This window comes from Rhyacophila brunnea, unplaced genomic scaffold (assembly GCF_057557595.1).
Source record: "Rhyacophila brunnea isolate RB1 unplaced genomic scaffold, BYU_Rbru_1.0 scaffold_23, whole genome shotgun sequence".
Classification (NCBI taxonomy): Eukaryota; Metazoa; Arthropoda; class Insecta; order Trichoptera; family Rhyacophilidae; genus Rhyacophila; species Rhyacophila brunnea.
Genome location: NW_028232893.1, coordinates 12,130,299 through 12,274,477, shown reverse-complemented (window position 1 = coordinate 12,274,477; position 144,179 = coordinate 12,130,299). Strand labels below are relative to the sequence as shown.

Sequence of the window (144,179 nt, the reverse complement as noted above, 5' to 3'; positions counted from 1 at the left end):
TAATGTAGTATCATCTGGGAATCTCGTCATTTATTTTATAACCACTAGAGAATGCAATCCCGAGCCAAAATTTTGATCCCGGGATTACAATTTGGCGATTCCGGAACTGGTCCTGGAACTTGTTTGGTCATAATACGCAAACTATTATAGGGAAAAGACACATAATTGGAAAACTTTGGTCAAAATGAAGTTCATAGAGGACGAGCAAAAGCTTCATCATGATGTACAGATCAAATCAAGAGTGCCACGGTTTTCCCCTGACGCAATACAGGACGAGCAAATACACGAAAATGGTTGTCAGACTACTAAATCATATGGGTCAAAGCTATGAGATCGGGATGAAAAAGAAGACGTCAGATAATTACAATGACACATAGTTGTAAGACACAATGACCAATAATTCTTTTTGAAACTTTCTTTTGTCAAAATAACAACGTTATAGATGCAATGTCAAAACTTTTACATAACGTTTTATTGCGCATATCGTCGTTGAAACTAGAAAATTGTGTAACTCCGTTTTAATCGAAAATTGACTTTGAATGCCATCTAGTGGCCGTTGATAATATCTATCCGTCTTGCAAATTTTGTAATTCCAGAAAAATTGTATCATTGTTAAATCATGGATGATTTCACTCCAAAACCATACATTTGTATAGGAAACCATAATGTTTTTTGTCTCTCCTGTAAAGTAGTGTTTTTGGAGTTACACAATTTTCTAGTTTCAACGACGATATGTATAGTTCTCAGAGCTGTACTTAGTCTGAATCATTTTAAATCCGTGTTAGTCATAAAAAGAAAGTGGAAAATTGTAATATTATTAATTAATATATAAATATACTTATAACGTAATCAGCTGAGTGGGCAAGTTTTTGCGATGTTATTGTATAACGTGGTTCTTATTTAGATGACACTAAATCTCATTACGGTAACGTGCCGACTTATGGAGTCGTAGGTCTCGGGCATGCATCCCGGCAATGACAAATTAACATGTTGTTTGATCTCAGAGGACGCACTCAATAGATTAAGCAAGTGACTAAAATTCATTTCTTGTAGAGCCAAATAAAAAAAGATCTCACTATGGAGTATTGATCTACACAACAGCTTTCCTCAAGCGATTCTAATCTTGCACATGCTATTTCCGTAAATTAGGCCAAATCATCCGGGACACAATCCTGGACAAAGTCATGGCATCCCATCGAAAGAGAAGAAAAATGATGTCAACAACCACAATACGTTGGCGCAAACTTAACACAACATATTACGTCAAATTGCGTCGGAATATACGAAATTGAGTCTCACAGACGGTGTCTTTCAAATACTAAGTTGGGACGGTGAGGAATGGAATCGACAACTATGACTTTTCGTGTATATAATCGTCTCAGGAAGATGAATGAGAAAACAAACTGCGTCTCTCATATAATTATCAATACGAAACTGAGGCGTACACGCGGCGCCCTTGAAGAACCAAGTAAAAGTGGGAGTCGGAGCCACGGCCACTTCCAGAGTTAGCATCATGATTTTTCGTGTATACTATTATTTCAGGTAGACGAATCAAAATTGAAACTGAGTCCATCATATTATGTAGGTAAAGATATCTACTTACTCAACTCCACTTATCACTGGCATTAATAAAATAAATTACGACATAGTACTACCATCCGTAGAAGTGATTAAATAAACAATTTTTTTTTTTTTATATTTGACTAACATATTTTGAAACTGTCTTTTTTATCTGCCACTGTATAAATATTCAAGCTTGATGATAAAAAATTGTCATGACAACAAAGCTACCTATGTATGCTGTGTTATAATTTTATGTAGATATAATACAATAATATAAATAATTACAAGATAAAAAGAACTTTCTATATACAACGTTTTTAAATTTTCTGTTGAATTATTATGCTCTATATGCTCAAACTTGTACTTGATATGAAGTAAATAAAAAACAAACATTACGGATTTTTCTGAAATAACTTTCCATACAAAATAGAATTGACTGAAAATGAATTCAATTCTGCTTAAAGATGGCTAAAAGTATTAAAATAATGCATTGGCATCGTGTCCTGATATATTCTAAAAGTTTCAAATGTCTAGCTAGTCGGGATGTTAGTAAAAATCGATTGCAAGATTTGTACTGGGCATACAACCACCGGACAAACAAGAATACGAGCTAATAAAAACGTTGTAAAATACTTAACACTCATGATAAAAAGGTGCACAAAATACGTACATATTAAATGACAATTATTTATTTTTACAATTTCTTTCAACTAAAGAATGTATGTTTTTCAAGTAAGTTAGGCCAGAGATTGGGCACAACTAACGGTTAGAAGACGTCTGAATCTGTTCCTTAAGAATGTGAATTGATTTTTTGGCTTGTATAATGCTACAAAATAATTAATAATCCTTTTGCATAAAATACAATTGCAGAGTTTTGTACGGACATGTTTGGGTATTTACCAATATGTGGCCGCGCGTCTTCAGCGTTGGACTATAAACCAAATCTTTAGGTTTGGTTTAGGCAGGGTTCAATTAAAAAGTCTAAGTGACTGCATTACATTAAATTACAGACTGCAGGTAAAATTGAAAAGATATCTAGCTGCAAGACTGGTGATGTGCCATAGGGGTAGGCAGGTCGTGCATTGCATATGGGCGGCGAATGAAGGAACAAATATAGAAATTACAACTTTTGAAAGAAGTTGAGGTTTACCATGAAGCAGACGATGTGTTTGCTTCATTGGAAAGAATTGATATACTATGTCGCATCCGGGGCACAACTCGAGATCTTGTTTTTGCAGGAAAGCGGTTTGAATATTTTATTTTGGTATGTTAAATCAGTTTTTTTTTTAAATTTAATTTATAATAGCGTGACTTGAGTCATCTCATTTTGAATGTTGTCCGCATAATGACAAAAATGCTTTTAAGGCCACCATTATATTTTTTAGAATTATGCCGCTATATGTGCGGATAGAAATGATATCTTGGAATATTTCTGCATACTTAACTCAAAAATGACAAATTTGGACTTGTGCCACTATTATTCCCCGGGTGCGATGTAATTTAATAAAATAATCGAAGCATAAAAACACCTGACAACAAAAATATTGTTGTTTGTAATACCCATTATGAGACATATTACCATGGCGGTTTATCATACAAGCAACATTTTCATGGTTTTGTCTGTAAACCTTTAAACGCAAAAGACCTCAACGTACCTAAAACCACCACTGTTTGACAGTGAAAATGCGAATGAAAATGAGAACATAATAATAATATTGGTAAAGATAATTTGAAATCAAAACTAAGAGAGGACAAGTCTGCTTAGGGGAGGTAGGTACTTTGGGACCTAGGGACGTCACTGTCAACAACAATAAGATTGTAGTCGATTCAATGCCTCGCATTACGAGTTTTAAGAAAGTGCAATTTGGAAAGTGTTAAACAATCGAAGTGTGGATTTATTTAATTTAACTGTGCTAAATGATAACAGAACAGTTTTACATAAATACGGCCTGCCGAATGTATTGCACACGATCTGTAAATCGTTTCACACGCGAAAGTAGGACGTTTTGTCTGGGAAGGCTGTATTTTCATAATGCGGATGATACCTAACCATCTAAGATGTAAATTTAGAACACTTATCATAAGGAAAAAAACACTACGATGATATTGACTCTAAAGCATTAGAACAGTGTAAAAATACACAATAGTCCGAGAGACAGCTGATATAGTATTAGCTGGTTTTCAAAAATCAATTAAACCCTGCCTCAACCAACCCATAATTGCTTTGGTATGTTTTGGGTGATACGACAAAATTGTGCACACTTTTTCAATTATACTTATTTGTTTTGTTGGATTAAGAAGACATATTTCAAATTTTGTTGGTTCATTTTTTTAAATTAAGCACTGCCTAAGCCAAACTATAATAGATAAAACATATTATTCTATCTATAAAATATCTAAAGGTATGTATGATTTAATTGCATAAATTTAGATTCTTTATAGATAGACGAGTATATTTTGACTATTACCTATTATGGCTTGGCTTTCGCAGGGTTTAGTTGAATTAAAAAAAAATAACCAACACAATCAGTAAATTGTAGTCTTATTTCAATAAAAACAGATACGTATGACTAACAAAGTTTAGTATGCACTATTTATGGCGGGTATTAACAGTCTACCTCCACCCTTCGCCACTGAATTCACATAGATAAGTTTTTTTCATTTAATAAACATAATTTTTCAAGTAAATAAAAATGTGCCTATAGCTTGAAATCTGATTTATTTATATCAAATCAAGCTTTGAAACAGTTACAATAGAGCAGGGTTTCCAAAACCATTGACCAATTTGTATGCACCGGCACTATTCGACCGCGACAGAATTTTTTAAAATTACAATTTTATTTTGATTATTTACGTTATTTTTATTTACGAAATTATTTATTCAACTATAAATTTGATTTGAAAAAACAGAGGGTGCCCGCCACCCTACCGATATTTTAAAATGTGCTCTCTAGCTAGGATACAAAAAGGTATTGTAACAAAGAGATCGGACTCCTGACTAAATCTCTTTGTATTGTAACCATATAAATTATTTGTATATTTTTCACATTGAACAACGTATTGAAATGAAAACTATAGAGTTATCGAATTTCGAAGTCCTGTCAAATATTTCGCGCGTCTTTTTTAATATCGTCAGTAGTTGACGTTTTCATATTCATTAGCTAGATGCAATACGCTCATCTTTGAATTTTCATTACAACATTGGATTAGTTTACAAGCCCTGTCGATGCATTATTATGACACTATCTATAAAAACGTTTAGCACATGTCCGAAAATTTGCCTAAAATGCAGGAAGAATTTCTTGTGCTAAACATAATAATTTTAGTCAAGCCATGATGTCATCTCATAAAATCAATGAACTATATTATAATAATTATAATGAAAAAACAACCACATAACTAGCTACCCACTCAGAAATTGTAACAAAGAATTGAAATACATAATTTTTGAAATGAAAAGTGAAATGCAGTCAATATATTATTAAGTAGATATCTGTTTAAAGAGAGAAACAAAATAGATTGATCTGTTTTTGTTTCGCTTCGCGGACTTGACTGGCAACATTTTAAAATTCGCAGCAATGTATTTGGAATTCGGCAGAATAGAAAACAGTGATACCAAACTCAATGATCACGTACACTGTTCAAAGTACTTTAAAGATACCTATTTAATGACGTCCCTTGGGGTTAGGAAGAACATGCGTTGCATAGGGGTGGCACACAATAAAAGCGGGCGAAAGAAGGATCGAATACCAATATTACAACTTTTGAGAGCATTAGCGGTTTTATATACAGCAGAAAATGCGTTAGCTTCATTAGAAAGTGTCGACATCTTTGTTAAAAAAAAATAGTGTTGTATTGTAATACCATTTGTAAAACATGTTATTATGGCGGTTTACAACACTGGTAAACTTTTCACAAGGGTACCTCTAAACATGCCAGTGCTACAGACCTCCACGTATCTAAAACAACCGCTGTTTGAGAGTTGCTTTCGTGGAAATGTTCTAATTCTCAATAGAGCATTCTAAGTTTGCTTAATGGCGCCATTTTGCCCTGGAACGTCACTGTACCTACTCGAATATACCTACTTATTATCTATGTACGAAAAGATTTTAGTATAACTATGTGTTCTAAATTATGATGTATTTAAATGATAGATACTATTATTTTGAAATATTGTATTTTGAAAACCATCTAAAACATACATATTAGAAAAAGTATTGGAAATATCATAGACAGAGTTGAATTCGAATTTACGTATTTTACTTGGCAAGCGTAGGCTCTAGCAGTTGACTCTAGCTAGTAATAACCTCATTGTAACAAGCTAAGCGAATTTTACACCTATTCTTTCTATTAAAAATGTTTTATAGACTATTTTAACCATGTTTATAATCATCCTAAAAATATATTTGGAATTTGCAATCGGGAATAGAGTTTCAGATACGTCTCAAAGAATAAATACTTTCAGATATTTAACACAAATCTTAAAAAAGTTTTATATTACTTACGCCCTTTAGCACAAAATTACAATATATCAAGGAATACATAGAATTATTACTATATGGAAGGTTCGGGGAATTTCGATTGCTTGTGCAAACATTAGTGTTCTCTATATTTTTATACGGAGTCGATTCATGGACCCTGATGGCAAGGGAGCGGAAAGCAATTGATGCCTTTGAGATGTGGTGTTGCCGCCGAATGCTTCGTACTTCTTGGACGGAACACATGACGAACCAGTCAATGATCAAGAGACTGCAGATAAATGAGCGGCTCTCGCCAGTATGTCTAAGACGCATTCTGCAGTTTTTTTGGAAATATTGTACGACGCGTACCAGATAACCTGGAGAGACTGGTGGTTTTGGGTGGCCTCTAGGGAAGGCGAAGCACAGGAAGAGCGCCTGCACGCTGGAGCGACCAAATGAAAGAGCTGACTGGGGGGCATCATTCATTCTGCCCTGAGAGAAGCGGAAGATCGAGAAGGATGAAAAATCTTGGTCGCTGAAAGGATGGCAAAATTAAAAAGTGGTCACGATCCTCAGCTATAAGTGTACAACCAAGAATTAATTAATACAATTAAAGCCAAACTAAGAGGTTGTTATAATAACACTATAATAAGAACAACCAAATAACATGTCAATTATTAATGACAGTTAATTGTAATTTAAGGAACGCTCGATATAAACCGGTTCACAACCGCTGCAATCGAATCTATCTCAATAATGTTTATATTGGCTGTAATTTTCTTTCTCGCGTTGCTGAAATAAATTCGAAGAGAAAGTACCAATATATTTTCAATAGCGTGGTAGAGTACAAGAGAGTTTTATTAAAGCGTCAGTGATTGTTTTTATTAGAAATTTAATAAATAATACACGTGACATCTCACGTGGATTGTGTGTATAGACAAGGAATATATTATTATTATTTATTATTTCAATAAATCACCATTTGTCATTTTTATTATCACAACTAATAGAAACGATAGAAAAAACACTCACTTATACAATTTGTCCGCAAATAAATACTTGTACAATGGTTTGTAAACTTATAAAGGCAGCTACACATTTTTTTAAAAACTAAACGCATGTCCACACCTACAAAAATAGTATCTAGTTAAGGGTTGGCGAACCTTTTTACGTACGTGTGCGAAAATTTCCCAAATATTATTTTTCGACTGTGACGTGTCGAGCAGTTTTTCATGAGGATAAAATAGTTTCTGAAGAATTCTATTTAAAAAGTTTAAAAATAACAATTTATTTTTGAAGCAACGTGACATATATTAAGATTAATTTCATAAGGTAAACAGATTAAATATTTTTATTTTCATTCTTTTTTAGCATCATATATATATATTTATTTGTAAAACGTTAAAAATTATTATAGGTATTTTTTTTTTCTCGTCAAAATAAAATATTCACGTGCCATAGGTTCGCCATTACTGATTTGGTTAAATGTAGTTTAGATAAAACACGTCGTAAAATTGCGCGCTTTAATCAGAGCAAAATTCCATGAGACCGCACGTCGCTACTTCCGATGAGACAGTAAATATGACCAAAATTATTTTGTTTGTCGGTACACCCCCGATGGCCGCGCGGTTTAATCCTGGTTCTGACAAGTACACATATTGTTTTTTCAATTTGTGTATGAGTCACTATATGTCAGAGTATGTACCTAATAGGTTGAGCAAGTGGCTGACATCCATTTCTCGTAAAAACAAAAATCTGTTAATACAAACCTACACTCTGTGGAGGCCTATATGATCGTATTAGGATCGGACATGGTCGAAGAAGAAGACATTTAACAATATTTTGGTAAGCGAGATGTCCACAGTCTTGTATTTGAAAGTCTTCTATTTGTATTTGAATATTAATAAAATGAATTACGCACACTCTGATGCATGTCAAACTAGTTCAAGACACTTGGTACAACTTTGAATGACGACTGACTTAGTTATGGTACAGTGTACGTCTGCATAACGGGTGTGGATACGTAACAGTCGTCGCTGTAGGATTGGTTTGTCGAATAGACCAAATGTTGTTTTTACAGCATATGAATGCTGTATTCATTACAAACATTGATATTTTACATCAATAATTACAAATCAATTTAAAGAAACGGTAGGTTCTGGTTCATTTAGATACAAAAAATCTTTCTGCATTAAAAGGTCGATTTCAACAAAAACGGATATTCGACAAACCAATCTATAGCGACGAGATGGCAGAGGAAAAGCAAAGTTAATCTCCAATTGAAAGTCGGTAGAAGTATTGGAAGTATAACATCATTGACGAGCTGTAATTAAACCAAGGGCTTTTCACACGCTAGTCAGATGCTTTGCGAAACCAAATCTCATCAGGGATACCTTAATTAATGGTTGCGGATTAATATATAATATTTCAACGTTACAACTCATCGGGCATTCTCCGAATTCCGTTTGCGAAATCGGATTTATTTTGCGAAAATGACGGGCCGGTTGCAATAAAAATTTAATATCGTGAAGGACAAATAAAATTAATTACAAAATAATACTGCGCGATTACGTGCCGCCCTGATGGTAGGCAGTGCAGATAGAAAGTGTCGCTCTAGGGACGTTCCTTGCATTTCAAAGAGTTCAACACAGTGGCGTGACGTGATAAATAAAATTATTTCAACTGATATAAATATTACGACACAAAATAATATGTCAAATATCTACAGTTCTTTGGATTCAGAAGCAGAAGTCCGAGATGACATAAAAAATTGGGGTGGCATTTTGTCTAGGGATGACTGTTCGCCACTGTCATCCCTAGACAAAGTGCCACCCCAATTTTTTTATACAGTATTTTTTATATTTTCTTTCATGACTCCGTTGTCTAAGAAATGTGTTGTATGGAACAAAATATATAACACTAAAATATATAACATTTTACAACTTTGTACTAAGACATCTAAATACAAATAAATTATTGATTTAAAATTTAAAAAAACTACCAAACTTAGTCCCTGATAAAAAATAATAGCTATAAAATCCGAAAAAAAAATCATATGTGACGCCTCTGGGCCGACGAAAATACAGTCACGTCAAAAAGTCGTATGTAACAAAAATATTGGCCAATGCGTTGTGTGTCACCTCGTATTGATTATTGTAAAGTTTGTACATATTTAAAATCAACATCGCTACTATTTCGAGCTCCCATTCAATTACAACCAAAGCATCTTCGAACGTACATCGAAAAGTGTTGACAGTTAACGAACAGGTAGCTGACAGTTGACTAAAAATTATATAAGTAGTTCATATTTTAGTGTTTAATATCTAATAATTAGATTATTCTCAATTGTGTTCGGAGTTCATTAAATTTTATTAAATTTAATTGATCAAACAATTAATTTATAATACGATATTGTGCAAATAAGACTTTAATGCAAATGTGGTGTTATAAGAAGTTATAAGCTAATAGTGAGGCCACATTAGTGATTTTTTGTGTCATTTTACGTAATATTGTTAAAAAATTGAAGGATCATAATGAAGAAGAGTCTCAACCAGAGAATTAATGAGACCTGAAATACCTAACGGGTGTGGGGTAACAGGCACCCGATATCGAGTGTGGAAGAATATGGGATACACTTAAACACGTGTCAAGAATACGTCATTCTAAGCTTGTCCTTCGTTCTGACAAATGTTCACGGTTTTTGTACTGACGCTCAATTGGTGTATTTGAAGGTTGCAACACATACTGATGCTCGCCTATAATGTGTGTTTCATTTTCGTAGGACACTCATGCATTTAAAACCATGCTTGAATTCTATTGATTAATTTGTTCTGTGGTCTAAACATCTTTGTAACGAGAATCACATGATTATTACTGTGACGTAAACCAAATCTTAGGATTCAAATGTACACATATGTGTATATATTATATATATTGGTGATAGAAAATAAAGAGGTATATGAAATACGTGTGAACTATCCGTTATTGTTGATATGTATGTTCCTGATAACAGTGATAACCATCCACGATCTCTGGCGTATCCGGAAACTTGTACGTATGCAGTTCGCCGTATTACACTTCACCGTGAAATGCTGTACATATCGGAAATATATGGCCGTATATTAAAGACTGTCCAACCTCTTTGGGTCGTATAGTATTGACATAACATTCATGTGTAAATAAAACACGGTTCATGTCGGTTTACACTTTACAGGAAGCCATGAAAATAGCCAATATACTGGATTATTTGTTAGGTTAGGTTCGGTTTTAGTTAAGTTTTCATTCTTGAATTCATGAATTTTGCCAAGATCAGCTATGAAAATTGAATTAATGTTCATATTGAATCTAATAAAATTAGAGACCGTATAATATACGGCCATCTCTTTCCGATAGAAAGCTCACGGCGAACTGTGCCACGGTGAAATGTTTTACGTACAATTTACGTGTAACAAAAACCTGAAGCATATTATGTAGTTAGTTCTCCCGTGGTGTACGATTATGATTGACCTGCTGTTTGAGATGTCAATAGTGAATAAAAAAGCGAAAGCTATGTGCAATTAAATTGTTTCAATTATTTCATATATTATTGCACTCTCAATCAGTCCGTTTAATTTACTGTTTTCATCGTATTTTTGTTATTTTTCCTCTATAATTTTTCTTACTCACTGTACTTGGGGTGTTCATTGTAATCTATCAAGGCATAAAAATAATGACAGTCAAAACATTTTTTTTTAAAATATTAGTTTAAGGCAGTTACATGACTATACTATGTCTTGTGCAACTGCAATAATGTTAACCCCTTTAATAAATATCAGCTGTTCAAGAAACCTTTAGTCGTATGTTCTACATTCTTGAGAATTGAACCTTCAACTATTATCTGGTACATATCTTAGATTCGAATGTTGCTTTTACGGGTCACCTAGTGTGAGGGTCATCTTTAATGACCTTTCCATCCATCCCATAAACTACCACCTGCCTTAATACATCTATTTTGGTTTCTTGCCCTTCTTTTGAAAACATTTTATTACAGAGTGGTATTACAAATCAAGCAATCACGTAGTAGGTTCAAACAGTCATGTTTTTAAATCTGTGCATACCAGGGGTGAAGGTAGGGTGTTAAGATTCGAAATAAATAGTGCACACTAAACTTTGTCAGTCATTCGTGTATGTTTTCGTTAAATTATGAATACATATTATTACGGATAGTGCTGGTTAGTTTTTTAAATTCAATTAAACCGTGCATAAACCAAACCACAATAGTTTAGGTATGGCTATAGGCGATCTGACAAAAATAGTGCACACTTTTTCAATCATACTAATTCTTTGTTTTAGTTTACATAATATGGTGTTGGTTCTTTTTTTTTTTATTAAATTCATTGAGCCCGACCTAAACCAAAATTGATAAAAAAATATCCTTTGACTATTAGGATCTATTATGACTTGGATTAGGCAAAGTTTAATATCGAATTTTAAAAACTAACAAACACTATCTACATATTGTAGTATTAGTGCAATGAAAACAAATACGTTTGACTGACAAAGTTCAGTATGCACTATATATGTCGGTTATTAACAGCCTATCTCAACCCTTCGCCACTGGTGCTTACGTGATCTCAAAACAAGTATCAATAAGTGTAGGCTTGTTTCGATGCGCCTATTATTTTCTTTCATACGTAGATAATATTATAATCAACACCAGATGAATTATTTTTACTAAAAAAATACTTTTGTTTGTAAATCAAGCTTTTCGAGTTCTTAATTTAAAATTAACAAACGACATAATCTCTACCTAACGGAGAAAAGTGAAATTTATGATGTTGGTATAATCTGACTTATTGGCTTAACGATTTATCAACAGTAAAAATACGAATAAATCTATGCGATTTGTACTGTGAGAATTTACAATAACCTATACATGTCATACAATAAAAACACTTTAACATTTTAATAGTCACAACGTCAATTCAATATGTCACGAGATGGGAGTCATGGCTAAACATTTGGTAACATATAAGCTTACATAATCTGCATATTTGAACGTCCACTTTCTTTCTAAGCGACCGCCGTAGATAAAAGAGAAATTCTAAGAATTGTATATTGAAATAAATATATAGTCGCAAATAATAATATTGAATATGCAGAAGGAAATAAAAGTTTCTTTTATGGCATTCGCTTAAATCATTTAGAGAGAATCAGATAAAATCGACTTTGATTAAAAAAATATCGCATGTCATAGTGGTTAATAACAGATTATTTAACACACTGAAAATGATGATTATCAATTTGAAAGTGTTTGTTATTATTGTCGATAGATCAGATGGTCAAGGTTTGGTTTCCTCTGGTCATGATAAATTAAAATGCGTAGGTACATAAAATGTTCTATTCACACGCCGCATGAACGAATAGAAACCTTTAAGTTGTGATTATATTATGCTGCACGTCGCGTATTATCACGTGACGTCACAATAAGCCGCCGCTACGGGAAAAAAGTGTCTAATGTCGTTTTTCTTGGAGTTTAAAATGTTATCTTACTGATGCTCCCATCCCGTAGCACATTTTAAACCTTTAAACGAAGATTGTGTGTTAACAAACTCTGCCAAAATCACCAGAACAACAATGAGGTCACCCCACGCTGTACCGCACTGCATCGACACCTGCATGATGAGTCATGAACATTTTTTCTCATTTTCTATATGTCTACACATTTTTGACTCATGTCAAAATCGCAAAATTATATGAGAATGTTGTCTATTATCTATGGTCTGCAGGTTGGGTTCTGTCTAAAATATAATCTATTAATGTAAAATCGCAAGTAATTTTAACGTACGCACACGTAGAAACTGTTAAAAATTAATTGAAATTAGCATGAATAATGAATAATAATTCAAAATACTAATTCATTCGAGTTGGCATTCTCTATAATTGAATTTAGAGTGTGATCGTTCAAAATATTCTGCAAAATGACGAAACCATATACTAAATTTGTCACCGTGACAGCGTGATAGTACGCGACGTGCATCTCAATATAATCACAACTTTAGTCGTAAAAGACAGTGCATAAATTAAAATGCGGATGAATATAAAGAAATTTTGTAGTTTGAATTATAAATATTCATATTTTCCAAAACAAAAATAAAGTCCGTAATACGAAAGGGTTCTAATTTTAAAAATATTATTTTTGATCGATGATCGAGTCGATGAAGTCGATGACACATGAAAATAACAAATTAAAACAGTTTTTTTCTGTTATTAATTAAATTATACGTGCGTACTGTACTGGTTCGATAAAATAATGAAAAAGATTGGAAGATTAAAGAAGATATTCGTGCCATTTGGATGACTTCATCAATTATTAAATGTGGTAAAACATTTACTGATGAAGGGATAGGATACTAACTTTACAGAGGGTTACTTTGGGCAATTATTTTCTGTTATATTACACAGGGCACGTTACTAAAAATATAAATTTCAGCATAATGTTAGTTTTACAACAAGTTTTTTGTCTTCCTAGTGGTTTAATAATTTTATATTTAGTTGTTAAAAATGTTGATAGTAAAATTTAATCTATGAAAAAATCATATCTTTCTAAATGAGATCTTTTTTATTCCAGAAGAAATCTATTCCAGAGAAATCTATTTTATCTCTTTCATTGGAGAGCCTGAAGAAGAATTCATACAGGAAAACGAAAAAAAATATTCGTTAAATTAACATGACCCACAAGATATTATATTAAACGAACTGGATAAAATGTTTATACACGATGATATGAGAATAGAGGAAACTTGGTTGAAGGAATAAAGATAATTATTACAAAGTACTTTAAATAATGACATTAATAAAATAGTGTTTTATTACTATATTAAATTTTAAAAATAAATCTTAAGTGTAGAAGAAGATTGACAAATAGATGAAACATTGATAAATTAGATGAGGAAAATAATTGAAGCAGTTAAATAATGTGGAACAATGAGATCAGAGAAGATAAAACGGATGTGACAAAAATAATATTGATTACGGAAACGGACAACTTAAGAAAATCGGTTTTTGACAAGTTATAAGAAATTTGAGAGTTCGTCTATAAAACACGAATAGAAACATTAAAAATAGTTCAAAAACATATTTGATTAAATAAAAAAACCAGAAACTGGTCTATTTTCTCTTTGAGAAGAAGAATTTTAGATTTAAAAAAAATGAGTGCAATAGTGGGTGCGGCGACTGCCATTGGAGGTGCTGCGGTAACCGCCTCATCGCAGGTGGCTTGGTTCATCCCCATGCTCGTAGGAGCAATCGCCTTCTTCCAATACGAGATGATGGATCCTGAATCGAGAGCTGCCGATACTGACGCTGACGAACTTCTACCGGAATATGACTTTATCATAGTGGGCGCAGGATCGGCAGGTGAGACTAAAATCAATTAACCTAACTAACCTTTGGTTACAAAACATGTTTTACCGTGACAGTGTTATCAGTAGGATCGATTGCTTTTCAATTATACATCAAAGGGCATGGCTAGACATCTAAATAAGCAGCTTATAATTACAAATAATGGGTCGTCTACATATAACGTCACGCTCTAAGGGGAGTGGTCTGATATATTGTGATGATTTGAGACGAATGGGGGAGGGATCAGAGGAAATGTGACGTCACAAAGTAAACCAAAAATTTAAGGGGATTATTAAAGGATGAATATTAAAAAAAAATATCTTTCCTGTTTTTCAATGTTTAGGGGGAGGGGGTGTCAAAAATGTGACGTAATATAGACAAGGGGGTTAGTAATAGCCAAAATCGTGTGATATCATATGTGGACGGTCCCTAACAATAATATCCTGGATTCACTAAACAATAAACCGTACTGTTATTTCTTCGTGAAAACATAACAAATAACAAACAGTTAATTTTATAATATATTATATTTTATTTGGTTGTACTGTTTACCAATAATTGAAGATGTTTTACTGACGAAACCGGTCTTAGAGTAAAAAAATTAATTCCTAACAAAATCAAGTGTTTCACATTTTAAATATCTAATAAGTGTTTGATTTTTCCTTTGCCTGACACCTCAAGTTAAGTATATAATCTCTTCTCTTCCAAGTGAGGAACCGTTGTTAAAACATGATTTACGAATGTTAATATATAATTTAGAGCAATATCGGGGACATAAATATTAGAAAAATCGTAAAAATCTGTACGAATGGGACTCGATTTTACATCAATCGAAATCCGGGCGGTGAGCCTTACCGATTAAGCTACCGATACAATTCCTAATCACACCGAAATTTTCTAATGTATTATGGTGAATGTCGGTTAAGTTAAACTCGGTACAAATGTACGGTACGGCATGTTTTTGACGATGTTCCAAATAAATTGATTAGGTGTCGAAAAATTATGGTATTTTTGTTATCTAAAGCCGTGTCCACATTGGCAACAAGTTGCTGGCAACCTCGTTAAATTTTAATTTTGCTTTGCCAATGTGGACACGGCATAGTGAGAATTGAATCCGATATTATCCACATAATATTAATACAGTAATTATTGATATCTGTAGATTGCAGGTATTGCTGGCTAATTGGTAATAAATAAGGCAATGCTGTATATATTTTGACATGTTGATAACTGTTTTTTTCAGGTGCTGTACTAGCAAACAGACTATCAGAAATCGAAGACTGGAACGTTCTACTACTGGAGGCTGGAGGAGACGAAACGGAGATCAGCGATGTACCATTACTAGCCGCATATCTTCAGCTCAGTCAACTGGATTGGAAATATAAAAGCGAACCTCAAGGGACAGCGTGTCTTGGTAAATATTATTTGTACTTTTGGAGATTGTACCATTGACTAGATTGCAAAGCTTATGTACAGTAAATATTTGCTGGAATAACAGGAAATATCGGTTTAGTTCATTTTGCTCTAATATGTTGTGGAAACCATAAACCTATGAAAATAATATGTCGATTTAGTCGATTATTAACATTATACACAATAAATCCGAATGTAGTCTTATCTCTAGCTGGGAAATCATTAAGTATTCTAACAATACAGCTAAGGCAGCTTATAAACACAGATATATAATATTATCCTCATTAGGGTGGTGTATTATTGATGCCAATATACTCGTATATTACATACTATTAATTATATGTTGTTTAAATGTGGCCTCAAAACAGAGAAAACAGCAGGGCTTTGAACCGGCACTGAACACAGAAAAAACCATTATTTTTGTTGGAACGAAAACCGAAAAAAATCGGCTTAAATCGGTTCGGTACATTTTCAAACACGCGTGTTAACTTGATCTTATTCCCCACTACGGGCATCATGGTTATCGTTCAGTTGTCATAGGCGCAACATCGGCGCGATCATGTAAACGTTTAAAAATTAATCACTCAGAGTTGAACCGAAAACCGATAAACCGTTATTGTTTTCGAAACGAAAACCGGAACCTAAACAATATATTATATATTTTTACTTGAACCAGAACGAAAACGAAAAAAAGGGGAAAGTCAGAAGATGGTGCCAGAATAATATTAATTCTAGTTAGAATATTAAACTTTGTGTCTTTCCAAAATTACGACAGGTCACGAGAACCGAAACCACGAAAAAAAATTTACATAATATGTTTTGTGACTAACCTCACTCTGAACCACCGGTAAGAAACCAATGGCTTACACATTCGACAAAAACATCAGGATATCCGCTAGATGTCTGCATGTGTGTACTGATATTATTTTATTTTTAATTTTCAGCAATGGAAGGAGGTCGCTGCAACTGGCCACGTGGAAAAGTCCTCGGCGGTTCCTCAGTCCTCAACTACATGCTGTACCTCCGAGGAAACCACAAAGACTATGACAAGTGGGAGGCGCAGGGGAACCCCGGCTGGGGATCCGAAGACGCTCTTTTCTACTTCAAGAAGTCTGAAGACAACCGGAATCCTTACTTGTCAGAGACGCCGTATCATTCGCAGGGAGGATATTTGACAATTGGCGAGGCTCCATATCATACACCACTAGCGGCAGCGTTTGTACAAGCTGGTGTTGAAATGGGATATGAAAATAGAGATATAAACGGAGAAAAGCAAACAGGATTTATGGTGGCCCAAGGAACAACCAGAAGAGGAAGCCGTTGCTCTACAGCAAAAGCTTTCATAAGACCGGCTAGACTTAGAAAAAATCTAGATATATCTATGAATGCTTACGTGACGAAAGTCTTAATTGATCCAGTAAGTAAAATAGCTTTCGGAGTAGAGTTTGTAAAAGACAGACAGATTCACAGAGTTACAGCTGCAAAAGAAGTTATAGTTTCAGGTGGTTCAGTGAATTCTCCCCAACTGCTAATGCTATCCGGTATAGGACCAAAAGCAGAATTAGCAAAGCACGGAATACCTCTGATACAAGACCTACAAGTCGGAGAGAATCTACAAGACCATATTGCAATGGGCGGACTGACTTTTATGGTGAATCAACCGATATCAATCGTTGAGTCAAGACTGCACACTGTGTCCGCACTAATGCAGTATGCCGTATTCGGTGAAGGACCTTTAACAATAATGGGAGGTGTTGAAGGACTGGCATTCGTGAATACCAAATACGCAAACGTGTCCGACGATTATCCCGATATAGAATTCCACTTCATATCAGGATCCACGAATTCTGACGGTGGAAACCAAGTAAAGAAGGCACACGGATTAACAGATAAATTTTACAAAGCTGTTTTTGGTCCAATTGATAATATGGACACTTGGAGTATATTGCCAATGTTGTTACGACCGAAAAGTAGAGGATCGATTAAGTTACGAAGTAAAAATCCTTATGACTATCCATTCATATATCCGAACTATTTCAAAGATGAAAGAGATTTGGAGACACTAAGAGAAGGAGTCAAGATTGCTATAGCACTGTCCAGAACCAAATCAATGCAGCGATTCGGTTCTCAGCTGTCGCCCCACGTATTTCCAGCATGTCGTAGTATCCAGATGTATACAAACGCTTTCTTCGAGTGCATGATCAGGCAGTATTCAGCTACTGTTTATCACCCAGTGGGTACGTGCAAGATGGGTCCGTACTGGGACAAGTCAGCTGTGGTTGATCCACAGTTGAGGGTATATGGTATAAGAGGACTTAGGGTTGCTGATGCCAGCATCATGCCAAACTTAGTGAGCGGAAATACAAATGGTCCCGTTATTATGGTGGCGGAAAAGGCGAGTGATATCATCAAAGAGTTCTGGATGAGGAACACCTGATAGGTGAGATAGTATTAAATTGATATAGAAGAAAATAACCGAGGACACGATTTAATGGATGGATGAAAAAAAGACACAATGAATAAAATTACTCTCACAAACGAGTCGTAATAGTCTAGTGTTCAGATGAATCTCCAATAATCATATGGTACAGTGGGTACATGTATATTGTGACATTAGTGACGTAAACGCAACTATATTTTAATTTAAAAATCATGAGGAATATTCAGACGTGAAATCTTATACATTATACGGATGTGTTTTCTGCGTAGGTAGGTATATCATGTAGATTGTAGAGTATATGCTTTATAACTTTTCACTTCGGCTCGATGATGAAAATGATGTAATATATTCTAAAAATATATTGTTTACATTATTTGTCTATTTATTTATCACTACACATATAATTAAACAAATAAATATCATTTCGTCTCTGTTCTGGCAGAACACACTAACTGGAGAATACTAGTTTTAAGTAATTTGACTTTGAAGTTGTTAAAATGTTTGAAATGGTCTATCATGTGAGTTTATTAAGTAATCGTAAAAAGGATGACTTTAAAATAAAGACTGTTTATTTATTAAAAAGGTTTCCAGACGGTCAAGTTTGAAATAAGGAACATTTTGGTATAACTAACACAATATGTGATTTTTTCGAATTAGTGTCTTCTACCAGGACAGTGACGATTTGATCTAATTTTATGCGAGTTAATGAGACGAAGAGGTGTATCAGTATAGTTAAGAGTGCAAAAAAGTGCAAAGTTATAAAACGTATACTCTACATTGAATGCAATCCAAAAATCATGTAACACCATTTATTTTATGGACCCATAAATTGGAAAAATGTAAAGATTCAAATGCTAATTCCATTGACACGAATGGTAAAGTATGCTGTTCGGCTCACGTCAAAATAAAATATATATTTTTAATGAAATTAAGAGACAATCTATAAACTGCCATTGAATATTGTGCTTAGTAGATATACTGTTAAAATAAAATTGAAAAAAGTCTACATGCATAGATATTGTATGAATAGATTGAGTTATTCCATAGAAACAACCATTTAATAATATTAATTGTTGTAGGTAACAATATTTATTGTAAAAAGTGTTTTAAAATATAAGAAAACTACATTATATGTATTAAAAGTAATTTGATGTGATTGATTGGACTTATAAAGAGTGATTTGTCATGTTCCTTTATAAAATATATTTTTTTTTATCAAGAGAATTGATTATTATCATGAATGTTAAATATATAATATTATTTATTACCTAAGAGGACGATACCAAGTTAGCACTATAGTGTAATAATATGTAAATATTTTTTTGTAAAATAAACGAAAACAAAATTAGGTTTAGAGTTTTTTAATAGAGTTTTATTTAAAAATTGCAAAAATAATCAATGCCACGACATCTATGATCTTCCTTCAAAAACGTCATTTAAATTTGGTAGATATCCACACTTGAGATTATGTATTATATGAATTAATATATTTATGACTTACAAATAATATGTCGGTAACAATAGAATAAAATTATTCTATAATAATATTATTATAATCCAATATTTTTTTCATTTTATTATAATATAAATATTTAGTAGAGATATAGAACAGTGCCATCTATGATGCAAACAGAAAATCATTTAATTAAAAACAATTTTTACTATTGAATGATTTATCAGACATTCTATATACCATTATTTTGAAAGGAGGACAATATTAATTGGACCTGATTATGTAAATTACATTATGTAAAAAAAAGTGTTTGATTTTATGAAAATTTGTAAAAATAATTAAATTCAAAAATTATAATATGCATGACATGGAACTGGAGCGACCAAGTGAAGGAGCTTATTGGGTGGAAAGTCTTGATCGCTCAGATGACTAAATTTAGAGGTGGTCACAATCCTCAGCCATGAGGGAATGACCAAGAAGATGAATAATGTAATTTTTCAGATCATTTATTTAGTTAATTGAGTAAGTATACATAACCAATCTGTAGGCACTCTTATCCTTTGATCAATCAATCCATCATGATAAATGATAATATACAATTATACCTAAAAACTGGGATGTATGAGGTGTTTTAAATACCGCCAAATAAAAGGCGACTGGCCTCGTAATTGATCCAGGTAAATTATGTTACCGAGTTTCTTGTACTTATGATGATCAGTGACGTCCCTTGGGGGTATGCAGATTGAGCGTCGCTTAGCGGCGGCAGTTACTCGAAGGGCGGCAAATCGAGAAGAATCATTAGGTATATAAAGAAATAGGTACCTACCTAAACTTAGTATCTTACTCACTTAGTCTTACTCACTTACTTAGTCTTACTCACTTAGTCTCCATTAAAAAATTCAGCTCACTGGTTGGAAACAAAATGTACCTATTAATTAACATAGAATGTTTAACAGGATTGTATTTTTTGTCGGGTTTGCGATGTCTAGTTTACTTCCGTTGTCCTTGGACGTCACATCCTTTATGACCAGCAATGACATGTGCAGATCTGAGAATTATATTTGAATTATAGGTATCAAGGTACATAGTCAACTAATTAATTTATCCAAATATTTTTGGCAGTCACTCGCGAGTTTTGAAAGTTGTCAGGTGTATATTTAAATGTATCTGAAAACAATGGACCCGCAATATTGTTTATTGAAGTAGAGATGGTATTTAAATTAGATTTAGTGGTATATATGTCATGGAAAGATGATAAAAAAAATCTATAAAAAATGGGATGGCATTTTGACACTGCCTAGGGACCATTGATATACTACTGGAGAATCATATGCTTCTTAAAATGACGCCCGATTTTCAGCGACTCGGCCTTTGTTAAAACTTACTGAGTAAGCCAAATCTAGCTTGCATCTTACTCTAACTAATAGTCAGCGCATGACGACTTGCTCTGTCTGCTTTGCGTCGCAGCCACCCTTAGGTTCACTATTCCAAGAACGCAAATTTAGTTTTACAGCCAGGGCAATACGGTTGAAATTCGGGAATCCATGTTATCGGTCTTAACGCATTCTACCTATAAGGAAATATTATAAGACGATATTCGTAATATCTTTTGTGGTACATTTTTAAAATGACACTTGCATGGGAACTGCTCATCTAGTAGTATATCAATGCTAGGGACGGAATTTTGTCTAGTGACGTCACTGATGATGATAGGTATGTTTCTGGCGTTTTGCAAAAGTATGTATTTTCAACAATACACAATCAAGCATTCCAATAAAATAATAATTTACCTATAAGACGCTGAAAAGACTTGTTCTTCAATTAAAATTTATTTAAAAAATGCCAATCCCACAAAACTATATTACCGTGCGTCATTGCTGATTATTCAATAATCCACAAGGCTCCAACAGCAAGACGGAAATATGAACCGACAAAGCAGGACCAAGCGACAAAAAGTAATTATTACACATGGAGTGATTATTAATATAATTAATTTTAGAGAGAATCTTCGGGGTCAGACTGCTGGAAAATAACAATGGCGACTCTTACTGTGATTCCCAGGGAACACAGAATTAATGGGAACTGATATAACTAACGGGTGTGGAGTAACGAGCAGTAAATTGAGTATGGTAAAGCATAAGAAGTAAATGCGGGAGGCCTCAAAATCAATCAGTGCGTCAGGCGTCTACATCCCTAAATCCTAAAACATAAATTATAACTAACGAACTCAAACTACTTGTCAGTCAAACATTATATTAATCAGCCGATATCAAACCTTTCAAGCAAGCAGTTCAAAATTAACCTCTCGATTCCACGCATATTCTATTTGTCCTAATATGACATAGCACTATTTTATACTAAATTCACATAAATAACTAAATTAATAGTATCTAAATCCAAATATTCTTAAAATGTAATACGGGTGTTAATTACCAGGGAACTGAAATACCTAACAATAATATGCAAACGATCTCGGGTTAGGAAGAATATAGGATATACTTAAACACGTGTCAAGAATACGTCATTCTAAGCTTGTCCTTCGTTCTGACAGCTGCTCTCGGCTTATGCACTGACGCTCATTCAATATTGGTGTATTTGAAGGCTGCAACACACTATTGCACACCAATAATGTGTATTGTACTGAATTCTATTTATTAATCCGTGCTGTGGTGATTCCCAATATTTTTTTTAAGTAGACTAAATACGCCGGCTTAGGTACACTATTTTAGATGATATTTCGCCTCTGAGTAAATCATGTATTAGCGCAGCAGGCGAAAATTTTGATGGAATAGTTATTTTAACATACTAAGTAATTCGGTAGGTAAATAACACACACTTAACAATAAATAGTAAAGCCGGAAATCATTACTGCACTGTTACTATATGGGTATAGTGCAAATTTTAAACGCTTTGATACAAACACAATAAACAATGCGTAGTAGAAGATGATGTTGATTATAGATAAATCGTCAGGTGTTAATGTTTAGAAGTAAGCTCATCTTAAAAAAAGCATGAAATGATATGTCACGTGTTAACACATAGCGCCCTTACTCAGAGGACAATTTATACTAGTGGATCTATACCTACTAACAACTGGATTCTTCGATTTTTACTAATTAAATAAAATACACATTGTTTAAAAATAGGTTAAGTCAACCCTTTCTTAAACCATTTCCAAATTTGTTTCAAGTTATAGCTCTACCGAATTCTCGCTGAGACCCGAGGACCCGATTGAGAATCACTGGTATAGTCATAAAAAAAATGTTTGACATAAGTCAGGTCGATGGAGTGTGGGTGTGTATTCAACGATTATTAGGTATTATATTATTGTAATTTGAGCCAGATGGCTGCTTTCCACTGGGCAGGCAGAATGTCAAGAGCAGGATTTTGAAATAAAAGGATTAGTTGATTAGTATAAATACCAAAAAGAAATGGACAATTGATGTAGGTGTCGGTTAAATTATTCTGACCATACCGAAACTAGATTAGATACAAATAAAAATGATATCAAGTAATATAATTATATTTTTTAATTGGTGGTTTTTAAAAATAACTATAAAAATATATTGAAATTATGTAGTATTCTAAATTTAACGATATAAATATTTTAGATGCAATAAAAGTAACAATAAAAGTATATGTCAGGATTGTGCAAATGACGCGTGGCGAACGAAATATAATTTGTCATATAAATCCAACATGTGTCCATTTAATGTTCTATTAGTAACAATATTAATATATTCAATGATATGTATTCTTTTTCAAGTAATTGGGTAACGTTTTTTAGTCATCTTTACACGATTTAAGAATTAATACCTCCGTCGCCATCACGAAACAAATTGACGAGTTCACAGCTCACTTTCGCTCTCCGATTGCCAGCGAATCCAAAATTTCGTCGCACCTATAGTTGAAAGTTAACGGAGTTTAACGAACGCACATTTTATAACCATGATTTTAAATATATATTATTTTAAATTGGTTTTAGATAGATATTTTGAGATGAAAATTACTGAACTTTTGTTTTAATTTGCTGTCTCTTAGCAACGCATGATTTGTCTACTCCCATGAGACGTCATTGATTTTAACAGTCTTGTTGGGCCTTTGTTTTGTGAAATATAAATCGATATTGTAAAAAAAACACATAAATTAATTTAAAAAAAATACTTTGGTATAATTTAATAGTTTTATCGATTGCGTCATTTGCGTCAAAGAAAATTGCAGGTGGAAGTCGGAACGGTACTTATTAATTGAAATAATACATTATTATATAACTGCTTAAAATCAATTGAATGCCAGACAATGAAAAAATGTGCCAACGCAAGGGAAAAATACAAAAACTTTGGCTTATGTACTGAAAACTGGACAGTTATCTACCGCTTGTCTTACATAACACACACCTTGAATTTGTTCACAATATTATTATAACTAATTATACAGAAATATAAATTAACGTGTTATTAATAGTAAATTAATAAAAGTGTTAAGTGAATGAGAGTCAGTGTAAATATTTGTATATTTGAAAGTGAAATTTGACAAGATGGAGCCACAAGTCGTGATTCGAGTTATAGTCTTTGCTTGTCTTATTTAAAACTATATTAACAAGTAGTAGGTATTTTCGAAAATGTTTACTATCATAGACAGAGAAATGTTTTGTAAACAACACTTTATGGCGAAACTACAACGTTTTTAATATGATTGCATTTAGGGCCGGTCCTAGCAAGTGCGAGACTCGATTGGGAGTAGAGGCGAAGGATGGAGGTAGGCTGTTAAGATTCAACATAAATCGTGCGCACTAAGCTATATCTTTCGTAGGTACTTATTTGTTTTCATTTAACTAACAATACAATTGGCAGATGGTGCTTTATTTTTTTTAATTGAATTAAACCCTGTCTAACCAAAACACAATAGTTTAGGTATACTATGGGCGATCCAACATAAATAAAATAATAGTGCACACGTTTACAGTCATACTTATTTGTTTTCGTTGAATTATTAAGAATACATCATATTACAGATGTCAGATAGTGTTGGTCAGTTTTTTTAATTCTTTAAGCCCTGCCTGACTAAGCCATAATCGATAAAAAAATATTGTTTTATCTATAAAATATCTGAAATTATGTATCGTTTAATGGCAAAATTTAAAGTATTTTATAAATAATCGAATATTATTTTACTGTTATCTACTAGGGCTTGGATTAGGCAAGGTTTAACTGAATTTTAAAAACTAACAAAAACTAGTCTTAGTTAAATGAAAACAAATTCGTTTGACTGACAGAGTTTAGTGTGCACTATCTATGTCGGATCTTAACAGCCTACCTCCAGCATTCACCACTCGATAGGAGTGCGTGCACGTAGTCCTCGTGGACGCTAATATTTTATATTACTCCTCCGATTAACAGTTTACTTGAAAGAACTATATATTTTAAGAATATCCTGGACATTTTGATAATACATAAAAAAAACATGGGTAATTGTACCGTAGAGGTGGACACGAGCTTTTATATATATTTTTTTTACGAAAACAGTTTATTCGATGTAGGCAATTATAATAAATACCTTTTTTTGTCGGCGCATCGGCTTTTCGATCCAATAATCGTTAATTGAAAATTTGAAATATTCATACATTTTGATACACCATTATCACAAACTAAGATTATATAAGGTAATATTAGGTTGGGGTAGGTTAGATTATGTTAGGTTAGGTTAGGTTTGGTTTAGTCTGTTGTAAAATCTCATGTCCACCTCTGCGGCACATTTACCCAAATTAATACATTGTGATCTTCTTAGGATCTGACATGGCAAAAAGAAAAGTAATTAGATAATCCGAAATGCTTGGAAATTACATAGATAGGTACATACTTCTGCCTAGTTACTAATTGTTAAAACTTAAAACAATTATTATAATTTAAATTTGAATTCAAATTCCTTCTAGTACCATCTGTTGATGGTGTTATATATTATATTGTAAGACATGTGTTAAAGACAATGCTATCTAAATATTTGAGTTTGAGTGAATAAACAAGAATGTCTTACAACATGGGAAAAGTACATTTGGAAGGACTATTGTCCAGTGCTAGAATAATGCTATCGCTAGGAACAGGGTTAATGTTCCTAATGAAACTTCAAATGCTAATTCAGCTATATAGACCAGACATTATAGACATAGAACACAGAGTGAAAGACGTTGGAATCGAATACATGCACGAGTATTACGATTTCATCGTGATAGGAGGCGGCTCAGCTGGCGCAGTGATGGCAAATCGTCTTTCGGAGAACCCAAAGTGGAACGTCCTACTATTAGAAGCCGGTAAAGATGAACACACCCTGAGCGAACCGCCACTTATGATGCCTGTACTACAGACAAGCGAAATGGACTGGAAGTTTTCCACTGAAAAAGACTACGGATACTGCTTATCCATGAGAGAAGGACGATGCTACTGGCCACGTGGAAAATCTCTCGGAGGCTCCAGTACCATCAACGCTATGCTGTACATCCGAGGCAACAAAAGAGACTACGACCAATGGGAAGCATTGGGAAACTATGGATGGTCTTACGAGAAGATACTACCGTATTTTAAGAAATCAGAAGACATGACAATACCTGAGCATAAAAATAGTGAATATCATGGTACAGGAGGTTATTTAACAATCGAAGAGTTCAGATATAAACAACCACTGTTTCAGTACTTCTTATCAGCTGCTAAAGAACTTGGATATGATATTATTGATGTGAACGGTGAGTATCAGACAGGATTTACAAGTTCACATGGAACTATACGTGATGGATTACGTTGCAGTACAGCTAAAGCTTTCTTAAGACCAGCATCAAAACGAGAAAATCTACACGTAAGTGTTGAGACGCATGTAGAAAAAATTTTAATTGATACACATACCAAAAAAGCATATGGAGTACAATTCAAAAAACACGGTGAAACTAAACAAGTTTTCGTATATAAAGAAGTAATATTATCCGCTGGCAGCGTTCAAAGTCCTCACATACTAATGCTTTCTGGCATCGGCGACGAAGAGCAACTGAAGCATCATGGAATAGAACCGATTATTCGTTCACCGGGCGTCGGTGAAAATCTTCAAGACCACGTCGCCTTCGGAGGCAGTCCATACTTGTACGAGTCTCAAGACGGCGAACTGGGATTCAACATAAAGACGTTCTTCGACGACAATTCAATCGACCAATTCATCAAAGACTACAAAGGGCCACTTTATAATCTACCAGAGTGCGAGGCTATGGGTTTCGTCAATACGTACTACGCCAACAAAACGGACGATTGGCCGGATATACAGCTGTTTCTGGGTGCCTTCGCGGATAATACTGATGGTGGATTATTCGGCAAACGCGATTTGAGGCTCACTGATGATATGTACGCTGCTGTGTATGAAGATATCATTTACAAGTCGGCGTATTCGGCTGTTCCACTTCTTCTTAGGCCTAGAAGTCGAGGATCCATCAAGCTGAAGGATAAGGATCCCTATTCGCCGCCGTTGATTTTTCCTAACTATTACACGGATCCATACGACATGAAAGTCATGGTAAGTTAAATTTATTTAGTAAAATGAATACTACAAACGTCATTTCAAATCAGATTAAATAACTACAAGATACAAAGAACATTTTATATAGATGCAACGTTTTTAAATTTTCTGTTGAATCATATAAACTTGACTTGACTAGCTTAAGCGATCAAAAAAAAAATTGTACTTGATAGAAATAATACTGAAATGTCATATTGATTTCCATAGTAACGTATATATTAATAATTTAGTTGCTAGGACCCCAGACCCCTAGCAACCTATAATGGTGTCGAAATAACTTTTCATACAAAACAGAATTAACTGAAAATGAATTCAATTCTACTTAAAGATGGCTAAAAGTATTAAAAAAATGCATTGGCATCGTGTTCTGATATATTCTAAAAGTTTAAAATGTCTAGCTAGTCGGGAAGTAAGTTAAAAATCGATTGCAAGATTTGTACCGGACAAAGAACCACCGGATATATAAGAATACGAGCTAAGAAAAACGTTGTAAAATACTTTTATATCTAATTTTTATTGAATAAAATAATTCGAAACTTACATTAAACAGATTGCTGAATTGAGTTTAAAAAAATAATACAAGCAAAAATATTGATTGAGTTATATGAGATTTGATTACATATTATTGTTTAAGTATTCATGTTACAAAAATGTGCAAACATACATTTATTATTCTGTTCAGTATAAGTGTAATTTGACATTAGTATGTTAAATCTATATTTTCGATGTTGTCAGATGTTGATAATGTGTAGGAATACCTAGAGATTGCAATATCGAATGAAATTACCAATACCGGTAATTCGGTATTTTAAATGAATAAATTTTAATACAGGTATTAATACCGGTATTCGTGAAATATATAAAAAGAATAAGAGTATCTAATAATAAATTTAATATAGATAAAAAAAATCTTTAAAATATTACTTTAATATAATATCGTCGCTGTAGGATTGGTTTGTTGAATAGACCAAATGTCAAATGTTCAGGAGACGAAAAACAAATTTCATTATCCTATATTTAAATACATGGAGGTTTTTAAATTGTTGTATTTACAGCATATGATTGCTGTACTCATTACAAAGCAATTTGAGGAAAAGGATGGTTCTGGTCCATTTAGAAATTTAGATACAAAAAATCAATCTGCATGATAAGGTCGATTTCGACAAAAACGGATATTCGATAAACCAATCCTATAGTGACGATATGTAAAGGTAAATACTTTCTTATATTATTATTTATTTTTGATTGATTGATTCACCGTTGTTTTTGGTGTATTATTTCAGATCGAAGGTGCCAGAATAGCACACGCGCTGTCCGAAACGCCGACGATGAAGAAGATTGGAGCGAAGATGAATAAACTGAGGATACCAGGATGCGAGCACGCGGGCGAGGACATGATGTCTGATGAATACCTGGAGTGCCAAGCGAGGCATCACACACTGACCATCTACCATCCCGTGGGTACTTGCAAGATGGGACCGAAAGACGATTTTTACGCAGTCGTGGATTCAAGACTTAAGGTACCAATCAATGGCAATGAATAATCAATTAAATTATTTCTTATTCATGACTAGTCATCGTAAGTTAAGACTAGTTATCAGTTAAGTTAAGACTAGTTATCAAAGTAACTTTACTTATTTAAAAAAATATATATATATATAAGTACATATAATTTAAAAAACACTTTCCGGATGAGTGCTTCAAGCCGATTGGTCTATCGATCCAACTGTCATTCTTGTGTATAATTCCTAATAACCACGCTTTATGAAATATTTTAAATTACGTCAAGAAATGAAATACATGCCTTCAGTTAAGCCTTTACTGAGCCGTTTTTAAAGAGGCACATAGCGGAAAAATACGAAGCTTGCAATTTGAGATTTTTTTTTGATAATTTACAATTTCAACTGTATTACAACTAATTTGCGAGACTCTTTTGACTGGACCTTCCAAATGGATGCGGTTGTTTTGGTTTGGGATGTTTTGACGGGGTGCTTAGTGAAAATAGAAAAATGCTAATTTTTCGCGTAATTTAAATGCAAAAACAATAAAAAATACTTGAAAAATCATGCAATTAAATTACTCAGAGGTGTGTATTTAAAAAATATGAAAAAAAAATGTTTGGTGCTAAAAGTTGACGGCTGATCAAAATCAAATTTCTAGCTTAATATAAGAGATAAAAAAATAGTGTTTTAAGTTTAAATAAATAATATAATAAAATACATAAAAAAGAAATCGTATGTAGATAACAAAAAAAAAATTAAAGCAAATTTAATTGTTCAAGTTGTAGATATCACGTCTTTGCATATGCTAATAATAATGATTTTTAATTAATAATTTAACATTCTTTTCATTATTAATTGAACTGACGTTAAAATGGTTTTTAAACATATTTATATTAAATTGTAATAGATTTAAGTTTTGTACTATTCTGTACTAATTTTTGAAAGACTGATAGTTATTAATTATTATTGATATATCTCATTAGTCAACTCCATTAAATTCCCAACACGTTGCTATTGTTTCCCAGTAATGACGATTTTACACCTCTTGCATGTAGTATTTATTGATAAAATTTAATGATCTATTATTACTTAGGGTTTGACGATGTAGGTATAAGCATATTGATTGTATTATTACTTATTACTAGACACCGGACATCTGGAGTCCTTTTTTTTTTGGGACGGACTAGAATATTACAACATTTTTTAATTAAAAAATGCGTTAATAATTTATGGAACCTATGTTTTTCAGAAAAATAAGTTGTACGATGTAGTAGGTACAATGAAATATGAAATAAATGATATTGATAATATGTGCAAGAGACTTTATCGATACTTAATTATATAGAAACGCTGCTATTAGTAGATATACTATACTATTTAGAGAAATTAATGAAGCGCTTACGTATAGAGTGGAAGAATTAGTTGTTAATAGTAATATCTATAATATTTAATAATATTCCACTTTTTATATACCTATTATTGAAATCAAAGTTTAAAATTTCTACTAAACTACTTTTATTTTCACTATCAAATAACAAATCACACTTGCTCCCATAATGAGAAGGACCTGACAGCTAGTGTATTATTAAAATCGTACCAAATCTGAATGATTTCGTATATTATGTTGATACTACGAAAATATATAATATGAAAACATATTATTATATTATATGGATTTATGGATAGGTAAAATGGGGAATATCGGACCTACGTGGTTAATGAAACCCTTTAGAAAAAGGTTCGTACGAAAGATACTTCAAATCGTACTTTTGTGTTTCAAGCAAGTGGTTGGACATATTGAGATATTCAATTTTAATATATAGGTAGGTACTGATGTTGTAATGTTTTTTTTGACATTTTTATAGGCCATTTTCAAACACTTTATATTCATCATGCAAAATATGCAAGTACATGCGTTTTCTGTTAATTGCTACTCCCTAATACTATAAATTATATATCATAGTATTATTTCAATGAAATATATAAACCCGATATAATTATTTATTTCGGAAGTTATCAAAATGATACAATCATAATTAGTCGACATTGATACATTGTGTATATATAGTACCTAATACCATTGATAATAAATTATTTTATCAAGAAAATATTAGATATAAATAGGTATAACACAGTTGCAGTGCCTACCATTTGCCTTAACAAGTTGACCTTGGTTCTAATAGTTCATTGCTTTATCCAATCTGGGAGTTCACACATGAAACTATAATTTGATGTTATAGTAATATGGTAGAAAAAACAAAAAAAACTTAACCTGCGCGTTTGTTAACTGATCTACGTATTTTCTTAAAATCCGAGATCACTTCAGTTTTGACGATTATGGATTATAGCTTAAAATTGTTTATTTGTTTTTATTTAGTGAGTAGGTATATTTCGTGATATTTCACATTAGCTGGTTCCATTGTTTACGGGAAATGACGTTTTAACGGGCTTACCTATTGAATGTATTAATAGTATGTAATATATTCATTACGGGTTTTCACAAACACTTCAGATAATCAAAATTTGTTTTTTACTTGATCCTTTACTAATAGGTAAGAAGGTTTTAACAATCTTTTATTATGTCAATGTGCATTTACGATCGGTGATGCGCATAGTGCACGAAGAAGCCAGAAGGCATAACCCGGTCGTAAATAATGACTAATAGAATACCTAGTACAAAACATAAATCAATTAGAATTTATTGATTAATATTTTTGCCACTCGTACCCGTTAGATATAGGGACCATTATACCACTTTCCTCTAGAAGGTATATAAGGTACTTTTAAACACTTTGTACATTTTGCATTTTTGTTTATTGTTATTAAATCTTAGTTGATATTATTCTTTTGACTTATTAACTTAAAAATAACAACAATGGATGAAATATAATATTAATAAATATTATAATATGTCACATATATAATATTGTGTAAGTATATAATATATAATTATCAAGCCTCGATAGCGAAGGCTGCGTGACTAGCAAATGCACTTACGACCTATGTAAACCTGCCGTTCATATTGTTTTAAAAGCACATTGCAAAGATTATCCTTTGCTTTGTAATTTTATTCTTGTAAATCCACGGTATTATAGATGGTTGCACTATTATATCTAAAATGTAAACATAAATTTATATACAATATTGGTATATACTACAGCTGATGATGATACATACTATCGTATGGAAAATAATTCATTTTTAAGTTGTGGACTTCTTGTACGTATCATGCGACAAAAGCAATAAAATCGTCTTCAAGTTTTTGTCATTGGTCGGGAACCTTTTTTAATACATACACCTATGTGGAATTTTAAACACAGCAAATTTTTCACAGTTTTGAAGTTACGCTATTTCTTAATGTATATAAATCAGTCATTTAATAAATAAGGACAAATATCACCAACAAGTTAGTTCAAGTAAACAATCGACTCCCACGTCCTCTATACTTAATTGACTTTTTATGCAATAATATGTACCTACCTATATTTTGTACTGTTATTCAATTGAAAATGTCCATTAGGATAAAATCGGTTGAATATCAACATTATGGAATAAATGTGGAAAAAGTACGAAAGTACATATAAAGTGTTTTAATGAAATATGTATCTAGATTCTAGGTACTAGTCGTTTTATGTGATGAATAGTTCTTTACACTTTATAATATGTAAGTATTTAAATCAAATACATAATATAATCATATATCAGATAATTACTTTTTAATAACAACATTTAAATATAATGCTAATTATGTCGAATGGCCACCTAATCGGCGCGCCTTTAGCGTACAATGAATTAAATGGGATGGCGGGACTTTTTTTAACATTACACACCTACAAACTTACCTGTAGAATTGCCAAAATGGAACTACGAATTACCATAGGACGCCATTTTGAAAATTTCATTCGAATGTCAGATTTTGTCCAGTTACTAGTCTTGATTGGGTAGTTTTCGACAATGGCTCCATTTTTTTTTGTAGTACATATTCCACTTTTAATCAATAAATTAGGACCGGTTTCGTCCGCCTCAGAGGGACATTTTCAACTGAATCTTCCCTTGTTCAGTTGAAAATATCCCTCTGATGCGAACGAAACCGGTCCTAATTTATTGATTAAAAGTGGAATAAGTACTACAAAAAAATGCGTTTTTTTAATTAAACAACAATAAATATTAACGCAATACAATCACTTAGTGAAAATCTGAAGTATTAAATGGGACGGCGGGACTTTTTTTTAACGTTACACACCTACAAACTTACCTGTAGAATGGCCAAAAATGGAACTACGAACTACCATAGGACGCCATTTTGAAAATTGGTCAAAATTTGAAAAATGTCAGATTTTGTCCAATTACGAGTCTTGATTGGGTAGTTTTCAACAATGGCTCCCCCATCCCATTCTTCAGATAAGTTTGTAGGTCTGTAACATGCATTTTATCTACTCAAGGTCTTATAACTAATTTAATCACGGTGAGTAGTTTAGTGTGTGGCATTGCGGATTAGTAGCTCTGGAATATTCTAAATCTAAATATATTAACGTAATACGTAATATTTATAATAAACCTATTCAATAAGTGAAAATCTGAAGTAATATTATACTGCAGACCTTTTAGAAAAATGCAATTACGGCTTATGCAATACACAATATTATAATAGTAGGTACAGTTGTTCCGTGTGCTCGGCGACCGTCGCACGTCACCAAACGAGATAGCGAGTGTTTACAAATTAATAATAACCAGTTGTGCGCGCGGCGTAACAATAAATTATTGTTACAAAGTTGTTTACATTTAAGTGTCTCTGACTACAGGGGCGCTTATTAAAAATCAAAAATACAACGTTGCCAGCAATGGATCACCAAAAAGAAACCCAACAAACAATGTCTTATGCATCAGTTGCTCAAAAAATGCAATTTCCGAAGAAGGAGCAAGCCATCGTTTTAGATGCTATCGAGGGCATCTCTATACGAGAATATACACTGTCAATCGGGAATAAGGTAGGTCCATGTCATATAAGATATGTATCTAGGATTTCCCAGGGAAGAATATGTATATACTTGAGTAGTGAAGAACAAGCAGATAAATTAACAGTAAATAAAGAAACAGTTAAAATTGGAAACCACGTACTAGAAATCAGGCCGCTGATCACCAAATCAAAGAGGATAATAATATCAAACGTGTGTCCTATAATCCCACACAGCGTTCTGGAATCAAAACTCAACGAATTAAACATAAAAACTACTTCACGTATTACAAGCATCAGAGCTGGTATTAACGAACCGGGCTATGCACATATTTTAAGTTTCCGGAGACAGGTTTATGTAAACCCAGAAGACACTATTAAACTGCCAGAGTCAATGCAAATAAATTTTGATAATACCCTGTACTGGATTTACTTCTCCACCGAAAAATTGACATGCTTTATATGCAAAGAAGAGGGCCATCTGGCCAAATATTGTAAAACAACTGGAAATAATGAACCTCACACTGTACAATTGCCTGACTCTCTCAATGTACCAAAAGTGTTAACCTCTCTTTCGTTAGAGAGAAAAAATACACTCCAGGAGGATGAACTAGCCGCAGATATAGAGTCGGACAACTCTATTATCAACAAGGATACGCCAATCGGTTCAAAAAGGCGGTTGACCAGTCCAACTGATATCAGCAGCGTAGAATTTGAATTTGAAGATACAGTGAAAAATAATGCAATCTCACGCATTCCTGCACTCCAACAGACACCAAAAAAATTAAAAAAAGAAAGAAAAAAAGTATCCACTGAAGATACAAATGAACTTTTGTTACCTGCCAAGGAACATGTTGAAAGTAATCGTCATAGATTTCCAATCGATTATGAAACATTACTCAGTTTCCTTGTGAAAACACATGGAAATCCCAATACCGAAATGATTGCTAATGAATTTACTACTGATATAGAAGCTCTTAATAACATGCTAACAGAAATCTATAGTCATTTAAAAGAACGCAGCATTAAAAGTCGCATAACAAAGATCAAGAAAAGACTCAGTAATCCACAATTAAAAGTTTCCAGTGAAGATATTAGTTCGTTGGAAGGACAAGAGGAACAATAACATAATGCATAATTCCAGCAACAAAGTTAACCAATTTATTCAATCTGATATACGTATTGTTTTCTGGAATACAAGAAGCATTCTTAATAGACTAGAGGAGCTTAGAGTGATGCTAGATGAAATTGATATTTTTATAGGCGTGGAAACATGGTTAAACGACACCATTCCTCACATAGTTATTAGCTTCCCAGGTTTTATGGTGCTTCGGCGAGACAGGACGTACGCCAGAGGAGGAGGTATAATTTTCATTATTAGAAATACTATAGCTTACAAAGCTATTAACAACCTCATCATTCCGAACATATCCACTGAAGTTTTGGGCATTACACTGACTAACCTTAAAGATAAAATTAATATCATTGCAGTTTATAGGCCCCCGAGCAATAGCGGAAATAATACAAATCTGTCGCTTCAGGAATGGGACCAAGTTTTTAGTAATACTCTATTAGATGATAAAACCATATTGGTGGGAGACTTCAATGCCCACAATGTCGCGTGGAATTGCAATAGAAATGATATAAATGGTTCTAGAATCATCTATACTTTAGCTGATTACGACTTAATTTTAATAAACAATAATACTAAAACCCGTATTGATCTGCGACGAGGTACAAAATCAAATATTGATTTAGTTTTTTCTTCTCCTAATCTTCTACAACAGATTGTATTAAATATAGATGAAGACCCCCGGGGATCGGATCACTATCCAGTGCGTATTAATTTATCTGTACAAAAAGCAATTTATTTCAAAAAGACTTTCAAGTTGCAGACCAAAAAAACCAATTGGGTTAAATTTAAAAATACAATGGCTGAAAATATTAATGAATTCAAAACAGATTCTTTTCTCAGTTTAAGTTCAGTCTCGCAGTATAAATTCCTCATTAAAAAAATCACACAAGCAATCATAGATTGCACCCCAAAAAAAGGGAATAATCCCCAATTTCGCCATAGCAATCCAGTAGAATGGTGGGATTCAGAGTGTGATAAGGTAAAGAGAAAAAGAAAAGCTGCCTTAAAAAAATGGGAATTTACCTTAGATTTTAAAGACTTAATTGAATACAAAAAGAATGCTGCCACAGCTAAAAAAACTTTTAAAAAGAAAAAGAGTGACTGCTTTCGAAAATTTGCAGAGACCATCAATTTTAGCACAGACCTTAAGTATACATGGGAAAAAGCAAAAATTTTTAAAAACAAATGGATAAAAATTAGACCCGATAGTATTGAACAAAATATGCAAAATAAAGAGAAAATTGAAGCTGCTCTTGAAAGACTATGCCCACCGTGGGTTCCAAGTAACCCTAACATTTTCCCTGTTACCAAAAATAACACGCTATTCGACACTCACTTTAGTTTCATAGAATTCAGCATAGCATTAAATTCTCGTCAACATAATTCCGCACCTGGAACGGACGGGATAACGTATGAAGTCATTAATATGCTTCCCACTCCAATAAAACATATATTCCTTGACATTTTTAACCTCATGTTTCATAGCATGGAATTCCCTGACGAATGGAAAAGCATATTTATACATTTTATTAATAAACCTAATTCGGATAGCTTAAGACCTATTGCACTGACCTCATGTGTCTGCAAAATCTTAGAAATCATGGTCGCAAATAGATTTCGCTGGTGGCTGGAAAGAGAAAAAATTATCCCAGATACACAAACCGGATTCAGGAAAGGTTTTTCCTGTGCGGATAACCTAACAAATGTTGCAATGTATATTGAAGAATCTTTTAATGAAAAAAAACATACGCTAGGTATTTTTTTGGACGTGATTGGAGCCTTCAATAACGTTCAATCAGATATTCTCGTTGAAATATTGGCACAAATAGGGTGCCCCTTTAAACTCGTTAAATTCTGTTTTTTTCTTGTCTACGAGAGATTAATCTATACTAATTCAAACATAGATCTCCCGAGAACACTGTATAAAGGCGTTCCTCAAGGAGGAATTTTAAGTCCGCTGTTTTACATTATATACGTTAGCCACATTGTTCGCAATATACCGAAAGCTATAACAGTCTCCCAATTTGCAGACGATATATCTTTGTTCCTTAAAACTAAAGACCCCAATCAGGATAAAAATATAATGGAATGTGCACTAGAAACAATTAGAAATAATCTATTCAAACTGGGTTTGGATCTATCTCCGGAGAAAACGGTATTCGTACATTTCAACAAAAACAAAATACTGCCGGGAGAATTTCAAATTAAATTGAATGATATGATGATTAAATCAACTGAATCAGCCAAATTTCTAGGTATTTATTTTGACTTCAAGCTTTCTTTTGATAAACATGTCAATTACATTGCCCAGAAAGTCAATAGAGCCACCAACATTATAAAGTTCCTCAGAGGTACTTGGTGGGGATCACACCCTTCCACTCTAATAACTTTCTATAAAAGCTACATCAGATCCATAATAGACTATGGAAGCTATATTTACTTCCCAAAAAATAAAGGAGCAAAGCTACAGTTAGAACGACTACAGAACCAAGCTATCAGATTGGCTCTTGGCCTAAGAAAAAGTACACCTACTAACATACTACTTGCCGAAGCCAAGATAACATTACTAGAAGAAAGATCTAAATTTCTATGTAAAAACTTCTTGGTAAAATGTATGTCAAACCGTACTTCTAATACGAGATACAATGTCAACAGATTTCTACAAACAACTATAACGCGAGATCGTACTCCGAAGAGATTTCAAATTTTAAAAGAAAGTATCCAAGCTGTAAATTGTATTGATCATCTGATTTTAAAAAGAGACTTCTACAACTTTTTTAATTATACATATGAGGATATTATATATAACGTTTTAACTAATACAAAAATAGAAATGGAGCTATCGCACTCCGACTCTCCCGACTTATTATTCAAGTCCAAATTTAGCAATCAAAATGTAGTCCAAATTTTTACGGATGGAAGCAAAAATCCCGATTCACCTTCAGTAGGTGTAGCAGTGTTCTTCCCCCAATCCAACACGTCGGTTGCCAAAAGTGTCCACAGATTCACTTCCATCTATACAGCAGAGTGCTTAGCCTTATACGAAGCCACTAAAATTGCACTTAATTACAAAAATAAAAATATCAACATTTTCACTGACTCCTTAAGTCTGATTCACTCGCTCGAAAATCCAAATTTCAGCATCAAAACTAATGACTACATTCTTAATATTAGAACCAACATTTCCAAATTTAGCAATAGTAACGAACACGGTACAAATATACAGATATACTGGATTCCAGCACATAAAGGAATTAATGGCAATGAAATTGCGGATCAATTGGCAAAAAAATCTGTAAAATACCCATCAGAAAATATAAGAATTCCATACACAGATTTTAAAGACCAGTTTAAACAAACAATGAGCGAAAATAACGGTAAATATTTAGAAAATCTTGGGAAAGAAAAGGGAACACACTACTATCAAAACTTTTATAGTAGATCTCCTAAAACTTGGTTTAGTAAACATTGTAAAATAAAGCGAGATGTAATAGTGACAATAGCTAGAAGCAGGACAGGGCATTACAGTCTCAACGAATCATTGTACAAAATTAAAGTGGTAGATAGCCCTCAGTGTCAGTGTGGACATCCCACTCAAGATCTTAACCACATTGTCTGGCAATGTGATGCCTATGACCAGGAGAGAGAAGTGTTATTGAATAAGTTGGGGAAATGCAGGTTATACCCTCCTTTTACGATTAATTCGTTCCTGGCAAAACCAAATATTTCAGTTATGAAAATTGTACATGAATTTCTCCAAAAATGTAACGTAAATGTCTAGTGTATAGTGTAACAAAAATGTAATTCTGTATCATTAACAATGTAACTATTTATGCCTGTCGTTAAAAAAAAAAATGTATGTATACTTTTGTAAACCATTGTAAAGCAGAATAGCCTTCCATTCAGAGAAGAGCTCAATTGCTTCCAAATAAAGAAAAAAAAATAATAGTAGGTATTTTAATTATTCAAACGAATATTTCCAGGGATGTCTCGCATCTACATATGTATTCTATAGACCGTACGCCACTGGTATTTTGAAGAGGAAATTTCTTACGATCAATTTGATGAAATTCTTCAATGTCAATAGTTTATAATCAAATAGACCAGATTGGGCAGAGCATCCTCAAAATACTTAAATATCTAAATAAATAAATAAGTATATGACTTTTTTATCGATATGTAGGTATTGTTGTTAAATTTAATAAAACGCATTTTTTTTGTAGTACTTATTCCATTTTTAATCAATAAATTAGGACCGGTTTCGTCCGCCTCAGAGGGACATTTTCAACTGAAGGCATAAAGGCTGAACTCATTTCCCTCTGAGGTGGACGAAACCGGTCCTAATTTATTGATTAAAAGTGGTACAAGTACTACAAAAAATTGCGTTTTATTAAATTAAACAATTATACAATGCAGTTCCACCATGAATTAACAGTTAACAAAATAAAAGATATGTAGGTACTTTTGCGATATCGGTATTGTCACTTGGTAATACTAATAGGTATCAATATGATACATTTAGAACATAAAACGGGTCAGCGGACAAAATCTTTCAATATTTGTATTTATATTAATGGGAGGTACGCAAAAGCTATTCGATATTTAATTATGAAAAACATATTCTACACGCAGTTTATAAAAATGGTTTACCATTACTTACCTGCAATAAAACAAAACATCAATTTTGTAATGCGATCTTTTTAATTGCGATTTGCGAATTTGAATTCGTTTGAAGTGGCCACACTTCGCATTATAATATTGGCAAGACGATTATTTTAATTACAATAATTATCATCGCACCTGAGCTGCCAGAAAAAACAACTGACTAATTGTAGAAATCCATACTAAGAATCATTTGGGCAAAAGTCTCCTTAGGATATTGGATTCGTCCACCATTTTAATGTGTTTTTTTATGGGTTGACGGTTAAAGACTCGAAAGATCCGGCCTTTACTTATTACTCTTATTAGTGATAGGGTTTTTTTACAAACACTTCAACTATTCGTAATTTGTTTGTTATATTTTTTATTGTGATCCTTGACTTAATAGGTACCAAGGTGATAAGTTTTTACGTACCTACTTTTAGTTATATTCGTTGTCATTGTGTATTTACCTGTTGGTTAGTGCACATAGTGCCTGAAGATGCCTAAAGGAGAAACCCGGGTTGCAAAAAACGACTGAAATGGAATAGTACAAAACTTAAATCCATTAGAATTTAAATTCAAATTTCATCATCTACCTTCGGTCGATAGTATTAATCTTATGTTTTTATTAATCTTACTTTAATTCAGTCACTTACGTTGACAGATGTTTCGGGCTATAAACCCATCATCGGAACGGTCGTTAAATTAACCATAGGTAGATACTTAAATTAAGTAGAATTAACTAAAATAACATTGTTTCAAAAGCATTCCTAATCTTTTCATTAAAAATTCATAATATTCAACCCATTATGTAGGTATGTATTTGTGGTTTAAAAAAACGGTGGCCGCGCGGCTTAAGCGTTGGACTATCACGCCGTGGGTCTCAGGCTCGAATCCTGGGTCTGGCAAGTACACATATTGTTTTTCAATTTATGTGTGAGTCAGGGTATGGACCTAAAAGATTGAGCAAGTGGCAGACATCCATTTCTCGTAAAAAAACAAAATCGGTTAATACAAACCTCTACTCTGTGGAGGCCCATATGATCCTATTAGTAAATCAATAAATCGATAATTTTTAAAAAATGTTTGCTTTTCAATTTTATTCACAGGTCTACGGCGTGAAGGGTCTCCGAGTGGTCGACGCAAGCATAATGCCTCTGATTGTCAGCGGAAACACAAACGCACCTACTATAATGATTGCAGAAAAAGCAGCCGACATGATCAAAGAAGATTGGCTAGCAGGATTACGATATATTATCCCAGTACCTGATGAATACGACGAAATTAAAAATAAGGACGTAAAGAAAGAAATCCAAGAAAGATGTAACCCAGAAGAAGAAACAAATATTTACAGACCAGATATGATGAAAACAGACTTCGTGGAATACGTGAACAAAGAAAATAAGCATCTAAAAGAAAAAATAGAAGAAATAGCAGAAGATATGAGAGATAAATGGACTAAGAAAAATGAAGAATCTGATACAGGGTATTACGGAAATATTCCTTCAAGTTACGAAGATCATCATTTTTTAGGAATTGATACAACGTCTTTATTAAATTGTCCTTTGGACAAATATTTAGAAAAATTACACACAAAGAAAATAAACTTGGATAACTTATTATCAGATACATATCCAAAGATAGAACATGACTTTGGGAAATATAATCTACCTTACTTAGATGAATATGATATAAAATTAGATCATAATCAAATATTGGAAGATAAAATTAAACTACCCGATTATCCAAAAGACATTCAGAATTTAAATGATAATATGTATGATCTAAGTCATCCTTCCATTGGTCCAGATATAAGTAATATACCACAGCAGCACAATGTAATCATTTTCAAGCCTCAGCAAGACAGTAACCATGACAACGGACTTCCTAATATGCAGCCGAATTTAGACCCAAGTTTCGGTAATGATAATAGTGGTCACAATTTTTATACTAATGATATTTCGATTCCTATCCAGGAAGAATATTATGATAAGCCAAATCAATATATGCAAGATAACAATGATGAGAAGCAGAAGAATGATTATTATTACGACGCAAAAAAAGATGGTGAAATCAGTATTATGCCGGGTTACGTGGAATATACTACTTCATATCCTAACATAGAGAAACCATTCATATACAATATTAAAAATCTTCAAAACGGATTTGTAAATAATCATGAAGGTCAACATATGATAACTATTAAAGATCCAACAGAAAATGAACCAAAGTTTCCAGCTTTTTATAAGCCAACAGGAGTAGAATATGAAACCATAAAAGGTGATGAAATGAATATAAACAAATACAGTGAACCAGTAAATATTCATTCAGGTGAAACACAGACAATAACATTTACAAAACATGATAAGTTGTCTTCAGGACCAGAAAATATGTCATTGAAGCCAATTATAGAAAATGAGAAAGATCTATATGTGCAATATCAAGATGAAAGCAACACAAATAATAATGAACAAAAAAATTTTGATACGTATCCAATGGACATGCAATATTTTAATCATGAACTACATAATTTACAAGAACAAAATAATAACCAAGAGAATATATCGCCGAATCAAGACATTGAACATCATGGGGAAGATTATCATAATGATTATCATCATGACAATGGTAAATATGGTCAAGAAAATATAAAACCAAATTATGAGCAGAATTTTAATGACCATGAAAAAATAGAAGAACAAGATCAAATAAAACAGTATTCGTCACATGTTAATAATGGAATAAATATGGAGAGTAAACCTCCACATGCATATGATCAGAAAATAGAATATAAAGATGAAGGTAAGATGATGGTACCGTCGATAAATTACAATGCAGATAATTTAGGATATAAAGATCCAAAAATAAATGTTGACGTAAATAATCCACATAATTGTGGTAGTAATCATCCAATGTCTCCAACGTTTTCTGTTAATAATATTAATGAAAAATATCAATCTGGGAATATAGTGCCCGAAAGTAAAAATAATTATCAGAGTGCTTCAGAACCAACAGGATTTGATATGCACAAACAAATTGAACAAACGAATAATATGCCAGTTGTAATGGACGATAAAATTTCACCATTGCCATTAGGTCACATCAAACCTCCTCCTATATATCACATACAAGAACCAAAGGATGGAGGTAATAAAATTTCACCATTGCCATTAGGTCACATCAAACCTCCTCCAATATATCACATACAAGAACCAAAGGATGGAGGTGATAAAATACCAATTGGTCATATAATAAATCGAGAATACCATAAAGAAGATAAATCAAATGGAAGACATCATGATGACATACTAATGGATAATAATTATCCAGGAAATAGCAAACAACAGAATACTATTCCAGTTGCCAGTGGTATACAGTATCAAGGTTCAGAAAACAAGATAATACCACCGCCAGGTTATAATATCATGAATATCCAAGATGGAGGTGCTCTGAAGATGCCGTCATATAGTGAACCGCAGGACATCGCATCCGTCCCGTTTGTGCATTTAATACAGAACGACTTGGTACCCCTATTTAATTTTAATCAAAGGGTGGACGTTCCTCAAATGAGAGCAAAAGTGAAGTGAAAGACTGTACAGTGTAAGACAGGTCAAATTTGGAAAATGTTCGATAATTTTCATTTTGATTTTTCAATAAATTAAAAATTAAACTAAATATCAGGTTTTATTTCTCCAAAATTTATTCATTCATTTGTATGTCGGGGTTGTTTTGCAACCCCGGGATCTTTCTTGATTAATTGATTTTATGTAATTTTGAAAAAAAGCGTATTTTCTTCAACCTAATAATATGGAGCCCAGGTTCGAGTCCTGGGTCTGGGAAGAACATACTATATTGTTTTTAATTGTGAGTATGCGTAAGAGTATGGACCTAATAGGTTGAGAAAGTGGCTAACTTCATTTCTCGGAAAACAAAATATGTTAATATGATCTTATAAGGATCGGACATGGTCAAAAAAAAAAATATATAACTAATCGAAAAGGAGTTTTAAGTCGAAGTCCAGTGTGTAAAGCACTGACTTCTAACCATTTCTTCAGAACCTGGTTCGATCCCGGTGAGGTTAGAATATATGTAAGCATATGATTTTCTCAAAGTCTAGGCTTAATACAATATTGATTAGGTCTTGCTATAGTCATACAATTTTTATATACATATATAACGATTTCAAATGCATGTAAAATTCTACAGGGTGTTATATATTCAAACCAACATGAAAATAAATTAGTGTCTTTAAATTAATACGGCTTCCATGTAAGAAGCTAGTATTCTTGAATAGTCCCAGAGTGAGGGAGAGAGATCATACGGTCTCATTCTATGATTTGTATACCCAACTAGATAAGTCGTTTATTTTTGTTGTCTTGATAATGGTGTTACAACGAAATAGATCTATCGAATTAAAATATCACGCAGAACTTAATGTAATTTATATTTTACGAGATGTATGGTATAAAGCCGAGTACTCATAAGCGAGCCGTAACTGTAACCGTTCCAGTGGGTCTATTCTATGCTTATCGACCGCTAAAGTGATAAAGTGATAAATATTATCAAACTTAGGGTAGGTTTGTATCAAAATATTAGCACTTATTGTAACAATTACACGAAGTTGGTTTTTATTGTTGCAATAAGTGCTATATTTTAACAGCACCTATCTTGCTGCTGTTAAAATATCGCACTTATTGCAACAATAAAAACCAGCTTCGTGTAATTGTTACAATAAGTGCTAATATTTTGATACAAACCTACCCTAAGTTTGATACTATTTATCAATTTAGTGTTCGATAAGTATAGAATAGACCCACAGATACTGTAACGAACTCTAGATGCGAAAGAATTATTTATTAGGCTCGCGAACTAATTATTTGACTCCATACTGGTTACTGTATCTGCAACTGTCACAGTTACGGCTCGCCAGTGAGTACCCGGCATTATATATGTGTGTGTAGGTATATTGTGTGGTTTTAAAAAAAATGTGTAAGTTATAACAAATAACTATTATTACCTACTGTTTATCATAATAATAGGAATTTCCAAATAAAGATTGTAGTACAATTTTAGGAAATAATAACTTAAATGGTTGAGGACATCAGTTTGCCTCTATTGGATAATTTCAGTTTTACACAGTTTAAACAGTGATATCAGTAAAGTCATGTATTAGATATTTCTTAAGAATAAAGTCATGTATTAGATATTTCTTAAGAAAGGTGTCTATCGGGAATCGGGAGACTCGACGGCCTATTCTTTTTAGTAAGTATATTAATCCATCCTTGAGTTAAAAATTCTGTCTGAGATTATAAAAACTTTTCGGAAACCGAATAATTTTCGCAAGAAACGGGAAGTGACCCGCACTCATGGCGCCAGAAAGAAGTGCTCTACCAACTACTCCATCAAGATATATATAAAAAAATATATATGAGAATGAAAGAATTTAATGCATAAATGAGTAAACACAAAAATCAAATAAAAAATAACTGCATTATTCACAACAATGTAAAAACGTTGCACTCTTGAATAGTTAATACCTTTATAAAACAAGAAGTAAATATTGAAAGTGAGTGAAATAAATGCATACGTATGGTGCACTTGTTTAGGATTTTGTCATGTGCATATTTTTAAATGCTTTCTTATCAATTTTATTATTGTCAAACAATATTATGACGGGCTTTAAGAAACATTGTATGCTCTTTAAGGTAGTCATGTGTTCAAATTAGTCATTAGGAAGTTTTCAGACTCATGCCGACTTTGATTACAAATGAAATTAACACATTGGGTCTTGAAAATGGAATCTGTAACAGCCTGAAACACCGAGGAATATAGAACAGACTAATAAACACGGTGATAGCTCAAGTAGGTACCAAATACTACAATTCACTTATATTCATTTATATTATTTACTTTGCAGAATTCCGTTTAACAAGAATATAATATATTATAATTGATTATGTTTTTCTTCAATATTAATGAATAGGAACAAGATTTAAGAATACATAAATAGATACGTGTGAAAAACCCCAGAAATTTAGATAGGTAAATTTAATAGGAAAAATCACTTTCCAGGTGAGTGCTCTCGCCTTTAAGCTATGGATTCTTCGAGAATACGAAAAATTAAAAATAGTATATTATGACATTACAGTTATTGGCCAACGCGCCATAATACAAAACTATAAACAGAACGAAATTATAAATAATGCCGGCGATGGCTGAGCGGCGACGCGCCAGGATTATAATGCCGGGTCCACACTGACATGTCGCGCGACAACAACGTTAAATTTTACGATAAGTATGATAATTATTGTAAAATTTAACGAGGTTGTCGCGCGACATGTTGCCAGTGTGGACCGGGCATAATGTCGAGGGTCCTGGATTCAAATCCCTGGTCTGGCAAAAACTCGTATATCGTTTTTAAATAATATGGTTTCGACCCAGAGTATGGACTTAATAGGTTGAGAAATTTACTAACATCAATTTCTCGTAAAACAAAAATTATAAAATTATATTGTAGAATTGTAAGGCCAATTATAATAATGAAATTATAAATAGTCATCAAATAGTTTAAATGCTTTATTACCGATTACTGAAGAAGAATATAAAGTATGTTATTTAAAATTAAAAAAAAAACAACAGGTGTGTCAGTTGATAAAGTCCGATTGAAGCGGACGAAACCGGTCTTGATCATTATTAAACTATGTGGAATGAATAGGTACCTACTTACTACATATTGTGTTTAATTTTAATCAATTATTACTATAACAGGCGTCCAGGCCCAATTGAATAATGTAGTAGTAGAAGTGAAACAATCACAGCAACACCCAGACTTGAGCATATCACATAATATAATTATATATTTTGACCTCGTCGGAAATCGAACTCTCCGTATGATATTGATAAACGTGTGCCGCATTGGATTACGAGAGTCAATAATGTAAGGCTAGTAAAAACATTGCTACTGAAAAATATTAAAGCAAATGTTTACAACCTGTTGATAAAAACACAATAATTATTCCAGAACACAATGCGAGGTTATCTGGCAACGTTTATGTTACTCAGAGTTCAAAAGATGCACAAAATTTTATCAACAGATGTCAGACTAAATAAACAGTATACCACAAAAATACTGATAAAACAATTCCATTTTTGAATTTCGGCTCAGTCTTTTGACGGGATTAGAAATGTGAAGTTATTAATAGTCAGTTTATTTGAATTACGAATACTTAGTGATAATACCTATACAATAACAATTAATAAAGTAAGCTAAATAACAAAGATCAGTGAACAACACACAAATAATATAAAGGTAATCTATTTAAGTATATAAAATGCACATAATTAATTAATGCAATTATTTCAATAGCACAGTTGAATATTTCTGTAACTCTGGTAGGTACATATTATGAAATGTCTTCATTTTAATTTTTTATTGTAACAATAAATTATTAATAATACTGTATGCAGCCTATTATAAGGAAAAGTCATTGCTTTATATTTCTAACCAACATTACTTTCAGTCAGTTTCTGAGAGACATTTAATTATTTGCTATAAAAATTAAAAAATATAGGTACCTATTATAATTCAAATCAAATATTAATGAAATTCACTATGATATCACGGTATCGTTCTCTTTGTAAATACAAGGTTAAATTAGTATATCATTATATCAGTATAAAATATTTAATTTAAAAAAACGGTACATGTACCTACATAAGGGAAAAAAATACAGATAAATAAATTCTAATTCAAGAAATGAAAACATTATTTATATTTTCATTTCTTGTAAAATAGAATTCTACCAAGTAAATGCTAACTCAATTAATAAATTCCAATTCCATCAAGCACCCTCAGTATGACAGTATGACATAATATTATTGTGAATAAATAGTATACTTATAAATAAAACAATATAACCGTAAAACACAGTACAAATAACAATAACAATCAATCAAATCATTATTTTTTTTTTAAACATATACCTAAGTAATGAACTTTACAAATTATTAATTTAAAACGTTCATAAAAATAATAAAATATAATATAATCAGCATCATGTAATGTTATAAAAAACAAGTTAAGTACACAAAGTATGTACATAAAAAATGTTTAATGACTGCAATGCTTGAGTGCCTGAAAGCAGGTATTGAACATGTCAATAGAAGAAATATTCAGGATTATAAAATGAATTCGTGGTATTGAAGAATGAATAGCTGTGTGATATAAAAAAACAACGTGAAAATGGTCATGATTTTTCGTCGTTCTCGTGGGGACACGAAACTGGATTTGAACCGGTCGGGATATATAGTCATACATCAAAACTGGGCTCAATGTTGCAACTTTCTTACCATACCGAAATAATGACGTCACGCGGCAATCGAAATAAATGAAAAAGTAGCTTCCGCACATGTGGCGGTGCGACATTTCGGTATTATACCTGTCGAGTGAAATTTGTTGCTTGTGAAGACAGCTTTTTTTTCTCAAACTATAGATTCGCATTATAGCTGTGTGCGGAAGCACATTAAGTAACATGTGTTTTGTGAATACAAACAAAACACAATCGGCATATAATTGAACGTGTTGCAGTTGAGACGAGTTTAGATGTGCGATACGGCTTAGTTTGCTAGTATTGCCACGTACTAAAGTGCGTTTTTTTGGCAGATTATGTACATTATCATGTAATATGTCTAGAAAAATCAGTAGCGGCACAATCGAATAAGTTCTATACGTAATTTAGAGCGCATGTTTTATTTTTATTATTATTTCAATCTAGGAATATTAAGTAACTACCTACCTAGGTACTTTTTTTTTAAAACAAATTTTATTAGCGTTTAATTTTCGTTCTGTAAAAAAAGGAATTGCCTAGTTCAAAACGAGAAGGGTGTGTATATTTATAATTAATATGTAATCTAGAATAATTTGCCTAACCGCAAAACTCTCGTAATTAAGCAAGGCACTATAAAAATAATATTGATAACATGATCAGTAATCACAATATTTAAATGCAAATAGGGATTGCAATACCGAATGAAAATGTCAACACCGGTTTTTCGGTATTTCTTTTTGGATACCGGTATTAATACCGGTATTTCGGCACTGTTCGGTTATCAGGAATACAGCAGAAAACACATTGTGAAAATAGCCGAGAAACTGGATTATTTGTTAGGTTAAACCTCACCAAACCTAACCTAACCCAACCTAACCTAACCTAAGCTAACCCAAACTAACAAATAATCCAGTATATCGGGTATTTTCAAAATGTATGTTCCGCTGTATTCCTGATAACCTAACAGTACCGGTATTTCTTAAACATTAAAAAAACAGAAGTAGGTGCTTATCAATAGGTAAATATATCTATTGAAATGTTTTTAAAATATTTTTTATAGCAAAAACCTACATACCTACATTTATTATGTTGACATTTAAAAGTATGAATTGATCATAATTGTAGAGCTAGTGATTGTTTACAAATAATTTGAAAATATTGATAATTTTAACTAAAGCCCTCAAAAGTTCATCAAGTGCAAATAAGTCCCGGCTGCAGGAAAAGCTTCTAAAATTCAACGCTTGTACAGTCCATCAATAATTATAGAATGATTGAACATTTTTGTCACGGATGTTTTCTATTTCGAAATAATATTATGATAATCGCGACAATTACTTATATAAATATATTTCATGAAATTTGTTTTATTATATTTTTACCTTTGTTTGATTCATTCAATATATTTTCATTTTAGCAGCAAATATTTTATAATTCATTTTCAAAAACGTAAACGAGTGTGCTTTCTTAATACCGAAAATTCCGGTATTTTGGATTATTAAAACTGGTATTTCGTAATTGATAAATACTGGAATACCGGTTTTGAAATACCGGTATTGCAATCCCTAAATGAAAAGTAGGTAATGGTTTATTTTAATGTTAAAAGCAATGTAAATGATTACATAATAATAATCAGAATATTTCTTCAGTATTATAAATGTCGGGCAGAGGCGCACTTAGCGTTAACACCCAGGCAGTAGGATTCAGGGGGCGGCAAAAGTAATATATTATATTATTCAATTACAAAAAATGGTCTTTATGATTAAAATGCTATCGTTGGCATAAGCATGTGTGTCCGAAGTGCAGATTGAAAAAAAATAGTACGTGAATTTTTGAGAAACGAAGGATTCACAAATGTCATCGTTTTATAATAAAACGTTTTGCCATTCGGCTTAGAGAACAAGATGGCGCTGACCGACAAGATACGAGAGGGGAAGCTAGCCTGCCTTCTAGCCTGGAAGCTTAGGGTGGCGAGTCAACCAGTTAAGTGAAATAAACACAACAAAAACTTGATTAATTAAAGAAAATTACCGGTAACAAATATATGTCTGTTTGATACAGTTTAATTAATATGATGATTGATATAATGTAGTATCAAGTGTAGAATTCCATTTTAAAATTATTTTTAGTGTGTTTCCTGAATAATAAAAATGGCTATTTATTTAATATTACGAAGCGTCGTATGTTACATGGCTAGCACAAAAAGGTGTCAGCTAATCTAGTACAAAGCAATATATCAAATGGATTTATTTTAAAATATAATATAAAACGCTAAAAAAATACACGAAATACCATTAACTTCACTTGCGGAACGATAGGGTTCCGTGGAATACTATTTGGGAGACACTATATTTAATTGTAGAACATCGCACTGCCCTTAACCTTAGCGATAGGTAAGAGAATGGAGGGGAGGGTATATCAGGAAATTTGTACGTATGCCTTATCTTATCACTTATCACACTTGACTGTGAAATGTTGTACTTCGGAAATTGGAAATATATGGTGGTATATTAATACTTTGGACGCTGAAGACGCACATGGCGCGTAATGACGAGGCGGCCGATCGATGTAATTAACGTGCATTTTAAAGGTGGTAATTAAAAAGTCATTATCTAGTCAGCAGTGAATAAAGACCGTCCAACCTCTATAGGTCGTATATTATTGAGATAAATTTCATGTCTAAATAAAACACGGTTCTTGACGGTTGTCGTGTCGGTCGGTGTCAGGAAGTCAGCGGCATTTTTTTTTGATAATAGCCGATATACTGGATTACTTATTAGGTTAGGTTAGGTTTTCATTCTTGAATTCATGAATTTTGCGAAAAATAGATATGACCGTATATATGCGGTCATCTCTTCTCGATAAGAAAGCTCACGGCGAACTGTGCTACGGTGAAATGTAATACGTACAATTTACATGTAACCGGGGGGAGCTCCAGACATCCTGGCCTGGGGGCCTGCTTCGGGATGTGGGGGCCACGGCGAGAACTATGCTATAAAATAAATATAACCAAGTAGATACTTAAGTAAATTAATGATAGCCAGAAACGTTGATAGGCACATCCCACACTGTCTTATTAACCAATTTAGCGTACTTTAATTTGTGTCTACACTGATTCCGTAACTTTGTCGAAACTAGACACGCCATATATTTACATAATATACGGTATTATTTTTAACATAGAGAAACAGGGCATTGTATGTATTTATTTATGTTAAAATATAATATTATACAATAGTGTCAGAATATAGATTTATTGTCAAACACGAGTTTTATTTTATAGTAGGGGGAGGCGGGGCTAGTTGTTACGGGGGCATGTTGTTACATCCTAGATAACTCTCCCGTTACAAGATCATGTGGCGTAGGTGTCACACATGAGACGTAAACATCCTGTCTGCAGTCGATGACGAAAGGTCGCCTGCATTAATTGTATGCAGTTGAAATAAAACCATTTTGAGTGAATTTCGTGTCCAAAGCAACTTTTGTTGGCCGAATTTGAAGTTTGATTGTTACCAAACTATAAGAGGTAAGTTTTTTAAAAGTATGCTATTAAAAATCTATATATTTATGCTCGTATGTTGTATATTTATCGAAGTAAATATAATTCCCGTGTTAATATTAAAACAATTTCAATTTTATTTGGGTCAAAGGGGCTAGTTGTTACAGTGAGGTGGGGGCAGGTTGTTACTGTATGAATTAACTCCACTCACTACCACTTTACTACAAATTCTTTGTTTCTTCTTTATTTGCAATAGGTGGGTACTTATCAGTGGCGAAGACTCCATACTAGGCGATTATTTAAAGCCTACCTTCTTAAGAAAAGTAGTTTTTATTTTCATATTAACGTATTTATATAATCACAAATAATAATATATTCAATATGCCCCAAAGACATTTATCGTATAATTGTCATAATTTTACGATCTTTTCCCATATTTCAATAAGCACCATCTATGGCATCTCTTGAAAGTTTAAAAAAATAAAACACGCCGCGTTTCACTTCACATATTGTATAGGATTATTTTTGCGTTAATCGACGGGTTTTTCAATATGAAGTTTTTTTCTCATAATTTCAAAATGTCTGGCGTCCCGCATACAAATGTGCAAGCTGTTTCGTTGGCGCTTGCGTCGCGAGAGCGCATTTATTCAAAATAATTAATAAAAAGATAATTTAAAAAAATAATTTCTATGCCATTAAATCACATTAAATATGTATTGATAAAAATATAAAATAATTTATCTCGTGATTTTTATTTATTCATTAGTTCACTCGTTAGACAATTTAGATATCTGATATTGTACCTACCTAAGTCTGTGTTTTAAATATAGAAGTATTTTAAAATGTCTAGTTTTACGGGTTAAATTATAAACTGTTATGGAACATAATACATATACAACAACGGATATTTTCATACATGATAGGTAATATATTTTGAGCGTATGTTACGTTTATAAATGTTTAGGAAAATACATAAGTAATTCAAGCTAATTGCTTAGTTTTATGAACTAATTATAACAAACCAATTAAGCTTTTGAAATTTATACGTTTTAGCGTACCTATTCATATTGGGTTATCTTCTTATTTCCCGCAAATATATCTGACATGCATGGTTACTACCACAGCCTACCTCTTTCAAAAAGTCACCCTTCGCCACTGGTACTTATACCATCTATTTTTATCCTTCCAGATTACAATCTTACAATGGTGAGGACAAAAAAAAAAAAAAACCGATAGAGGTAAAATTTCCCAGGAAACCGACAACAAAGCGGCTAAAGAAATAATTGAAAACAGAATATCTCTTATAAAAAAAGCTGCCCAAGCATACAAAGTAAACTATATGACCTTACAATGTTATATTGCACATAAAGAAAACCGTCAGACCACTTCCAAGTTAGTGGGGTTACGCAAAACCTCGCCAGATATTTTCTGTCGATCAAGAAAATGAGCTTGCAACATACATAAGAAAATGTAGCAAAATATTTCATGGCCCAAGGAACTAAGAAACTGATAAAGAAAGTGGTGTTATCTTCTTCGGACGCAGAGAATGAAGAATGCTTCTGTTTGGAGAATTATACTTTCTTTAAACCTGGGCAAGAGTGGATCCAATGCACAACATGCAAAAATTGGGCTCACATTTCCTGTATTCGTGGGGATAAAGTTAATATCATGTGTCAGAATTATGATTTTAGTGACTAAATATAAATGCAAAGAAAATCACAAGCAAAAAACTTACTTTTACATTCATTTTCAATTATTGTTTTAGTTGGTAACAACGTGCCCCTACCCTGTAACAACTTGCCCCCGGCTGGGGCACATTGTTACACTTTTCATTTTTTGTTTTTAATGCTATTGTAATTTTTGTAAGGTATGTAAGGATACAAATAAACAGTATTGTAATAGCTAAATGTATGTAGAATTAGTAATAATTAATATGATGTGTCTTAAGATAAACTGGTCTCAGATATTTAACTTTTTATTTTTTTGTAACAACTAGCCCCGCCTCCCCCTAGATGTTTCTTTATTGAATTGTGATGGTAGATATTTATACCGATATTCGAAAAACCACGAATTAACTCAATTTGCTTTTCTCGAGAAATAATTGTAAATGAGATATTCGAGAATTTTTCATTTTCGAGTGCAATTTTATTTCAAACTGGCACAATACCTCAGACATTACCCCGAGTAAATATGAAGGTTTCATAAAAAGCATTTAAGACTTCAGTGAAACGGCAAATAATTTTCAACTTTAGGCGCGACGAAATTTTGGACTCGCTGGCAGTCGGAGAGCGAACGTCGAGGTGTGAATATGTAAATTTGTTGCGTGATGGCGACGGGGGTATTAATTCTTAAATCGTGTAAAGATTACTGAAAACGTTACCCATTTCCTTAAAAAAGAAAACATGTCAATGAATATATTATTATTGTTACTAATAGAACAATAAACAGAACATTAAATGGAAGCATGTTGGCTTTATATGACACATTATATTTCGTTCGGTATGCGTCATTTGCACCCGCGACCCGCAATCCGCGCATCGCCTAGCCACGATCTTTTTAGACCATGCCTCAACTGAGGTATAGCCGTAACTATAACAAATATAATAATATATTCATTCTCTAAAAAGAATTTATAGGGAATTCTCTAAAAATCAATAAACGAATCTCAAACTTTTTAAAATCAAATAATTATTATTCTTCAATTCACAAATTTTCGCGTAGATATCGAAATAAACAGTCGATAAATGACAGAATAACTTTAGAAATAATAATACGTATTATTAAAATAATAAATCAGGGCAGATTTTGGTAAGAAATTTACTTATCTGTATATATATATAATTATATAGTCCGTAATGTGACAAACCAAATTGACTAGTTAACTTAGGTAATTACAACAATTTAATACCATCTGTAATTAAATTAAAAACCGCTTTTGTCCGTCAAGATGGATTTCACTAACGTAATTGTATTATGATTTCACTGATTTGTATATAACTTTATTTTACTACATAATATTTTAAACTGTGTTTACATGAAAGCAGTTATTATGTTATCAGTTAAGACTGCAGATACACGGCATTGCAGTTGACGTGCGTCGACGCAGGTCTTATTTGATACCAATTTCATCCGACTAGAATCACCAGTTAGATAAAACAAATCCAACTGGTGATTCTAATCGGATGAATTTGGAATCAAATAACACCCTGCGTCGATGCACGTCTACTGCAATTCGGTGTGTCTGCAGCAATGGCATTATTAATGGACAACGCGCACAATACAGTAGCTACCAAGTTAATTCGCGCATGTTGAAATTCGCACATGGATAGGTAGACGTCACACAATTTCCATTATGCGATATCACGCATCGGGAATTTGTAGCAATATCACCTTTATTGTAATGGCGTTAGAACAGTGTTTATAGTGTCAATGTTCATTTGAGCGGACTCGTTCGAACCGAACCATTCGGCAGACATGACAAAAAGCATCGAGAATTTATAGCAATATCACCTTTATTGTAATGGCGTTAGAACAGATTATGCCATTCGGCAGACCCGACAAAAAAGTGAGTGTCATTTTTTCCCCCAGATATTTCGTCCATATTAATGTCATAGGTCTGCAGCCTAAGTTTTGCCGTCTCTTCAACTTTTAAACACACTAAAAATAATATAATATCATACCTAATTACCAATTCAAACAATTATTGTTATATTATGAAATACTGTAGTGTAACGACAGAGCACACAATATGAGCAAATTAGTTAAATATGGCAGTATTTTTGTCGCATTGTCAAATTATTTATTACTTACAATGTGTTACTATTTATGACGGTCGTTGAAGGCGCAGGTGCGCGTTCTAATATTACATCTGGTACAATTCTCACGTTGATTTTACAATGTGTATTTGATCCGGAGCAAGGACTTAGAAATTGGATAAATGGTTGACAACCACTTATCTTAAAAATTATGTTAATATAACTTCTACTTCGTCGATGCTCATATGGCTTGCTTAGAAAATGGTTAGGTACTATTCACACTGTGGTAAAAAGAGTTAAAAATCTATGATCCCATTATAAAATGGCAATTATATTGAATCTCTGAAAGTCCAATTTGTTGGGAGCCTACAATGACATATTAATGTCATTGAGAGCCTACGATATAACTAGGTCAATAAATAATAGATACTTCGCAACTGTTCTTTCTTTTTGTCAGTATTGGACCATTCGATGCTTTATCACTATTTGGAGTATTTAAATGACGATTGGATATTATACTACCCTCCACGTAACCTTGCAGTTTGGAATAGGTTTAAAACTTCCACGTATATGGATACGTTATAGGAATGATGGTCAAAGGGCCAAAGTGAATCCTCTGTGATGCCCAGCATGTTTTTTTTTTATCGCGTCGCTATTTCTCGTAAGTAGTCGGCTATTGTTGGCCTGCTTCAATCAGTTGTGTGAGAAAGCCAAATCCTCGCCCCTCTTTTTATTTAATACCTCTATGGATATTACAATGCAATAACATATTTTACCCATGATTTCCAGGGTAATTTTTTCGAAGTTTTTGCCCCAGATTGAAGATGAAGCATATTAGGATGAAATGGGGTGAAACTATACCTACCAATGCTATTTTCAAAACTTTTTCTATCCAAATAATGTAAAGTAGATAAATACAGTATTAATTATTTTTTATTGTGTTTCAAAAAATATTACATTTTTGTAGTGTTAATTTTTTTTCTTACAAATAATGTTATAGCGTCTGTACACGTGAATGGATTTATTTGCACCATTAGTGTATATTTTAAACTATTGCGATAATAATTGTTTACACGTAAAAGTGCTGTCTGTCTCGCCAATCTCATTCTTCAAGAGTAAGCGAGACGCGATGTTGTTATTTTATAGTAAGTACTATTTGACAGGTCGTGAAAATTGGTTAAACTCAAAATGAGTCTCTGCGCACTGTAGTTAGTTTTTTTTACCGACAGGTTCACTACTATCGGTCTACTGCGGTTCAATTGACGCGTGAAAATTCAGAAGCTTCTGAACATTTTCGATACATGCATGCAATCTTGCTACTTGCACGATAATACGTGTTTAGACGAGCATTTTATAAAGTAATACTTTCATTCGATTTGATACCGATAAAAAGTATCAATATTTTTTTTAAATATATTATGATGTTCTTACTTGTAACCTACACACTATTATACCGTCACTGTACAGGCCAGTTGGCGTAACCCTCAAATATCAAATTGTTCAGGAAGTGAAAAAAAACTGTGGGCATTAGATTTACTTTTTATATAAATTATTTTATTACAAATTGATTGGCTTACTCTGTATGTACCCTGTTGCTTACGTATACAGAGGGTTACAGCATTTGGCTGGAATATTTTATGTCAAGTTACAAATGGCTTAAACATGGTTTTGAGTTATTTTGATATGAAATATTTTTTTGGGATTTAAGATACTTGGGCAGTTCTATGTAATAAGTCCATTCTCAAGGTTACGACAGTTGCCCTGTACAGTGACGATACTGGGTATACCTATACCTACCGGTAAAATGTTTTTATTGTGAAGATGAAATGTATAAATTTCAGGAATTAAAACAACACCCAACAATTAGAGAGCAAAATGGAGTTCCAAAATTTGACATCGTCCTGCGCGAGTGTATCCGGAGATTTATTCGGCACTATGATGATGACCACGTTCTCAGCACTCCTGGCTGCTCATTGCAAACTGGTCGACCCTGCGCAGTGGCCGCCTGACAGAAGAGAATACGTCACGGAAGAAGGTAAATAGTTTTTAAAAAGGTTGAGTGCTGGACCGGTAACCACATCCACTCTAGGTACCTATATGTCTTAGAACATAAGTCCTTGTCAGAAATGAGGCTTGTGGATAGAAGAATATGTAAACGTTACGTTAAGTTGATTACGAGTGTGATACCAAATACCGTTCACTGCTAATATTATCTGGTGGATTGGTAGAATATTGCAATTAGAAAACGGACGTTTGAGATTTGAATCATAAGCGAATACTCCACCTTTCAGATGCACCTACAGGAAAAATACGAAGCTTGCAATTTGAGTTTTTATTTTTAAGAATGAACATTTAAAATTGTTTTAATAAAAAATACGTAGGTATATCTAAAAACATTTTTTTTCCGACCATGTCCGATCCTAATATGATCATATGGGCCTCCACAGAGTAGAGATTTGTATTAAAAGTTTTTTTTTTTACGAGAAATGGATGTCAGCCACTTGCTCAACCTATTAGGTCCATACCCTGACTCACACAAAAATTGAAAAACAATATGTGTACCTGCCAGACCCAGGATTCGAACCTGGGACCCAGGGCGTAATATTCCAACGCTTAAGCCGCGCGGCCACCGTGGGCGTTACAAACATTACATAAAAGGAAAAACATTTTTTATTTAAAGTCAAATAAATAGTTAAGAAATCAATAACAAATTCCGTTAATTAATAGGGAACGGAACCTGCACTAGACCGTGTCCAGAAACTTGTACGTATGCAGTTTGCCGAATCACACTTCACACCATGAAATGTTGTATCGGAAATATATAGTCGTATATTAAAGGCCGTCCTACGTCTTCGGGTCGTATAGTAGGTACTGAGATAAAATTCATGTCTAAATAAAACACAGTTCTTGTCGGTTTATAGGAAGCCTGGAAACAAATTTTGAAAATAGCCCATATAACTACCTACTGGATTATTTGTTAGGTAAGGTTAGATTTTCATTCTTGAATTCAAGAATTTTGACAAATCAGAGATGACCGTATAGTGTCTCTACGGCGAACTGTACTATTGTGAAATGTAATACGCACAATTTACAAATAACCGCTGTAGACGGGGGAGGGGGGGGGGGGGGGGGGGAATTTACACACACACACGATTCTACAATTTGATGACTACTGCTATCTCCTCAGGATTTTAAACTAATTGATTTTAACCATTCATACCTGATATATATATGTATATATAAATTTTTCAGGTAACCGAGAGTTCGACTTCATAGTAGTTGGGGCAGGATCTTCGGGATCTGTGGTGGCCAGCAGACTATCAGAAAACGAGGGTTGGAAGGTGCTTTTAGTGGAAGCCGGAGGTGACCCTAAGGCAGTTAATGAGGCAAGTAGTAGATATAACGTCAGAATAGCAAACGAAAGATCTTGGATATCACTACTAGCTAAGTTAAATTACTGACAATAGATTTTCACATATTGTGGAAATTATTTCTTCTATATACCTAGTCTTGTACTATTTGTACCGTATTTTACCTATCAACATATTCAGGCGATATGCACACTCACCATTACCACAACTGACAGAATATAATAACTTACTTTTTATACTTTATATCAACTACTTAAATCAATATCCTACTCCTCGATGGTCCTCGTAGTCCAGTACATAAGGCGATGGCCTGGATATCTGGAGACTTCGGGTTCAATCCCGATGAGGTCATAATATAAGTTATTTTCTCAATGTTCTGGATGTTTATGATTGTTTCACTTCTAGTACGAATTATACTATCAATTCACTACACTACTGTCATTGGGCCTCGTGGAATGTTGTAGTGCTAAATATATGAGTACATTTTTTACTTTTACATCGATATATTATAGTACAATATAGGTACTTAATGGTCGGGAAAGAACATTATTCCTAAGAGCCCTATGCAGAATCCAAGATTTCGATCCTAAGGATAAGTTGCCGAAAAGCATGACTTAACTATAGACTATACTGAGTATAGAGTTAAGGAATCCTTAACCATATACTACTTTTGTTATGAACACGCCCCTTCTGTATTACCATTTACCACTGACAGCTCCTGTCAAAATAAATTCGCATGTCTATAAAACAGTCCATACACTCAAATTCATTTAACAATGTATCTCAATATGGATATTGATAGTGTTAATTCGTTTGGCATGTACTTGCAGAATATTATTTTACTTTTATACGCCAGCCCTAAGAAATACAAGATGCCAGATGATAGAATGACACTTGACGCTAGTGTTACCATGTTAAAAAAATATCTTGCGGTGCCTGTGGAATCACGTATAATGACTTATAACGGAAACATAAGAGTATTATAATTAAATATTAATATGTATTTATAGTTATTGCATTTATAAAATGCAAATGTCATATTTTTGTCATCGTTTAACAACTATAAAATAATTTACCTAAACTATAGGAAAGAGAATTTTTAAATATGGTATTATTTTCAATAGAAATGATCTTAACTAAGGACAATGTTTCTGCATAGTGTTTTCTGCTAAGGAAATTTTAGTTGTGAAAAATGTTTCATCGCTCTAAGTAATCGCACATCTTTTACCATAATTCTTCTACATTAATTGACCACCAGTGTGCTAATTTTGGTCCAAACGCTAAAGCCTCAAAAAATATATATTGTTTGTTGTAGGTATAGAAAAATGGCATTTATGACAAACTGAAACTGACTTCAGTTACTTTTATAAGGGCGTATTATTGTTCATGCATTCGTAAATAATGCAGGAGCACAACAAACAAACGGTCAAGAACCCTGAAATTAATATATAGTACTCTATTTACGACAAATATACCGTAAAAGAAAATCTCTGTTCGTCATCCTATACCTATATTATAGGATAGTATTAATAAAGTTATATAAGTACTTACTTATGAAGAAAACATTATCCATAAATTAAGTTTAATCTTCTCACTGAATAACATATATTTTTTTTTAATATTTCAGTTTCCCTCATTTTTGTACGAAAACTTCAAAACAGAGGGCGACTGGCAGTACGAGACGGAGGCTGATCCGGATTCTTGCCAAGCGATGCAAAACCAGCGCTGCTCGTGGGCGAGAGGGAAAGTCCTCGGAGGCACCAGCGCTATCAACGCCATGATGTATGTCCGCGGAAACCCTGGAGACTTTGACCAATGGGAAGCCAATGGCAATACTGGATGGGGATATAGAGACGTATTACCATACTTCAAAAAAAGCGAGAATATTACCAACAGAAAGATTATGAGGGGCATAGACTATAGGGCTTATCACGGAGAAGGAGGGTATTTAAGTGTTGGGAAATTTGATGATGCTTCTCATTGGGTAAAAAGAATTTTGAGAGCGACAACTGAATTGGGTCATGAAACTCTAGAAGATTCAAACGCTGGGGTTCATTTAGGATTTACTAAGGCTTCTGCTACAATGTACAATGGTGAAAGGATGTCAACAGCAAAAGCGTTCCTAAGACCAGCGAAAGATAGAGCAAATCTGTTCGTAATTAAAAACACATTAGCAACAAAAATTGTATTCGATGAAGGAAATAAAAGGGCTACAGGAGTTGTTCTACAATTCTCTGATGGAACAGAAGTGACAGTCACTGCAAGAAAAGAAATTGTAGTATCTGGTGGAACAATTAATTCCCCACAATTACTTATGCTGTCTGGAATTGGACCAAAGCAACATTTAGAAGATTTAGGTATAGACGTTGTAGCTGATTTGCCTGTTGGGGAGAATTTGGGAGATCATGTAGCAACTCAAGTGTTATATTCAGCTGAGAGTAATAGATCCAAGCCGATAACGGATGCGGATATATCAGTAGGGACTTCTTTGTACTTAACCACCCGACGAGGAATGCTGACGTTTACAGGGACAACCGGATTAACAGGGTTTATAAACACAAACGGAGACGGTTCCCCATATCCAGATGTACAGTTAAACTTTGTCACGTTGCCTGCAAGAAGGATTAAATACGTCGATGATATTGTGTCAAGATTCGGGTACAATGAAGAAGTTCTTGAAGGATACAAAGAAATATTAAGAGAGAAAGATCTAATTCAAGTATTCGTTTCCATGATGAAGCCAGTTTCAAAAGGGAAAATATTACTCAAGAGTACAAACCCAGAAGATAAACCACTAATACATGCTAATTATTTAAAGGATCCACAAGATGTAGAAAGGTTGCTAAGAGGAATAAACGAAGCTTTGAAGTTAGATAAGACAGAAAGTTTCATGAAAGAAGGTCTCAAGTTGACAAGGTTAAATTACAAGAGTTGTTCAGAGTTTATGTTCAGAAGTAAAGGTTACTGGAAGTGCATGATGAAGCATTTGTCTTACAGTTTGTTTCACGCAGTTGGGACAGTGAAAATGGGACCAGCGGAAGATGTAGAAGCTGTTGTTGATCCAAGACTAAAAGTGAAAGGAATTGAAGGATTAAGGGTTGCAGATGCAAGTATTATGCCAGATGTCGTAAGTGGAAACACTAATGCTGCTTGTATTATGATCGGAGAAAAAGCAGCGGATATGATAAAAGTAGATTGGGCTACGAAAAAGCTAAAATCTTCAGAGTTGTAAATGAATGATACTGTAATAATTTTCTTGGGTTCTCTTTGATGCGGTATCCCAAACCTTCACAGACTTGATGACAGACAGATAGAAAGATATGACGATTGGAAACTGGGCATTTCATTGAAGTCTTGGACATAAACCATGGGTGTATATCTAAATCGATAGATACTCACCATATGAATTTTAACTCAAAACTGGATCCAAAATTTGTTTGCTGATTATTAGAAGACTGTAGCTAATCTATACTTCAGAGTGGATACCTCTATAACAAAAGGGTTTGTTAAACAATCTGATACCGATAAAACAATAATGGGAATAGCTATTTGCTTGGCCCTTTGAACATAGCTCTGAATTTTAATATATCTATAAACACACACACAAAAATTAATTTAAATTGTGTTTCAATACTTTGGAAATTATTACAAAAAAGTGGCGAGGGGTGGAAGTACGCTGTGAAGATCCGACATAAATAGTGCAGGTAAATTTTAACAGTAATACTTATTAGTTTTCTATGAACTAAGAATACAAATTGCAATCGAAATTGGTTAGTTTATAAAGTTCAATTAAATCCACATCTATCTTTAAAATTAATACAATTATGTATGATCTAATGGATTATTTTCAGATATTTTTAACTACTATTTATAATAGTGTGCTTTACTACTACCACTACTTCGCCATATTAGATGCTGAGAGTATCAAATGGGCCTCCACTGAATGGAGGTTTTGTTTTAACAGATTTTGTTTTTACTAGAAATGGACGTTAGATACTGGATAAACCTATTATACTCATACACATAATTGAAAAACAATATGTATATTTGCCAGACTCAGGATTCGAACCTGGGACCCACGACATTATATGCCGATGCTTAAGCCGCGTCATGCATTTGCTTTAGGCAAGGTTTAATTGACTTTAAAAACTAATCAATACTATGCAATGCAATTCGTATTCTTAGTTCAATGAAAACAGATAAGTATGACCGAAAAAGTATACACTATTTTTGTCGGATCGCTCTTAGCATACCTAAGAAGTGTAAAAGCTCTATTCATGTAAAATCTTCACAGCTTACATCCACCTTTCACCACTGGAATAATATATGCTCTAGAGTGGGTTGCTTTGTCACAAGTGGATTAATAAACAGTCTGAAACTAATATAATCACATCATGAGACGTCATGTAAAAAACGTAAGCCTGCATTGGAAATTCACAGCAATTCTTAGCCTGGTGGATAATCTCATACAAACTTACATACGTCTTTGTTACTGATTTTATTTTTAGTTTTTTATATCACAAGTAGGGATTCCAATCCCGGGATCCCGAATCCCGGGATCCCGGGATCCCGAGCTATTTTCGATACCTATGAATCCCGGGATTGATAAACATAATCCCGGGATTTCGGGATTGATTTTTTTTATCCATATTTATGGAAAATAAAATAAAAGCGAAAATATAACAGAAAAAATACTTTTAATAAAAAATAACTACATTAGAAATAAACTGAGTTTGAATGAAGTTTGATTTATACCCATGTGTAGGTTGCCGATTCATTTTATTTTTTCACATAAATTATTAAAAATTGAAAGATTGAAAAAAAAAAAAACAATGCTTCGCACTATTAACAAAGTTATTCCACCATGATATCATACGTTTTACGGCAGTTTCAGATTTGGATGACTAATTAGATTTATGAAGCGGAAAGGCCATAAGTACGCCACGATTATTTGCTATACTATTTTAAATCTCGCTAATCCATTCATTAAGTCTTTACTATCAGAAACAGCAATCTCCTATTAAATTCACATTATTATTGATATTACAATATTATTTACTCCGTTAAACTTGTGTATTTCCAAGATTGAACGTATACAATATTAACAATAAATGTCTTAAATAGTATAAATTATACTAGATTTATTTTTGACCGATTTTATCAATGTTATTTGTAAATATAAAAATTTTATATAAACAATGGAAAAAATGCCAATCCCGGGACCAGTCCCGGGATCCCGGGATTGTCAAATTGTAATCCCGAAATCCCGGGATCAGAATTTCGGCTCGGGATTGGATTCCCTAATCACAAGAGTCTTATATGCTTTGTCAACAGCGTATTGTAATGATTTATTTCATGTATATAATATATCTACTACATTTTTTTTTAAATAAAGAACATTTTAATAAGATTGGTACATTTTTTAATCGATCAAAAAAACGTAAAACAAATACCTAAGTATATTTTTAGTCTTGTTATTGTTGCAGACAGGACATCATGACCAACGTGTTGATCACGGGGTGGATTTTGGTCATTCGTTCCTATAGGAATGGAATCGTTAAAATGTAAACGGGCTATTTTCTATGTAAAGTCAGTTGCAATAATAATATAAGATATCAAAGAGTACATCATGGAATTTTATACTGAGCCATTTTTTGTGACCCAGGATTCGCATCACGGCATCTTCAGGCGCTATGCGTACTCACCAATAGCGAATACACACTTTCAAAATACAGTGAAATTATTAAAAAAATGTTTTAATATTTGATTATATATTTAGTAGGTAATAAAGTTGTAAGCTTTTTTTAAAGGTATTTAATTACTATATAAAAAAGAATTAACTGTCGTCGTCAGTGTGCATTTACCATTGGCGAGTAGGCACAATGCCCGAAGATGCCGAAAGATGAAACCAGGTTCACAAAAAATTTACTAAAATGGCATAGGAAAAAAACTTAAATTAATTAAAATATAAGATATCATTGATATTTTGAAAGGTAAGTATTAACAATTGTAATATTCTCATTAACCAGCTTGTGTGAAAGTCGTTTTTGAGAAGCTCGAGTGACCTAGTCTTACACCAATCACTAAGATCGGTGATTATCCGTGATTTAAACTAAGGTGTAGTTTAATTTTACAATCACGCAGTAGGCTCTTTGCATAGTTAGGGAAAGTTAACCAAATATAGTAATTTTCACGAAGAAGGGAAAGTTGAGTATTTGTTGGTGATGGTGAAAGGGGTGTTTTTGTTTAATTTGTATCGCCCCAATGTTCTCAGACAAATCTCTAATATATCGAAAATATAAACGGCCGTTATTGATTCCAGAACACTCAAATACAGTGCGATGATCAAGTATAATCACACCATACAAACATAAATATAAAATACATATCATGTAGTAATAGTTTTTTGCTGTATATTAATTAAGAATTATTTAACATGCATAATTTGAAACCATCTCATTCACGTACACACTAGAAGAAATCTTTAAAAAACAAATACTAACTTGAACTTGTTCCTGTAACTACTGGATTTGCGCAAGTGTGCTTTTCCAAATAAGCTATAGGAATTTTATTTAATTACGACGAATTTAAGCAGCAGTCCTTGCATGAAATGCTTATCAAATTTCGTTAATAATATTGATTTCAACCAATTAAATGCCTTAAATACTAACAGACATCATGGATTAGTTCAAATATTTAGTTTTTATGACGTTTCTCACTTGCTAATAATTCAATAAACTATTTCTTTTAAGAATTTTACATTTTCAAAGCTTGTGAATTATTCGTTGAATAAAATAAATATTTGATTAAAGAATTATCTGTTACAATCACATACATAATATTTAACTTTGAAATCGATTGACTTAACCTGTTCACATAAATACATTATAATATTAATAAAATTTAATATATATATAAAATTTCAAAAAATTATAGGTTGTACATATTCTAACCATTTTACTGAACGTGGTACTGCTTAATAGGTACAATTCGAAGGCGCAATAATTCAATTTCAATTTATTTTTAACATATTTTGGACATTACAAATTATAAGTTTAAGACGTTCACAACATGACATATAGAAACGAAGAAGTATACTTAAAACAGTAAGTGTTACATAAAAAAGAGATAGATAGTATGTTATTAAACCGTAGAAATATGTACATACAAAAATATTAATTAGATAGGTACAAGGAAGTACACCGGATGAGTTAAGCAGACCCTATTTTAATAATTTATAAAACAACGTCCACCTATACTCATCCTCACGTAGGTGGAATATATCAACACCCGAAGCAATTTCGTTGAACATAGTTATCGCCCTCCCAATTGGGTTTACCAGTGGCAGGTTGGTTCTGCACCTTGGGAGAATAAACAACTGATGTTCTCTACTTCTAAGATAGTTATCAGGGACACACAGGTCAACACTGCCCAGAATGGCAGAGTTCTCATTTATACCTCGTACAAGTCGAAAAAAATACGTAGCCAAATAAAGATTTCTTCTAAATTGCAAACTGCAGTATGTATACATGTCGACGATGCAACATGGGGACATACTATTACCTATACTACGCCGGCAAGTTTAAATAATATTATTTTGTTTGCCATGTAGATATAATCTATATTTAAATATTATATCTATGTATTTATATTAAAAAAAAACTTAAATGAATTAACCAATCAAAAAGTTACTGAAAAACAACATAACTACACAAAGAAGAGAATAAATAAATACTATTTAACGGCCCACGTGCTCGTCGTAGGTCAAAATTGAGTTTTTATTGTATTTTCAAACCATCATCCTGGACACTCCTTAAACGTTGTAGATAATCTATTTATATAATTTTGAAGCCTTATTATCCTTTATAGTTATTTTAAACATTTGATGACTGCATAAAGTATTTTTGTTACATAAAATAGTATTCTTTTAAACCTCTCGCTTTAATGTTTTAGAATATAAGTAGTCATATTTCGGTACATAACTGTGCAGTGGTGTTAAGATTTTTTACGTTCATTAATTTTTAAACGCATTTATGAAACCATTAGTATAATTTATTATGAGATAATTTTTGTAAAATATTCACGATAAAAAATTATATTGATAATCTCTGTGATCCCAAATTTGACAAGAATTAGGCATTTTATTATTCAAAAAATCCGCAAGATTAACACATTTGAAGATGATTCTAAAGATACTTATTATAAGCTATGTCTTTGACTATTCAAGTGTGATAAACATCTTATGAATAATGATTGCTTTATAATAATTATTGACCTAAGAATAAGGTAGTGTTTTTTTGAAATACGCCATTTCTTTTGTCATTCCATGGTGGTTAAGCTACAACATACGGCCGTAGCCATAAATTGACAAACTATAATTAAAGTAGTAACTCAATTTTGACCTTCGACGAGCATGTCCCCCCTTAATAAAATATTTAATTAAACGAAAAACAATATTAATATGAGTGACGTGCGGTAACTTTTACTTGTAGATAAGATGATGATGGAAAAAAAATATAATACCTATGTCAGTAGCGGAGACTCCATACTAGACTATAAACTGGCGTACACGTCACACGGAAAGTATTATGCCATCGCGTTCAACTGTTCAAGTTTTCAATGGGAGGGAACGAGATGGATGGTGAAGCGGAGGGGAAAACGGCACGCCAGCTTACAGAAGTTATACTTCTACATGTCTACATCATTAATTATCTTATATTCTACAAAAAAATATATAATTTGACGACATCTGCAGAAGGATGGAGGTAGGCTGTTAAGATCTGACATCAATTAGACCCTGCTTAAACGATGAGATGAAATTATATTAACAAGGTTTTTAAGAGTCAGTGGTCAGCAATTCACCCATCCCATTGGGTCCGTTCAACAGTGAAGCTAAGTTGTGTAGGTAACACCGTCATTACTATAGAAATAGTAGCCTTATGAAAATTGGTGTTTTAATTTTTGTATTTTACGGAGATAATACATAACATCGCAAGGCATTGCAATTCAACTAATTAGAGGTACCTAAAGATGGTGTTATCACTCTAAAATGAATAAAGAAGTTAGACCTCCAATAGAAAAGTAATTAACAAAATGGTTGTCTAATACTTTTGTGTGGTGACCCCCCTTTTTTTTTCTTCAAACAAATTGTTTTATTTCCTAAATCCAAGAATCCTAAATCCTAAAAAAATAAAATCCCTCAATTATACTATATGTCTACGAAATGTCTATATCTGACCATCCCTACGTTATACTACTTCTCAGTACGGCAACCAAATTTAAACACAACATAGTTAACCATAGTTTCCACTAAATTAACTATTTTTACTATTTAACACAAAAACAATAAATTTCAGCAACACATGCTCGCAGTTTATAAATGACTGTAGTCATTCAAATTCATATTTAATTCAGCCGCAGAAACCTCTAACCTTACTCTAACGTATATTTCGGAGATATAAGCGTACCGAATGCTTTCTCAGTCGCACTTATGGTTTGTTTCTGTTCAGGTCTTGTTGGTAGTAGAATTTTTAATCAAGTAGCTAAAATAAAAATAATCAAAATAAAATACTATTTATTGTAAAAAAAAAACTATATCAATATATAAAAATGGTGTCATGGTAGTTTTATATTTGTAATATGAACCCACCTATTGACCTTGTAAGATGGCCATTGCCCATCAGAACATATTATAAGATAACGCAAAACACAAACACTACTGATAAAAAATGTGACTGACAAGAATAAACTGTTGTAGAGTATTTAGTCAATTTAGTGTTTAAGCTTACCTACTATCGCGAAAGTCGAGTGTGTTGTCTTCAAATGTGAATGATTTTGCATGGCAATTTGTCCAGAGTGCAATAGTATATGTTTAGATGCAGTTTCGTCAAGACGGAGAAGTCTCAATTAGAAAAGTCCCGCGAAATTCAGCAAGTAAGCAATATTTTTTTGTGATTTTATATTATAATATCTTTGCAGTATTTAATTTTTCGAACGAGAGGTAAAACGCATCACCTTTCTCCTGTATTGGCGAAGAGTGGAGGTAAGCTGTATAGATTCTTCATAAAAGTTGACACAAAATTTTGTCAGTCATACTTTTATTTGTTTACATTGAACTAAGTATACAATTTGCAGATGGTACTGGTTAGTTTTTAAGATTCAATTAAACCCTGCCTAAACCAAACAATAATAGTTTAGTTATGCTATGGGTGATCCGACAAAAATAGTGCACATTTTTCAGTCATATGTCATATTTGTTCACGTTGGCTTCAGAATACATATTACAGATAGTGTAGGTTAGTTTTTTTTAAATTATAAAGCCCAGCCTAAACAAACCATAATCGATAAAACATATTCTTATATCTATAAAATATCTAAAACTATGTATGGTTTAATGGCATAATTGTACATATTTTATAAATAAATATAGGCTTAGATAGGCAGGGTTAATTGAATTTTAAAAACTAACAAACACAATCTACACATTGTAATCTTAGTTCAATGATTAAACAAATACGTTTAACTGACAAAGTTTAGTGTGCACCATTTATGTTGGATCCTAACAGCCTATCTCCATCCTTTGCCAATGAGGTACAATAATACATTATTGGACTAAATACGCGACATCAATAATGTGACGTCATTCATGTCAAATCGTTAAGTAATTAAAAGAAAATTCATATAATTATTATAGTGTATATCAGTGCTCCGAAACCTTTTCGATCCCACAGTAAACCAAAAGTCTTCCCAGAATTCCACGGCACGCCACAAGTAAAAAAATATATAAAAAAGTGTATACACCAAAATTAAGTAGGTACCTACATACATCATTTTTAATTTGATAAATAGTTAAATATATAAAACATACGAGTAGGTAATAACTAAATGCACATATTTAGTATTTACATGTATTTGAATTGTCAATATAATATACCTATGTATTTACTTATTTATAAAATATAACATAATTATTATACAATAATAACTAATAAATGTGATATCAGAGTTTAAATGAACATAAAAGTTTTAAATTTGGCTTGATATTTGAATGAGCAACCCGAAGTTCTTGGCCAAGACCCTACCCTTCAAGCGTCAACTGCTGATCATTTTTAATAAGAACTAGAGTTGAAAAACTTTGCTCAAATAGATATGTCGTAGAAAATGGGAGTAGAACTGCGATAGCCTTGTCGGAAATCCAAGGATATTCTTTATTAACCGAAATCCAGAAAACATTCAATGGAACATCGGCGAAGTTCAGTTTTAGCGTCCTGTCGTTCCCCAATTCAAAAAAATCCTCTCGAATTTGTAGTAAAAGTGCTTCTATAGAATTTTCGACAATGGTTGCAAAAGGATTTCGAATCCAATCGTATTCATCTGTATTGATTGTATGAAAGTAGTGATCAAATTTTTTTTGCAGCAAAGTTAAATGTTTTTGTGCCAGATTTGAAATAAATGGCTTGTTTTCAATTGTGGTCTAGTAGGTCCTTTGGTACATTTGTAGACATCCTTGTCTTAACTCCTTCTGCCAAAGTTCTAGTATATGTTTAAATTGTTCTAATTTATCGGAATTTGTATTATTTTATTAAGTTCATTCAGGTGGTCAAATATATCAGCCATGTACCTACACAACTTTGGCCATTCGGTGATTATTTTCGATAAGCTGGTGTAATTCGGGCATGTTTTGATTTGGAAGAAACGTACACACCTCGTGGCGAAGCTCAAATATTCTAGCCAACTGTGCTTCGGGATAGCCAACATACTTCTGTGTAAAACAATCATTCACGAATTTAGAGCTCTTGATTTTATAATATGTATATATGATAGTGATTCGCTCATCGTTTTCAATAGTTCCTCTGGCAAGTTCCTGACAATCAATGCTTCTTGATTAGACCGGGATCCCTGGATCCTGAGCTATTTTCGATACCTATGAATCCCGGGATTGATAAACATAATTCAGAAACTTTCGGGATTGAACTTTTTAGCAATTTTTATGGAAAATAAAATAAAAACGAAAATATAACAGAAAAAATACGTTTAATAACAAATAACTACATTAGAAATAAACTGAGTTTGAATGAAGTTTGATTTATACCTATGTGTAAGTTGCCGATTCATTTTATTTTTTCACATAAATTAATAAAAATGAGAAAGATTCTAAAAAACAATGCTTCGCACTATTAACAAAGTAATTCCAACATGATATCATACGTTTCACGGCAGTTTCATATTTGGCTTACTAATTAGATTTATGAAGCGGAAAGGCGATAAGTACAACATGATTTGCTTTACTATTTTAAATCTCGCTAACCCATTCATTAAGTCTTTACTATCAGAAACTGAAATCTCATATTAAATTCACATTATTATTTATATTACAATATTATTTACTCCATTAAACTTATGTATTTCCGAGATTGAACGTATACAATATTAACCATAAATGTCTTAAATTGTACAAGATTTATTTTTGACCGATTTTATCAATGTTATTTGTAAATATATTTTTTTAATATTAATAATGGAAAAAAATGACAATCCCGGGACCAGTCCCGGGATCCCGGGATTGTCAAATTGTAATCCCGAAATCCCGGGATCAGAATTTTGGCTCGGGATTGGATTCCCTATTCTCGATGTATGCAGCAGTGTGTAATTTGTATTGTACGATTTTGTATAAATATAGATTACATTAGTCATTTAACTTTAAGTTAATGTGTGATTTATTTATTACCACTAGGGCACTGATAAAAACATGCATCGTGCAGTGCGTGCAGTGCCCAATGATGCATAAAAATTTATTTTATTACCATTTTTATTATTAAACAGACCATTTAAACAAAACGAAAAAATAACTTGCGGACGAGTCGTGGCATCATACTAACATTGCCGCGACCACCGGGTTAAGCAAGTATTGTATAACATGTATACAAAATGATTTGAGTTTTTTTGAAGCAATGCACCGCGGCACACTTTGCATCGTCTCGCGGCGCACCAGTTGCGGAGCACTGGTGTATATCATGGCCGTATCAATCGCCAAGGCTAAGGGCAGTGTAATACTCTACAGTAGCGTTTCCCAAAATTTCCACGTCAACTATTCAGGACTTTAATTACTTTTTTTCCGATCATGTCCGATCCTAATAGGATCATATGGCGTTGTAGAGATTTGTATGAACAGATTTTGTTTTTTTTTTACGAGAAATGGATGTCAGCCACTTGCTTAACCTATTAGGTCCATACCCTGACTCACACACAAATTGAAGAACAATATGTGTACTTGCCAGACCCAGGATTCGAACCTAGTCCAACGCTTAAGCCGCGCGGCCACCGTGGGTGTTAATTAATTGTGTGTTAATTACTACGACAAGTTAACCATCTGAACTGTCAAAAAAGTGCTACCTCGTAACAGCCCCTCTCTTGGCTGTGTTAATTCTTAGAGCGAGATATACTACGTCAATTTTACATATTGAGAATTGAGACGCAAGATCCTTATATTAAAAAAACATAATTACTGTCAATAATATCAAGTGGCTAGTAGTAACACAACATTTGTTTTACTACATGCTGCAATCGCAGTGACACGACTAATAAAATTGTAGGTTATGTTGATATGTTTGACGTTTCAATACAAAATTTTGGTGTTCGGGTAAATACGCCAGCACGAACATACCCGAATTTTACAAATTATTGAAGATAACCGCCGATAGCCCTCGATACCGCCTTGTTTATGATATGTCTTCCGTATTCATTTGGACCCATGAAAATAATGACAACGTGCTAAAACGTTAACTGATAATAATGAAAAATGTGATAAGAATAGCTTCGCTGGACTAGGTAGGCATCATGCGGCTTGATCTTTTCGATGCCGTCCACGATTAATCGCGGCACGCCCATGTCTCGAAGACATTGCGGTTTACGATATCACTTATCAATACAATCCGCGTTATCAAAGTAATAATAATATTGTCTATTACAAACTACCTTCAGTGTGCTGCAGTTGTTTCTGGATTCTATAACTAAGAGCCCTATGCACAATCGTCTGTCATAATTACAACAAAATTACAACAAAACACTATGCAGAAAGCCTTTCATAGTTATGATCGAGTTGTCTATGGTCCACCAAATCTGCAATAGCTTCGTTCTGTTTTTCTATTGAAAATATTACCGTATATAAAAATTCTCTTTTTCATAATTTAGGTAAATTATTTTGTAATTGTTAAACGATGAAATAGTGAGTCGTGTTTTCATGTGTTGTAATAATTACAAATTAGAAAGCGGACCTAATTGAATTGTGAATGAGGTGTGGATCAACAAAATATAATATTATGTAAGTAGACATTTTCGTAATCAGTTAAGTGATTTGTAATTAATACTGTCAATTAATAATAGTCGCGAAATGATACATATTACGCGCTAATCGCAAACAAGCGATTGTAAGAATGTATGCCTGTAGTAGCGTTGTCAACTCAAGTACCGTTTACATGATTCATTTTTGACGATCATCGCGGGCTGAAATTATCTCCAGTGACCTGCACCGCGATTTCCTAACTCTCGTCTCGTGTGGCACCAGACGAGATGACGTAATTGTGACGTCACGCTCGAGGCATGCCGACCGCGCACAGAATAACCATAGAAAATTTTATTATGATACACCTATATGTGTATGGTGACAATGAATAGCGCCGCTGTCTGACCACTCGCTATTTTCTCGAATGCTATTATCACTCCGGTAGTACGTCATAATGATGTCATATGACGTCATCTCGACCGGGAAGCTTGCACTCGCAAGTTCTAACATAGAGCCCCTGTGTAAACGCACATTCATCAACGAATCAGCGAAAGTGATTATCCGGAATCAAACTTGAATGAAGTTCAACTTGTTCTACTTATGATCATTTTTTGATCACTATGGATGATTCCGCGCATGCGCACTACGCTCTTGAGTACTGTCATCATATTCCCCATCATATTGCGTCACATTACCCATGGTTTTATCCACCAATGCATCTCTTCGTACCCCTCTTTCTCTCGATGAAATTTCTAAATTCATTTAACAAATTTTTTGAATTCCAACCTACACCACAATTACACTTGGAGTATTTCACTTACGGTGACACGACGTGTAAACAAAAATTTGGATGATCACCCGCGATTATCAACCGCAGTGACTCGTCTAAATGAGCCTTTAGTGTATTTCTTGCCAGATCTTCATTCATTTTTGAATAGGAATCTAGTTTGCAAAATTCGCACCTACGTATGGCGTTTTTCGACACCGTTAGTAGGTTAAAATATCACATAATAAAGCTAGAATATTACACCACATTTATTTTGTTTGAAAAGCAGCACGCTGGTAAGGGATTGCAATACCGGTATCCCAGTATTTTTCGATACCGAAATACCGGTTTAAAAAATCAGACAGTACCGATATATTCGGTATTAAAAGTGGAAACAATATCTTTTAATTAACATAAAAGGCTTAACAAGACTGTATTTTTTGTCAGGTTACGCGATGTCTGGTTTACTTCCGTGGCTATTCACCGTTCTTGGTGACCAGCAAAGGCACGTGCTATAAAATATTAATATCTTAAAGAGATTTTTACATATTTTATGTATACTTTTATTGGTAGATACTTCTGTTTTCTTCAATTATTTTACGAATACCGGTATTAATACATCGTGGTTTGTTTTTGTTCAGGCCTTGGTTGTAATCTACTTTGTTTATTTTATGGTTTCTGTCTATTTTTTAGGAAATAGCATTATATTAAATCAACATTACAGATATCTAACAAACGAAGCATACTTCACCCATAATCATGGACGTGGTGACTATGGCAGGGTCCTGTGCGGCACCTGGACCATTTTCTTCAATGATGATGACGACATTCAGCGCACTCTTGGCGGCGCAGTGCGACATACTCAACCCAGAAAAATGGCCAGAGGATTACACTAACCAGCTTCTCGGAGACGGTAGTATAACATTTTACAACCTTATATGAATAAGTTTCTTTATTTAATTACTTTTCTTCAGAGGCGAGTAATTGTATGTGGATGCCCAAAGCCTTGGCAGGTAACGAGTACCCCTTAAGGTCTAAGGCGTTATTAAGTTAAACTCTTATCTTCCCGATTTATATACCTATATGTATATTATATGCCTTTCAGACTTGGAAAATAACAGCAAGAGAAAATCAGAGGTTAGAAACTTTTGAAATATCGTGCAGAAGACGAATGCTAAGAATCACGTGAACTATTGACTCACTACTCAAAGAACTTGAGAACGATTCAAGAAGGACTCTCCTCGTTTTGTTTTCACCGAATTTCGTTTTTTAGTCGTTGAGAAGATAGCAATCTGGAAAAACTCGCGATGTTGGTTCACGTCCAATGTCGGAGATAGCGAGGAAAAACTCCCTCCAGATAGACAGGCTAAATCAAAAATTTCATAGGTTTCACATTGATAAAGATCTTGCGTGCCGCTGAAAGAAGAACGGGATGGAGAAAACCCGTAGAGAAGACTGTGAGAAGATCAAACCATCTGGATCACGATACTTAATTATGAGTTTATGAGGTCTCGACGAAGAAAATGTATACCTATCCGAAAATTTCTTAAACTGATTCACATTCTATATGTTGGATATCAGCAAAGATCTTTATTGGACAACGTATTTTTTAATAATTATGGCATACTTCTGCTAGTATCCTTGACAGAAGGAAAAAGACAAGAAATTGGATGCATACGTTTTTTTGCGCCATGATACCAATGACATTAATATGGACGAAGCATCTGGAAAAAAAATGACACTCACGTTTTTGTCGGGTCTGCCGAATGGCATAATCTGTTATAACGCCATTACAATAAAGGTGATATTGCTATAAATTCTCGATGCTTCTTGTCGGGTCTGCCGAATGGTTCGGTTCGAACGGTTTCGCTCAAACGAACATTGATACTAGAAACACTGTTCTAACGCCATTACAATAAACGTGATATTGCTATAAATTCCCGATGCGTAATATCGCATAATGGATATAGCGCAGTGATGCCAACCGTACTATAATCATAGTACAATACTCTAATTTTGATTCCGCAAAAAATGTAAAATACTATAATTTTACGCCAAATATACCAAAATACTATAATTCTAAAGGATTCAAGGCGAAAAATGTTCCTGTACTATATATTTTTTAGAAATACTATAATTTTTACCCCTTCGTACTATAATCAGCATAGAAAAAGATGGCAACACTGATATAGCGTGACGTCTACCTATGGACGTGCGAATTTTACGTTTGAATTTACTTGATAGCTACTATTCTGAGTGCATCGTCCATTAATAATGTCATTGCATGATACCCAATGACAATATTGTGGATATTCAATAATAGAGGAGAAAAACTCAGGTTATGAGAAAATCACATGATCATATTGTGACCTTACCGAAAATCGAAGTCGGGGCCCGCGGATAAAACACCTTTCGCACTGGACTATGGGTTGTTTGTTTTCCCAATGCAGTGATTCTAGATCGATATTTTTAATTTTTAAAGGATTTATAAAAAATTTCATTCAAAGTACAATTTTTAAGAATCAGTGCTGAGCTATGTTGCTAAGTAACTGTCATTTCCCAAAAACTATTCTCATTTTGTCTGAAATAACGAAATCTGACAAGAATCCCTCTTGAAAAACTTGATACGAACAGAACCACGATACATAATAATGCATATTATGAAATAAATATAAAAATGTTCCAGGACTACAAGAGTTTGATTTCGTGGTGGTTGGGGCTGGATCAGCAGGTTCTGTGATTGCGAACAGACTTACTGAAGTAGACGGATGGAAGGTTCTTCTTGTGGAAGCAGGCGGTAATCCAACAGCCGAGAGTGAGGTAAGTAATACAAGTTTTCATTTCACTATGATTTATTTTGGAAACAGCAAGAAAGTCGTTTGAATAGTTCATCTTGGAAACAAAGATCTGGTCTACCAGTCGGAACAAATGGATATATAATTACCGGTGAATAATTTCAAATAAGGTACAGGAAAAACTAAAAAAGAATATTACGAAACCTCATTTAATTGGTCCCTAAATTCAGAATATTTTACAAGGTAGATTATGAGTCTCATGAAATCAACAATCCTCAACAGTATGGGGCGGATTAGGACGATATTGTTATTGTTCTCAATACTTGAAGAGTTTTTTTTTAATCTGGATGATAATTGTGACCATGGAAATATAGATTTTCCGACGCACATACTCAATTTGCTCTCTTAATGAATATTATGAGTTTTTGTAGTTAACCATCATAATGTTTTTGGGTAAAATTCTTTCTAAAAGTCTTCCAAAACCGGTTTATTGACAAGAGAATAAACTTTCCAGCCAATATATTAAGATAAATAATTATGGTGAAGGAACATAATATTGGTAGTAATATAAAATCTACTCTAACCAATAAAAATATCAAAATATGAATGCCAGAATTCCCCATCGGACACATTAAAACATCACAACAAAAGTCAAAATAAGAAATTATTCCCACTTTAGGTAACGTACATTGCCCAGAAGTTCCGCGTCTCTTATATTTTATTCATTATTATTTAAAAAAAAAAAATCCTTGAAATAAACAGACCGACATTTTGAAATATTAACGGTAAAAAACCGTGTAAGAGAAATGACAAAGATTTATTTAAAATATTTTTGTTAGTGGCAAACACACCCTGGGCCGAGAGAGGTGCGAATCGAAAATCGTAGCAGTCAGGGCGGCTATTTGTTAAAATTTTTTAGATAATCCTACTTAGGTAACAAGTAATATAATTATAGACGACCAAATAAGCATGTCTAATAATATGTGTAATATTATGTCCCTTCGATTTCAGTGGTCTGTAGTGGCGGTCGGTTAATAAAAAAAGCAAACCTCCTCCACCTGGATAACGTGTACCCAGCCTTAGCAATGGTTTCTCAAATGTTTACAAGGATTATTAGTGATTAGCCCTTCATAAAAGTACCTCTAACATTAATCTGTAAATAATAATTAATAAACTCTGCGCAAAAGTATCAATTTTAAAGTCCGGTGTTGTCATCGCGTTTACTGAAAAATGACTCCCTATACTAAAATCTCAAAAAATTAAAGATTTGTGAACACCCATACATACAGTGGATCTAACTAGGAGGAGTTATCAGTAGGTATAAGGTTTAGTTCACCAGTTCACTATTCACAGTTAAATTAAAATGACTCGCATTTGTTACAGATTCCTGGGATGTTACTTGGGGCTTCACTCACAGAACTCGACTGGCAATATCAGACCGAGAAAGATGACAGGGCATGCATGTCGATGCGAGATCAACGGTGTGCATGGCCCAGAGGGAAGGCATTGGGTGGCTCCAGTGCTATAAATGGCATGATCTACATAAGAGGAAACCGGAAAGACTACGATGACTGGGAGAAAATTGGCAATACAGGATGGGGATACAAAGACGTTCTAAAATACTTCAAGAAGAGCGAACACATTGATGCGGAAGAGATATTAGAAACAGACTATGAAAAATATCATGGAACGGGAGGGTATTTGAATGTTGGACGCTATAACGATACTCCGATTTGGGGGGAGAAAATTTTTGCAGCGGCCCAAGAGCGTGGGCACAAATTTATAACTGATATCAACGCGGGAGAAAATCTTGGATTCAGCAGAGCTCAAGGTAACGTAAAACATGGAACTCGTGTTTCATCTGCAGCAGCATTTCTTGCTTCAGTCAAAGATCGAAAAAATCTTTACGTTGTAAAAAATGCGATGGCAACGAAGGTCAATTTTGATGCTGAAGGTAAAAAGGCTGTAGGAATATCATTAAAACTGAAAAATGGAAAAGAAAAGATGATCAAGGTGAAGAAAGAAGTTATTTTATCAGCGGGTGTAATAAATTCACCTCAATTGTTAATGCTGTCAGGAATTGGACCTAAAAAGCACTTGGAAGAAATGGGAATAAAATTAATCAAAGATCTTCCAGTAGGAAAGAATCTACAAGATCACGTTTACGTTCCCGTATTTTACAAGGCCAATGAAGGAGTAGCTAAGGAGTTGACGGCGGATGATATTGCAATGACAGTTGCATTATACTTGACTCAACGAAGAGGACCATTAGGTTCTGTAGGTGTACTGAATATTGTCGGTTTCGTCAACACGAATAAAGATGGATCGCTTTTCCCTGATATCCAATACCATTTTCTCACTGCGACGGCTTCTGACAAATACTTATTGCCTCTATATTATGACAGCCCACGATATAATGACGAGTTGATTAAGTCTTATGGGGAAATAAATAATGGATCTGAAGTGATTCAAGCGTATGTGACTTTGCTAAAACCAAAATCAACAGGCAAAATACTGTTAAGGAGTAAAAATCCTTTAGATACACCAAAAATTTATGCAAATTACTTCAAAGAAAATGAAGATATTGAAGTGATCCTCAGAGGAATTCAAGAAATAATGTTACTAGAAGACACGGATACATTCAGAAAAGAAAACGCAAAGCTAGTAAAGCTACAACTAAAAGCTTGTGATGAATATCAATTTAAGACAATGGACTATTGGCGGTGTATGATTAAACAAACGTCGTCAACTCTTTACCATCCTGTAGGAACAGTGAAGATGGGTCCTTCTACTGACAAGGGTGCTGTTGTGACTCCTCGATTGAAGATCATCGGGGTCGAAGGTCTGAGAGTAGCAGATGCAAGCATAATGCCAGACATCGTCAGCGGAAACACCAATGCTCCAACGATAATGATTGGAGAAAAAGCAGCTGATATGATCAAAGAGGACTGGTTAGACAGACAGGCGAAAACCGACTTATAAAATAAACGTAAATTTAAATTTAAGAATAAAATAATTCTGTAGCTAGCATTTATATTTCGATTATATTAAAGTTATAGTGCAAGTCGCACCGCACCATTGAGAAGTATTAAAATGAATGACATGACGACATGAGTTTAATAACACAACCATGGACAAACATCACCCAGACCATCAAACAAACCGAACCACACCACACTCGGTCTCAATCGAGTGTATCATGAGTTCCTATATTCGAGTGTGAAGTAGGGATTACAATACCGATATTTGAAAACCGGTATCCCATTTTTTTCGGTACGGAATACCGGTTTTAAAAATCAGACAATACTGATATATTCGTTAGTGAAAGTGGAAACAAAATTTGTTGAGTGGAGTGGAGACATTAAAGGTTTAATGGGACTGTAATTTTTGTCGGGTTACGCGATATCTGGTTTACTTCCATTGCCCTTCAACATCCTTGGTGACCAGCAATGGTACGTACAGATTTGCGAAATACATTTGCATTATAGGCAGGCACTTCTTAAATTTTAAATCTATTTAAATATTTTCGCCAGTCGTTCGCGGGTTCTAGAAGTTGTCAGGTATATTTGTTATGTATCTAAAATCGCGTTTAAATAGTTTTCCTTTGTAATATCATTTGAAACCTTAGCCCTAGTGGCGAATATTTCATGATGTAATAATAGGAATATTAAACTATAATGAACTTGCTTGTGCCTAATTATTTAATGTTTCTGGTACTTAGATACTTCTTTTTTTTCCATATATTTCAAGAATAGCGTATTATTACCGGTATTCAATAAGAAATATCGAAATACCGGTACCTACTGGTATTTTCATTCAGTATTGCAATCCCTTGTGTGAAGGTATCAGCAGTTTTTATGCCTGAGAATGTATCAAGGAGCCCAATGGTGAGGTCACAATGCAACCAAAGTGTGCTTTGGCTAAATTTGAATTGACTTTATAAATAAAATGTGCCCATGGGAGAGAGATGCACGAAGAACTAACATAAATTAAAAACAATCATGTTTTTGCCAAATAATATGAAATAAGAAGATTGTAAGTTTATTTTTGATGTTAGGTAAAAAAATATTTTTTATGTATTATAGAAATAATTAAAAAGTTTAAAATTTTCGTATTTTCCGATAGTTATATATCTGGAAGCTTTACCATTTAAGAGAAAACTTTTAAAATTACTGTAAGACAAAACTAATCTTGGTTTATTTTCAAATTGTTAAAATATAGAAATACATATACTACAAATAAAAAAATATAACCAGAATTATAATAATAATTATGTTGATAATTCTTTTAAAAAAGATAAACACTAACCAAACAATGAACCCAAATATAATCTATATAATAAACAGTAGGTCATTTATTTTTAGTCAAGTTCAAAGCTAAATAATTACAAATTTAAAAAAAGCAGTGGCGTGGCTAATGCTCCGAAAAGTAGCGCTAGGAAATTTGGCGACTTGCCGCTACCATCTGAGCGCTGCAGACTGGACGAATGCCATCTTGGCGCCACTTAAGATTAATGAAATGCGTAAAGAAATAGTGCAAGTACGTTACGCGTGCTTGTATCTGCAGGTCAAGTGGAGGATCGCGGCCAGAACAGGGAGCGCGACTGTGAAGGTAGAGTGTACCAAATACATAATGATTTCCTTTTTCATGCGTAGTTTGATCTAAAACTCTAAGTGCCATTTCAAAATGAATATGTTATTATAAGCCTTGTCGTAAACTGTCTTAAATGTCTGTAATATATTTATTTGTTTTATTTTAAATTTGTTACATATTAAAATTGAATAAGTATATTTTTTATGTTTTCATTTTTTGAAAGGTAATCGAAATTATCTATCACCTATATCAAAGAGAGTGTATTTTTTTCCACTACATCATGAGAAATCTCTTCGCAAAAAGTATGTTTAGAGAGAAGAGAACAATTCTTCACCCATTAATAAATTACCATGTTTCACTGCAGAAATTTACTTAGGTAGAGTATTATAAAAAAAATCAAATGTAAATACAATGGATTTGGCTATTTTCGATAAATATTTTTTGAATTCAGAGTACCTGCCTATCCTTGTCAACGCAGAAATAGGGTTTGAAATACCGGTATTCCATTATTTTTCGATACCGAAATACCGGTTTCAAAAATCAAAATTAGCGGTATTTTCGTTATTAAGAAAGCATACACTTCATGTTTTTTTCTAAAATGAAATTAATATTATTTTTTCATTACTACTACTTTATTGTGTATTCAATTGAGTGTATAAGATTAATGCTGCCAAACCGGAAATATATCGACTGAAATTAACAAAAGTTAAATAATATTAAAATAAAATCCTTCAAAACTTATAGAATTGAAATATTTCGAAAAAAGAAAACATATTCTATAACTATTGGTGCAACGTTGATAGTGCATCCAACAAACGTTGAATTCGAGGGAGATTTTCCTGTACCCGGATTTATAGAATTTGTAAAGATTAACAGTTATGATCTACGTATACATATAAAGATCAACATAATAAATGTAGGTTGGTACTTTATGTGGCTATAACATAGTGTTTTAAATAGATTTTAATAGCTTTATTTATGAATAAGAACCTAACTCTATTTTTCTACAAAATATTTTGAAGAATACCGGTATTCCATAAGAAATACCGAACTACCGGTATTGACATTCGGCATTGCAATCCCTACGCAGAACCCTACTCTTGGAGGCATTAAGAGTACCAATAAATCCCGCATCTGAGTACATAAGTATACATTGATCTATCTATAAGTAGGTTAAGGCCCGTTTCAGACGGGACACCGGTGTCGCGCTCGATATAATATAGGAGGCCTTTGTATTCGAATAAAGGGGCCTTTGTATTATGTTTATGAACGCCTCAGAGCTAATGAGTCAACGCATAATTTCGCGTTATAAATTAGAACATAAAACTGGCTGTGGTAATAAAAACAAGTGTATCGGCGGCTTGAGAATGTAGCGGCCGACAGAAAAGTGTACCGGACACGCGTTGACTCATTAGCTCTGGGGCGTTCATAAACATAATACAAAGGCCCATTTATTCGAATACAAACGCATCCTTATTATATGCGAGCGCGACACCGGTGTCCCGTCTGAAACGGACCTTAGTTTTCGAAAACAAATACATCTGTGTCGCGCGCTAATCAATTATTATATCCGCTTAAGGGGGGACATGCTCGTCGAAGGTCAAAATTGAGTTTTTATTGTATATTCAAACCATGATCCTGGACACTCCTTAAACGTTGTAGATGATCTATTTATATAATTTTAAAGCCTTATTATCCTTTATAGTTATTTTAAACATTTAATGACTGCATGAAGTATTTTTGTTACATAAAATAGTATTCTTTTAAACCTCTCGCTCTAATGTTTTAGAATATAGTCATATTTCGGTACATAACTGTGCAGTGGTGTTAAGATTTTTTACATTTATTAATTTTTAAACGCATTTATAAAACCATTAGCATAATTTATTACGAGATAATTTTTGTAAAATATTCACGATAAAAAATTATATTGATAATCTCTGTGATCCCAAATTTGACAAGAATTAGGCATTTTATTATTCAAAAAATCGGCAAGATTAACACATTTCAAGATGATTCTAAAGATATTTTTTATAAGCTATGTCTTTGACCATTTAAGTGTGATAAACATCTTATGAATAATGATTGCTTTATAATAATTATTGACCTAAGAATAAGGTAGTGTTTTTTTGAAATACGCCATTTCTTTTGTCATTCCCCAGTAGTTAAGCTACAACATACGGCCGTAGCCATAAATTGACAAACTATAATTAAAGTAGGGAGTAAAATGATATTGACGCGCGTGTTTGAACATGTACCGTTTAAAAAAAAATAAAAAAAAATTCGGTTAGATACATGTTCAAACACGCGCGTTAACATAATTTTACTCCCTACTTTAATTATAGTTTGTCATTTTATGGCTACGGCCGTATGTTGTAGCTTAACCACTAGGGAATGACAAAAGAAATGGCGTATTTCAAAAAAACACTACCTTCTTCTTAGGTCAATAATTATTATAAAGCAATCATTATTCATAAGATGTTTATCACACTTGAATGGTCAAAAACATAGCTTATAATAAATATCTTTAGAATCATCTTCAAATGTGTTAATCTTGCCGATTTTTTGAATAATAAAATGCCTAATTCTTGTCAAATTTGGGATCACAGAGATTATCAAAATAATTTTTTATCGTGAATATTTTACAAAAATTATCTCGTAATAAATTATACTAATGGTTTTATAAATGCGTTTAAAAATTAATAAATGTAAAAAATCTTAACGCCACTGCACAGTTCTGTACCGAAATATGACTATATTCTAAAACATTAGAGCGAGAGGTTTAAAAGAATACTATTTTATGTAACAAAAATACTTTATGCAGTCATGAAATGTTTAAAATAACTATACAGGATAATAAGGCTTCAAAATTATATAAATAGATTATCTACAACGTTTAAGCAGTGTCCAGGATCATGGTTTGAAAATACAATAAAAACTCAATTTTGACCTTCGACGAGCATGTCCCCCCTTAAGACGATAAGAATAATTTTGTATATCAAAATAACACAAGCAATTAATTGCCTAATATAAAGATAATTTCGTCCGTTTAATTATTTTTGACACGGGCGTCCCGTTATCTATTTCGCCACCACTGACCAAAGATAACAATATTAAATACCTATGTACACAGAATGTTTTATTGGATTAAAACTTGTTGGTACTGCAAAATGTTAGGTATAAAGTAAATAGAGTAAATACTCTTGAATAGAAATAATAATTTTCAAAAACACTTGTCTTGACGGAGAGGCAGAAGTAAGAAAAGTTTCCAAAAATTAATGAGTAAGCATTTTTTTTATTATTTGTAATTTTCTTGCACTCTTGCATTGAAATGTCTATGGATGCAGCATTATAATAATATAATATTCCCTGTAAATGACCGTGCCAATTAACATCAATTAAATATTTTTTTTTATTTAATTAGTAAATTGGAGACTTTCAAAGTAAGAGACGATTATAGAAAGTGCGAGGCCCGATCGGAGTATGTGCGCGCAGCAAAGCCCTCTATAGACAGGCCGCGGCACGAAACTATGAATGTCGATCATAGTGCTAGTTATTACTTAACCAGGTCGCATATTGAAAAACGTCTAGTACCTATGCCGCATTTGTCGATGTGATTTTGTTGTCATTCACAATAGGACATCGGTGAGTAATTCTTGTTGTCATTCTAAATGCTAGTAGAGACTATCCGAAATTTAGTAGAATATTTTATTTTGTTTTAATAATGTCTTTTAAAATAATGAAGTTAAGAAACTATGGCTTGTTGGAGGCTCCTTGTGTAATTCGAATATTTTCGTAAGTGCTCGGTAATCTTCGGTCCAACTGTCATCGATCGATGTGTGAATCGGGCACTAAAAGTACGAATAATTATTGTTCTATTTCGGCGACGACTCGAGGAAACGATCGTGGCAGACGATCGCCGTAAGAATCTGCCAATGTAATTTGAGCTTTATCAGTGTGCACAGTATAACGTGTACAGTATTTTCTAATACAGTATCATTAATTGCTTTGTGATATTCAGGTATACAGTTAGTAAGTGGGTTTTTGCTGTAATTACGTTTCATGAGTGGTTTATCAACAATCAAGGGCTTTTTGTTAACGCCTATAATTAGTTGCCTTCTAAATTCATGATGATTTATTAGATTCTCTATAACGTCCATGTTTGATATAACATTATTCATTAGATGCACTTTAAGTAGATTAATTGATTCATTAGTAAACAGGGGATAATATCGTCTCGTTCTGGCAGAACACACTAACTGGAGAATACTAGTTTTGAGTAATTTGACTTTGAAGTCGTTAAAATGTTTGAAATGATCTAACATATGAGTTTATTAAGTAATCGTAAAAAGGATGACTTTAAAATAAAGACTGTTTATTTATTAAGAAGGTTTCCAGTCGGTAAAGTTTGAAATAAGGAACATTATGGTATAACTAACTCAGTATGTCATTTTTTCGAATTAGTGTCTTCTGCCAGAACAGTGACGATATTATGTGAGAACATTATTTAAAACAAATCCTATACCTACTACCTACTAGAGGCACCTAGCGGAAAAATACGAAGCTTGCAATTTGAGACATTTTTGTGATAATTTACAATTTCAACTGTGTTAATAAATATGTATCTGAAAGCAATAAAAAGAAAAATGTTTTTATTTTTAGTTAAAGATAAACTTACAATTGTAAAAAATGTAATAAAATGTGAATTTGTTAAATCGGATCGCACCTTATTATTACATATATTTTATGGGCATATTTATTATTAAAATTCAGTTTATTAAGTTTTCTAAGCATCACCTATGAGATTTTTGACTAATTCTTAGTTTTAATATTTTTTATATTTATTATAAAATACATCGATTTTCATAAAAATATAAATGTGTATAACTTGAAATTCTTTTTATTTATATCAAATTTTATTTTAGGTATGGTCCCAATATTGAAGCTTGATTTGTATCGTAAATAAAATATAGCCTAGGTACTTTAAAAGTTTTTATAATATATTTTTCTTAAAAGATATTTGTCAAAAGTCTTTCATAACATTTTCTTAACCTTAGAAATGTTCTGGAATTTTGGAAGGTAGTTATAAATGTTTTATACTCTTTATTGGCGTTCGTCAATGCAACACTTCACTCAGGGGACCATCATATACTGTAATCAAATGAGTGATACACAGATAAGAGTTTTGTAGATATAGTTAGTTTGTCATACACGCGTGCATCTACTTAACTTAGCCAATATTGATGTGCTTTGGCAAATATGGACTGATAAGGTGAGCATCAACATAATCTACATAATATAGTAGGCAGCGCTCGAAATGGACCGGAAAACCTCGACACTACCGCTCCGGCTAGTCAAAAAATTAAAAATGGCGCTCCGGTTCGGATCTTTAATGGCGGATCTTAACAGCCTACGTCCAACCTTCGCCATTGATATGTACGTAGGTATATTGTTTCCCGAGTTCTTTTTTTTTTAATTGTGTATTTTCAATAATAATAATCTGACATTCTTAAGACTGTACTTCAGTGAAACGGATAATAATTTTAAACTGTTTTTTTTTCGACCAAGTCCGATCAGCCACTTGCTCAACCTATTAGGTCCATACCCTGAATCACACACAAATTGAAAAAAAAACAATGTGTTCTTGCCAGACTCAGGATGCGAACCTGAGACCCACGGCGTGATAGTCCAACGCTTAAGCCGCGCGGCCACCGTGGGTGTTCAATTTTCAACTATAGGTGCGACGAAATTTCGGACTGGCCGGCAATCGGAGAGCGAAAGTCGAGCTGTGAACACGTCAATTTGTTTTGTGATGACGTCGGGGGAATTAATTCTTAAATCGTGTAAAGGTGACAAAAAAACGTTACCCATTTACTTGAAAAAGAAAACATGTCAATGAATATATTATTATTATTATTAGTAATATAACAATAAACTTACCATTAAATGGACGCATGTTGACTTTTTATGACAAATTATGTTTTGTTCTGCACGCGTCATTTGCACAATCTTCGCGTCACGTAGTCACGATCGTTTTAGACCGTGTCCCAGCTGAAGTAAAGCCTTATTGTGCAAACGACGCCTGCCGAACGAAATACAATTTGTCATATAAATCCAACATGCATCCATTTAATGTTCTGTTTATTGTTCTATTAGTAACAATAATAATATATTCATTACATGTTTTCTTTTTCAAGTAAATGGGTAACGTTTTTAGTCATCATTACACGATTTAAGAATTAATACCCCCGTCGCCATCACGAAACAAATTGACGTAATCACACCTCGACGTTTGCTCTCTGATTGCCAGCGAGTCCAAAATTTCGTCGCGCCTATAGTTGAAAATTATTTGCCGTTTCACTGAAGTATCGTCTTAAACCTTGCTTGTATTTGGTTAAATTTAGTTAATAGTATTTGTTAAATTAGAGTTATAGTTAAAGTATTTGGTTAAAATTAGTAAATTAAGTTTAATCAAATGATAATAAATAAAGTTAAATAGCTAAGTACTAAAATAATAAGCGTTGTGCATATTAAATAATCATAATTATGGTAATATGTAAATTTATAGCATTATATATAAATATAGCATATCGATAATTGGGCAATTAACAAAATGAATAATGTTAGAAACACGTTTGAGGTTATCGATTTAACTTATCAATATCATTCTCTCTATTATACAACGATACCTCGCTATACTATTAAATCGATTTCAGTTGTTAGCGGGCAGCAGTCGGGACAGATTGTTCCAAAACAAGATACAAACATTATAATAATTACTCAATATTAACAGTTAAACAAATTTTGTATTTTTCCCCGTTATAAGTTACGGCAAAACAGATCTAACTAAATACTAAATGGTGTGTGAATAAGTATAATACTGTAAGTAATCAAATAATAATCTGTTGACAGCTTAGCTTTTTGTGATCAAAACGTTGCGTCTAATATTAATAATTATTGATCAATTTGTCACCTCAATACTACAACTAGATAACTTGATTTTCACTGTTTTTCAGATAGCTATTAAATAATATGATTCTACATTTCCTTCTCTACAAAATAATAAAACTAGGTAAGTCAGAAGTTAATGGGAACTGTAGTAATTTTGTGTTTGAAAATATTAGATAACACTAAAACTATAAATGCATTAAATAATATATCTACAATATTATGTCATACAATTGAATAATATTTAATTGCTCTTAATTAGACAAGCACAATTTTTCATTTTTATTTTCAATAATAATTATAGTCTAAGTACCGTTTATTTATTTTTTTCTTCAATAATGTATCTAGTTGTAGTATTAAGGTGACGAATTGTAACGGACTGTACCAAGTCTAAATACCTACTAGATATATAATAATTGAAGGGTTTGGAAGTACCTAAATAATGTTAGAATAAAAATACGAACATTTTATTGAATTTTCAATAATAACAAAGTATGTCCGATTTTTCATTTGCTACTTAAGGTTTTATGCTAAATCTAACATTTTTGAATAAATCTATCGTTTTTTGACACCGCAAACAGCTTAAAATAAAGCTAGAAAATTATACGGGATTTGTGCGTATTGTTACGTACTTTATATCGTATTGGAAAACAATACTAGATGGCAGTGCCACCTGTCAATATGCATGTCGAAGCGCTGAATGTGTTCACTGCGCAGCAGCTAGAGTTTATATGTGTGCGTCTGTGAGTGCGTTGCACTGCGTTACAGCCAGATAAATCAAGATAAAATATTTTACCTGCATGAATTTTTAATTTTATTACCTATTTTATTAGATGTAAAATACAAAATTATTTTTCGATCTTTGTTATTGTAAAAACAATGTTAATAAATTTATGACACATTTTTTTGTTAAGTTTCTCGACAATATTTAAATTTTGAAGAAATTTTCATTTTCATTTCCGACCATGTCAGATCCTCATAGGATCATATTATGAGCCTCCACAGAGTGGAGGTTTTTATTAACAGATTTTGTTTTTACGAGAAATGGATGTCAGTCACTTGATCAATCTATTAGGTCCATACTCGGAGTCATACACAAATTTAAAAACAATATGTGTAGGTACTTGCCAGACCCAGGATTCGAACCTGGGACTCACGATGCTATAGGCCGACGCTTGCCACGCGATCATCGTGGGTGAAGACATACAGCATTTTATTCTGCCAACTAGCTTATTTTATTATCATATTTGGCATATTTTTGTTAAAAACAATATTATTGGCAACACTATGTAACTGCACTAACACGATGTACGTTGTTTACTAATAAAAAAATGTTTAATATATGTAGGTACCACTATACATGGAAGGAATCATGCGAATTATTTATACTAAAATGTTTGATAACAATGATAACAATTGCACAACGATTTATTTTAGTATGGTAGAAATAGAAACCTACTTAAGGCTATACCTCAGTTGAGGCATGGTCTAAAAAGATCGTGGCTAGGCGATGCGCGGATTGCGGGTCGTGGGTGCAAATGACGCATGCCGAATGAAATATAATTTGTCATATAAATCCAATGACATTAATATGGACGAAGCATCTGGAAAAAAAATGACACTCACTTTTTTGTCGGGTCTGCCGAATGGCATAATCTGTTCTAACGCCATTACAATAATGGTGATATTGCTATAAATTCCCGATGCTTTTTGTTGGGTCTGCCGAATGGTTCGGTTCGAACGGGTTCGCTCAAACGAACATTGATACTAGAAACACTGTTCTAACGCCATTACAATAAAGGTGATATTGCTATAAATTCCCGATGCGTGATATCGCATAATGGATATTGCGTGACGTCTACCTATGCACGTGCGAATGTCGCTATGAGTGAATTTACTTGCTAGCTACTGTTCTGAGTGCGTCGTCCATTAATAATGTCATTGTATAAATCCAACATGCGTCAATTTAATGTTCTGTTTATCGTTCTATTAGTAACAATAATAATATATTCATTGACATGTTTTCTTTTTCAAGTAAATCGGTAACGTTTTTAGTCATCTTTACACGATTTAAGAATTAATACCCCCGTCGCCATCACGAAACAAATTGACGTATTCACACCTCGACGTTCGCTCTCCGAATGCTAGCGAGTCCAAAATTTCGTCGCGCCTATAGTTGAAAATTATTTGCCGTTTCACTGATGTATCGTCTTAAAGAACAATTCTAAGAGCATCCTTATTTGTAAGTAACAAATAAAATCCAAGTGTGTTCTGAGGTTTTACTAGGTACGACTACTTACTTGCATACTGGAATTTGAGATGGTTTATCAAAATTCTAAATCGTAGTATCGATGCAATTGGTATATTATGTAAATTATAAAGCTCTTATTGACCAAAACTTGTAAGTGTTGCCAACTGTACCATAATTATAGTATGGATTAGTATACCACTAATATTTTAATTCTCGTAGTATGAATGATAAAAATTATAAATTGTATTAACACAGTAAGTGAGCAGAAATACTATTGAATTTTTTATATGAAATCAAGGAAATGCGAATATGAAAGTAGATAATATTTTCGATTGGCCGCTAGGAAAATCAAAAAAGCTCTTGAATGTGGTTTTTGAACGGAAACTTTTGAGTTGAAAAAAGGTATAAAAACTAGTTCCGAAGATAGAAAAAATAATCGGTAATTCAGAAGAAAAAAAGGGCTTGTAACACAGAACAGATTAATAAATAAAACTGTAAATTCCATCGCCTTGGACCAATATTTTGAAGCAGGGTATTTTATAGCGGTCAAGCTGTAAACCCGAAATATAACAAAGCATGCCGGCGGCACTCAATATCTGATACACGCAGCGCTCGAAATGGAAAAGTTTACGAACCGGAGCGCTCGGAAATTTTCTGAAGATATTAACATAGTTATCAAATGTTATGTGTATTTCATAAAAATAAGTTTGTTAGATTTTTGTTATATGGCATATCTAGCTCAGACGGTCAAATTATTTATTCCACGAGACGGAGCGATAACTTTACCGATTTCACGAAAAGGAACGGCGCTCCGGTGCGTTCCGGTCCATTTCGAGCCGTGGATACACGTTCACATTTACGTAACAAATTTGAATGCACATTATTATCACACAGACGTAACTATTGAAAATAACATATTCTAACACGTGTTTAAGATTATCCCATATTTTTCAACACTCGAGACCCGTTGCATGTTATACCACACCCAGTCGGGTAAGCCAGTACCCATTAATTTTGTGTTCTCCGATTTGTGCCCTATACCTAATTTTTAAATGTACGATAATTTTTGACAAAACAAAACACGGCAACACTGAAACCTGTTCAAAAGAAGTCAGTTACACCATTTCGAAAGATATAACCAGTAGAAGTGTGTGTTTTCATTTCTACGAAGACGTACATATATTCGAAGTGATCCGTAGAATCTGTCAATAGAAATCAAAATCATAGGATATTAAATTTGGTATGTTGATTGATCTATAGCTAAGTTAAGTAAATTTAATAATATTTTTGATGGACTTTCAAAGTTTTTTTTTTTGTTATTTAGTTCTAAGTTAAGTTAAGTTAACATTACATTTTTCTTACCAACATTTACCGCAGTTAAATGTGTCGTAATATCAATATTGCTTTTCTACTGTATTGCATTAGTATTCAGTGGACAAAGTCATGTACATACATACTTACATTTATTTTCTTTCAAATAACGAAATTTATAATTATTAGTTAAGATGCCACGGTAGCCCAGTGGTCGTAAATACATATTATAATCAGCGTACACAAGAGTTCATCGGGAAAAGGCCTGAATCAAATGATTATTGAACCACAAAAAAAAATATTAAAAAAATTAAATTAAATTAAAATTAACTACTTTGAAGTGCACTATAACGGCGGCTCTCATAGTTCGAGGGCTCCAGATTCGATTCCTCGACCAAGTAGAGCACATTTATGTAATTTTCTAAAATTTTGGTTGTTTATCTGATTGCTTCACTTCTACTACTGCAACATTGTTTCACTACACTAGTAGTGATAGTCATTGGGCCACATGGTCTGTTGCAGTGTTTTAAAAAGGTTGTCTATTCATCTTAAATAAAAGAAAACTGAAAGCTTTACTTTTTCATCAATACTAGTTTGTCTATTGCAGAGTTGGCGAACCTTTTTCGTGCGTGTGCCAAAAGTTCCAAATATTATTATTTCAATGTCTGACGTACCGAGCAGGTTTTCGTGGAAAAATAGTTAAAAAAAATACAATTGAGTTCTTGACATTCTATCTTTTACCGTGTTTCCAGCCAAAGGCATATCTTTTATTCTTTGAATATTGTTTTGCATTGTTTTCAAAATTTTAAAATAGATAGTGAGAGCAATGAATGGTTTTCTAATTTTTAGCGATTATGTTTGAGGCAAAATAATAAGCAGCTATTATATTTGAATGATTACCGATAATTTTTATTACGTTTGTCGATAGAATATTTTTATTTTTAATTGTCCTATCAATAAATTCGTAAATTCTAAGGACCAACTTGTGCAATTATATAATTATTTACATTAAACGCAATGCTTATTCTTTAAAAGTAGGTATTTGTCTGTTATTTTTGTACAATGCGATCTGTCACTTATGAATGAATTTCGCTGTTTGCGTTTGTGCATCGATTGGTAAGAATAATATTAAAAACCGAAGAAAATACGCATGGCTATATCGTCATTCTTCGTTTATCTGTAAAACTTTTTTATAGTTTTTTTTTTAAATTATTATCACTGGCCTATTGGATAATGTTGTTTTATTACGTTTATAAAGAATACATGCAAAGAATTCAGTTAAATAATAGAATCTCTGCATCCTTTATCAAATAACTTCCAAATAAAAAAAAATAATTCATCGTATGGAAATACCATAAAGTGGTCAATGTTGATGTTATAGTGGAATCAGTTCCCCGGCAAATGTTTTCAATATTCGTTGATTATAGTGTTATATTGATCCGTAAAAGTGCACACCCTTCATAAGTTTCCTAATACCAAAAATATACACGTTTGATTGTGAAAATTGGCGAATGTTAGCATAGTTTACGTGTCGAAAGAAATAATTTGTCACAGGTGAAAGCGTTACCTTTTACTGTGAAGACACTCGTTTCAATTCGTAAGATGTTCTAGCATACCTGGAAAAAAAGAAAAAATCACACGTTAATGAATATTGTGTTATGAGTTATATAGTATTATTTAAGAATTAATTTTACATATTGCAGTGAGTCCAATTATTTGTGTTTTATTAATATTTTTATAAATATTTTGACCCCGGTTCAAGGTGACATTAATAATAGTAATTAACAGATGTGAATATATAGGTATGTCATCCGGAGATCTAAATATTATGTGGTTTCATGAATCAGTTCAATAAAAATTTATCGAATCAGTTGAAAATATTTTGGCACACGAAGCTGAATTCTGCGTAAAAAACAGTGTTGTAAATAAAAAAAATGTTATTGTTTGATTATGTAAATTCGATAAATTCGCATATTCAAAAACTATTTTTGGCTTACAATCTAAACATATTAAACTTTTGACATTTAATTAAAAATAAAGCAAAAAAAACACATAATAAAAATTTTACATTACATTACCAAGAAATATAAATTTTTCATATACTTACCTATTTAACCGAAAAAAAACTTATAAATAGTATACCTTACAAAATATTATCATACGGTAGGTGGGTAAATGGGTTAAATTTTTATTAATATACCTACAACAGTGTAGAATTACGTGGGTGACGATGTCAGGGGCATTGACATCTACGTGAAAGAACAGCAAGATTTTCTTAGATGATTGTGATGACGCGTAGGCCACTATAATTATATATCCAAACTATGCACTATCATAATTTAGACTAATAAAAAAAGTTATTATTTATAAGGGAAGGTAATTGTTAGCACGGCAAGAATTTTTTCGCCCATCGTCCTATATACATACATGGGGGTACAATCTAATTTGGAATGAACTATTTTCTTTATTCAATTAACAATTCACAAGATTTAAGAATGTAACATTCTAATTATTGAATAAAGATAATTTTGAAAACACTTCCGAGAAAATGTAATATTATAACCAATAGAAAAAATCTTAGGAAAAAAGTAAAACTCCCTGCGGTAATCGAACCTGCATCTCTCGCATCTTGCTCCTGCATCATAATTGCGACAAATTTTAGCTAATTAAAAATTATTAGGAAGTTCAAGTAAGTTACAACCAAAAATCTTGGATTGATCCGTGACGTCAGTTAGTAATTAAAGTAATACCTATATTAATTTAAAATACAAACGCCGATCGCCAATAGTAGCTCAATTTAGAAAGCGCTTCAGTGGGTATTAAAAGTCATTAGTAAAAATTTGTCGCAATTAAGTATGACTCCTTCAGCATAGTCATCTATGTGCGTGGGCGCTATACCCGAGAGATGCAGGCTCGATTCCTGCGGGGCGTCTTACTGACGAACTGTTCTCAGAATTATGTATGTAAAATTGGAATATTGAAAGTTTAATAAGTCGTCAACAAATACTGATACCTACATAAGGAATTTAAGGTTTGCAATACCGGTAAATCAAAACAGGGATTCCAGTATTTATCGAAATCGAACAAAATACCCGTTTTTAGATCGAAAATACGAATATGGTTAAAAGAAAAATAAAGAGAAAGAAATCATATATTATACCTAATCATGTAATTTTACAACTCGTTATATGACTGGCGAATTTTTAATCAAAGAAGAACACATATTATATTAGTGTAATTTAATTACAGATATATAAGAAGCGAAGAATATCAGAGCCATCATGGACGTGATGACTATGGCAGGGTCGTGCGCGGCGCCTGGAGCCTTCTCTTCGATGTTGATGACGACGTTCAGCACACTCCTGGCTGCGCAGTGTGACATATTAAGCCCAGGGAAATGGCCAGAAGACTACACAGACCAGCTTCTCGGAGACGGTAATAGTTAGTTATGACAGCTATTAAGCGGGATATAATTATATGCCAAAAAGAACCTAACGGAAAAATACGTAGCTTGCAATTTGAGATTATTTTTATAATTTACAATTTAATTTGTATTAATTAATAAATATGTATCTTAAAACATGAAATAGATTTTTTTTAAGTCAAAGATAAACTTACAAGTATTGTAAAAAAAATGTGAATTTGTCACATATTTGGTACATAGGTTAAGTTATTATTACATTATTTTTATGGTTATATTTATTATTAAAATTTAGTTAATTAAGTTTCTAATTTTTTACAGTTTAGATTTTTGACTAATTCATAGTTTTAATATTTTTTATATATATTTAAAAAAACATCGATTATTATAAAAAATATAAATGTGTATAACTTGAAATCCTTTTTATTTATATGAAATCTTATTTAGGTATGGTCCCAATATTTAAGCTCGATTTTCTAATGTTTTCAAATACATATTTATTAATTAATACAGTTGAAATTGTAAATTATCAAAAATAATTCTCAAATTGCAAGCTTCGTATTTTTCCGCTAAGTTCTCTGTTGGCACATAGGATTCTCCTTAATCCACCAAACTGTTTATATTAGTTCCCACTAAATGCGGGAATACAATTAATAATACATAATCGAAGTGGGATGCTTCAAAGAATTGTCTAGTAAAATCCGACTTCAAATGCGAGTTAGAATAGCCTTACAGCTGACATAAATTTCGCTTAAAAAACTTGTAGACATATTATTTCATAGCAATGAAAATCAAAATGTAACAATCTAATTATTCTCTAATATTTCAATTAGATTTTTTGTGTTATTATTAATTTAAAGAAAACCTCAGTTAGATTATTTAAATTCTAAAAAACAAAAAATTAAATTGTGCGGAACTTTTGAAATAAAATGCTTTAAAGCGTTTATTTACCTTCTTGATTATGCTGTTAGTATGTAAAATTCTCGAGTGTGGAGAAATATAGGATTTAGAGTACTTCAACAAATTAACGGAAGTGTTAGAGAATAGGTAATTATTGAATATTTAGGTGTGCAACATAATATTATTATGCATTAAATCTCGTTACGTAATATTGGTGATATTTGATGATACTAAGAGGGGTTTGTATTTATTCCGTTTTACGGTATAACTGTCATTAATCCAATACAAATACTTCAAAACCTTGGCGACTGGATTTCGTATTTCTATCTTATTAATTATTCATTCTTCATAAACTAAATATCACAAGCGACAAAAGCAAATATCTAATTGAAAGAAGAAAACTGCCAGTAATCCATGTCTATAGTAAATTTAATTCAATATTTATTCGTATGAATTTTGCTTTCGGAATTTAACCGTGTTCCTTATTCATCATAATCGGCACTACAACCCAATGTGGGTCTTGGCCGCCTCCAGGAAACGTGTCCACTTCCCTCTGTCTGTCGCAAGCTCCCACCACCGCCTTAGTCTCAGGGATGCTGTGTCTCTTTCTATATATACAGTCCAGCCACCGCAGTCTAGGTCTCCCGACCATCCTTTTCCTTTCTGGTCTGTTGAAGAGAAGCCTCTTTGGTGGTTGGGTGTCTTCCATTCTTGAGACATGGCCTGCCCAACGAAGTCGCCCCACTTTCACGTGTGAGACTACAGGGGGATCTTCATACAACGCATATATTTCATGATTGTAGCTTCCTCGCCACGTGCCATCCTCCTCACATACAGCTCCGAAGACTCTTCTTAATATCATTCTTTCAAAGATATCCAGCTTCCTCTCATCTTTTTTTGTGTTTTCGTGTTCCTTATTAATATAAAGTATTTTCATTTAAGGGCTCCAAGAATTTGACTTCGTGGTGGTTGGGTCTGGTTCAGCAGGATCTGTCATAGCGAACAGACTCACGGAGGTGGACAATTGGAAAGTTCTCTTGGTGGAAGCTGGTGGCAATCCAACTGCTGAGAGTGAGGTAATAAAAACGAAAAACAATCTTCATCACAATCAGTACGAGACCAACTATATAATATGACATTACTTCATATTGTCCATGTCTTAATTGAGGGTCACTCATGCAAGGTAATAATTATGTTGTATGGGGGCAGTGAAAGACGATATTAATCAGTTTTTAAGACGTGTACAATTTTATGCGTAGGAAAAACTAGTGTAAATGCACATTCAATCGATACTGCACGGCCTTACCTAATTGCATATTATATTAAGTGATGCACTCAGCTTTATGCGTGTCAAGAACAAGCATGTCATTTCAATATATCATTTGATCCGATTATAGTGAGAGGACGATCGAAATAAATTAGCTTTAACCCAGAAAAGCGTTCGAGTCGATAAGAGGCAAAATGCCTTCTCTCCATTTTTACAACGTTTTTATTAGCTCGTATTCTTGTTTGTCCGGTGGTTGTTTGTCCAGTACAAATCTTGCAATCGATTTTTAACTAACTTCCCGACTAGCTAGACATTTGAAACTTTTAGAATATATCAGAACACGACGCCAATGCATTTTTTAATACTTTTAGCCATCTTTAAGTAGAATTGAATTCATTTTCAGTTAATTCTGTTTTGTATGAAAAGTTATTTCGAAAGCATTATTGGTTGCTAGGGGTCTGGGGTCCTAGCAACTAAATTATTAATATATACGTGCGTTACTATGGAAATCAATATGACATTTCAGTATAATTTCTCTCAAGTACAAAATTTTTTATCGTTTAAGCTAGTCAAGTCCAGCCATCTTTAAGCAGAATTGAATTCATTTTCAGTTAATTCTGATTTTTATGGAAAGTTATTTCAGAAAAATCCGTAAAAAGTAAGACTACTATTGGTTGCTAAGGGGGTGGTCCTATCAACTAAATTATTAATATATACGTGCGTTACTACGGAAATCAAAATGAAATGTCAAAATGACATTTCAGTATTTTATATTTGTTTGTTTGTTTTTTATTTACTCCATATAAAGTACAAGTTTGAGCATATTGAGCATAATAATTCAACAGTAAATTTAAAAACGTTGTACATAAAAAATTCTGTTTATCTTGTAATTTTAAAAGGTTTAAATTATACTAGACTTTATTATTTTTATTTTAGATAATGGTCAAAAGTAGCTCAGTACACTTTATTATTAATATGATATAATTTATTGTACCTTTCTGTAAATGATCTAGGGAAGCCATTTTGCTCTTGACCTACTCACTTGAAAGATTTTAATCAGAAACGTTTGTAGCTGATGTATACGAGTATGTCATTGTTTAAGAGCATACTTCAGTGAAATGGCAAATAATTTTCAACTATAGGTGCGACGAAATTTTGAACTGGCTGGCAATCGGAGTGCGAAAGTCGAGCTGTGAACATGTCAATTTGTTTTGTGATGGCGACGGGGGAATTAATTCTTAAATCGTGTAAAGATGACTAAAAAACGTTACCCATTTACTTGAAAAAGAAAACATGCCAATGAATATATTATAATTATTAGTAATAGAACAATAAACATAACATTAAATGGACGCATGTTGACTTTTTATGACAAATTATGTTTTGTTCTGCACGCGTCATTTGCAAAATCTTCGCGTCGCGTAGTCACGATCGTTTTAGACCATGCCCCAGCTGAAGTATAGCCTTAATGTGTTTTAAGAGGTAAAATTTCTGCGTAAATAAAAGAAATCAGCGTAACTATTTATATTATTTTTTTAGTTGAAATTTACTTCCATACAAATGAGAAAAGGGACGAGCCGAGCTGATGCTTGTGAATTAGTAAATAATAAGGACACATGGAAATTCGTTATTCTCGTGGAGGTAGGCTGGTAAGATCCGACATAAATAGTACACACTAAACTTCGTCAGTCAAACGTATTTGTTTTCACTAAACTAAGACTACAATGTGTAGATAGTGTTTGTTAGTTTTTAAAACTCAATTAAATGCTGCCTAATCCAAGCCAAATAGTAAAAAAACTATTCGTTTATCAATACAATATCTAAAATTATGAAATTAAACCATACATCATTTTAGATATTTTATAGATAGAAGATTGTTTTTATTGTTTATAGTTTGATTTAGGCAGGGGCTAATGAATTTTAAAAAAACCATCTGTAATATTATGTTTTCTTAATTCTACGAAAATAAACGAGATTGACTGGAAAAGTGTGCACTAATTGTGTGAGATCGCCCACAGCTTACCTAAACTATTAATTATTATCAGGGGATAATTGAATTTTACTAACCAGCACCATCTGCAAATTGTATTCCTAGTTAAATGAAAGCAAATAAGTATGACTGACAAAGTTTAATGTGCATTATGTATGTCAAATCTTAACATCTCCACCCTTAGCCACGACAAGGAGACGAAAATTATTGGTAGTGTTTTACGGATTTAATTCGTTATTGCAAGAGAAAAACGCAACTGATAAACACTGTCAGATTTGAAGAATGCATCTGTTAATTTATGGATTCAAATGCAATTATTATTATATTAATTGCAATATTCTGATTAAAAAATAAGCCAAGAGAAATAATAATTATTTCGATCTTTATTGATCACTGGCTGACCGGCTCCCTAAAAGACGAAATGTGACAAAAGGTCAGCTAATTAGGATCCAATTTATGGACGATGTACGATTGAAAGAGAGATTTTTTTTTCGAGCATGTCCGATCCTAAATTAGGATCAATAAATAAGATCATATGGGCCTACTCAGATTGGAGGTTTGTTTTAACAAATTTTCTTTATACGAGAAATGGATGTCAGCCACATGCTCAACATATTAGGTCCAAATAAAGAATTATTATTGCACAATAATTATCTACCGTATATTTCCTTATAAATATAATATTCCTTGTATGATATCACAATACTCTTATATAGACCGTTATTCAAAGAATATCTACATAAACTCGATAAATCCATAAATTCTCCATAAATTAAGATATATTAATACATATTATAATTATAACACTCTAAACCAGGCCTAGGAAACTTTTTGAATGGAGGGCCAAATACATTATTTTTAATCATGAAAAAGGAATTATAACATAAAAAAATAATGATTTTATAATAGCCAACAATTTATTGAGAAGAATGAAACTGTTTTACATTTTTCAACATTTTATTAATTTCAGGTGTTAATTTTGTAGTTAAAATTTTTAAGACTATTTTGTAAATGGTAATCCGTGAATCTTGATGGTAAAGAGTTTTTATTGACATTCATAATTAAACATGTTTATTTACATAATATGCAGGTTGATCCAAAACATAACAAACATTTTTCGAGCAGAATCTTTAAGTTGCTTGAATTTGTAAATTTGCAGATTTCTTCTCGACGGGCAATTTAAATCGTAAATTATATTTTTAATAATTACAAGATAAAAATAACTTTTTATATACCACGTTTTTAAATTTTTTGTTGAATCATATAAACTTGACTTGACTAGCTTAAACGATCAAAAAAAAAATGTACTTGATAGAAATAATACTGTAATGTCATATTGATTTCCATAGTAACGCACGTATATATTAATAATTTAGTTGCTAGGACCCCAGACCCCTAGCAACCAATAATGGTGTCGAAATAACTTTTCATACAAAACAGAATTAACTGAAAATGTATTCAATTCTACTTAAAGATGGCTAAAAGTATTAAAAAAATGCATTGGCATCGTGTTCTGATATATTCTAAAAGTTTCAAATGTTAAGCTAGTCGGGAAGTTAGTTAATAAAAATCAATTGCAAGAATTGTATTGAATAAACAACCACCGGACAAATAAGAATACGACCTAATAAAAACGTTGTAAAAAGGCGTTAAAATGTAGAAAAAGGATTTTTTTTTTCAGAAATACGATTAAAGCTCAAAATATTTGGCCGGTCGTAGTTTGCATAGGCCTGCTTTAAACGATATGGTATTTGCCTAATTTACTAGATTACAAGAAGGCAGATAAATTAAAATGGTTTGAATTTGTTACAGATTCCTGGAATTTTACTTTCAAATGCGCTCACCGATAGTGACTGGCAATATCATACGGAGAAGGATGATCGGTCATGCTTGTCTATGCGAAACCAGCGCTGTGCATGGCCAAGAGGGAAGGTGTTAGGTGGGTCCAGTGGTATCAACGCCATGGTTTACATAAGAGGAAACCGAAAAGACTACGATGACTGGGAGGAAAGTGGAAACCCTGGCTGGGGATACAAAGATGTTTTAAAATACTTCAAAAAGAGCGAACACATTGAAGCACCAGAGATATTAGCAACGGACTATGAGAAGTATCATGGAACTGGAGGGTATTTGAATGTCGGACACTATAATGATACTCCGATTTTGGGGGAGAAGATTGTTGCAGCGGCCCTAGAGCGTGGGTATAAATTTATACCTGATTTGAATGCGGGAGAAACTCTTGGATATGGCATAGCTCAAGGGACCGTAAAACATGGTAGTCGTATGTCAAGTGCAAAAGCATTTATTGCTTCAATCAAAGATCGAAAAAATCTTTACGTTGTAAAAAATGCGATTGCAACGAAGGTCAATTTTGATGCAAAAGGTAAAAAGGCTGTAGGATTAACAATAAAACTTAAAACAGGAGAAGAGAAGACGATCAAAGTAAAGAAAGAAGTTATTTTATCAGCGGGTGCGATAAATTCACCACAACTGCTAATGCTGTCAGGAGTTGGACCTAAGAAACACTTGAAAGAAATGGGAATTAAATTAGTCAAAGATCTTCCAGTGGGAGAGAATTTACTGGATCACGTTTACGTACCAGTCTTTTTTAAAGTTAACGAAGGAGTCGCTAAAGAATTGACTGTGGAAGATATATCAATGGTTGTGTCTACATATTTAACTCAACGCAGAGGTCCACTAGCTTCTGCGGGTTCATTAAATATTGTCGGATTTGTCAATACAAGGAAAGATGGATCACTTTTCCCTGATATTCAATACCATTTCCATATTTCAACAGCTTCTGATAAGTACTTTTTACCTCTATATTACGAGAGCCCCCAATACAACGATGAACTGGTAAAATCGTTTCAGGAGATCAATAAAGGAGCTGAAACGATTCAAGTATTTGTAACACTGCTAAAGCCGAAATCAATAGGGAAAATATTGTTAAGAACTAAAAATCCTTTGGATAAACCAAAGATATACGCAAATTACTTTAAAGAAAATGAAGATGTTGAAGTAATGATTAAAGCAATTGAAGAAATAATGCTATTAGAAGATACAGATACGTTTAGAAAAGAAAACGCAAAGGTAGAAAAACTAAAACTAAAGGCTTGTGATCAATTTAAATATAAGACTCAAGACTATTGGAAATGCATGATAAAACATACGTCTACAACTCTTTACCATCCCGTGGGAACAGTCAAGATGGGTCCTTCTGATGACAAGGGTGCTGTTGTGACTCCACGATTGAAGGTCATTGGAATCGAAGGTCTTAGGGTAGCAGATGCGAGCATAATGCCAGATATAGTCAGCGGGAACACCAACGCACCATCGATAATGATCGGAGAAAAGGCTGCTGATATGATCAAGGAAGACTGGTTGAAGAAACAGGCGAAAACTGACTTATAAATTTATTGTCAATATATAACCCAATAATGAATTAAATGAGTACATATTTCCTTGTTCCTTGTTAATCATTAAAGTATAGTCAACGCGGCGATCCTTAAAAAACCCCTGAATGATGAATAATCGCACAGCGATGACATATTTCCATTTTCCCGTTACACAACAATAACAGGTAACAGATTAGTTATACATTCACATATTATTAAACATAGTTGTTGTCTCTTAAGGGGGGACATGCTCGTCGAAGGTCAAAATTGAGTTTTTATTGTATTTTCAAACCATGATTCTGGACACTCCTTAAACGTTGTAGATAATCTAGTTATATAATTTTGAAGCCTTATTATCCTTTATAGTTATTTTAAACATTTGATGACTGCATAAAGTATTTTTATTACATAAAATAGTATTCTTTTAAACCTCTCGCTCTAATGTTTTAGAATATAGTCATATTTCAGTACATAACTGTGCAGTGGTGTTAAGATTTTTATACATTTATTAATTTTTAAACGCATTTATAAAACCATTAGTATAATTTATTACGAGATAATTTTTGTAAAATATTTCAATTATAGTTTGTCAATTTATGGCTACGACCGTATGTTGTAGCTTAACTACTGGGGAATGACAAAAGAAATGGCGTATTTCAAAAAAACACTACCTTATTCTTAGGTCAATAATTATTATAAAGCAATCATTATTCATAAGATGTTTATCACACTTGAATGGTCAAAGACATAGCTTATAATAAGTATCTTTAGAATTATCTTCAAATGTGTTAATCTTGCCGATTTTTTGAATAATAAAATGCCTAATTCTTGTCAAATTTGGGATCACAGAGATTATCAATATAATTTTTTATCGTGAATATTTTACAAAAATTATCTCGTAATAAATTATGCTAATGGTTTTATAAATGCGTTTAAAAATTAATAAATGTAAAAAATCTTAACACCACTGCACAGTTATGTACCGAAATATGAATATATTCTAAAACATTAGAGCGAGAGGTTTAAAAGAATACTATTTTATGTAACAAAAATAATTTATGCAGTCATCAAATGTTTAAAATAACTATAAAGGATAATAAGGCTTCAAAATTATATAAATAGATTATCTACAACGTTTAAGGAGTGTCCAGGATCATGGTTTTAAAATACAATAAAAACTCAATTTTGACCTTCGACGAGCATGTCCCCCCTTAAGGAATGGAAGAGACAATATTATCTTGCACCAACATTTTATACATAAATAGTCCAACTAACTTGTTATAGACTATGCATATTTTTTACCAGAGAATATAAAATTATTGGGAACTGGCTTACCCTACGGGGCGCAGTATCGTAGCAGTTTTGAAGCAGAGACCGCTTCATTATTTTAGGCTATAAAACCTAATAACACAAAACGAACAGACTGTCCGCATATATTGAGAGGAAGTTATGTTTACGTGACAAACTTAAACGTTTATTACGAGACAGACGTAACTATTGAAAATAACATATTCTTAAAACGTGTTTAAGTTTGTCCTATATTTTTTCACATCCGAAAGTTTTACCGTGTTATACCACATCCGATAGATTAAGAGGTCATCCATATACTTAAACTGCATGTGGTTTTCAACCGTGCAGCATAATAATTAAAATTACGGTTTGTCTTCACAGAATTATGTTTTTACTAAGTATATCAAACCCACGATAGCCGAACGGTTACGCGTCAAGCTTATAATGTCGGGGATCCCGGGTCTGGCAAATTCACATTTTGTTTTTAAATGCTTGGACCCAGAGTATGGACTTAATTGGTTGAGCAAGTGGTTAACATCAATTTCTCGTAAAAAAACTGTTAATACAAACCTCCACTTCGTCGAGACTCATATGATCTTCTTAGGATCGAACATGGTAAACAAAAGTATATAGGCGTAAATATATGTATAAGGTAGTAGCGAAGGGTGGAGTTAGACTGTTAAGATCTGCCATAAATAGTGCGCATTACACTTTGTTAGTCATACGTATTTGTTTTCTATTGAACTAAGACTACAATTTACAAATGGTATTGGTTAGTTTTTAAAAATCAATTAAACCCTGCCTAACCAAACCATAATAATTTTGATATATTTTGAGCGATACGACAAAATTGTGCACACTTTTTTATTCATACTTATTTGTTTTTGTTATGTTAAGAATACATATTACACATATTGTTGGTTCATTTAAAAAAAAAAATATTAAGCCCTGCCTAAACCAAACCATATTAGATAAAAAATATTATTCTATCCATAAAATATTCAAGGTTATCTATAATTTAATTGAATAATTTTTGATATTTTATAGATAGACGAGTATTTTTTGACTATTATGTAGGTATTATGGCTTGGATTTCGCAGGTTTTAATTGAATTTTTAAAAGTAACCAATATCTTCTGTAAATAGTAGTCTTATTTCAATGAAAACAAATCTGTATGCTTGAAAAAGTTTATTGTGCACTATTTGTGGCGGATCTTAAAAGCCTACGACCAATCTTCGCCACTGCTGTCAATATTTTATGATACCTACTTAATATGGATAAAAGGAGAGGAAGAGGTTAGAAGGATGTCATCTCCCTCCATTTACGAAGTGGTGAGATGCTGTCACTTTGTTTCTTTGTATGGTTTTTCGTCTGGATTCGGGACTTGGAGGTGGACAAATAACACACCGGAATTGTGGTGGAAACGACGAGATTTATTTACGTTAATATCTACTAATGGTTACATTTTTATAATTTCTTTTATGCGTAGCGCGAGTTAACAATGTTTACTGTTTGGCAGAATGCCGCGTTCTGTCCGCCATTTTGTGTTTCGCTTTCCAGGGAAAGCGCTGTCGAAAACGGCGACAATGGCGACGTTGCAGACATTTTTAAACGGCCGCAATTTACAGCATTGTCGGCTTTATTATTATTTATTTTCATAATCAACCCTTACTATTTGTATACTTGATACCGATTTGGGCTTCTCCAGATTCACAGAGACATCCCCAAATGGGGACCATTTGGGAATGTAACAATGAGGATGAGGGAAAGATAAGTGCAAGAGCATGTACTATTATAATATGGACAGTGGAATTATTGGTTTCAAAACAACATCCGTCATCACCATTGAGGTTATACGCTACTGGTAACGTAGTATACAGTTATAATAATCTCATTAGCGTATGAAGTTACTAACCTTAATTATCAAACGGATGACGGCTCGTGTAAATTTAAACAATATAAAGATCAATGTAATGTTATGGATTAATTCAAACCCATCGCCAAACGCCATCGGTCCCAAGGACAGAGAAATATAGATATGTGAAATATAGGTTTTCCCGAGAAAATCTCAACCCGGAGATTCGGAATTTCCAGAAAAGAATTCTCGAGAAATCGGAAAATGCAAAAAAAAACTTTAAAAATCCTAAAATCAGTGTAAAAACAGACCAATTCCAAATAAATATGTTTTTTTCAATGTATGTAAGAAGACAAACAAAATAGACGTAGGGAAACGAAAATAGTTCGAAACATTACTTATTAAGGGGGGACATGCTCGTCGAAGGTCAAAATTGAGTTTTTATTGTATTTTCAAACCATGATCCTGGACACTCCTTAAACGTTGTAGATAATCTATTTATATAATTTTGAAGCCTTATTATCCTTTATAGTTATTTTAAACATTTGATGACTGCATAAAGTATTTTTATTACATAAAATAGTATTCTTTTAAACCTCTCGCTCTAATGTTTTAGAATATAGTCATATTTCGGTACAGAACTGTGCAGTGGTGTTAAAATTTTTTACATTTATTAATTTTTAAACGCATTTATAAAACCATTAGCATAATTTATTACGAGATAATTTTTGTAAAATATTCACGATAAAAAATTATATTGATAATCTCTGTGATCCCAAATTTGACAAGAATTAGGCATTTTATTATTCAAAAAATCGGCAAGATTAACACATTTGAAGATAATTCTAAAGATACTTATTATAAGCTATGTCTTTGACCATTCAAGTGTGATAAACATCTTATGAATAATGATTGCTTTATAATAATTATTGACCTAAGAATAAGGTAGTGTTTTTTTGAAATACGCCATTTCTTTTGTCATTCCCTAGTGGTTAAGCTACAACATATGGCCGTAGCCATAAAATGACAAACTATAATTAAAGTAGGGAGTAAAATTATGTTAACGCGCGTGTTTGAACATGTACCTAACCGAATTTTTTTTAATTTTTTTTAAACGGTACATGTTCAAACACGCGCGTTAATATCATTTTACTCCCTACTTCAATTATAGTTTGTTAATTTATGGCTACGGCCGTATGTTGTAGCTTAACCACTGGGGAATGACAAAAGAAATGGCGTATTTCAAAAAAACACTACCTTATTCTTAGGTCAATAATTATTATAAAGCAATCATTATTCATAAGATGTTTATCACACTTGAATGGTCAAAGACATAGCTTATAATAAATATCTTTAGAATCATCTTGAAATGTGTTATTCTTGCCGATTTTTTGAATAATAAAATGCCTAATTCTTGTCAAATTTGGGATCACAGAGATTATCAATATAATTTTTTATCGTGAATATTTTACAAAAATTATCTCGTAATAAATTATGCTAATGGTTTTATAAATACGTTTAAAAATTAATACATGTAAAAAATCTTAACACCACTGCACAGTTATGTACCGAAATATGACTATATTCTAAAACATTAGAGCGAGAGGTTTAAAAGAATACTATTTTATGTAACAAAAATACTTCATGCAGTCATCAAATGTTTAAAATAACTATAAAGGATAATAAGGCTTCAAAATTATATAAATAAATCATCTACAACGTTTAAGGAGTGTCCAGGATCATGGTTTGAATATACAATAAAAACTCAATTTTGACCTTCGACGAGCATGTCCCCCCTTAAATAGGATTTCAAAAAACACAGATTGTCAATCGCTGCGTCTGACAATCGCGTACCCTTTTAAGACAAAAAAATACCTGATTTGCAAAATTGCGCTCATTTTGAGTCGACGTTGGCTTAATTGTATTAAATGCCCCGATCAGTCCTTGAACGTTTTGTGTTTTCGCTACACTATTTTCATATAGAAAATCGTTTTTTCGAACAATATTTTATAATAAAGAAATCCCGAATCCCGAGAAAGATTCTCGAGATCCGGGATTTCCCGAAATGTTGAAAATTTTAATTCTAGAGATTCGGGATGGAAAATCTCGAAAATTTCTCGAGAATTCCCGTCGGGAAATTCCCGTGACCAATTAGAGAATAAAACACTATTATTAATGACAAACATATTGTATATTCAAACAGAATTAAGTATCAACTAATAATAATGAAGCTATATTTGAAAATAACACACAGCTTTTACGAGAGTTCGGTGGACCATTAAGGAAGTAAAGTGAACGATCAGGGAACTAAGAAATAATGGGAAATACCAAACGGGTAAGGAGAAGCAGGCAACCGATCTCGAGTAAGGAAGAATATGGGATGAATTTAAACACGTGTCAAGAATACGTCATACGTCGAATACGGACAACTGCTCTCGGTTTATACAGTGACGCTCAGTTAATTTTGGTGTATTACACACACTATTGGAAGTGCATAATGCGTGTTTCATTTTCGTAGGACACTCACACATTCAAAACCTACGTCAAAGTTTACTGTATTGGTATATAGACTATCGGAATTATATTAATTGACCGGAGGAGCTCCAGCTATCGTACGTCTGTCTTCTTCTAAGGGTCAGGACTAAGAGAACTAAAAAAACAGATCTTCTCTTCGCGCCGATAATTCAAAATTCAATTACCCCTTCCACTCCGCGATGTTCTTCTGCCGACCATAGTGCGTGCTAGATAATGAAAACACTTACCTCCCGGCCATTGCCGACTCAAGTAGAAAACCGATACATTCACAACGAATGGTCCTACCTTTTCCCGTTATATATGGATGACCTGTCATTGTTTTATAGAGTGCTCATACTGACGCGCTTTGATTTGGATAAACGAGTTACATGATACACTAGCATTAACACACCTTCTACAATAATGTATTGCTACATATTTTTTGTAAATAGATATTACCATCGGTTTATATGTGAAGGACTAGTCTGACTTTGACAGCTGATGAATAATAGGAATGTATAGTATTTATAAATAACACTGACAATTAAAATATTTGATTTGAGAATTTTTTATAATTCAATTTGAAAAGAGAAAGGGCGAATCAATATGTCAAGCAATCTGGGATCTAATTTTGACAGCTGAACAGTGGACCAATTGTTGTTTGTGCAAAAATATATGCTCAGGCTTTATTAATCTAAAGATGGAGCTGGCCTAGATGAATAAAATTGGTTATGGTCGTTGAACATAACATACTGACAGTAATACTGTATTAGAGACATTTAATAATACATTAACAAAAAATGAGTGCCACTGGGCGCCGCGTCGCACAGTTTGAATACCACTGCTATTCGTGATTATGTTTTAACCAATACCAATGTCATGTTCACGATAAAAACCCCTATAATATGCCGGCATACAATAATTAGTCATTTATAGGTAATGGTTAGTTAGGAAATAATTATACACTAATAAGAAAAAAATATTTGCAATAGACAGACCTTCAATAAATATATATATTATTTATTAAAAGCATTCTTAACAGCTGTTCGCAACCACCGGGTATCTATGGAAAAACCACAGAACAGATAATAAATAGAATACCGATAGGCTATATTCAATACGCCCCATCTTCATGCAGGGTTTTGAATGTGTGAGTGTCAAACGAAAATGAAGCACGCATTATGCACGTGCAATAGTGTGTGTAAAACACCAACATTAAATGAGCGTAAAAGCATAAACCGAGAGCAGTTTTCAGTATTCGACGTAAAACGCATTATTGACACGTGTGTAAGTTTAACCCGGATTCTTCCTTACTCGAGTCGGTTACCTGCTATCGCCTTACCCGTTATGTATTACAGTTCTGAGCTCCATTATTTCTGAGTTCCCTGGGCAAAACGTTCTTTTTGGTGCTCCAACCCTATGTGAGTATTGGCCTCTTCCAGCATCTCCTCCTTCCAGGTCTCTGTCCAGAGCAATTTGACATTATTTTTCTATCTTGTACGATGCCAACCAGGTCTTAGTTGGCCTTTCGGTTTCTCGAATGTCAGCTTCGTTCATCCATCATGTATACCGGTGGCGAGGGGTGGAAGTAGGCTGTTAGGATTCGACATATTACATAGTGCATTTCGTCAGTCATACTTATTCGTTTTCAATGAACTAAAAATACAATTTGCAGAAGGTGCTTGTTAGTTTTTCAAATTCAATTAAGCCCTAACTAAACCATGTAATAATAGTTGAGGTTTGCTATGAACAATCAAAAAATAGGGCACACTTTTCAGTCATACTTATTCGTTTTCGTTAATACATATTACAGATAGTCTTGGTTAGTCTTTTAAAATTCATTAAGCCCGGCCTAGACCATACCAAAATCGATAAAAAAATCTTCTAACCTTACTATAATATATCTAAAATTATGTCTGGTTTAATACCAAAATTTTAGATATTTTATATATTAATGAATATTTTTTGGCTATTATCTACTATGGCTTGGATTAGGTAGGGGTTAATTGCATTTTAAAAATTAACAAACACTATAAGTGTGAATGACTGTGTATTATAGTGTGCACTATTTACTTCGGATCTCCACAGCCTACCTCCACCCTTCGCCACTGTCGTGTGTGAATATATTTATTTATTTTCCTGCAAAGGTACTCGAATATTCCGTCGGGTAGATTGTCATTTATTGATTGATTATTTGTTTGACTTAATGGACGCCCTTAGTGTCCTGCGTTAGTACCTACTCCCTAAACAGTATTTATAAATTTAAAGATATTTAAAGGGTGCCAAATCTTGAATTAATACAATTTGCAGAAGGTGCTTGTTAGTTTTTCAAATTCAATTAAGCCCTAACTAAACCATGTCATAATAGTTGAGGTTTGCTATGAACAATCAAAAAATAGGGCACACTTTTCAGTCATACTTATTCGTTTTCGTTAATACATATTACAGATAGTCTTGGTTAGTCTTTTAAAATTCATTAAGCCCGGCCTAGACCATACCAAAATCGATAAAAAAATCTTCTAACCTTACTATAATATATCTAAAATTATGTCTGGTTTAATACCAAAATTTTAGATATTGTATATATTAATGAATATTTTTTGGCTATTATCTACTATGGCTTGGATTAGGTAGGGGTTAATTGCATTTTAAAAATTAACAAACACTATAAGTGTGAATGACTGTGTATTATAGTGTGCACTATTTACTTCGGATCTCCACAGCCTACCTCCACCCTTCGCCACTGTCGTGTGTGAATATATTTATTTATTTTCCTGCAAAGGTACTCGAATATTCCGTCGGGTAGATTGTCATTTATTGATTGATTATTTGTTTGACTTAATGGACGCCCTTAGTGTCCTGCGTTAGTACCTACTCCCTAAACAGTATTTATAAATTTAAAGATATTTAAAGGGTGCCAAATCTTGAATTACTTTCTTAAAAATGGTATTAACTTTCTGCAGCAATACTCAAAGTTTGACAAAGAAGAACCAACACGACAAATAGGGTAAATGAAACAGTCGATCATCAATATCAAATGTGATTATAAAAAGGTTGAACATCCATGTACACACTAGGATAATATTATATAAATATGAGAAATATAATAAAAAATCTATGTAACATAAGTGGTGATACACTATCAATTAAACTGTACTACTGGATAGTGGATTATTTCATCAATTGTCTCCGTTGACCAGTCAGTTTTCGTTTTTATTAACAGAGGTTTAAATATTTTTTGACACCGAGAGAAGGTAAACATAGTATTTTGTTATTTTTTAAGTATAAGGATTTATTAAAAGGATCCACGGGCTGCATAACTTGTGGTATATTTGGGATCTAAATCTGAACAATCTGTGGACCTTGTAGGGAAAAAATCTATGGCATTCTGATACCTAATGTTTGATGGTTTTGTTGACTCGCCAAACATACTCGAAAGGGTGGGTTTCCATTGTCCATCAAGATTTACGCGAAATCAAACTTTGTACCATATCAGTCGTAGCGGTTCTAATTATGCACAAAACTCTTTTATTCGGCGTTCTTCTTTAAATTATAATATGTATTTCTACACCGTTGAACCTTTTAATAATTCACCTCTTTCATTTAAATGCGCTATCTCGAAAATTTTGTATAAATAGATATATATATATATATGTATATATATATTTATATATATATATTTATACTTATATATTTTTTTATGTTACTTTTTTTTGTATAGAATTTAATTATTCATTATTCTTCCTCATTTTTCTCATGTAATTTCTTTATATTTATGTTATTCTTACTCTCTATCTTGTTAGGCTTAACTATATTATAATGTATACATGGAAACTTTGCTGGTTGCAATAACTTTTCATTATTATATTTTAAATTTTTGTAATCAATATGTAACTGTTTGTTTCCTTAATAAATAAAAAAAAATCTTTAATCATCGTGCGAAACAACATGCAATTCCATAATATCACAGTCCATAGTTCAATTCGTTCTAAGTAGTAATAGGAAGTTTTAAATATATTTTTTGAAAAAAATGTGCATTATACGAGTACATTTAATTTAATGTTCAGTAACATTATTATTATAGTAAAATTTAGGATAAATTCGGTGAGTAAAATCGTTTAATTCAACGAATAATTCACAAGATTTAAGAGTTTAACATTATTTATTGAACAAACCTGAATATTATTAATTATAAAAAAACGCAATTTTATCGTACCTACCTACTTATTCTATTTTTATTAAAATAAACTAGATCCGTTTCGTCCGCCTCAAACAGATGTTTTCAATTAATAATAAATGCCTAAAACTTAAATAATTTAGAAACACCTCAGATCATAACTAATAGATTTTTTTTAAATATAGCGTCGGATAGGACTCGCACCTGTATCCAACGGATTCCGGTTAATGAGCTTTAGCATTTTTTTTATTCTATTACATAATAATTATTATGTTTCTAATGTGTTTCGAAATAATGTATATTTGGTAAAATTTTACATTGGACTAGAAATTTTGGAAAAATTGCGATCAGTATGAAGTGTATACTTTTATAAATAAATATAAATATTTGAATAGAAATTGATATATTCGACATTAAAAAACTACTACTAGTTAGCTCTAACCTTAATGGTAAGCACGCGATGTGATATCGTTGATATATGAACTGAGGGATATCTTTGATTCAGAAATATATTTTATTTCAGGCTGAGAAGTGCCGCAGGCGAAATCTATTAGCATATACATGAATCTATAGAAAGGACAGCGAACAATAGAGACCATGGATACATTCAACTCGACTGGATCCTGTGCATCGCCAGGTATCGTGAGTTCGCTTATGATGACCAGCTTCAGCACACTCCTAGTGGCCCAATGCGAATTGACTGATGAGACAATATGGCCGCAGGACTACACCGAGAAGCTCCTTAATGGAGGTAATAATTATCGCAAAATAGAACAGTGACAAAATCGAACAGCCAGGGGAAAAATAAAAAAATAATTTTTGTGGAACTATATAGAATATGTTAAGTTAGGTTAGGTTAAGTCAGGTTAGATCAGGTAAGGTAAGGTTAGGTCATTATTTCGTTGTACCTAGTCACCCAATAATTTTTAACATATTATATTGATTAAGATGAGATATCCAAAGCTTGCCGGCAACACCGAGTTAAGTCCCGTTTATTTGAGGCTTTCTAGCGATTAGGAATGCACAAATTAGGTATATAATTTGATTTATTATGGCGTATTGAAAATCTGTGTTATTAAAAATCTATCAACATAATAGAGATAGGACAGTTTCAATATTAAATTTATATTTTTCCTGAAAGGTCATAGTTATATTTATCGTTGTTCTGTTTTGTCATGCTCTGTTTTGTCATGTTCTGTTTCGTCATGTTCTGTTTTGTCACTGTTCTGTTTTGTCATGGAAACTAATTATCTATTTAAGGAGAAGCACGGTGACCATATTTAGTTGGTGAAAATATACGACATTGTTAATTGTTTGTTGTGCTATAATCTAAATGTTTTAATTTCCCATACGAAAAACATTTTCCAAACGCAGATGACACAATGGATTAGTCAAGAAATTTAAAACGAGGCCTTGAAATAGTACAAAGGAGTCTTACAATTATTAAATTAAACCAAAATCTTAAATATTATTTTGTTGGGATTATTGAGTGCGTCGGACTTCTACGTCAACAAATGCGCCACATGCAATGGCAACAACAGGATGAGATTGAGTGCCAACTTTATATAGCATACTTTTACGTTATTTTACATTTACATGAATGACGTTCTTATTAAATTATATAAAATGCCAATGTGAGTAGAGTTGGGTATTTCCCGAGAAAATCTCAATCTCGAGATTTAAGATTTCCCGAAATGATGAAATTTTGAATTCTCGAGATTCGAGATTTCCGGAAAAGAATTCTCGAGAATTCCCGAGTAATCGGGAAATTTAAAAAAAAAACGATAAAAATCCTAAAATCAGTGTAAAAAGAGACAATTTCCTAAAAAATATGATTTTTTTTATTTATGTAAGACAAACCAAACAGAAGTAAGAAAACAAAAATAATTCAAAACATAACTTATTAAAATAGAATTTCAAAAAACGCAGACTGTCAATCGCTGCGTCTGACAATCGCGTACGCTTTTGAGACACAAAATTCCCGATGTTGCAAAAATTGCACTCATTTTGAGTCGACGTTGGCTTAATTGTGTTAAATGCCCTTATCAGTCCTTGTTTTGTATTTTCTGTCCACTTTTTTCATGTAGAAAATCGTTTTTTTTTCAATTATAAAGAAATCCCGAATCCCGAGAAAAAATTCTCGAGATCCGGGATTTAATTAATTAGAAATTAGAAAAATTTAAATTCTGGAGATTCGGGATGGAAAATCTCGAAAATTTCTCGAGAATTCCCGTCGGGAAAATCCCGAAACCCAACTCTAAATGTGAGTGATCCTTGGGGGCTGACACCTTGTTTATCTAATAATAACTTCCACCAGGCGTCATGGCCCCCTTTAGGGAGAGGGCTGACACAGACCTAGCCTAAGGTATGCTGCAATTTGGTGTGATGTTCTGATAATTGAACATACATAATTTTGAAAACACTTCTAAGAAAATATATAACCAATAGAAAAAAAATCGTGGAGTGATCCATGACGTCGGTTTGTAATAATTAAAGTAATTACTTAATACCTACTTCGATTTAAAATACAAAAACCGGTCGCTAATGGTAACTCAATTTGGAAAGCGCTTCAAAGAGTATTGTAATAGCCATATATAAGTTAAAATTTGTCGCAATTAGATAGGATACCTATAGCATTGTGGTCAATGTGCGTGGGTGCGAAACCCCAGAAACGCAGGTTCGATTAGTGTTGGTTGTCGTATTTTTTATGGGTTATATAAATTTTCTCAGAAGTGTTCAATAAAAATAATGTTACATTCTTAAATATTGTGAATTATTCGTTGAATAAAAAAAAGTTAATTCTGATGATTGATATACATGCTTAAAGATAATTCACGTGTAGAATTTTATTTTATAATTATTTTCAGTGTGTTTCCTGATTATAGAAAAAATGGCTAAATATCCAATATGGCGAGAGTCGAGATCAGTGTTTCATATGATTAGTGCCCCCAAAACAAAGTGGTTTTATTTTAAAATACAAAAAAAATCACAAACACAAAAATACCTATACAGAATACCTATAATTTTACCGATGGGTTCTGCAGAATACCATTTGGGAAACGCTTTGGGAGCATCACACTGTCCTTAACCTTAACGATAGGAAGGGGGCCCGCTTCAGGATGTGGAAGCCAAGCGAGGCATTTAATGAAATATAGTGAAAATTATATTGCCATAATTATTAGGCAATTTTCAGAAAAGAAATAACTGTTGTCCCTTTACAGGTATTCGCGAGTTCGACTTCATTGTCGTTGGTGCAGGTTCATCGGGGTCAGTCATAGCAAACAGATTGACAGAAAATCAAAACTGGAACGTCCTATTGGTGGAGGCTGGTGGAAATCCAACAGCTGAAAGCGAGGTAAGTCAAGATTTATTGACGCACCATTACCATGCAGTTATATTATTGCGGCCGAAATATATATTTTTTAAATATTTCAATCCCAGCATACTAATTTTAAGTAGGCAGGATGAAAAAATAACTGAACCAATTAAACGAGTAATTCACACGATTTGAGAATTTAATATTCTCTATTGAACAACATACATAATTTGAAAATACTTCAGAAATATACCAGTACCTACTTATATGAGAACCGCTTTAGTTGCTAGACTATTAGCACCGCCATCTTTAGATTAATAAAGCCTGAGCATATCTTTTTGCACAAGCAACGAGTGGTCCACTTTTCAGCTGTCAAAATCAGATCCCAGATTGCTCGACATATTTATTTATTTATTTATTTATTTATTTATTTAGGAATACAAAACATTGTGGACATAACAAAACTAAATTCAAGACGTACACAACATGAGATTTACATTATAAGTCAAACATTACCCTCACAAGAGAGAAGAGAATATAGAAACAGAAATATATATACAATAACAATAATAATAACAAAAAAAAAAAAAATAATCAAAACATACTTAAGTATAATTTAATACAGAAAAATATAATTTTTGAGAACGGAAAATATACAATTTTATACAGAAAAATACAGTTTCAAAAATAAAATGCAAAGTACATCATTGAAAATGTCTATGTCTTTAGGGAGCGCATTTACTAGTCTTGCACCCCTCGCTAATGGTGCCTGATAGGCTTGACACGAGGAAACGGTTCCAATCCAGAATAAATCATGACTGCGACCACGTAGGTAATTGACATTCGCCCTTTCTCATTTCAAATTGAATTATAAAAAAATTCTCAAATCAAATATATTAACTATCAATGTTATTTATAAATAATATACATTCCTGTTATTCATGAGCTGTCAAAGTCAGACTAGTAATTCACACAAAAACCGGTGGTAATATCGATTTCAAAAAAATATGTAGCATTGATCTATGCATCACATTTATAGAAGGTGTGATAATGCTAGTGTATTATTTAGCATGTAATGTATCTATTCAAATCAAAATATTATCTGTGTAAACACGACAGACGCGTCAGTAAGAGCACTCTATAGAACAATGGCAGACAATGACAGTTCATACATAGTCAACAAAAGGAGGGGAGGAAAAAGTAGGAACAGTCGTTGTGAATGAATCGGCTTTCTACTTGGGTCGGTAATGCTATTAGTTAATTTCGTCGTTATTAGGTAGGGCGCCATTGGCTAAATTCGTACACAACATTAGCTAGAATCCGGAAGATGAATGTTTGAGTCACAGAACAGGCTAAAAAATATACACGTAAAAGTCATCGCCGTGGACTACAGAACAGATAATAAATATAATTCCGATAGGCTATACACCAATACAGTAAATTATGACACAGGGTGTGAGTGCCCTACGAAAATGAACCACGCATTATAGACGGGCAATAGTGCGTGTAATGAGCGTCAATGCATAAACCGAGAGCAGTTGTCAGTATTAGACGATTACGTGTTCTTGAAAAGTGTTTAAATTTATCCCGTATTCCTCTTTACTGAAGATCAGTTTCCTGCTTCTCCTTACCCGTTAGATATTTCAGTTCCCATTATTTCTGAGTTCCATGCCGTGGACCAATATTTTGAAGCTGGCTTTTTTTATGGCGGACAAGCCGTAAAACCCAAATATAAGAAAGCATGCCGACGGCACTCAATATTGGATGCACGTTACATTTACGTAATAAACTTTAATACATATTATTATCATACAGACGTAAATATTGAAAATAACATATTCTAACACGTGTTTAAGATTACCTCATATTTTTCTACACTTGAGATCTGTCATTAATGTTGTGTTCATTGGTTTGAGTCCTTTCCGGCACCATATATTTTTTAAATAGGCGCGTTTCTGAGGTGTTTTTAAATTATGCATGAAACGTACCCAGCTTATAGAGTCCAATACACTTACAAATTTGTTAGACTTTTAGAAGACATTTATTTTAATTCTCGAGAAAATAATGTTATCTCAAAAAAAAAAAAAACAATTTTGTAGATAACGTTGTCTGACTTTAAGCACTCGAATATAAATTATACATTTACCTTTTTTAAATTTGACATATTGAATGGAAGGTGTCTACGATTCGATGAAGTGTTCGACGAAGATTTGTTTAGGTCAATGATAAAATTTGTAACCCCCGACAAATCATACATATTCCATATCCATTATGTGTTAAGATATGTTATATTGCGGGTAGCTAGAAATAAGGGAGTAAGGAAGTAGTTCTGGAGACTTTAAAAAATCTAGCATACAAATATGAAAATATACTAACTTTATTTACTTACAGATACCAGGAGTGTTTCCCTACAACTTCAACACGAAAATGGATTGGAAGTACAGAACTGAGAAAGATCCAAGATATTGTCTGGCGCTAGAAAACCAGCGGTGCGATTGGCCAAGAGGGAAAGGCTTAGGAGGAAGCAGCGCAATAAACGCAATGATTTATGTCAGAGGAAACTCAAAAGACTACGACGAATGGGAGAAGAAAGGTAATAAAGGATGGGGATATCAGAATGTTCTACCATACTTCAAAAAAAGTGAAAATCTGGATGATGCTAACGTATTGGCAAATAAAAACCATATGAAAAATCATGGAGTAGGTGGATATTTGAACGTAGGAGAATTCAATGATACAGGAGTGTGGAATGATAAGATACTAGCAGCATCCAAAGAACTTGGGCATAGGACTGTGGCTGATATAAATTCTGGTCCCAATTACATAGGATTCACGAAAATTCAGGGCACTGTGAAAAATGGCCAACGGATGTCAGCAGCAAAAGCGTTTCTTTCTCCAATTAAAAACAGAAAGAACCTATTTGTATTAAAAAATGCACTAGTAACAAAAATAAATATAGATGACTCCAGTAAAACAGCTGTTGGTGCTGTTGTTCGATTGGTCAATGGGGAATCCGTGGAGATTACAGTAAAGAAAGAGGTAATAGTCTCAGCTGGAGCTATAAACTCTCCACAAATTTTAATGCTGTCAGGAATTGGACCCAAACAACATTTGACAGAAATGGGAATAAAAACGATTGCCGATTTACCTGTGGGAGAAAATTTACAAGATCACTTGAATGTGAGGATATATTTTACAGCAAACAACGGAATTGCGCAAGCGGTGAGTGGTAAAGATACAGCATTGACTTTGGCTACATATTTAACGCAACGAAGAGGAAGCCTGGCGTCTACTGGAGCATCAAGTACTATCGGATTTATAAATACAAAAAAAGATTCACTGTTTCCCGATATACAATATCATTTTCTCGTCAACCCTCCCAATATGACCGTATCTTTATATGACGATAGCGAAGAGTTTAAACGCTCAAATGCAGTTTTGAATAAGAATGCCGAAATGCTTACATCAATGGTCTGCCTGCTACGACCGAAGTCCAGAGGCAAAATTTTATTGAACAGCACAGACCCTCTTGACAGTCCGCGTATATTTCCAAACTATCTTCATGAAAACGAAGACGTCGAGACAATATTGAGAGGAATTCGAGAAATAATAAAGCTCGAGAATACAACAGCATTAAAAAAAGAGAATTTAAAATTGGAGAAAATAATGCTACCGGCATGTGACAAGTACATGTTTAAAAGTAATGATTATTGGAAATGTCTAATGGCCCATACATCCACGACTGTGTTTCATCCAGTAGGAACTGTTAAAATGGCACCGTCTGATGATGTAACATCTGTTGTCAGTCCAACTCTGAAAGTTATCGGAATCCAAGGTTTAAGAGTGGCTGATGCAAGTATTATGCCAGAAATCGTCAGCGGAAACACCAACGCGCCGTGCATCATGATAGGAGAAAAAGCTGCCGATATGATCAAAGACGATTGGAAGCATGAAGCGGGTGATCGAGGTTCTGGTCTATGAGTAGTTTTATTTACGACCCAAAGTTTAGTACAATATACCATTTGAAGGTTTTATTTCTTTGTCACTATTTATTTGGACACCCTTATTGTATATTTCAGGTAATATATTTTGGAACCCATTACTCTGTATTTGATAACATTTTTCATAAGTAGGAAAACGCCACTGACATCTCTACGAATAAGAGTTTTTATTTTAAATTCAATATAATAATATATGACATGGTTTGACATGTGTACGTTAGTGATTAATGATTACTGATTAATTATTAAAAATAAGATATAAAAAAGGTACAATTAAAAATTAATAAAAAACAAAGAGCTATTATTTATTTAACAATTGAAATACTTAATTAACGTTGATGAGTAATTTACTGCCCATTACGGTGGTAAACGCTACAATAAATCGATGGGAAAATAATGGAATCATTCTACAGTGGCACCATGGGTACAGTAAAACCGATCTACAACCATTGAAACAGGAATTGCAGAAAATAAACCAATACATCTGCGACTCGCAAACGGTGCCGCAGTACAATGATTCCAGTATAGCAGTATAGGTGAACATTTTTTGGATGGAAATATCTACATTATACGAATCGGCCAAGAAATTTAAAGTAGACATTACATTTGCAATTCCAAGAAAAGAATTCATTCGTGGATTGAGTAATACGAGTGAGACATTTGTTCGATCGCTCTAGCTTTTTTATTTAACCCAACACGGTTAAAATAAATGCTTACACGAGTATTCCAAGCTTTTCGTGAGAAAAACATTTTAATATGATAAATATTAATAATGTTATTGAGGTGAAAAAGTGCTAACTTGAGAAAGAATTTTGCATGCAAAAGAATAAATAATATGAAAAATTTCTTTTTTGCCTTTCTAACCGAGTAAGCGTTATTCAATACTGCTGGCGGCCTGTGAATCGTTAAATAAATAAATGATATTAATATGAGACCTGGATCACACGGATCCGTTGACAGCCACATTAAATTTATAATTGCCAGGGAACTAAGAAATAAGAGTTCTGTGCAAGGCCTGAACAAAAACGATGCATAAGTGCGAGTGAGAAAGTATTCGGCACCCTTATAATCTCTGCGACACGCGCTAGAGTAATATAAAAGGTTTACAGATGTGGAATATGGTTTACTACGATGTTGCAGCCAAATATTAGTTTATTGCTCAACTAAGCGTCGATAACCGTGTTGCTAAAATTGCTATTTTTTGTGTTAAACATAAAGTCAGTGGTAAATATTTTTAGTTAATTAAGTAGAAAAGATGGTTCTGTGTGTTGTATAAAAATATGGTAGCCGTACTGATAAGCAAAAAGATGGTAAGTATTACGTTTCATAGGTAAGTTGATAAATGTTCGTGATAATTTATTTGTATATTATTATGTATTTTAATATCAAGTGACCTAGTGTTTCTTTAAAATAACTTAAATTATGGATATCTTTACCCAATGGTTGCATTTTGACCGCTTAAAAATACTATATAACGTAAAAAAATAGAAAATTATATTTTAATTCTGAGCGTCTAGTGCGAGCACTAGCGAAATGGTCTATGGTCTCGAACATTTGTAGACGAATGCGTTCGCTCGTCCACAAACCAAACGCACGGCAAGCAGCTTTATTTAGCAATGCAATTGGTGGCGTCTAGATGTATCTATAGTTTAAGGTTCTGTGATAATTATCGAAGAAAGTATGTAATATTATCCATACCACGAATTAGACATTGAAATTTATAGTATAATAAAAAAAGATCCCAATCCCATTGAAAGAAATACTTTTTTTAACCGATCAATGTCATGGTGGAGATAAAAGGGTTCTATAATATCATGCTGGTTCACAATAATTACTAATTCTACAGGTAATAATTAAGTTGGTAATAATTATATACCTATCACTAAGAACAATATTATTAACAATATAATATTTTAAAAATTACTACGTAAAGGTAGGTAATTGAATAGATAAAGCATTATATTATGATTATTAAATGCATTTTAACAGGTGTCAGCAATGGATAAGAATGATAAAACTTTATTAGTTTTGAAGAGAAACATCTTTAGGGACGTTTCTGCTCTCTGTAGACCAGAGATTTTCCGCCCGCTGCCTTCTTCACAGACAAAAACTCAACGCTACAATGGATATCTACATTTTATTTAATTCTTTATTTCGAAGCAGACTTCAGAGTGGGTCTACTGTTTGGGCACCGCATCAGTTGAAGTATGGCCTTATGGTGGAGAGGGTTCAGAAGAAATTCCTGAGACTCCTTTACTTGAGGTTGTATGGATACTATCCTTGGCTTTATACAACTGACTTTCTCTTCGGCATGCTTACATATTGCAGTCTGCAATTTAGAAGAAATCTTTGTTTAGCTATGTATTGTTTTCGACTTATACGAGGTATAAATGAGAACTCTGCCATTCTGGGCAATGTTGACTTGCGTGTCCATTATGGTACGTTTACATTTGTCACTAATATCGTGTAAAACAGTAATTATATTTGTACCAGCTACTTATTTTGCGTGTGTCGACACTCACCTGTCACTTATTCAATCTACTTATATACGCAAATGTAAACACCGCGTATTCGACAATTCCGAACTTGCCGCGATATATCACCGAAGTTGGACCACCGTCTACTTTTATATCAAGTACCTGACACATTATTCGTAGTTTGACAGGTACCTAGTGAATTGCATAGGTATATTTCTAAAACAACGGACAATCAATTAGGTACACCATGAATGTATGCCCAAAGTTTACGTTAATAAATGTACCTACTGTAGCGATCTGTCAAAAATCATAGACAGTGAGAAATAAATCGGATATGCCGTGTTCTATGGATTTTGTTCGAAAATAAAATATCGCTTGTTCTCGGCACATACGATTAATTCTGATGCACTCTGTGAAGAAAAAATGCGCTTCGAATGGTATTACCTAATTCATTTTGGCCCACACCTGCACTTGTATTACGATAATATTATATTGAATATGCATGAATATGCAATGACGATCAAGTGCTAGATATCGCAATGTTACTGTTTATTGTTCTTCTACACTTATTGCATTTCTGAATTGTGTGTCTTGTTTTTTGGCAAAAGGTCCAATCTTGCAAACTAAAGTTCACAAGTTGAGTTGGATCTTCGATTTTCAACTCTGACATTAAACGGAAGGCACATAGTTCTTCTCGTCGCTGAATCCATTCCCGCACCTATCTAGACCATTTTTTCCTCCTTTTTGTTGCCAAAAGACTTAAAATAATAACACTTGCTGCTTTCTTTTTTAACATTCCCATATTGACAACTGACATAACGTTTTTGAGAAGTATGCAAAATAAGTGTCCGAATAAATTACAATACCATATGTAAACACCGCATATATTTATTCCAATGTTGCCATTGAATAAAGTGTTGAGACTTTATTTCAACGAGAAGTATACCAGAATTTTATGTCAGATCCATGTAGGTGTAAACAGTAAGTGAATTTTTATGTCAGACACATAAAATAAGTATATCGGTATAAGTGTCAGATGTAAACGTACCATTAGAAATAGAGAACAGCAGTTGTTTATTCTCCTAAGGTGCAGAACCAACCTGCCAGTGATAATGCCAATTGGGAGGGCGATAACTATGTTCAACGAAATTGCATCGGGTATTGATATATTCCACCTACGCGAGGATAGTATAGGTGGACGTTGTTTTATAAATTCTTAAAATATGGTCTGCTTAAATCATCCGATGTACTTCCTTGTACCTATCTAATTTATATTTTTTGTATGTACACATTTCTACTGTTTAATAACTTACTATCTATCTCTATACTGATCTATATATTTTTTTATGTAATACTGTTTTATATTTCGTTGTTTCTAAATTTCATGTTGTGAACGTCTTAAACTTGTGATTTCTAATGTCCACAATATGATAAAAATAAATAAATTGAATTCAATTATTTAAGCGAACATATAAAAATATGCACTGACAATTTTGTTTTATATGTTTCAACTATGGAACACCGTAAAGAAAGATGTGAATAAGACGTGACGCTTCTTAAATTTTTAATTATTTAAAACATAGTAACATTAGTTATAAACACGGAAAACTAAAATAGCGAAGCATGGTTAGAATAAAAATTACGAATAACATTAAAAATGGTCCCAATGAGAAGAATGAATGCGTTGTACTGCTAGCAAATTATTAATGTTTGGCTTTATTTTTGTCAGCAGCATATCCCTGCAAACACTTAATTACGAATTCAATATGTACAAATATATATATACTTTTGTAAATATATAGCAACAATAATTATAAGATAAAAAGAACATTTTATATATCACGTTTTTAATTTAGTACAAATAAGGCAATTGTCAACAAATCATTTTTTTGCTATTTTGCAACAAACAAACAAATATAGAAAACTGAAATGTCATTTTGATTTCCATAGTAACGCACGTATATATTAATAATTTAGTTGCTAGGACCCCAGACCCCTAGCAACCAATAACAGTGGATTGGATTACGGATTTCTTCCGAAATAATCTTTCATACAAAACAGAATTAACTTAATCCACTTGAAGATGGCTAAAAGTATTAGGACATCGTGTTCTGATATATTCTAAAAGTTTCAAATGTCTAGCTAGTCGGGAAGTTAGTTAAAAATCGATTGCAAGATTTGTACTGGATAAACAACCACCGGACAAATAAGAATACGACCTAATAAAAACGGCGCCAATGAGAAGAATGAATGTGTTGTACTGCGAGCAAATTATTAATGTTTGGCTCTATTTTTGTCAGCAGCATATCCCTGCAAACACTTAATTACGAATTCAATATGTACAAATATATATATGCTTTTGTAAATATATAGCAACAATAATTACAAGATAAAAAGAACATTTTATTTATCACGTTTTTAATTTAGTACAAATAAGGCAATTGTCAACAAATCATTTTTTTGCTATTTTGCAACAAACAAACAAATATAGAAAACTGAAATGTCATTTTAATTTCCATAGTAACGCACGTATATATTAATAATTTAGTTGCTAGGACCCCAGACCACTAGCAACCAATAACAGTGGATTGGATTACGGATTTCTTCCGAAATAATCTTTCATACAAAACAGAATTAACTTAATCCACTTAAAGATGGCTAAAAGTATTAAAAGAATGCATTGGCATCGTATTCTGATGTATTATAAAAGTTTCAAATGTCTAGCTAGTCGGGAAGTTAGTTAAAAATCGATTGCAAGATTTGTACTGGATAAACAACCACTGAACAAATAAGAATACGACCTAATAAAAACGTTGTAAAATGGTCCCAATGAGAAGAATGAATGTGTTGTACTGCGAGCAAATTATTAATGTTTGGCTCTATTTTTGTCAGCAGCATATCCCTGCAAACACTTGATTACGAACTCAATATGTACAAATATATATTTTTTTATAAATATATAACAACAAAAATATACGGAAAAACCATTTCAGGGGTTACAGACATTTAAAATTATTTATTCCAATTGGAAACAGTTTATCTCAGTGGGTTAATATTTTACTAATTAAGATATTATGTTCCATTCATTTCTTAAAAAACTATTGGTGCCACCCACATTTACACCATATTATATTTATTTATATTTCTGCATACTAGGAGAGTTCGGAATAAATCGACCTTACCTAGTTGTTTATATAATTATAATAATGCCTATAAGCTTATACGTATTTGATAAGGGTTTGTTGTCCGTAATAATATTATTAGCATTGTTAGATCAACACTTGTAAGTATCATCAGGGCCGCCCCGTGAATAGGGCGATCGATCGAGGTGTCGTGATTTTCGGGGCGGCAAACTTTTGCAATACATAATATATTTATGTATGCACATTCAATTGAATCTAGGCAGACAGAAAAAAAACAAGATCAACACACGTTTTACTTATTCAACTTATTGCAAAATTTAAATAAAATACCGCTCACACGACCAATGATTAAAATGTACGGATTCGTGAGTTGTCTTCTACATCAAAACTGTATCAAATTGAATTTAGAGAACGATTTTTTGTTAACCCGCATTGGTTAGCTCACCGTACTACCCCTCTTTTTGAACATACATTTCGTCGTTGTACTAAAAATTTAAATTTTACAAACAAAAAATTACGGCATATTTTAATGCTCTTGTGTTTCTGAATAAATTTATTTATCACAATAACATGTAGTGAATGTTTCGCCATTGTCGACTACCTGTTTGTAATAACTTCACGTCGGACGCGCACACCCTTTTGTGGTTTAAAATTATTGATGTGAATAGAATATCACATGTTTTTCTTTTACGTGACTTCATGCTCGATGATTGTGAGATGATTCGAATATTCGTCTCAACGTGTTGACCCATCTACTCTTGTAATTCTAAGACACGCAATGCCTGTGCCAGAGGAACTCATGAGTAGGCTAAACAATCCGAGGCATCCAATGTTTGTTTTCATTTCAAAACAAAAGATAAAAAAGGTGCGGACGACACAAACGGATACCAATGAACCTAATAATTATGACTACTTATGGCACATACTGGTTGATAAGGTATAAAGTAGATTTAAAAAAAAAAATGCTGATTGGATTCCACATAAAGCCAAAAGTCTTTTTAGCTTGGTTGTATAAACTGTAGTGGATTATTATTTAGCAGTAGGTACGGAAATGTCGCAGAGATGACATTAAACTGAAAGGACACATTATGACACCAGGTACTGTTACATTCCCAAATGGTTCCCCCCATTTGGGGATGTCTCTGTGAATCTGGAGAGACCCAAATCGGTACCAAACCGACAAATATTAAGGGTTAATTACGAAAATAAATATTAATAAAGCCGGCAATGCTGTAAATCACGGCCGTTTAAAATATCTGCAACGTCGCCATTGTCGCCGTTTTTCGACAGCGCTTTCCGTTGAAAGCGAAACATAAAATGGCGGGAAGAACGCGGCAGACTTCCAGAGAGTAAACATTGTTAACTCGCGCTACGCATAAAAGAAATTATAAAAATGTAACCTAGTAGATGTTAACCCAAATAAAACTAGTCGTTTCTGATCACAATTCTGGTGTGTTATTTGTCCACCTCCAAGTCCCGAACCCAGACGAAAAACCATACAAAGAAACAAAGTGACAGCATCTTTCCACTTTCGTAAATGGAGGGAGATGACAGTACCATGTCTGAATCATATAAATGAACAAGTACCTGCTATTAATTAAAATTGGCAGGTCTTGCTTATATTAGATTTAATATATTTGTTTATTTATTTATATTTTAAGAATATTGTGGGCCATAAAATGTTTGTAGAGCAAAGGCGCTCTTCTTATTGTGCTATGTGGATAAGACAGACAGGTTTCGATATAGTCACCCTTTTTGGGCGCCAAAAAAACACAAGCTGACCCTGTATTATTTCATACAGTAAGATCTTTGCTATTATTTCGTGTTGATGATATCTCCTACATAATAAATATGCTCTATTTGTAAGTATATTGGGCAAAGATAAAGATATGGAACGACAATAAAAAAAAATATACTTTATCGCCTGAGGCAGAAAATTCAATGCAAAGTCCTGGCGCAGTGATGGCGAACCTACGACACGCGAATGTTTTATTTTGAAGAGAAAATAATTAGTTATATTAATTAAAAAATATTTTACAATTAAATATATATGTTATAATATCAAGAAATTTCTTCATTCTTCAATATCATTTACCAATCGATGCGCAATCGGAAACGTCGAAATTCGTGCATAAATGACAGATCGCATTGTATACAAAATGGCAAGCGAATACTAATACGTAAAATGTAAATTTTTTTTTTTTCAAAAAAAGATTTTATCTATTGGTTATAATATACTCTCTCAGAAAGTGTTTTTCAAATGTATGTATGTTCAATAATTATAATGATACATTCTTAAATCTTGTGAATTATTCGTTGCATAAAAGAAATAGTTAATTATCTAAATAAGAAGTGAGTTGAAGAGAGAAAAAAGTTGGACATCCATGAACATATCAAGAACATAATAAGTATATAAATAAATAATCTATGTTATTGATACATTATCAATTAAACAGTGTAACTGCATAGTGCAATATTATTTAATTAAATAATTATTCTCTGTTTTGAACGTCCTGTTAATTTAGAGGGTTACCACGGTAATAAGTGATTGGAAAAAAGTAGTGATTCAAAATTCTTAACAATTAGGATTCACTCAATGGTCCAGTTATAAGCCAGAAAGATCTGGAGATTTCGCAGGATAGACATTCACGTAATTATTATATTATCCAATCGTATCTCATCAAAAACGTCAACATTTTAATGATCACTTAACATAGTATATTAATTAAGTACATAAGAGATAATCTGTGAAAACAACATTAATATAAATTAGTTTATCCTACTGGACGTGGTATAAAAGGAAACGGATCTCGCTTGTATTGTTTTATTTTTTTTCCTAAAGTGGGAGACAAAAGAGAGGCCATTTAGTTCCCTCTCCATCTGCATAGATATAAAAAAAACGGTGAGTGTACTTATGAACGAGCGTTAGAAGTTATACTTTGGCGTAACAAAACAAAAACAAAACTTGTGATAAACCAGATTCTTTGACTAGCTCTTAATTATCTTGTTATTTCTGGTTGTTTTTATTTTTAAAGTAACAACTGTCAGTCTGACGTTTAATCGTTTGTTTACGAAAGGAATTGCAGATGGCCGACAACAATAAATTCGTTAACTGAACAATTCTACTATCAAATTTGCGTTGGTATACAGCTGACTGATTCTGAGCTATTTTCATACTGTCGTAACGGTGTGCGCGCGCAGGTCTCAATTTCACTCTCGCCCCAAAATAAGTATAGCGTCAAAAAAATATTTTGCAATGCTGACTCCGTCAATTTGAATGAGAAACCAATGTATTACACATATTTGTCCTTGTTACTTTTTTTCTTTCTTCCCTCAGACTCACAGCGAAAGGCCATGAGCTCTTCGTTAACATGTACATATACAAATGCGAGTACTACAGATAACGAGGATAAAATGCCGTTTGGCTTTGGTGCGTTATATTATACGTATATAGAATAGTGTAGACAAATATGGGGTAAGCGTCAACACGTGTTAAAGAATATGTGATTTTCAATTTTACATCCGTCTCATAATATGAATTAAAGTTTGTGAGGGACAAGCCAACCAAACGCGGCGGATCGGGGCGCTCACTAGGTAGTAGGCCCGTGAAGCGTGAATACAACCGAAATGACACTCCTTCCATCCGCGCATTACCCTTCACCTATGTAATAAGGAGCGCGAGAAGCACAAAATAATTATTATTATCAGCACCTCTCATAACAAAGCAATAAAAATATTATTTTATTTCTCGGCGGCTTGTAATTCATATTCACGATGACATAATTCTACTAGCAATATATCGCAAACCCAGCAACTAAACAATGACTTTATTGTTATTAAAATAATGCCAAGGCGCCCGTCTATCGACAAGCGTCCAGAAGCGGATAAAATAAAATAGCGCGCGTCCCTTTTGCTTGCCGTGTTCAATGGGCTTTGACATATTTGAATACGTAGTATTTTCGTTAATTCGTCCCGCTGAGAAGACACACAACGCATGCGCCTACACCTATGTGCTTTGAATTATGGGGCAGGCGGGCACAGCGCTTCTTCAAAACTAGTGTACTCTGCCATATTTGATCACGTTGTATTTTCGATGATTCACGTCATTCAATATGCGCGAGCATCCCGTTTGCTTGATTTGATGTGCCCGGCGCCTGAGAGCGCTTTGTGTCCGTTGGTTTTTCATTCAATTACGATAAAATAATTTAAACTTTAAAATGCTACCAATTAACATAAATTTAATTTGTTTTCAATTTTCAGGCTGAGTCACGCAGGCATAAGAAATTTATTGGCATTTATCGCCGAACCTAAAGAAAGGACGGAGAAAGTGAGATACCATGGATATATTCAATTTGACTGAATCTTGTGCATCCCCAGGTGCCATGAGTTCGCTCATGATGACTCCACACTTCTAGCGGCACGATGCGAATTGACTGATGAGACGACATGGCCGCAGGACTACACCGAGAAGTTGATTAATGGAGGTAACACTTGTGGATTATTTACCATTATGGGTTCATTAAATTTTCTTTTAGTTTCCAGACAATCTTAAAATTTCTTTCGATAATCAGATTCGAGACGATTTTTTCCCCACAGCAACGCACGTAGGGCTATTTTTGGGTATTCTCTACAAACTTTAGGATACCTTTCTAAAATATAACTTAACATCCATATATATATCACATTTATCACTTTATGTACTCAGTCAGAAGTCAGTTAATTATTACAAGAAGTTAACTGTCAAAAGTGCCATCTTTTAACACCCCCGATCTTTGCCTTCAAACCTTCTAGAAACATCGCTCCGGTGTTGCGATTGCGTTGAAACGTATATACATTTTGATACAGCGGCCGGCGATCCGGTATAGGAATGACTAATTCGTAGGTGTGTGTATTGCGTTCTGGCATCTTCGACTCGCAGCCCGAAACGCAAGGGATTTGTTCATAGCAGCACTAGATGCTTTTTTTTTAAGTAAAAAGTCGCATTCGACCAATCTGTGGATCTCCCATTTAGTAACGTGTGTTTTGTGAATAACGATGTTGTCACATCTACGTATTCGACACGTTGCGGATGAGACGAGAAGAGTACGGCAATTACATATTAGAATTGAGATTTGACAATTTTGAAAAATATTACTATCTACACATTAGGTGGAGTAGCCACTTCATAACATTGCAAATCAGCTCAAGGATGACCATGATGTAATATACATATTTTAAAAATATTTTTTTCACATATACATACTTAAGTATTATCGAGATATATATTTATTATAACATAATATACTAATGTGTGCGTGTGAAACATGGACCCTAAGTAAAAGAGAGAACCAGAAACTTAGATTAGCAGAACGTGGTATGGAGAGGTGCATGCTGGGCATACAAGAAAGGACAAGCAGAGGAATGAGTGGATAAGGAAGCAGACAAGGGTTTGCGATGTAATAGAGTTTATTAAAAGCCTTAAATGGTGATGGGCTGGACACATAGCTCGAAGAAGAGACAATCTTTGGACAAATCTAGTCATCCAGTGGTATCCAAGAAGTACAAAACGTCCGCAAGGTAAACCTAGAGGGCGCTGGATCGATGAAATGATAAAGTTTTGCGGAAGTACGTGGCAACGCAATGCACAGGACCGAGAGAAGTGGAAGCAGCTTGAAGAGGCCTTCATCCAGCAGTGGATAGATTCAGGCTGATGATGATGATGAATATACTAATACAAGGGAATATCATTTCGCACCTGGGGAATAATAGTGGCACAAGTCCAAATGTGTCATTTTTGAGTTAAGTATGCAGAAATGTTCCACGATATCATTTCTATCCGCACAAATAGCGGCATAATTGTTAAAAATATAATGGTGGCCTTAAAGGCATTTTTGACATTGTCATATTATAATATTTTACTTGAATTCAAGGAGAAATAGTGACACAATGATCATTGTGCCATTGTTATTGCGGATAACATTCAAAATGAGAAGACTCAAGTGTGCCAACTTCACGCTACTATAAAGTAATTAAAAAAAAAACTGATTTAACACACCAAACTAAAATATTCAAACTGCTCTCCTGCAGAAACAAAATTTCGAGTTGTGCCACTATTATTCCCCGGGTGCGATTTGATCTAATTGTGTGATAGGTAATCAGGCAAAGAAGCGTATCAGTGAAGTAAAAAGTGCAAAGTTATGAAGCATATACTCTACCACTGTAATGCATATGAATCAAATATTTAAATTGTATATTTGCACCGTGGCATCGCAGCAACATCAGTATCCAGTCCGGCTGACATTACTAATAAAATTGTAGGTTACGTTAAATTCTTGTTTGACGTTTGTATACAAAATTTCGGGGTTCGGGTGGAAAAACTATATACGCCTGCACGAGCATACCCGAATTTGACCGAATTTTCGCAGTATTATGAATTGACAATTATTATAGATAACCAACTTGTGTATGGAATTGCTTCCTTGTTAATTTGGACCGATAAAAATAACGGATGCGTGTTATCGTGTAAAAGTATGTTAGACGAGAATATTAACTGCTTGCTTTACAGGTCTTCGGGAGTTCGACTTTATTGTCGTTGGTGCTGGTTCATCAGGGTCAGTCATAGCAAACAGATTGACAGAAAATCAAAACTGGAACGTCCTGCTGATGGAGGCTGGTGGAAATCCAACAGCTGAAAGCGAAGTAAATCGAGATTTATAAATGCAACATTAACCTTTAACACGATTGGCCCAGAATAGGGACGTGTACCTTCTGCAATTTGCGCGCCAACTTTCGGTAGGAGATGGCTCCAAAAAAAGAAGACCATAACATATTATTTTCCTGCTGCATAATATTATTTTATCTTCTATTTAGTCTAATCCAAAGCCGAGATGCATGGAATGCCACGAATTGTTGTACAATGTTTTACAAATTGCGAAAAATGTGAACAAATGCTGCCGAGAGCGATGACCATACCTATACTAATAATAAAATTGTGTTGCCTGTCTGTCTATATGATTGTTCGGTTATAACTAAAAAAATAAAAGGACTAATATTAACAAAAATTCATAGCGTATAGACAGCATTATTGATATCAACTTACCGAATCATTAAAAGACATCAAATGGTCAACCCATCAAAAGACAATGCAATTATAGTCGATTAGGTACAAGGAAAGATGCGCACTCCTAGATATCGAGAAATTCATATTGTTTAGATACGTTATAATGTGGGTGTAGCGACAAAAACAATGGATATTAAAAGAAGGAAGACAAAATTAATTTAGTAAGATCCGCACATCCCATTTATAAAAGCCAAGAATAAATATGGCTATTGTACGTTCATATACCTTATCAAAATAAATTTACCAATGACACTACTAATATTTCTAGGGAATTTATGTTTTATGTTCCAAGTGTAGGACGATTTCCTTCGAGAGTTTGCTTAAAAGTCGTAGAATTTTTACAAAAACACTTTAATTATTAATTAAACAGGGGCTAAACAGTTAGTGCCAATATAAAGAGGTTAAATTTATGATTATAAGTATTTCGAAGCCATTAAATATCAAAATACGCTAACTCAATAAAAATTCCAGGTGCCAGGATTATTTCCCAATACTTTCAAAACCATAATGGATTGGAAGTACACAACCGAGAAAAGTCCTCGATATTGTTTAGCGCAAGAAGACCAGCGATGCCATTGGCCAAGAGGGAAAGGCTTAGGAGGAAGCAGCGCAATAAACGTAATGATTTATGTCAGAGGAAACTCGAGAGACTATGACGAATGGGAGAGGAAAGGTAACAAGGGATGGGGATACCAAAATGTTCTACCGTACTTCAAAAAAAGTGAAAATCTGGATGATGCTAACGTATTGGCTAACAAAAACTATATAAATTATCATGGAGTAGGCGGATATTTGAACGTAGGAGAATTCAACGACACAGGGTTATGGGGTGACAAAATACTAGCAGCATCTAAAGAACTTGGGCATAGGACTGTGGCTGATATAAGTTCCGGTCCCAATTACATAGGATTCACGAAAATTCAAGGCACAGTGAAAAATGGTCAAAGGATGTCATCCGCGAGAGCGTTTCTTTCACCAATTAAAAACAGGAGTAATCTATTTGTATTAAAAAATGCACTAGTAACAAAAATAATAATAGATGAAGCCAGTAAAACAACTGTTGGTGCTCGTGTTCGATTGGTCAATGGGGAATCCGTGGAGATAACAGTAAAGAAAGAGGTAATAGTCTCAGCTGGCAGTATTAACTCTCCACAGCTGTTAATGCTGTCGGGAATTGGACCCAAACAACATTTGACGGAAATGGGAATAAAAATGATTGCCGATTTACCTGTGGGAGAAAATTTACAAGATCACTTAATTTTCAGGGTCCTTTTTACAGCTAACGAAGGAATAGCGCAAGCGGTAAGTGACAAGGATACAGCGTTGACTTTGGCAAGTTATTTAACGAAACGAAGAGGAAGACTGACATCTATTGGAGAATCAAATACTATCGGATTTATAAATACAAAAAAAGATACCCAATTTCCGGATATACAGTATGTTTTCCTTGTTTCGCCGCCCAACGTGACCGCAAATGTGTTTGGCGACAGCGAAGAGTTTCAACGCGCAAATGCAGTTTTGAGTAAGGGAGCAGAATTGTTAACGTCGATGGTCTGCTTACTACGACCGAAGTCCAGAGGCAAAATTTTATTGAGAAGCACAAATCCTCTTGACAGTCCGCGCATATTTCCAAACTACCTTCACGAAAACGACGACGTCGAGACATTATTGAGAGGAATTCAAGAAATAATAAAGCTCGAGAATACAACAGCATTAAAAAAAGAGAATATAAAATTAGAGAAAATAGTATTACCGGCTTGTGATAAATACACATATAACAGTAATGAATACTGGAAATTTCTAATGGCCTATACATCCACGACTATATATCATCCAGTAGGAACAGTCAAAATGGGACCATCCGATGATGCAACAGCTGTTGTCAGCCCAACACTTAAAGTCAATGGTATCAGAGGCTTAAGAGTGGCTGATGCAAGTATAAGAGGGCTCGCACATCAGAACTCGCCCATCAGAACTCGCCGCATGCGTCTTACGACGAATTCGTCGATGTGACGTCATCGTAAACCAAGAAACAAACGTTATCAAATGGAGCTTCGCAGATAGGCCGATGCAACTCGACGCTGCGACGATCCTACATGCAACATGTCGCATTCTGCTACAGCCTGCATGTTGTATATAAATAAAGTCGACTCCGCGCAAGCGCACAGCCCGCGGCCATCGGCCATTTCTGTCTCTATTTCTGTCTACACTGTCATCTCGCTCATCGCTGGTCACCGCGTTTGACGTTTGTTTATACAATCAACACAATAAAATTGGCAGACGAGAGACTCTCCGATGCGGCGAATGTCGATATCGCTAGGCAGATGTGCGAGATTTTATCAAGGAACACCGCCTGCCCGTTCTCGGAAGCTGTGATTTATGGCGGTAAGGCACACGAGGCGGGTTGTGATGTGCGAGCCGGCTTATGCAAGAAATCGTCAGCGGAAACACCAATGCACCATGTATCATGATAGGAGAAAAAGCAGCCGATATGATCAAATACGATTGGAAGGATGAAGCGGGTGGTGAAGGTCGTGGCCTATAACGAGGTTTATTTAGAACCCAAAGTTTAGTATAATATACCATTTGAAGTTATCATTTATTTATCACTGTATATTTGTATAACTTATTGTATATCTCGGGCACTATACTTTGGAACCCATTACTCTGTATTTAATAATATTATTAGGTAGAAAAAAACGACCTACATCCAACGAGTAAAGTTTTTTTTAATTCTAGATAACAATAATAATCATAATATGACATGCTTTGACATGTTTTAATAATTTTATTGTGTTTGGTTCCAAACCATAGATAGCGATCAATGTCTTAAAACATAAAATAAATATGATGGTGATTAATTATTAGATTATTACAAATAAGATGTAAAAAGAGTACAATTAAAAATTAATATAAAATGAATAAAGAGCTATTATTTATTAAAAAAATTAACTAGTTAATTAACAGTGATGAGTAAAGTAGTTTATTGTCTACTACTAAACGTAACCATAAAATCGACGGGGAATATTCGAATCATTATAGATTGGCACCATGGTTACAGCAAACCCGATGCGTAGTCGTATTGATATGTTTGCTAGCATTGAAACAGGAATTGTAGCAAATAAACCAATACACCTGCGAATCGCACACGGTGCCACATTAGAATGATTCCAATATAGTATTATAGGTGAGTATTTTTTGGATGGAAATATCTACATCATGGATCCCACAAAGGGGGGGATGACAGGGCTCTAGCCTGAGGGCCTGGGCTTAGGAAGGGCCCGGCGTGTCGAGTCGACCAGATATACGATACATAGATTTGCTTGGTCGCATCTCGTGGTGCTAATGATGTCAAGGACCCCATGCTTGCAACTAGAATAAAATAAGATTACCGTGAGATTCGATAAGAAATTGTGATTAGGCTTTTATCGTTTCTCGAGAGTCGACAATTCTCAAATTATTTTTTATTTTCAGGTAGATTCATTTATTTCTCGAGATAGAGGTATCTTTTTTTTTTAAACTCATTTTGCCTAAATTTTCTACCGATGGAATCCATTTGAGCGCAAAATCGAGACCTTTTTAATATATTAGATATGGAATTGAAGAATTTTCATTTCATTTGGAATTCGGCTGCTTTATTTCACCGTTTCAAATCCAAGAAATGAGAATTCACGAGATGAGATGTTTCGATCACAAGATCAAGGTTCTATAGTTATGTCAGGAATCAAGGCATAGTCGGACAGGGGCGGACAGTAATACAATAAGCTTGATGTGAGTACTGTCCAACAAGAAGATTTAGGCATCAACCGAACGTCGCTGTCGTCGACTGAGTGGGAGGAGCTTCTTAGTTTACAGTTTAACACGTGGACAAGTCGTCGCTAACCGGAATGTGCTATAATCGAAGTGCGGTTAAAAATGGGAGCAGATTGTTAGTTCACAGTTTTAACACGTAGCCAAGAAGATCTTGTTCGACAGTACAGTCCACGATAGCTACCAGTACCAGTATTACAACATTGGCTCTGCTTAATTCCTTCGTACGTGAAGAAATCACATCTCCGCAAATTTAAGAAAGTCACGGTTTTGTATTGTTTTTTTATTACAATTTTAAATGACAATCACAGTTTTTTTCATATTTGATAAGGGTGCGTTGGCCATAAGGTGATTGGCTTCGTAAATCATATATCTCTTATTATTATTTTTTATTTTAGGATATTGGCCTGAGATAACGATAACATAATGAGTGTGCATAAAAAGTATATTTTATCGCAAATATGCACAGTTACAGTCGTGGTCAATTATTACTTGGTCAAATCTATTTTTTTAAGTGAAACTTCTTTGCCACAGACAACCATTAGGCGTAGTATTTCCCTCTATGCGTTCAGGCGTACCTTGCCGGCTGGCTTCTACCGTGTCCGGAAATTTGCACGTGCACACGTATCAGGCCTACATAAATATCAGGCCACCAGGTTGACCGTTCCTATAATAACTTCTCGAAAGCGTTTGATAGAGTCGACCACGACATCCTGATTGGAAAGCTCCAACTAATCGGGTTGTCGGATCGATTTCTCGATTTGTTCGGTAGTTATTTTAGGAATCGTCAGCAATACGAATCGTATAGCCTTTATGAGTCAATGAACTTTTACACATTTTCTGGTGTCCCTCAGGGCTCAAACTTAAGGCCGTTGCTGTTCACGATTTTTATAAATGACATAGCATTGGTAATAAAAAAAGATATGTTTTTGTTGTTTGCTGATGACTTGAAACTCTTCATGGAAGTCGCCACCTTGGACGATTGTCGTCAACTCCAACTTGATAAAGATAATAATATATTAGATTGGGGCAGGCGTAACAAACTGGACTTCAATATTGATAAATGCAATGTTTCATCGTTTACTAAAGCCTCGCGAGTATTGTTCTCCAGTATTCGATACATGGCAGAGTTCTCTCGCGAATATCATCTGTAAGGGATCTTGGCATTACGTTTGACAGTAAACTGACGTTTAGTGGTCATATAGATACCATTTGTAAAAAGGCGCTAAAAATGTTGGGCTTTGTCTTGCGTACTTCCCGGGTCTTTTCGGATGTTAAGGTACTAAAAATTCTCTATAACTCCTTAGTTAGAAGCAGACTTGATAGTGGGTCTATCGTTTGGGCCATCAGTTGAAGTACAGCCTTATGGTGGAGAGAGTCCAAAAGAATTTTTTGAGACTCATTTACTTTCGGCTGTATGTTATCCGTGGCTCTACCCGACTGACTTTCTCTTAGGTATGCTTACATACTGTAGCTTAAATTTAGAAGGGATCTTTATTTAGCTATTATATTTTTTCCGACTTATACGCGGCGTAAATGTGAATTCTGCCATTCTTGGTGGTGTTGGCTTGTGTGTCTCGGATAATTACTTTAGGAATCGAGGGCATCCGTTGTTTGTTCTCCCAAGGTGCAGAACTAACCTGCCATTAGTGATGCTAATTGGGAGGGCAATAACCATGTTTAACGAAATCGTTTCGGATATTGATATATTCCACTTACGTGAGAGTGAATTTAGGTGGACGTTGTTTAATGATTTTTTAAGAGTCTATCGATAGTTCACTCTGTGTGCTTCCATCTACTTTTATTTTTGTTGCTTTATTTTTTTCTTATTTTATTTCTTATTTTATTACTTATTGTATTATTAAGTCATATTCTCTGTATTTTAATTTTAAAAACAATTGTTAACACTTATTTTATGTCATGTCGTGAACGCTTTGAATTTATAATTTGTTATGTTCATTATATGTAAAATAAATAAATTGATTTGATTTGAAAAACTAAGACAAAGCAGAACACGACAAAACAGAACAGTGACAAAACAGAACAACGATAACTATAACTATGACCTTTCAGGAAAAATATAAATTTAATATTGAAATAATTGTCCTATCTCTATTATGTTGATAGATTTTTAATAGCAGAGATTTTCAATAGGCCATAATAAATCAAATTATATACCTAATTTCTGCATTCCTAATCGCTAGAAAGCCTCAAATAAACTTAACTCGGTGTTGCCGGCAAGCTTAGGATGGGTTTGGGTCGAAATCCCGAAGGCCGAAACCCAATGACATTAATATGGACGAAGCATCTAGAAAATAAAATGACACTCACTTTGTGTCGGGTCTGCCGGATGGCGAAATTCATATTTTAATATCGGTATCCTACGCTCAAATGAACATTCTGCTTGCAAGCGGTCTGGCGACACCGCTGGGTCTGCCCATACAAAATTTCTGACCGTCAGGTTTCGACTCCACCGTTATTATTGTGTTACAAAATGCCAATGTGCCTAGTTAAAAATTGTAAAAAAATCTACTAAACACTCCAAGAAAGATGGGATATCACTTTGCATGTGTTAGTATTATTTATTATTTATAAAATGCCATTTTAAGATATTGATGAATGTTTATTCAATGCAATTGAATGACAGGAACCATTGGACAGTCAGTCGCCTGTGATTCGCTGGGTTCACTTGCGTCTAATCTCCGAGAAGTCGTAAGTAACCGAGAATCTGTTTCTAACGCAATGAGTCATGACACTAATACGCCATTACAATAAAGGTTATATTACTATAAATTCTCGAAGCTTGTATCGCATAATGGAAACGGATACGTCAATGGTTACGTGACATCTACCTATACATCTGTGAATGACTTTCATGCACAATTTCTCGTGCGCGCCGGGTATGAAGTGAGTCGTCCATTTAATATGTCATTGCCGAAACCCCAAAAAATAATTAAGAGAGATAAAAAAATGCTTTTTTGTCTCTCCTGTAAAATATTGCGCAATCGTTACACTTATCTTGAATTGTGCAAATTTTTATATACTCTATATATAAAAAAATGTATTATCTTCAAAATAACGGTATTGTAAAAAAAATGAAAGTACTTATATAAATATACTTAAAAATTGTTTTTTTTTTTTAATATTAAATATTTATATATTATATAAGTACATGTATTTCGTTTAAAATTTAATTAATAAATAGATTCCACAAAAATTAATGTTTCATTTTTCCCCTGGCTGTTCTGTTTTGTCACTGTTCTGTTTTGTCATGTTCTGTTTTGTCTTGTTATGTTTTGTCCGGTCAACAAAAAACTATATGCAGCAGTGAGTGGCACCTTTTTTAATTTTCTTAAAAGTCTGCTCTGTATTTTTGACAAAACAAATTAATGAGATAAAAATGCAAATAACGATATCAAGTGCGCGGTTTGGTCACGTGACATATTTGAAGGTATATTTCACACTGGCGCATAATTTTCTGTCTAATTTTCGGATGCCATTTTTGATGATATATACGTACATTTAGAGTTCCTCCAAACACATATTTATTTATTTATTTAAGAATACAAAACTTTGTGGACATAAAGAATCTAAATTCAATACGTACACAACATGAGATTTACATTATAAGTCAAACATTACCCTCACCGAGAGAAGAAGATATAGAAAAAAATTTATAATAATAATTACAAAAAAAAAAAAAAACTTTTTGTTAATAGTTAAAGTACAACATTAAAAATGTCTATGTCTTTAGGGAGCGCATTTACTAATCTTGCACCACCCGCTAATGGTGCCTGATAGGCTTGACAAGAGGAAACGGTTTCGATCCAGAATAAATCATGGCTGCGACCACGTAGGTAATTGACATGCGCCTGTAAATTCAAATTCATTAGGATACCAGGATTGGAAACCATCACTCGCATGTTTTGTTGCAATACATGGTAGGTACATACAGATTTTGGGCGACTGACAACATTCATGCCATTGTAGCTGTTTATTTATCGAAGGGGTCCCCAATTTGTTTTTTCCCATTTTTTGTCGTTTTCACAACTACATTATATGGATAAGATTAAATAATTACACAAAATTGACTTTGATTGTTAATTATTATTTGATTGTTCAAATGCGACTAACTTTGCAACGTCAACTCAGTGAGTTTTGCTGCAGTGATCTGTTTTATCGACTGCGAGTTTTAGTTATCTTTTTCATCGATAGATGTTACTAAGCCATCAATTGCATTCCCCGTACCACTGTCAGTGAAGGGTGCGTTATTAGACGTATCTGTCACTGAATCAACACCAACCCTATAATTAACTGAAATAATTTTGAAAATATCAGCGTTTTAAATTACTTTCAATTTCGTAATAGTCTCGCCGATCATGGCATCCCATACGGACCGCAAAGAATGTCCCAAGTCAAAAGGTTTGACACCAATGTACATTTTTTTTTTAAATATATATAAATAAAATTGTTAAAAATATACGTTTCGTCGCAAATAAGCTGTATTGCCGCAAGGTGCATTATTTAATTAATTTTCAACTTTTACAGACAAGGTGAAAAAATTATCTCACACATTTTTTTATTATTTAGTGAAGTGATAAAATAAAAAATGGCGTCTTGTTTGATTTAATTAGAATGAGTTGCTGGAATACGTAAATCGGTCGACATTTTATCTTCCCTTTCATCGAACCTATTTTTTTTACAATTATGTCACTGATAATCTGAAGTTATTTTTCATATATAGAAAGAAAGTGTTATGTGATATATCAAATTTCTAAGAACCGCTTGCTATCCAAACACTAATAGCAAATACGTGTCACTTCTATCGCGGATAGAGGGGAGGCCAAGCACAAACGGTTTTCAAATATTTACATGTCGCTTTAAACAAACATTGAGAATATCCTATTTAAAAACTTCAAACCTCAGAACCAAATTAGGGAGGTTAATTTTAGATTTTCAATCAAAAGTCTACATATCAGAAAAAGCAGGGCTTGAAATGGAATAGAGCGAACCGGAGCGACGTTCCTGTTCATGAAATCCTTAAAATTAGCGATCTATTTCGTGGAAAAATTAATTTGACCATCTGAACTAGATGGGCCATTATATAACACATCTGTTTTTATAATATAATATATAATAATTACAAGATAAAAAGAACTTTTTATATACAACGTTTTTAAATTTTCTGTTGAATTATTATGCTCAATATGCTCAAACTTGTACTGATATGAAGTAAATAAAAAACAAATAAACAAACAACTAATAATATAGAATACTGAAATGTCATTTTGATTTCCACAGTAACGCACGTATATATTAATAATTAAATTGCTAGGACCAACCCCTTAGCAACCAATAATAGTCTTTTACCTTTTACAGATTTTTCTGAAATAACCTATACAAAACAGAATTAACTGAAAATGAATTATATTCTGCTTAAAGATAGCTAAAAGTATTAAAATAATGCATTGGCATCGTGTTCTGATATATTCTAAAAGTTTTAAATGTATAGCTAGTCGGGAAGTTAGTCAAAAATCGATTGCAAGATTTGTACTGGACAAACAACCACCGGACAAACAAGAATACAAGCTAATAAAAACGGAGCATATGGACACCACGTGGCGCCTCCAAGAATCTCTGTCGCTCGCCAGTTGTTTTACATCGTTCCAGACCAAACCAGCATCCCGTAGCTCCGCCATATACACTTTATAGAAGGTATTTAGTGCCCTTCCAGGACGCCGGAATCCGGCGTGATGAGAGGCTGCTTGGTGCGCTCTCTTATCTTCTCGTTGCTCCTAAAGTCATACGACAGCACACCCGCACCCAGTATCCGTCGCAAACATCTGTTTTCGAAGCTCAGTATACGGTTGCTCTGAGCCTTCGTAAGGTGCCATGATTCACTACCGTAAAAAGGCACCGTCAGAATGCAAGCGTCGAATAGGCGGCATTTGGTTTTGACCGACTACAATCGTGAGTCCCAACATTCCGCATCGAGTTGAATATTGCTCCAGCCATTCCCATTCGGGTAGCGAGCTCTCTCTCCAAAATGCCATCTCCCGTGAAGTGAACCCCCCAGGTATTTAAAGCTGTCGACGCTCTCGATATTTTGCTCCTCGCTAATCAGAGGGAAATATGGATCAGGACAGGTGCTGTTGCATAAAACGTTGGTTTTCTTCGCGTTGATTTTCAAACCAATGCGAGACGAGTTGTCATGCAACATGTCGATTGTCTCCTGAATGCCCTCCATTGAGTTGTCGAAGCGGACATTATACCATTATACTTTTTATTATTAATGGGTGTGGGGTATGACAATATCGATGATTACTTGTTTAGTCTTGTATGTTATGCAAAGGGTATCTTCTTCTTTTTATACCATGCCCTAGCGGAGGTCAGCCACCATCAAGGCGATCTTAGCTTTGTCATCTGCTACCCGGAACAGTTCAGTGGAGCAGCACTCGTACCAATCACGGAGGTTTTTAAATCATGTAATGCGGTGTCATCCTCTGCTACACTTACCATTGTTCTTTTCTTGAATGACAATCTGGGGATGCTGTACTTTTGCCCTCTCATAATGTGGCCGAGGTACTGTAGTTTTCTGGTTTTGATACTACGCAGAACTTCTTGGTCCTTTCCAGAGAACTCAGAAATAATGGTAACTGAAATACACAACGGGTAAGGCGTTAGCAGGTAACCGACTCGAGTAAGGAAGAATCCGGGTTAAACTTACACACGTGTTTAGAATACGTTTTACGTCGAATATTGAAAACTGCTCTCGGTTTATGCATTTACGCTCATTTAATGTTGGTGTATTACACACACTATTGCACGTGCATAATGCGTGCTTCATTTTCGTAGGACACTCACACATTCAAAAGCCTGCTTCACCATGCGGTGTATTGAATATAGCGCATCGGTATTCTATTTATTATCTGTTCTGTGGTCATTTCCTGTTCGATTGAGAACTTCAACACATGTCACCCGGTCAGTCTAATGAAACAACTCTACATGCCATCTCTTCTTCGACAAGATGTTGATCGAAGATTAATCGAAGCTCTCTGCATGTAACAATGTATTTCCCACTATTGCAAAATTAAGGGTATCTTTTAATTGTTCCCTAATCGTTACGGTAATAAAATAATAATTGGTGGTAATAAAAACATGTAAATCGTCTCTGTTCTGGCAGAACACACTAACTGGAGAATACTAGTTTTGAGTAATTTGACTTTGAAGTTTTTAAAATGTTTGAAATGGTCTATCATGTGAGTTTATTGAGTAATCGTAAAAAGGATGACTTTAAAATAAAGACTATTTGTTTATTGAGATGGTTTCCAGACGGTAAAGTTTGAAATGAGGAACATTTTGGTATAACTAACTCAATATGTAATTTTTTTCGAATTAGTGTCTTCTGCCAGAACAGTGACGGAATTATGTATGGAGAATAAACTTGTGCGAAATTATATGACCATAAATTTAAACCAAACAACTCATTCTAACACTTCAGTACTTACTTAAAAATATATCATTTCACAGAGCACATCTACAGTAGATAGGTTCATTATTATTGTAGGTGTGAATATTTACCTGGTGGTAAACATTCTCTAGGATTTTGAGCTGATGTTGACGCTAACAACATTATTTCCTTATAAACTTAAAAATGAAAAACTATAAGTTGGAAAAATGGATATAGTGTTGTTTTATACACTACTATTTCTGTTAATATACCGAATTGGAGATACTGTTGTATACCCCTAGATAGATAAAAAAAACTTAAGTATTTCTGTGTTGAAAAGTCATTTTTGGCAAAAATGGACATGATGTCCTATGCCCCCCGGGTACAGATTAAGATCAGAATCATAGCGATAGAAACAGAGAGATATCGTCGTTAATTATCTACAAACACGTATCTCAGTTTTTGTCAGTTTTGAGTTGTTTGATGTAATGAATTCAGAATTTCAATACGCAAATATTCCACTGACACGTATCACAATAAAAGACTTTTATAAATATTACAAACTCGTATCTCGAGTTACGTGTTAGTAAGTACACAGAATACTGAACTCCGACATATGATTACACTGAAGTTCTTTCTCGTAAGTCAAGATACGTGTTTACTGCAGTGATATTGTGGAATGATTC

General features: G+C 33.4%; 6 protein-coding genes and 1 pseudogene across 11 annotated transcripts; all 7 read left to right on the top strand.

The window, feature by feature from the left end:
- Positions 1-14,212: 14,212 nt before the first annotated feature.
- Positions 14,213-18,255, top strand: LOC147069509 (glucose dehydrogenase [FAD, quinone]-like). The gene is made up of 3 exons (XM_085950262.1): positions 14,213-14,420; positions 15,649-15,819; positions 16,763-18,255. The coding sequence occupies exons 1-3, from the start codon at positions 14,213-14,215 to the stop codon at positions 18,253-18,255; spliced, it is 1,872 nt and encodes a 623-aa protein (XP_085806388.1).
- A 7,480-nt stretch (positions 18,256-25,735) lies between these two features.
- On the top strand, positions 25,736-43,081 carry LOC147069508 (uncharacterized). The gene is made up of 3 exons (XM_085950823.1): positions 25,736-27,259; positions 28,546-28,782; positions 40,604-43,081. The coding sequence occupies exons 1-3, from the start codon at positions 25,736-25,738 to the stop codon at positions 43,079-43,081; spliced, it is 4,239 nt and encodes a 1,412-aa protein (XP_085806949.1).
- A 3,576-nt stretch (positions 43,082-46,657) lies between these two features.
- LOC147069507 (glucose dehydrogenase [FAD, quinone]-like) lies at positions 46,658-63,857 on the top strand. Of its 3 annotated transcripts, none has more exons than XR_015071166.1 (5): positions 46,658-46,803; positions 56,914-57,107; positions 58,325-58,458; positions 60,071-62,950; positions 63,757-63,857. XR_015071166.1 is itself a non-coding variant. In XM_085950428.1 (4 exons), the coding sequence occupies exons 2-4, from the start codon at positions 56,948-56,950 to the stop codon at positions 61,673-61,675; spliced, it is 1,899 nt and encodes a 632-aa protein (XP_085806554.1). In that variant the 5' UTR covers positions 46,658-46,803; positions 56,914-56,947; the 3' UTR covers positions 61,676-63,244. The 3 variants fall into 3 exon arrangements, 1 of the variants encoding a protein (XP_085806554.1); XR_015071167.1 differs by having other exon boundaries at positions 60,071-62,966; positions 63,755-63,846; XM_085950428.1 differs by lacking the exon at positions 63,757-63,857 and having other exon boundaries at positions 60,071-63,244.
- A 4,350-nt stretch (positions 63,858-68,207) lies between these two features.
- On the top strand, positions 68,208-79,415 carry LOC147069506 (glucose dehydrogenase [FAD, quinone]-like). Its single transcript, XM_085950427.1, has 4 exons — positions 68,208-68,376; positions 74,215-74,403; positions 76,177-76,310; positions 77,669-79,415. The coding sequence occupies exons 2-4, from the start codon at positions 74,250-74,252 to the stop codon at positions 79,265-79,267; spliced, it is 1,887 nt and encodes a 628-aa protein (XP_085806553.1). The 5' UTR covers positions 68,208-68,376; positions 74,215-74,249; the 3' UTR covers positions 79,268-79,415.
- A 4,694-nt stretch (positions 79,416-84,109) lies between these two features.
- On the top strand, positions 84,110-102,430 carry LOC147069505 (glucose dehydrogenase [FAD, quinone]-like). Of its 4 annotated transcripts, XM_085950425.1 has the most exons (5): positions 84,110-84,160; positions 84,303-84,523; positions 94,638-94,823; positions 96,652-96,785; positions 100,779-102,430. In XM_085950425.1, the coding sequence occupies exons 3-5, from the start codon at positions 94,670-94,672 to the stop codon at positions 102,375-102,377; spliced, it is 1,887 nt and encodes a 628-aa protein (XP_085806551.1). In that variant the 5' UTR covers positions 84,110-84,160; positions 84,303-84,523; positions 94,638-94,669; the 3' UTR covers positions 102,378-102,430. The 4 variants fall into 4 exon arrangements, with proteins under 4 accessions (XP_085806551.1, XP_085806549.1, XP_085806550.1 ...); XM_085950423.1 differs by lacking the exon at positions 84,303-84,523; XM_085950424.1 differs by lacking the exons at positions 84,110-84,160; positions 84,303-84,523 and adding an exon at positions 87,593-87,760.
- A 10,364-nt stretch (positions 102,431-112,794) lies between these two features.
- LOC147069504 (glucose dehydrogenase [FAD, quinone] pseudogene) lies at positions 112,795-119,494 on the top strand (annotated as a pseudogene).
- A 9,110-nt stretch (positions 119,495-128,604) lies between these two features.
- LOC147069503 (glucose dehydrogenase [FAD, quinone]-like) lies at positions 128,605-134,778 on the top strand. The gene is made up of 5 exons (XM_085950822.1): positions 128,605-128,609; positions 129,512-129,618; positions 131,679-131,812; positions 132,705-134,169; positions 134,666-134,778. Exons 1-5 carry the CDS (start codon positions 128,605-128,607, stop codon positions 134,776-134,778), a joined length of 1,824 nt encoding a protein of 607 aa, XP_085806948.1.
- Positions 134,779-144,179: the final 9,401 nt, after the last annotated feature.

Bases quoted from the DNA above. Each gene is read 5' to 3' on its own strand.
- LOC147069509 (XM_085950262.1), top strand. From the start codon at position 14,213: ATGAGTGCAATAGTGGGTGCGGCGACTGCCATTGGAGGTGCTGCGGTA. The intron at 14,421-15,648 runs GTGAGACTAAAA...TGTTTTTTTCAG, and splicing joins AGTGGGCGCAGGATCGGCAG to GTGCTGTACTAGCAAACAGA. The intron at 15,820-16,762 runs GTAAATATTATT...TTTAATTTTCAG, and splicing joins TCAAGGGACAGCGTGTCTTG to CAATGGAAGGAGGTCGCTGC.
- LOC147069508 (XM_085950823.1), top strand. From the start codon at position 25,736: ATGTCTTACAACATGGGAAAAGTACATTTGGAAGGACTATTGTCCAGT. The intron at 27,260-28,545 runs GTAAGTTAAATT...GTATTATTTCAG, and splicing joins CATACGACATGAAAGTCATG to ATCGAAGGTGCCAGAATAGC. The intron at 28,783-40,603 runs GTACCAATCAAT...TTTTATTCACAG, and splicing joins TCGTGGATTCAAGACTTAAG to GTCTACGGCGTGAAGGGTCT.
- LOC147069507 (XM_085950428.1), top strand. From the start codon at position 56,948: ATGGAGTTCCAAAATTTGACATCGTCCTGCGCGAGTGTATCCGGAGAT. The intron at 57,108-58,324 runs GTAAATAGTTTT...TAAATTTTTCAG, and splicing joins AGAATACGTCACGGAAGAAG to GTAACCGAGAGTTCGACTTC. The intron at 58,459-60,070 runs GCAAGTAGTAGA...TTAATATTTCAG, and splicing joins ACCCTAAGGCAGTTAATGAG to TTTCCCTCATTTTTGTACGA.
- LOC147069506 (XM_085950427.1), top strand. From the start codon at position 74,250: ATGGACGTGGTGACTATGGCAGGGTCCTGTGCGGCACCTGGACCATTT. The intron at 74,404-76,176 runs GTAGTATAACAT...AAAATGTTCCAG, and splicing joins TAACCAGCTTCTCGGAGACG to GACTACAAGAGTTTGATTTC. The intron at 76,311-77,668 runs GTAAGTAATACA...CATTTGTTACAG, and splicing joins ATCCAACAGCCGAGAGTGAG to ATTCCTGGGATGTTACTTGG.
- LOC147069505 (XM_085950423.1), top strand. From the start codon at position 94,670: ATGGACGTGATGACTATGGCAGGGTCGTGCGCGGCGCCTGGAGCCTTC. The intron at 94,824-96,651 runs GTAATAGTTAGT...TTTTCATTTAAG, and splicing joins AGACCAGCTTCTCGGAGACG to GGCTCCAAGAATTTGACTTC. The intron at 96,786-100,778 runs GTAATAAAAACG...AATTTGTTACAG, and splicing joins ATCCAACTGCTGAGAGTGAG to ATTCCTGGAATTTTACTTTC.
- LOC147069503 (XM_085950822.1), top strand. The intron at 129,619-131,678 runs GTAACACTTGTG...CTTGCTTTACAG, and splicing joins CGAGAAGTTGATTAATGGAG to GTCTTCGGGAGTTCGACTTT. The intron at 131,813-132,704 runs GTAAATCGAGAT...TAAAAATTCCAG, and splicing joins ATCCAACAGCTGAAAGCGAA to GTGCCAGGATTATTTCCCAA.